Source organism: Bufo gargarizans, chromosome 2, assembly GCF_014858855.1.
Source record: "Bufo gargarizans isolate SCDJY-AF-19 chromosome 2, ASM1485885v1, whole genome shotgun sequence".
Taxonomy (NCBI): Eukaryota; Metazoa; Chordata; class Amphibia; order Anura; family Bufonidae; genus Bufo; species Bufo gargarizans.
Window position 1 is genome coordinate 652,950,461 of NC_058081.1, and position 144,179 is coordinate 653,094,639.

The window sequence follows — 144,179 nt, forward strand, 5'->3', positions numbered from 1 at the left end:
ATGATTTTAGGAAATTGAATGAGGTATCAAAATTTGACGCCTATCCCATGCCTCGGGTAGACGAGTTGATAGAGCGGCTGGGAAAAGCCCGGTATTTTTCGATCCTAGATCTCACGAAGGGCTACTGGCAGGTACCTCTGACGGAGGCGGCAAAGGAGAAGACGGCCTTTGTCACCCCGGAGGGGCTTTTTCAGTATAGGGTGTTGCCTTTTGGGTTACATGGCGCTCCGGCTACGTTCCAGCGTCTGATGGATGTCGTCCTCAAGCCCCATCACCAGTATACCTCCGCGTATCTGGATGATATAGTCGTGTTTAGCCCAGACTGGGAGGGTCATTTGTCAAAACTTCAGGCAGTGATAGATTCTCTAAGGAAGGCGGGGTTAACTGCCAACCCAAAAAAATGCTCGGTGGGACTAGAGGAAGCTCGCTATTTGGGGTATGTGATTGGACGCGGAGTCATTAGGCCCCAAGTAAATAAAGTTGAAGCAATCCGGAATTGGCCCAGGCCTCGTACGTCCAAGCAAGTACGGTCATTTTTGGGCCTGATTGGGTACTACATGAGGTTCATTCCCCATTTTGCCACCTTGGCAGCCCCGTTAACCGGCCTCTTGAAGGGTAGAAAGTCGGTGATGGTTCGCTGGGGGGAGAAGGAGGAGGAGGCGTTCTCCCGTTTGAAGTCGGCCCTATGTGAGTCCCCAGTTCTGGTGACGCCCGACTTCAAGCGGGAGTTTGTAGTTCAAACAGATGCCTCGGGAGTAGGACTAGGGGCTGTGCTTTCCCAAGAGCTCAACGGGGAAGAGCACCCCGTGGTTTTTCTAAGCCGCAAGCTTACCCCAGCAGAAACCCGGTATAGCATTGTGGAGAGAGAGTGCCTCGCCATCAAGTGGGCACTCGAGTCTCTCAGATATTACCTTCTGGGGAGAAGGTTCCGTCTGGTGACCGACCACTCCCCTCTCCAGTGGATGAGTCGGGCTAAGGAGGGGAGCGCTCGGGTTACCAGGTGGTTCTTGTCCCTCCAAAACTTTAAGTTCACTGTTGAGCACAGGGCCGGCCGCTTACAGGGGAACGCAGATGCCCTGTCCCGGGTACACTGCTGTGCGTGTGTTCACCCCCTCAGGCTTGAACGGTATGTTCAAGCCCTCAGGGGTGAACAAAGGGGGGGGATATGTAGGAGAGTCCCCGGAATAATAATGGACGGACGATACGTGCCACCAGAGGTCCTGGCCTCGGTGGAGTAAGAACCGGATCATTGCGGTTACAGCGGCGAATGCTGCTGGCGCAGCGTGTCCGGGCCGGTTCTTACTGTTCCCCACGGCCAGCCCAGGTTTTTGGTGGAGCTGGGCCTTTAAGAACCCAGCCTGCTGATGATGGGGGTGGGGTGTGTCTTGCTGTGCTGGAGATTTCCACAGACAGAGTGAGTGCTGGTGAAGGAGAGTCTGGGCGCAGCACACATTGAAGGATAGCCCTGGGACCTGTGGTGCTACGAGCCGAAGGGGCTCTGGCCTGAGGGAGACAAAGGCAGATAGCCTAGAAGCCTGCAGAACTGCTGTGGTCTGTCCAAAACAAGGTGACTCAAACCTGCTGTTTATTTTCTATGGAAGGACTTTTGTTTTATGCACTATGTGGATATGCACCTGTGTGGTCTGCACATTGCCTGTTATGCCGTTGGTGTGAATAAAGTCACAGTGTATCACAAAGACTGTCTATGATTGCCTCAATACTGCCGCCGCTACCGTAGCCTACCACGAGCACATCCCCACAGTACCAAAGGCAAAATATGTCTTATGCAATTTATGGGACTAATTGAACCGAGAGAGGAGAACTCCTCCCTGGAGCGTATTGCACCCTTCGTCACGTCCTAGGTTTAGATGTCGCAGAGCTACAAGGAAGGACACCAATCACCCCGGAGAAAAGACTCGACATCCTCCCTGACGTTCCCGTGAGACTCCAGAAGATTCCTCTTGGCTTTGGGATAGAACTCAAACATCTCCTGCTAGACTTCAGCCAAGAAGAGGAAATACTTCAGAATCTTCGAGAAACAGAGAAACAGGCCACCATCCAACTATTGCACGACAAGAACAAAATAACGGCAATCACTACCGCCTTAGACAAGGACTCCAAGGTTTCCTGGTGGGAAAGTCTGTTCGGCTACAGTCCAAAGGCAACATCCTTCTTCAACCTATTGAAACACCCGGTGATAGTTCTTCTGGTTCTAGTAGTCGTCATGTATATGGGACTGTGTCTAATCTACAGGAGGGTCAAGAGACTTGCGGACCAACTAAACCATAACCAGACAGAACTTCACGAAGTTTATCGTAGGAGGCTCAGGACATACTCCAACAAAGTCCTGAAGCCAGAGATCGCATGGACATACTGTTTCCTATAAGGGTTCAGGATGAAAATCCAAAGCCATCCTGTGACCTCATAGTATTGTGTGTATGTATATATTATTTTGTAGTAGGTTTTCCTATGAGGGTTCAGGATGAACATCCAAAGCCATCCTATGACCTCATAGTATTGTGTGTATGTATATATTACATTGTAGTAGATTTTCCTATGAGGGTTCGGGATGTACTCCTAGGCCATCCTGTGACCTCATAATATTGTGTGTATATATATATTGATTATTGGCATCTAAGTTCCTTGTGTACCCATGGACACTCTAGGTGCAAGTGTGTGACAGCCATACTACAATATGGCTGGACGCACACTTGCATCCTATAGTCATTTCCCATTGACACAGGGGTCTGTAACCTACCAGTTGGAGGTGTAGAGAGATAGGCCAGGTTGCATGAGTCTCTATGGGTACACACTAAATTGAATTTGGCTGTGTTGGGAGGGATGTGACCTGTTTGGGTGAGTGGGGAAGAGTAGATTCCCTAGGGACAGGCCCCTCCTTTACTAAGGTATTTGAACTTTAACATCGACAATGGTGACGTTTGTACGGGTTGGACTGAATGGTGGTAGTGCTGGGTTCTTTCCCGCAGTTAGATTTTAGGTACTATGACATCACCTCTTACCAGAAATTCGGACCTGCCTTGTAAAGACCTACTTGTCTGTCCATGGGAGAACCTCTCCAACAACTGAGTTTTCAATCAAGATGGAAGTCGCACTTGTGTTAAAAGGCCAGCCTACGGCCATCTGTACCCCATAAGGAGGTGCTACAAGGATTGAGGATAAAGTCATTCCGGAATGATTAGGAGTGACTGACACCGAAAGAATTGGCACTGACATTGGGGGTGGCTGATGCCAGAAGAGCAACACTGACAAAGAGAAAGAAAGAAGGACAGTCCACGGTTGCTGAGTGGAGTGACCTAAAGACGGCGAGGGTGAAGCCATTCCGGAGTCAGGAATAGACTACATTGGGAGTGGCTAACACCGGAAAATCATAATGAAAGATGCCCAAAAAGTTATCCAAACAGAAGAAGACGGTTTATTTGGTGGACGGAGACGTTTGGTGAAGGGCAGGTCGGAGGTGTTAGTCACGATGGGTGATGTCTAGGTACCTAAGAGCCATATTACTTCAGTCCTTCCTGAACGGTCACCGAGAGTGCGATTAAGGAGGCAAATACATCCCAACCTTTCCCCCAAAATGTTTTTTTGTTGTGTTCCCGACAACAAGGGGATTGTTGAGGGAAGTGTGAGATTTATATATATATATATATGTATATATGCCCTGACAGTGGCAGTGCGTCTTATAAAGCGATGGTTGACTTTTTACGTGGCTGACACGGATGTATGGCCGGCCGCTATGTTGCATAGAGCGGCCGGCGATACATCAGTTACAGTGCGGGGAGGGAGGAGGGGCTGGAGGCAAGTCGTTATTTTAATGAACAAATGTTCTTCTATTTATTCTGTTTATCTGTTCTGTGCAGTGCTATTAAGAAAATTGCAAGTTTTGTATTTTGTACTTTTGCAGTAATGAAAATATGTTATTTAATTTAGTAAAAGATGTTTTATTTTGAAAAACACTGTGCATTGCAGTTCTTGAGTTAAGCATAACTACATTTCAGCATTATCAGTAATGTCTGTGTGCGTTTTGCCTTAAAAATCCAAGCAAATAGACCTCTAGCACAATTCCCTTAAAATATTGCATCGCATATCGTTATCGCAATTTTTAGGGCCCAAATCGCTATTGCACAAAATTCCCATATTGTGCAGCGCTAATTTGTATATATATTGGCCCTTTTTCATGGGCCTGTCTAGGTGGGGTGTGTATTTACATAGAGATGTATGTACGCCCCCTCGGCAGCATGCATCTCTATGTATATAATATATATAAATATGATATATTTGGGCTCATTATGTATATCTGCCCCCTATGTGTATATATCATGTCCACTCATATATGTTTATAGATGTGCCCCGAGTATCTATAAACATATATGGCTAAAGGAATTGTAGCCAGTCTCCCCTGCCCCCCCTCTGGAATGCACCTTCTGGGGGTGGAAGAGACCGACAGTTGGACAATTATGTCCAGCATCAGCCTCTTCAAAGGACATAGGATCAATAAGATCCTCTGTCCTTTGTCACCATCTCCGGCAGCGCCGGAGGTGTGCATCCGCTCCACAGGCGGGAGGATCAAAGGATCCCCCCGCCTAGAAGCACGCTCCGGAGGACGCGGGCCGGCGCGGTGATGTCATATCACCGCGCCGGCCCACGTGTTCTTGCCGGCAGCGCGCATGCACGCCACGGCACTGGGGATACAGGAGCGAACGCCGCTAAGCTTAAATAGTCCGGCGGCGCTACGCTCAAGGAGACGGACTTACCACCAGCACCCGGAGAGGATAATCCCCTAGACGAACAAGCACCCCCTGGACAACGAGCGCTGAGTATCATTAACCCCTGCAACCCCTATACCACCAACGATTTTTACCCTTACCTTCCCCCTATACCATCAACGAACCCTTATTCCCCTGTATTAACCCTCCCTATACCACCAACAAATTAACCCTTATCTATTCCCCTGCATTAAAGGGGTTGTCCAGGTTCAGAGCTAAACCTGGACATACCTCCATTTTCACCCAGGCAGCCCCCCTGACATGAGCATCGGAGCAGTTCATGCTCCGATGCTCTCCTTTGCCCTGCGCTAAATCGGGCAGGGCAAAGGCATTTTTCAGAGTTCCGGTGACGTACCGGGGCTCTCCATGGGGCTGACAGGAAGCCCGGTGACGTCACCGGCACTGATGGGCGGGATTTGGCTCTGCCCTAGCCAGTAAAACGACTAGGGCAGAGCTAAAGCCCGCCCCTCAGAGCCAGTGACGTCACCGAACACACTGCTGGGTGGAAGTTACCGCCCGGCAGTGTGTTATTGAAAACAAAAGAGCCCGTGCCCTGCGCGATCTAGCGCAGGGCACTGGAGCGCATCGGAGCATGAGATGCTCCGATGCTAGGCTCAGGGGGGCTGCCGGAGTGAAAATAAGGGTATGTCCGGGTTCAGCTCTGAACCCGGACAACCCCTTTAACTCTTACTCCTGCCTATACCACCAACGAACCCTTATTCCCCTGCATTAACCCTCCCTATACTACCTATTCCCCCTATAACACCAACGCATTAACTCTTACTCCCCCTATACCACCAACGTACCCTAAGTATCCTTCATTCCCCTATATTCCCTGCTCCCCTGGTTTCACCCCTGTTATTTAACCCTTATACCTCCCCTGGTATATATCATCTCATCTTCTACCCCTGGTACCCCTTGATACCCTTTCACGGCTGCCCTGCACACCCCAGCAGCAGCTGAGTCTGTATTAACCCCTTGCTACGCTCTTAGGAACAGCTTAGAGCCAGGTTGGGTGGGCTGTTAACGTGTATGTAAGTGTTAGGTATAGTTAGATTTTGGGGGTGAGTGTTGTAAGTGGGATTGTGTCTAGTGTAGTTAGTACTGAATTAGTGTGTTGTTATAGTCGTTTACATATTATATTGTTGTGTGCTGCTATAAATATATTTGTGGTCCTGGCTACGGTGAGAGACCGTGGCGAAGGACAGGGGGGGAAAGGGATGACAGGCTGTCCGCTACAGATGGCTGGGGTGTGCGGGAAGCCATGGCCGGGTGCGAGCTAAATGAGGGGCATGCCTGATGGTGAGAAAGGTGAAGAAAAGGGGAAGGGTGGGAGGGGTGAGAGCGCGGCGTCCATGATGGGAGCGTGAGGCGGCGCTAAATAGGCCTCCTCCGCCCCTCCCACAAACGCAGGCTGAGCTTCAGCCTTACTACATATATCTGTGGCGAAACTAACCTCGCCATGTTGTTTTGGAGGGGGTTGTTTAAAAGCCTCTTGCCTCAGGATTATGGCCCATACTAACTTTTAAACCCCTTAACCTATTCAAGTGAATTTTGGATAGGTTCGTCCCCAAGTTATACTGTTTAAATTCATGTAAGTTATATGTATGGACAATTTAAACTCACAAAGTTGTAACAATTTATAATAAGTGTAACTTGTCAGCTTGGGAGGAATATGCTGGGTGTGTTTCTATTGTCCCATTGTGCCATTGTGTGTTTAAAATGGTGATGTCTGTCCTGTTGTCTCCACATGTGTATTGGCGATTTCCCTTTGTCCTGAGAGATAATTGGATTACTACTCGGTTGTCTCCGGGACAGAGAGGAGGAAACCATGATGCATTGTGGGGATGTGTTGTATCTGTCCTGTATTTGCAACAACTGTAATAAAAACCAGGCTGCGTGTGCCAGCACATCAGACCACTGCTTGAACCTGAACACGGAGCCTTGTCTCGTCATTGGGGGATTCCCTGTATGCTGTTAGAGACTGATTGCCAGGAGTGTAAGCTGACTGTATGCTTTTCCTGTTCGTCTGCTGGCAGCTATTCGCGAGGTTCCAGTTTGGAGTGCTATTTTGTATCCAGTTCGGGAGTTTGGTGTTCTGCAGCAGCTGTGCATGTCTCTCAGAAAGGGGCATATCGCCTAAACGGATTTTAACCCCTTGTCTGCTGAAACGGTCCGTTACAATATCTATTTCATTGATATAGATATATATAATTATAAACAGATATTAGACTATAACATATAGTGTTTTAATAAATACCTTTTATTTAATCACCGTGTGCGGTCTCTTATTGTAATAGGCGCCGCAGCAATAGACGTAGGCAAGTCAGTGTAGAGTAAGGTAATCAGTAGTGATTTGTTTAATTGGTATAAACAGGCGGAGGCATCACTAGACGACTCACGCCTATTTATGAATATTAATTATGGAGATTTGCATAAAGATCTATAATTAATATCCCCTTTAACAATATCTTACTATGAAATGTATCTTTGTGCTCCTTATATTTATGTACATTATGTACAATCATGTATTATGAAGTTTTTTGTTTTTTTTATTATGTATTGTGGGATTTTATATGATATGTTGATTGTATATATGTCAATATTGACTGATGTAGGGAATGAATATACACATATTTGATTGTGCATTGCTTTATAAAACATAAATTATTGCTATGTATATACTGCACTATATCAAATGGGGCTCATTATTTTATATATTTTTATATATCGTTATTATCCGTAGGAGACATTATGAGATCTTATATAATATTTTTGTATACAGGTCCTTCTCAAAAAATTAGCATATTGTGATAAAGTTCATTATTTTCTGTAATGTACTGATAAACATTAGACTTTCATATATTTTAGATTCATTACACACCAACTGAAGTAGTTCAAGCCTTTTATTGTTTTAATATTGATGATTTTGGCATACAGCTCATGAAAACCCAAAATTCCTATCTCAAAAAATTAGCATATCATGAAAAAGTTCTCTAAACGAGCTATTAACCTAATCATCTGAATCAACTAATTAACTCTAAACACCTGCAAAAGATTCCTGAGGCTTTTAAAAACTCCCAGCCTGGTTCATTACTCAAAACCGCAATCATGGGTAAGACTGCCGACCTGACTGCTGTCCAGAAGGCCATCATTGACACCCTCAAGCAAGAGGGTAAGACACAGAAAGAAATTTCTGAACGAATAGGCTGTTCCCAGAGTGCTGTATCAAGGCACCTCAGTGGGAAGTCTGTGGGAAGGAAAAAGTGTGGCAGAAAACGCTGCACAACGAGAAGAGGTGACCGGACCCTGAGGAAGATTGTGGAGAAGGACCGATTCCAGACCTTGGGGGACCTGCGGAAGCAGTGGACTGAGTCTGGAGTAGAAACATCCAGAGCCACCGTGTACAGGCGTGTGCAGGAAATGGGCTACAGGTGCCGCATTCCCCAGGTCAAGCCACTTTTGAACCAGAAACAGCGGCAGAAGCGCCTGACCTGGGCTACAGAGAAGCAGCACTGGACTGTTGCATGTCATTCGGAAATCAAGGTGCCAGAGTCTGGAGGAAGACTGGGGAGAGGGAAATGCCAAAATGCCTGAAGTCCAGTGTCAAGTACCCACAGTCAGTGATGGTCTGGGGTGCCATGTCAGCTGCTGGTGTTGGTCCACTGTGTTTTATCAAGGGCAGGGTCAATGCAGCTAGCTATCAGGAGATTTTGGAGCACTTCATGCTTCCATCTGCTGAAAAGCTTTATGGAGATGAAGATTTCATTTTTCAGCACGACCTGGCACCTGCTCACAGCTGCCAAAACCACTGGTAAATGGTTTACTGACCATGGTATTACTGTGCTCAATTGGCCTGCCAACTCTCCTGACCTGAACCCCATAGAGAATCTGTGGGATATTGGGAAGAGAAAGTTGAGAGACGCAAGACCCAACACTCTGGATGAGCTTAAGGCCGCTATCGAAGCATCCTGGGCCTCCATAACACCTCAGCAGTGCCACAGGCTGATTGCCTCCATGCCACGCCGCATTGAAGCAGTCATTTCTGCAAAAGGATTCCCGACCAAGTATTGAGTGCAGAACTGAACATAATTATTTGAAGGTTGACTTTTTTTGTATTAAAAACACTTTTCTTTTATTGGTCGGATGAAATATGCTAATTTTTTGAGATAGGAAATTTGGGTTTTCATGAGCTGTATGCCAAAATCATCAATATTAAAACAATAAAAGGCTTGAACTACTTCAGTTGTGTGTAATGAATCTAAAATATATGAAAGTCTAATGTTTATCAGTACATTACAGAAAATAATGAACTTTATCACAATATGCTAATTTTTTGAGAAGGACCTGTATATGGAATTTTATGTTAACTTATGTATAGAACAAATATCTGTATACTCCATAATATTGGGTTGCTCTGTGTCTGGTAATCAATGTACACATCGTAGCTATGTATGATTATGTATAAATAAGAGGTGTTATAACATGTTAAGGAGATGTATACGAGAGATGCCTTATATAGAAATACCATAGAGCGTCCGTTCGCTCCGATTTTCTTCCCCTGTGATGTGTGCAGATGATGCACGAGACGGTGCGTGGCACCTCCCACCTGGCGTCTTGACGCCGGCCAGCTGCATGATGTGAGACGTCACGTGTCATGGGCGGTACGAGGTGACGCCAGCTGGAGGGAGGATCACATGCCGGATCATGTCCATCAGGTCCCTGCTGCCGAATATCCAGGTGAATAAAATATTGTAGTGATCGAATGCAACCTGATTGGAGGAGAGCTCTTTATAACCTTTGATCCACGGTGATGGCACTACCCCCTGACAAAGGCACGCCGAAATGCGCGTTGGGGTAATGCCATCCCGGTTTGGATACACTACCTCAATTGGTGAGTCTCCTTCACATATGACCATTATCTGATCTCTATGGTCAGCATCCTGCTAGATGTCATGGTTCTATTTGGACTTTATATGTCTCGGTTACATCTGCAGGTTTGACTGTTGCCTCTATTTTTGGTAATGATTCTTATGTTCCATGGAGAGATATTGATTGCTCTTAATATCGGAGACTGCCTTATGTTATAGATATCCATTTCTGACTACTATCATGTTATTATTTTAGTGTAGTGTACCACTGGGATGGTGGTTTTTTCCTGCTGCTACTTCTTTGTTATATAACGTCTTTTTTGTATGAAATTATGTAATTTAACAAAGCATATAATTTTTTTTGCTTTTGCACCTTTTGGCTTTGCTTCTTGTAGGTCGTTGTTTTGTTAAAGGAGTTGGTACTTTATTGTACTCTTTGATAGTTGACCCCCTTTATTTTTGCAGCAACGTGTGTTGTATTAACTCATTGTAGTTTTGGCGTGGGGGCTAACGTTGGTCTTATATCGATATTAATCACTGTTATACCTAGTAGACAGGTTAAATAAATAAATAAATAAATAGTCAGTTGCATTTTCCGGTGAAATTCACAAATTTTTGGGTGTGATGTACCACTGCTACACCTAGTAGACAGGTTTAAAAAAAAATTGTCAGTTACATTTTTTGGGTGTAAATTACCAATTTTTGGGTGTAATATACCCTCCTCTACCTAGTTGACAGCTTAATAAATTTCAATAACTTTTCTGTTACATTCTTGGGTTGATATTATACAATTTTAGATGTGAATAAACCCCTGCTCTGCATAGGTGACAGGGAATAACATTTAATATATTCTTTAGTAATTATTGCGCGCCACATCCTTACATTCAATGCTTAAACTTTGATAAGTTGTCACACTTTTACGCTTTAATACTTTGTCCCATATTTCAACTCTATCATTTTAAATTTGAAAAAATGAATCCTCCCTTGGATGTGGTCTCTCTTTCTCACGCTCCCTCTCTGGCCTGGAACTCTGATTCCCCGCCACCCGTGATCACCATGGTAGACGCATAAAAGAACTTCGAAAGTTGATGGAGCAGATATCAAATTGGATCGTGGACGTCACGGGGACGTGCGACATGGTGGAGAAGTAAGTGTGCACACACCTACACAAACTGACTGATGGGTCTGCCCCTGCAACTTCTGGGTCTCCAAATTGGGCACATGGTCTGAGCTTGCCCTTTACGCCTTGGAGGTGCTGGCCTGTCCTGCAGCCGGTGTATTGTCTGAACGTGTGTTTAGCATGACTGGAGGGGGTTATCACAGGTTATATTTCCCAATGTTTTGGGGTGTACCCTAATTTAAAAAAATACAAATACATTTAAAACCAAAAAGCAGTGTAGGCTACCTCCTCCTCCTCCACCGCCGCTTCCACCTACACCGCCACATCCACCGCCTCCTCAACCTCCTACTCCATATGGACCTGGTCCTCCTAGATCAAGATTATTATTTTTTATTTTTACGTATTTTATGTTATTTAAAGTCATTTCCCTATCCACATTTGTCTGTAGAACACTTGTCATGCTCTTAAGCTGTCTTTAGATGCCATTTGGTATGAAAGACCTTAGTTTTTTCTTGTTTTTAGGTAGAATATCCTGCCTTCTGTCCTCCCGGTGAACTACATGTGGTAGGATGTATCTTTCTCCCTTGCTATACCGCTCCTAGTGGAGTGTTTTGTATCTGTTAGTTTATCTATATCCTTTAACTGTTTATGCATCTATTACCTCTTTGGGACCGTGTTATTACCCTCATATACCCCCTGATGAACCCATTTCGGGGGAAACGCATCGGGTTGAACCGGTAATAGGTCCGACCACACAGGGCTTTCTAGGGCCAATTAGGCTAGGTACGGGGATAGGGAGACTCCACCATTAGAGGTCTTCTCCGGGCTGAGGGTAGACCAGGGTTTCCTCAGGGACAGCCCCCCTCCCCCCTTGTACCAGTATCCTGTTTACCAGCTAAATTTTTTTTAGGTCCCCCCCCCCCTGTGATTATGGTCTGTTGCGATCTTTTCTTGTTTTCTTATTATTTTTTGCTTATATCTTGAACCTACTGTAGCTAGCCTTATTTTCAGGTTATGAATATTTATTTTATCTATACACCAATAAAGTATTCGTTTTAAGGGTCCTTGACTTTGTAGTTAAGTAGTTTAATAATCTTTTGGGACACCACTTTATCCATTCTATAATACAATATATTCTTCAATTTGTATTTACTTTAGCCGGGTCTGGGGTCTTCATTTGTATTTTGGGGGAAAATGTTGGGTTATTCTGAAGTCTGTTGTTAATTTGAGGTTTGTATGTTTATTACTTTGGGGGGGGGGGTGAAGCACTGCTTGAAATTTGGGCACAGCCGGTAAGCGGTGTTTGGGCATGGCCTGTGTAACTAGGGGTAATGTTAGGGTGATACTTACCTCACCTCTTCTTGACGTCTCAGGACCTGATGTCATCGCTGTATATCAGGATCCCGCGCTCTCAGTTCCAGTCTTGAACCAATGATTGGGATACACCCAGTGCCTGAGCTCCTAGAGGTGGCACACCACTGGGGACCAGGTAGAGTTAGAGCTCTTCCCATTAACCTCTTCTTTACCAGTGATCCAATCATCAAACATTTTACATTGATTTTATGGTCTAGGGGGTGATGAATGTCTTTATTTGTCTAGATAGGCTCTGGATACATCAGTGAGCTGTGAGGACCTATATTCTAGGGCAGGTGTGGCCAACCTTACAGACACAAAGAGGCAGAAAAAAAAAATCGCATGACTGCTAAGAGCCACAAGCTATCCGTTTACACAAATACTGTATGTACAGAAGACCACCCCATGCTCAGATGACAGCCCCATGCACAGATGACCGCCCCATGCTCAGATGACCACCCCATGCTCAGATGACACCCTTATGCTCAGAGGACTGCCCCATGCTCAGATGACCGCCCCATGCTCAGATGACACCCTTATGCTTAGAGGACTGCCCCATGCTCAGATGACCGCCCCATGCACAGATGACACACTTATGCACAGATGACCGCCCTATGCACAGATGACCGCCCCATGCTCAGATGAATGCCCCATGGTCAGATGACACCCTTATGCACAGATGACCGCCCCATGTTTAGATGAAGCCCCATGCTCAGATGACCGCCTTATTATCAGATGACCGCCCCATGCTCAGATGACCGCCCCATGCTCAGATGACCGCCCCATACTCAGATGACCGCCCCATGCTCAGATGACCGCCCCATGCTCAGATGACCGCCCCATGCTCAGACGACACCCTTATGCACAGATGACCACCCCATGCACAGATGACACCCTTGTGCTCAGAGGACTGCCCCATGCTCAGATGACCGCCCCATGCTCAGATGACACCATTATGCTCAGAGGACTGCCCCATGCTCAGATGACCGCCCCATGCACAGATGACACCCTTATGCACAGATGACCGCCCTATGCACAGATGACCGCCCCATGCTCAGATGAATGCCCCATAGTCAGATGACACCCTTATGCTCAGATGACTGCCCCATGCTCAGATGAATGCCCCATGCTCAGATGACACCCTTATGCACAGATGACAGCCCCATGTTTAGATGAAGCCCCATGCTCAGATGACCGCCTTAATATCAGATGACCGCCTTATTATCAGATGACCGCCCCATGCTCAGATGACCGCCCCATACTCAGATGACCGCCCCATGCTCAGATGACCGCCCCATGCTCAGACGACACCCTTATGCGCAGATGACCACCCCATGCACAGATGACACCCTTGTGCTCAGAGGACTGCCCCATGCACAGATGACCGCCCCATGCACAGATGACACCCTTATGCACAGATGACCGCCCTATGCACAAATGACCGCCCCATGCTCAGATGAATGCCCCATGGTCAGATGACACCCTTATGCTCAGATGACTGCCCCATGCTCAGATGAATGCCCCATGCTCAAATGACACCCTTATGCACAGATGACCGCCCCATGCTTAGATGAAGCCGCATGCTCAGATGACTGCCTTATTATCAGATTACCGCCTTATTATCAGATGACCGCCCCATGCTCAGATGACCGCCCCATGCTCAGATGACCGCCCCATACTCAGATGACCACCCATGCTCAGATGACACCCTTATGCACAGATGACCACCCCATGCACAGATGACACCCTTGTGCTCAGAGGACTACTGCCCCATGCTCAGATGACCGCCCCATGCTCAGATGACACCCTTATGCACAGATGACCGCCCCATGCTCAGATGACCGCCCCATGCACAGATGACACCCTTATGCACAGATGACCGCCCTATGCACAGATGACCGCCCCATGCTCAGATGAATGCCCCATGGTCAGATGACACCCTTATGCTCAGATGACTGCCCCATGCTCAGATGAATGCCCCATGCTCAGATGACACCCTTATGCACAGATGACCGTCCCATGCTTAGATGAAGCCCCATGCTCAGATGACCGCCTTATTATCAGATGACCGCCCCATGCTCAGATGACCGCCCCATACTCAGATGACCGCCTTATTATCAGATGACCGCCCCATGCTCAGATGACCGCCCCATGCTCAGACGACCGCCCTATTATCAGATGACAGCCCCATGCTCAGATGACACCCCATGCTCAGATGACCGCCCTATGCTCAGATGACCGCCTTATTATCAGATGACACCCTATACTCAGATGACAGCCCCATGCTCAGGTGACCGCCCTATGCACAGATGACACCCTTATGCACAGATGACCCCCACGCACAGATGACAATCTTATGCACAGATGACCGCCCCATGCACAGATGACCGCCCCATGCACAGATGACACCCTTATGCACAGATGACCGCCCTATGCACAGATGACCGCCCCATGCTCAGATGAATGCCCCATGGTCAGATGACACCCTTATGCTCAGATGACTGCCCCATGCTCAGATGAATGCCCCATGCTCAGATGACACCCTTATGCACAGATGACAGCCCCATGTTTAGATGAAGCCCCATGCTCAGATGACCGCCTTATTATCAGATGACCGCCTTATTATCAGATGACCGCCCCATGCTCAGATGACCGCCCCATACTCAGATGACCGCCCCATGCTCAGATGACCGCCCCATGCTCAGACGACACCCTTATGCGCAGATGACCACCCCATGCACAGATGACACCCTTGTGCTCAGAGGACTGCCCCATGCTCAGATGACCGCCCCATGCTCAGATGACACCCTTATGCACAGATGACCGCCCCATGCACAGATGACACCCTTATGCACAGATGACCGCCCTATGCACAAATGACCGCCCCATGCTCAGATGAATGCCCCATGGTCAGATGACACCCTTATGCTCAGATGACTGCCCCATGCTAAGATGAATGCCTTATTATCAGATGACCGCCTTATTATCAGATGACCGCCCCATGCTCAGATGACCGCCCCATGCTCAGATGACCGCCCCATACTCAGATGACCACCCATGCTCAGATGACACCCTTATGCACAGATGACCGCCCCATGCACAGATGACCACCCCATGCTCAGATGACACCCTTATGCACAGATGACCACCCCATGCACAGATGACACCCTTGTGCTCAGAGGACTACTGCCCCATGCTCAGATGACCGCCCCATGCTCAGATGACACCCTTATGCACAGATGACCGCCCCATGCTCAGATGACCGCCCCATGCACAGATGACACCCTTATGCACAGATGACCGCCCTATGCACAGATGACCGCCCTATGCACAGATGACCGCCCCATGCTCAGATGAATGCCCCATGGTCAGATGACACCCTTATGCTCAGATGACTGCCCCATGCTCAGATGAATGCCCCATGCTCAGATGACACCCTTATGCACAGATGACCGCCCCATGCTTAGATGAAGCCCCATGCTCAGATGACCGCCTTATTATCAGATGACCGCCCCATGCTCAGATGACCGCCCCATACTCAGATGACCGCCTTATTATCAGATGACCGCCCCATGCTCAGATGACCGCCCCATGCTCAGACGACCGCCCTATTATCAGATGACAGCCCCATGCTCAGATGACACCCCATGCTCAGATGACCGCCCTATGCTCAGATGACTGCCTTATTATCAGATGACACCCTATACTCAGATGACAGCCCCATGCTCAGGTGACCGCCCTATGCACAGATGACACCCTTATGCACAGATGACCCCCATGCACAGATGACAATCTTATGCACAGATGACCGCCCCATGCTCAGATGACCGCCTTATTATCAGATGACCGCCTTATTATCAGATGACCGCCCCATGCTCAGATGACCGCCCCATACTCAGATGACCGCCTTATTATCAGATGACCGCCCCATGCTCAGATGACCGCCCCATGCTCAGACGACCGCCCTATTATCAGATGACAGCCCCATGCTCAGATGACACCCCATGCTCAGATGACCGCCCTATGCTCAGATGACTGCCTTATTATCAGATGACACCCTATACTCAGATGACAGCCCCATGCTCAGGTGACCGCCCTATGCACAGATGACACCCTTATGCACAGATGACCCCCATGCACAGATGACAATCTTATGCACAGATGACCGCCCCATGCTCAGATGACCGCCCCATGCTCAGATGACCGCCTCATGCTCAGATGACCGCCTCATGCTCAGATGACCGCCCCATGCTCAGATGACCGCCCTATTATCAGATGACAGCCCAATGCTCAGATGACACCCCATGCTCAGATGACCGCCCTATGCTCAGATGACCGCCTTATTATCCGATGACACCCTATACTCAGATAACAGCCCCATGCTCAGATGACACCCCATGCTCAGATGACACCCCATGCTCAGATGACACCCCATGCTCAGATGACCGCCTTATTATCAGATGACCGCCCCATGCTCAGATGCTCAGAGGTGATTTGACATAGGGGAGATGTGAGCATGGGGTGTCTGATTTTTGGTGTCTTATATCAGCACTGGTGAGGCTTATTTTGTGGGTTTTATGAGGATTTGGGGGTCTTATCTGAGCTCATACTACCCCAATGTCAGATAAGACCCCCAGATCAGTACTTTATTAAAATAAAACTGTGTAGGAAGCTTATCCTACCTCTGCTGCCGCTGCACTGAGTACTGTGACGCTCTCTCCACAGTGAACTGACGTGCACAGCGTCAGGTCAGAGTGTGGGCCTTCACGTATTAAGGGGAGGGGGTGCACTGTGCCACCAATGACAACCTTTAATACAGATACAGGAGGTGGGTCCCGGCAGAATCACATAGCCGACACCTAGCCTCTATGACGGCGCTGCAATCCCCGTCAGTTAACCCCTCAGGTGCAGGGTTAACTGCTGCGGATCTCAGCTACCTCTCATAGAGGTCGGTGCGGGCGAAATTATTCTGCAGCCAGCACCCGCCTCCTGTATTTGAATAAATGAGTGAGTTGCTAATATTTCGATACCTGCGAGATCCCTGGCCCGCTCCCTGCGAGCCGCATATGGAAAGGAAAGCGCGCTCCTCTGACAGGTGAAGGTGCAAGGAGCCACATGCGGCTCGCGAGCTGCAGGTTGGCCACCCCTGTTCTAGGGGCCTTTATACTGGCTATCCTTAACAAGCATTCGTAGCGATGATCTGCCGATGTAAAGGCAACACCGATTACCCGATGAATGAGGAAAACGCTTGTTCATTGGGTAATTGGATTTTCCTTGTAGGCACCAAAACCATCATATGCCGGCAGCAGATAGCGCCGTCTAAACAGCCTCTGGATGGATCTCACATAGGACGTCCTTCCAGGTGCCAGTGCTGCCTGACTCTGCACCGCATTCAGGACCTAGTGCACAACTCAGAACCATCCAGACCCTCCTTTTTTTTTAAATAAAACATGGTCACCCTAACTTACCTGTAAATCCAATGTAGAGTTATGTTCACACTGTGATGATGTCAGCGACCGTTTCCTGCAGAGTCTTCTCCTGTATGGACTGTGTTCTCCTGAGAAGGGTCTGACTGCAGCATCCTCAGTGCGGAGCATTTATACCTTATTACACTCCAGTCTCCCCGCCCGCTCTCACCCTGCCAACACTCTGTGGTTTTCCTGGAAATTTACCCCCTGAAACAAGGTTCCTATTATAATTTAAAAAACGTGTTCACCTGCTGCAGAGATCATCTTATACGGAGATCATTAACCCCTAATCCTCCTCACAATACTGTTATGTCGGGGGCCCCTCTCCGAAACATTCACCCCATTCTCAGGATCAATGGAGGTCCCAGCTGGTCAGAGAGGCAATGGTCAGAACCAGGTCTGGTGTTATCTCCTCATCAAGATAGCTGAGCCGAGTGTGCGTGTGTATGGAGGGGGGGGGGGATATCATCTCAACAAGCGTCCAGCAGTATCTCATATATATCATACCATTGTAGACAGATGTTGGAGGACTGGCCGGGGCCCCAAAAACATTGGATTGTAGGAGGATATCAGAGTACTGTCTGGGGCCCCATAGACATTAGGTTGTAGGTGGATATCTGAGCACTGTCCGGGGCCCCAAAAACATTGGATTGTAGGTGGATATCAGAGGACTGTCCGGGCCCCTAGGACATTAGATTGTAGGTGGATATCAGAGGACTGTCCGGGGCCCAATAGACATTAGATTGTAGATGGATATCAGAGGACTGTCCGGGCCCCTAGGACATTAGATTGTAGGTGGATATCAGAGAACTGTCTGGGGCCCCATAGACATTAGATTGTAGGTGGATATCAGAGAACTGTCTGGGGCCCCATAGACATTAGATTGTAGGTGGCTATGAGAGGACTGTCCGGGGCCCCATAGACATTAGATTGTGGGTGAATATCAGAGGACTGTCCGGGCCCCATAGACATGAGATTGTAGGTGGATATCAGAGGACTGTCCTGGGCCCCATAGACATTAGACTGGTGGATATCAGAGGACTGTCCAGGGCCCCATAGACATTAGATTGGTGGATATCAGAGGACTGTCCGGGGCCCCATAGACTTTGGATTGTCGGTGGATATCAGAGGACTGTCCGGGGCCCCATAGACATTAGATTGTATGTGGATATCAGAGGACTGGCTGGGCCCCATAGACATTGGATTGTAAGTGGATATCAGAGGACTGGCTGGGCCCCATAGACATTAGATTGTAGGTGGATATCAGAGGACTGTCCGGGGCCCCATAGACATTAGATTGGTGGATATCAGAGGACTGTCCGGGGCCCCATAGACTTTGGATTGTCGGTGGATATCAGAGGACTGTCCGGGGCCCCATAGACATTAGATTGTAGGTGGATATCAGAGGACAGGCTGGGCCCCATAGACATTAGATTGTAGGTGGATATCAGAGGACTGTCCGGGGCCCCATAGACATTAGATTGGTGGATATCAGAGGACTGTCCGGGGCCCCATAGACTTTGGATTGTCGGTGGATATCAGAGGACTGTCCGGGGCCCCATAGACATTAGATTGTATGTGGATATCAGAGGACTGGCTGGGCCCCATAGACATTAGATTGTAGGTGGATATCAGAGGACTGTCCGGGGCCCCATAGACATTAGATTGTAAGTCGATATCAGAGGACTGTCCGGGCCCCTAGAAAATTAGATTCTAGGTGGATATCAGAGATCTGTCCGGGGCCAGATAGACATTAGATTGTAGGTGGATATCAAAGGACTGTCCGGGGCCCCATAGACATTAGATTGATTGATATCAGAGGACTGTCCGGGGCCCCATAGACATTAGATTGTAGGTGGATATCAGAGGACTGTCCGGGCCCCTAGGAAATTAGATTCTAGGTGGATATCAGAGATCTGTCCGGGGCCAGATAGACATTAGATTGTAGGTGGATATCAAAGGACTGTCCGGGGCCCCATAGACATTAGATTGATTGATATCAGAGGACTGTCCGGGGCCCCATAGACATTAGATTGTAGGTGGATATCAGAGGACTGTCCGGGGCCCCATAGACATTAGATTGTAGGTGGATATCAGAGGACTGTCTGGGGCCCCATAGACTTTGGATTGTCGGTGGATATCAGAGGACTGTCCGGGGCCCCATAGACATTAGATTGTAGGTGGATATCAGAGGACTGTCTGGGGCCTATAGACATTAGATTGTAGGTGGATATCAGAGGACTGTCCGGGGCCCCATAGACATTAGATTGTAGGTGGATATCAGAGGACTGTCTGGGCCCCATAGACATTAGATTGTATGTGGATATCAGAGGACTGTCCGGGGCCCCACAGACATTGGATTGTAGGTGGATATCAGAGGACTGTCCGGGCCCCATAGACATTAGATTGTAGATGGATTTCAGAGAACTGTAACTCAGGATCAGTACAGGATAAGTAATGTATGTACACAGTGACTGCACCAGCAGAATAGTGAGTGCAGCTCTGGAGTATAATACAGGATGTAACTCAGGATCAGTACAGGATAAGTAATGTATGTACACAGTGACTACACCAGCAGAACAGTGAGTGCAGCTCTGGAGTATAATACAGGATGTAACTCAGGATCAGTACAGGATAAGTAATTTATGTACACAGTGACTGCACAAGCAGAATAGTGAGTGCGGCTCTGGAGTATAATACAGGATGTAACTCAGGATCAGTACAGGATAAGTAATTTATGTACACAGTGACTGCACAAGCAGAATAGTGAGTGCAGCTCTGGAGTATAATACAGGATGTAACTCAGGATCAGTGCAGGATAAGTAATGTATACACAGTGACTGCACCAGAAGAATAGTGAGTGCAGCTCTGAAGTATAATACAGGATGTAACTCGGGATCAGTACAGGATAAGTAATGTATGTACACAGTGACTGCACCAGCAGAATAGTGAGTGCAGCTCTGGAGTATAATACAGGATGTAACTCAGGATCAGTGCAGGATAAGTAATGTATGTACACAGTGACTGCACCAGCAGAATAGTGAGTGCAGCTCTGGAGTATGATGCAGGATGTTACTCAGGATCAGTACAGGATAAGCAATGTATGTACACAGTGACTGCACCAGCAGAATAGTGAGTGCAGCTCTGGAGTATAATACAGGATGTAATTGAGCAGTGTCCACCTGATTTCGTAGATAAGTAATTCCGTTAGGCCTTGATTATTATTTTGGGGTGAATAAACAGTGTAATACTACTGTTATTGGGGTGTCCAAATTGACATTAAATAACTAGTTTTACATATACAGTTACTGTTACAGTACAGTTTATCCGTCAGACAAGTGACAGACCCTCTGAGGGAATGGTGGTGGTAGCAATAGCTACAGCAACAGGCCAGAGCTGCCAGTGTCATTCAGCAGTCGTGTTTCAATCACTTAGTTGGCATGTCCTAGGAACAAGCTCTGTGCCCTCACCTGTCCTGAACCTGCCTCTTTCCTTTGCTGCTGCTTCTGCCAGGCAAGTGATGTACAGTCAGGTCCATAAATATTGGGACATGGACACAATTGTAAAATTTTTGGCTCTATACACCAGCACAATGGATTTGAAATGAAACGGGTGAACGGTGCAGGAATTACATCAGTTTGCAGATGTGCCTCCCACTTGTTAAGGGACCAAAAGTAATGGGACAATTGGCTTCTCGGCTGTTCCATGGCCGGTGTGTGTTATTCCCTCATTATCCCAATTACAATGAGCAGATAAAAGGTCCAGAGGTCATTCCCAGTCTGCTATTTGCATTTGGAATCTGTTGCTGTCAACTCTCAAGATGAGATCCAAAGAGCTGTCACTATCAGTGAAGCCATCATTAGGCTGAAAAACACAACAAACCCATCAGAAAGATAGCAAAAACATCAGGCCTGGCCAAAACAATTGTTTGGAGCATTTTTAAAAAGAAGGAACGCACCGATGAGCTCAGCAACACCAAAAGACCTGGAAGACCACGGAAAACCACTGTGGTGGATGAGCGAAGAATTCTTTCCCTGGTGAAGAAAACCCCCTTCACCACAGTTGGCCAGATCAAGAACACTCTCCAGGAGGTAGGTGTATGAGTGTCAAAGTCAACAATCAGGAGAAGACTTCACCAGAGTGAATACAGAGGGTTCACCACAAGATGTAAACCATTGGTGAGCCTCAAAAACAGGAAGGCAGATTAGAGTTTGGCAAACAACATCTAAAAAAGCCTTCACAGTTCTGGAACAACATCCTATGGACAGATGAGACCAAGATCAACTTGTACCAGAGTGATGGGAAGAGAAGAGTATGGAGAAGGAAAGGAGCTGCTCATGATCCTAAGCATACCACCTCATCAGTGAAGCATGGTGGTGGCAGTGTCATGGCGTGGGCATGTATGGCTGCCAATGGAACTGCTTCTCTTGTATTTATTGATGATGTGACTGCTGACAAAAGCAGCAGGATGGATTCTGAAGGGTTTCGGGGAATATTATCTGCTCATATTCAGCCAAATGCTTTAGGACTCATTGGACGGCGCTTCACAGTGCAGATGGACAATGACCCAAAGCAAACTGCAAAAGCAACCAAAGAGTTTAAGGGAAAGAAGTGGAATGTTCTGCAATGGCCGAGTCAATCACCGGACCTGAATCCGATTGAGCATTTCACTTGCTGAAGACAAAACTGAAGGGAAAATGCCCCAAGAACAAGCAGGAGCTGAAGACAGTTGCAGTAGAGGCCTGGCCGAGCGTCACCAGGGATGAGACCAGCGTCTGGTGATGTCTATGCGTTCCAGACTTCAGGCTGTAATTGACTGCAAAGGATTTGCAACCAAGTATTAAAAAGTGACAGTTTGATTTAGGAATATTATTATATCCCATTACTTCTGGTCCCTTAACAAGTGGGAGGCACAGATGCAAACTGCTGTAATTCCTTCACCTGATTTGGATGTAAATCCCCTCAAGTTAAAGCTGACAGTCTGCAGGTGAAGCACATCTTGTCCATTTCATTTCAAATCCATTGTGGTGGTGTATAGAGCCAAAAATGTTAGAATTGTGTCGATGTACCAATATTTATGGACCTGACTGTATGCCGCCGGCTCTGCTCCACTTTACAGTGAGGAAGATATTGCTGAGGACAGTCAGCAGCTACTGCCCAGATTAGGAGGAGACGTCTGCTGCTTCCTCCTGTAGGCGGGCACGTAGCGATGATGAGAGTTGCGTGGGATCATGTGTGGCAAACGGTCAGGGACGCGGCCATGAGACTGGTGAGGGTGACATTAGTAAGGAGCAGACAGTAGTGGATGATGATGTAACTGATGGCACTTGGGAGCCTGAGAAGAGGGGGCTTCATCGTCATCATCTGGGGGTGAGGGTGGCAGATTGCGTGTGAGACAGCTGCAGGGCAGTGTGCTGCTGAGCCAGCAGGGTGGTAGCGTGGCCGGCAGCAGTGTGAGATCTGGAGCCAAACCTGCCCGGGGTAGACCGTCTGCTACGCAGGAGCCTACCTGTCCGGAAACAACTAGCGGTGCACGGGTTCATAGAGGCAGCAGCAGGCAATCAGCATGTGGGGGTAAAATGCCGTACTCTCTGGTGTGGGAATTTTTCTTCAAATCGCTGGAGGATGTCAGCATCCGCCCTATGTAGAATCTGTGGGCAGAAGGTGAAGCACGGCAAAGGTGCCAGTGTCCTGCATCAACACATTGAGCATCACAATAAAGTGGCCTGGGAAAACCGTGGCACTAATGTAGTGGTACAGTGTAACAGCAGCTGCTGTTCGACGCTGTTCCCCTGCTTACCGCCGTAGTCCCGGGCACCATGTTCAGCGGTGATCTGCTACCAGTGCTTCCCCATTCACTGCTGCAGTCCTGGGCTCTGTCTGTGTAGGTACTGTTGTTCTGGGATCCGCTCCACAGTTTCCATTCAGCCCTGGCCTCAGCATGCTTGCTGCTTGTTCCCTGCAGCACTACCTTAAAGGGTAACTGTCATGTTTTCATAAAAAAAAAAATCAATTTTAGCATATGTTACTGCTGCTGCATTATGCATAAGGCAATCTTTAGTTTCTTCACTTACCACTGTTTTCCTTGAGTTTTTCCCTTATTTACGGCTGTTTAAACATTTACAATATGAGGACCTTCTCAAGATGGCTCCTCTGCCAGTTCTCTGAGGCCAAAACTGCTTTCCCTCACTTCCGATACACACTTGCTGTAGCCAATCAGATTGGATTACTCCCTGCCAGCCAATCAGATTGGATTACTGAGAGACACGCCTCCTCACTCTGAAACCTAATGCAGGCATGCAATGTGAAGGACCGCCCCTCCGTCTTCCTGTCTTCTTAGCCAGAGGGAGCTGTGGAAAGGGACAGAGGACATTAAGGAAAGCTGTTATTAAAAGGTAATTACAGATATTTTAACAATCATTGACAGACTAACTCAGGTATACATGCCGAGCTCTAATAAACTAGCAAATAAAATAAAAATATGACAGTTACCCTTTAAGGGCCAGCGTGCATCACTTCCTGTGCTTTATGGGTTTGATTATGCGACCTCACTGACCAATCCTAGTCCTCCTGCATAAGTGGCTCAGCCCCCCTTCCCAGATTCCTCAGCATCAAGGTCCTTGTGTCCTGCTAGGGTGCTGTTAACTCTGCTTGTTTACCTGACTCGTGCTTGTGTTTCTGGACTCTGCTACCTGTTTTATCCCTGCCTGCTTGCCTTGAGTCTCCTGTTGCTGATCTGGATTGTTGCTCCTGGTTACGACTCAGCCTGCTGACTACATATGTACCTCTGGTGCCTTGCTCAGGTACCTTCTGGTCTGCCTGGACCAGCTGCCTCATGTGCCAATCCTCCTCAAGAGGTAGCGACCTGGTGTTCCCCTCGGGAAAGTCCCCACCATCAGGGGTACCGTGAAGCTTGAGGGGTTCACCTAGACAATGCCCTTAGAGGAGGTAGGACACGTGGCACAGTGGGTTCACACCCGCTGGAACGTGACATACAGTCTGATGCAGCCTCCCAGTGTACTGCATCCCTCTCCAGCAGTCAAGGTTCCATCACCTCAGCAGAAGGGAGCTGTGTTTACTTCCCATCATCTACTGTTCCTGATGTTCCCCCTACTCGTTACACATTTCGTCAGCAATCGATTAACAAGGCGATTGCAAAAAGACAAAAAGTACACGTGCACTCATCCAACGGCGCAGAAGCTGAAAGTGCTCCTGGCCACATTGCTGGTACTACAGTCCCTCCCTTTCCATGTGGTGGACTCTGCACCTTTCAGAGAACTGATAAATTGTGCCGAGCCGAGGTGGAGAGTCCCAAGCCGTCATTACTTCTGTAAAAAGGCTGTATCACCTCTGCACACATTTGTTGAGCAGAAGGTGGGCCAGTCCTTGAGCCTGTTGGTGTCTGGTACAGTTTAGGCGGCACTGATGTGTGGAGCTGTAACTATGTTCAAGGACAATATATGTCCTTTACGGCCCACTGGGTAAATGTGGGTTCTGCCCAGCCACACCAGCAATTTGGCCAAGTGATGGTAATGCATTTTCAAGCTGAGAGTCCTGCGCCAATGTCCAGCTCTGCCTCCTCATCCTCCACCTTGTCGTCAGCCTTCACTGTAGGCACAGTTTGGAGTGGTCCTCCAGCATACCACCTTTGCAGAGCACGACGGTGTCACGCTATTCTTCACTTGGCCAGCCTGGGCATATGGAGCCACACAGAGGAGGAAATGCTCCGCGTCATCAACCAAGAAATTCAATGCTGGCTGTCTCCTAATCAACTGAAGATGAGAACCATAGTCACCGATAACAGGAAGGACATTATATCAGTGCTCTGTCAAGGAGGGCTGACTCATGCACTCCGCATGGCGCACATCTTTAATCTGGTTGTAACCAGGTTCCTGAAATATTCCAACCAACTGCAGGACGTCTTTAAAATCACCAGAAAACTGTGCATGCACTTCAGCCACTCTTACCATGCAAAACACGCCCTCCTTGAGCTGCAAAGGCAGAATAGTGTTCTCCAACATCGCCTCATATGTGATGTTTCCACACGTTTGAAACTCCACCCTATGTGTGCCATCTCCCATTCTCACGAAGGTCTGACCGGGGGGACCCCCTGCGCTCATACTCTATTGCCATGACTGCTAGAGGGGGAGGGGGGGGCAGGAGCAGCACTAGCCCCGTCAGTAGTAACTTGAGTCTCCAGTCTGGGATGAGCATGTTTCTTCACCCACTTACTGAAGAAACCAGCCAGTAGCAGAACATGGAGCAGAACCTCAACTAGCAGGGGGTGACATACTTGGACTGCACCCTGTCACCCCAGATCCAAGATCCCCTGGACTACTGGGCAGCCAAACTTGAATTCTTGCCGCAACTGGCTGAGTTTGTCCTGAACAAGCTTTCCTGCCCGGCCAGTAATCTGGCATCAGAGGGGTTGTTTAGTGCGGCAGGGGGCATAGTTACCCCAAGGAGAACTAATCTTCCAACACAAAATGTCGATAGATTAACCTTTATAAGGATGAATCAGGCGTGGATCAATCAGGATTTCCACACACTGGTTTCTGATGCATCAGACTAGATCATTCTGCCAGTAATGTTCTGATTGCAGTGTGATAGCACACCAAAGCCTTGTGAAAAATGTCCTGTTACTTCTGGCCTCGTTCTTCAGCCACTATTCTGATGCTGCCACCCACCTGATGCCACACACCTGCTGCCTCTGTTGCCATCTTCTCCTACTGTTGTTACTGCCACTGCTGTTGCCCCACACTGACTCACTCTGTGACTGGGCCACTGTGTTGACTCCTCATGCTGTTTACATCCCCCCCAATCTGTGACTGGGCCAATGTGTTGACTCCTCATGCTGTTGCCACCCTCACCAGTCTGTTCTCGGGACACCAATGTCTTTGTTTGGCCTTGTTGACATCACGTTTTATTTTATGGTTCTCCTGATCCATCAGAAGAACCAAAAAATGAGAAACACAACGGATCAGGATTTGATCAGGATTTGAAAGCCAAAAGCAGGAGTGGGTCCAAAACCCAGAAGACATGCAAATAATCCCACCATGTGTCATCTCAGTTTTGGATCCTCTCCTTTTTTTGGGGGCCTTACCAATACTGATCAATTACAGGCCAAATACTGACCGTGTGACGGTAGTTGCTTAAAAGACAGTATCTGTTTTTTTTGTTTCTTTTGATGGATCAGAAGAGAAAAAGAAAAAGTGACGTCAGCACAAACTTACTGCTGACCCCATCTCCACTCTGTCGGGGGCTCTACTTGTATAAGCATTAAATAGAGCAGGTTCTGTAGACATCTGTGTGGAATCAGCTGACGAGGGTGTAAAACAGGCATCCTCAAACTGCGGCCCTCCAGCAAAACTACAACTCCCAGCATGCCCAAACAGCCTACAGGTATCAGCCTACAGCAGGGCATTGTGGGAGTTGTAGTTTTACAACAGCTGGAGGGCCGCAGGTTGAGGATGCCTGGTGTAAAAGAAGTGCGCTCTTTCACTCTATAGTAGGATCTTGGGCCTCTGCACAGTTAAGTACATTATATGTAAGACAACATGGAAGCTGTACTAGATTTAAAATCTGCGCTGGACGCGCCAAAGTTATGTAGAGGTTGGCGCCTCTACATAATTTTGGCAATCCCCCTCCAGCTATAGGGCTTATTAGGATCAGCGTCTAAAATGCTGGTCTTAATAAATGTGCCCCTTTGTCTGCTGTTATTTTAGTTAGACTGTGTTTGTCTATAACCGTGACGTCATTCTACAGGGTTCACTTACTTTTCCTTTCAGCTATAGGTATTGGCAGTGATAGAACATAAATTCAGGGTGGCAGATTAACACACGTGTTGTTCAGAGATTTTTTTATCCAAGTTTCCAGAAAGAAGACAGAAAGTTTATTGTTTCCTGATATTGATTGTGCATTGTGCATTCTATCATTATACTGCCGATGCCAGTTTTTTATTAATAGGTGTCAGTAGTAGCTGTCCTATCATTGTATTCACAGTTATAAATGATAATGACCTGAAATTATAATTACTTCAAGTTTCCAAAAAAAAGACAGATAGTTTATTGTATCCTGATTTCTGATATTAATTAATTGTACATTTCTCTACCTTATGAGCATTTGTCCTCACAACTATTTCTTGCTTGACGAGTATGTATATATCTATGTGCCGGTATAGATGTCGCGAACATAAAATTTTCTGTTCGTGAACAGCGAACGCAAATTTTTGCAAATGTTTGCGAATGGGTGAACCGGGCGAACCGCCATAGACTTTAATAGGCAGACGAATTTTAAAACCCACAGGAACACTTTCTGGCCACAATAGTGATGGAAAAGTTGTTTCATGGGGACTAACACCTGGACTGTGGCATGCCGGAGGGGGGTCCATGGCAAAACTCCCATGGAAAATTACATAGTTGACGCAGAGTTGGATTTTAATCCATAAAGGGCATAAATCACCTAACAATCCAATTTTTTTTTTAACAACGTGGTTTAGAACATCCAGTGCGTGTATACGATCAGGTATGATGTTGTATCGATCAGGTAGTGTAAGGGTTACGCCCTCTTTACAGTGACAGACCAATCTCCCAGTTTAACGTACCGCAAACAACCGCAAACTGTCTATTTGCACAACCGCAAACTCCTCATTTGCACAAGGTTGGATACCAAGCTAGCCATGTCCTGTTCCTTGTCCTCACTGATGTCATTGAAGGTCTCTTCCTCCACCCAGCCACGTACAACACCAAGGGTCCCTGAAAGGAGAAAACAAGCCCCCTGGGACGCCTGCTGTGGTTGGTCTTCCACCTCCTCAAAGCCACCTTCCTCCTCTGACTCCTCTTCTTCAGACTCCTCTCTCTGCGTTGCCGCAGGTCCAGCAATCGACGACGACAAGGCTGCTTCTGGTGGTGATGGTGACCACAACTCTTTCTCTTCATGCTCATCTACGACCTGATCCAGCACTCTTCGCAGGGCACGCTCCTGAAAAAATGCATATGGGATGAGGTCGATGATGTTGCCTTGGGTTTGACTGACCAGGTTTGTCACCTCCGCAAAAGGACGCATGAGCCTACAGCCATTGTGCAGGAGTAGGGATGAGCGAACTTTGGGGTGTTCGTGACACAGACCCGAACCCAAACTTTTACGTAAAAGCAGTCAATCAACAAGCGTCATACTACTTGCCCCAAGAGGTCGTCACAGCCATGCCTACTATTGGCATGGCAGTGATTGGCCAGAGCACCATGTGACCCAGCCTCTATTTAAGCTGGAGTCACGTAGCGCCGCCCGTCACTCTGCTCTGATCAGCATAGGGAGAGGATGCAGCTGCTGCTGTTAGGGCAAGATTAGGCAGGGATTTACTCAGCAAAAACACTTAATGAAGTGATCGATCTACAGCTGTGAATCATTCAACTTCTGCTAATTAATTGCTCACTGTTTTTAGGCTCCCCAGAGCGTTTTTCTGTCACTTTTTTCTGGGGTGATCGGCGGCCATTCTGTGTCTTGTGGTGCGCCAGCACAAGCTGCCACCAAGTCCATTTAACCATCAATAGTGTGTTGTTTTTTTTTTTGCTATATCCTACATCAGGGGCTGTCACCCAGCGCCTAAATACTAGGCCTACAATTTATATTCAGCTAAATCTGTGGTTACTGCTGTGCCTGTATTAGTGTAATACGGTACCTAAATAGAGAGCCAGATAGTGTTAGGTGTTCTTATTGTTGTGAACGGTAACAATGAGGAAAACATCTAGTAAGGGACGCGGACATGGTCGTGGTGGTGTTAGTGGACCCTCTGGTGCTGGGAGAGGACGTGGCCGTTCTGCCACATCCACACGTCCTAGTGTACCAACTACCTCAGGTCCCAGTAGCCGCCAGAATTTACAGCGATATTTGGTGGGGCCCAATGCCGTTCTAAGAATGGTAAGGCCTGAGCAGGTACAGGCATTAGTCAATTGGGTGGCCGACAGTGGATCCAGCACGTTCACATTATCTCCCACCCAGTCTTCTGCAGAAAGCGCACAGATGGCGCCTGAAAACCAAGCCCATCAGTCTGTCACATCACCCCCATGCATACCAGGGAAACTGTCTCAGCCTCAAGTTATGCAGCAGTCTCTTATGCTGTTTGAAGACTCTGCTGGCAGGGTTTCCCAAGGGCATCCACCTAGCCCTTCCCCAGCGGTGGAAGACATAGAATGCACTGACTCACAACCACTTATGTTTCCTGATGATGAGGACATGGGAATACCACCTCAGCATGTCTCTGATGATGACGAAACACAGGTGCCAACTGCTGCGTCTTTCTGCAGTGTGCAGACTGAACAGGAGGTCAGGGATCAAGACTGGGTGGAAGACGATGCAGGGGACGATGAGGTCCTAGACCCCACATGGAATGAAGGTCGTGCCACTGACTTTCACAGTTCGGAGGAAGAGGCAGTGGTGAGACCGAGCCAACAGCGTAGCAAAAGAGGGAGAGTTGGCCAAAAGCAGAACACCCGCCGCCAAGAGAGTCCGCCTGCTACTGGCCACTGCCATCTGGGACCGAGCACCCCAAAGGCAGCTTCAAGGAGTTCCCTGGCATGGCAGTTCTTCAAACAATGTGCTGATGACAAGACCTGAGTGGTTTGCACGCTGTGCCATCAGAGCTTGAAGCGAGGCATTAACGTTCTGAACCTGAGCACAACCTGCATGACCAGGCACCTGCATGCAAAGCATGAACTGCAGTGGAGTAAACACCTTAAAACCAAGGAAGTCACTCAGGCTCCCCCTGCTACCTCTTCTGCTGCTGCCGCCTCGGCCTCTTCTGCTGCTGCCGCCTCGGCCTCATCTGCTGCTGCCGCCTCGGCCTCTTCTGCTGCTGCCGCCTCGGCCTCTTCCTCCGCCTCTGGAGGAACGTTGGCACCTGCCGCCCAGCAAACAGAGGATGTACCACCAACACCACCACCTCCGTCACCAAGCATCTCAACCATGTCACACGGCAGCGTTCAGCTCTCCATCTCACAAACATTTGAGAGAAAGCCTAAATTCCCACCTAGCCACCCTCGATCCCTGGCCTTGAATGCCAGCATTTCTAAACTACTGGCCTATGAAATGCTGTCATTCAGGCTGGTGGAGACGGACAGCTTCAAACAGCTCATGTCGCTTGCTGTCCCACAGTACGTTGTTCCTAGCCCTGCACTACTTCTCCAGGAGAGCCGTGCCCTTCCTGCACAACCAAGTATCCGATAAAATCAAGTGTGCACTGCGCAACGCCATCTGTAGCAAGGTCCACCTAACCACAGATACGTGGACCAGTAAGCACGGCCAGGGACGCTATATCTTCCTAACTGCACACTGGGTAAATGTAGTGGCGGCTGGGCCCCAGGCGGAGAGCTGTTTGGCGCACGTCCTTCCGCCGCCAAGGATCGCAGGGCAACATTCTTTGCCTCCTGTAGCCACCTCCTCCTACTCGGCTTCCTCCTCCTCTTCTTCCACCTGCTCATCCAGTCAACCACACACCTTCACCACCAACTTCAGCACAGCCCGGGGTAAACGTCAGCAGGCCATTCTGAAACTCATATGTTTGGGGGACAGGCCCCACACCGCACAGGAGTTGTGGCGGGGTATAGAACAACAGACTGACGAGTGGTTGCTGCCGGTGAGCCTCAAGCCCGGCCTGGTGGTGTGCGATAATGGGCGAAATCTCGTTGCAGCTCTGGGACTAGCCGGTTTGACGCACATCCCTTGCCTGGCGCATGTGCTGAATTTGGTGGTGCAGAAGTTCATTCACAACTACCACGACATGTCAGAGCTGCTGCATAAAGTGCGGGCCGTCTGTGTGCGCTTCCGGCATTCACATCCTGCCGCTGCTCGCCTTCCCGCTCACCGCCTCATATGCGACGTGCCCACCAGGTGGAACTCCACCTTGCACATGCTGGACAGACTGTGCGAGCAGCAGCAGGCCATAGTGGAGTTTCAGCTGCAGCACGCACGGGTCAGTCGCACTACAGAACAGCACCACTTCACCACCAATGACTGGGCCTCCATGCGAGACCTGTGTGCCCTGTTGCGCTGTTTCGAGTACTCCACCAACATGGCCAGTGGCGATGACGCCGTTATCAGCGTTACAATACCACTTCTATGTCTCCTTGAGAAAACACCTAGGGCGATGATGGAAGAGGAGGTGGCCCAGGAGGAGGAGGAGGAGGAAGAGGGGTCATTTTTAGCACTTTCAGGCCAGTCTCTTAGAAGTGACTCAGAGGGAGTTTTTTTGCAACAGCAGAGGCCAGGTACAAATGTGGCCAGCCAGGGCCCACTACTGGAGGACGAGGCTGACGAGGATGAGGAGGAGGTGGAGGAGGATGAGGATGAAGCATGTTCACAGCGGGGTGGCACCCAACGCAGCTCGGGTCCATCACTGGTGCGTGGCTGGGGGGAAAGGCAGGACGATGACGATGCGCCTCCCACAGAGGACAGCTTGTCCTTACCTCTGGGCAGCCTGGCACACATGAGCGACTACATGCTGCAGTGCCTGCGCAACGACAGCAGAGTTGCCCACATTTTAACGTGTGCGGACTACTGGGTTGCCACCCTGCTGGATAAACGCTACAAAGACAATATGCCCACCTTACTTCCTGCACTGGAGCGTGATAGGAAGATGCGCGAGTACAAGCGCACGTTGGTAGACGCGCTACTGAGAGCATTCCCAAATGTCACAGGGGAACAAGTGGAAGCCCAAGGCCAAGGCAGAGGAGGAGCAAGAGGTCGCCAAGGCAGCTGTGTCACGGCCAGCTCCTCTGAGGGCAGGGTTAGCATGGCAGAGATGTGGAAAACTTTTGTCAACACGCCACAGCTAACTGCACCACCACCTGATACGCAACGTGTTAGCAGGAGGCAACATTTCACTAACATGGTGGAACAGTACATGTGCACACCCCTCCACGTACTGACTGATGGTTCGGCCCCATCGAACTTCTGGGTCTCCAAATTGTCCACGTGGCCAGAGCTAGCCTTTTATGCCTTGGAGGTGCTGGCCTGCCCGGCGGCCAGCGTTTTGTCTGAACGTGTATTCAGCACGGCAGGGGGCGTCATTACAGACAAACGCAGCCGCCTGTCTACAGCCAATGTGGACAAGCTGACGTTCATAAAAATGAACCAGGCATGGATCCCACAGGACCTGTCCGTCCCTTGTCCAGATTAGACATTAACTACCTCCCCTTAACCATATGTTCTTATACTCCAGGGCACTTCATTCAATCCTCTTTTTTTAAATTTTACCATTATATTGCGAGGCTACCCAAAGTTGAATGAACCTCTCCTCTGTCTGGGTGCCAGGGGCCTAAATATCACAAACTGGCCTGTTCCAATGGTGGGTGACATGAAGCCTGAATCTCTGCTATGGGAACTCTTTTTTATTATAAAATTACAAAACGTTACATAAATAATTACAAGTACAGACAAACAAAACTTAAACATAGACAGCATTCCAGCTGCCCCAGCCACATTCACACACACATTCATACCTACATATAAAACTACAAACCTACAATCTACAATAAATAACCTACAATAAATAACCTACAATAAATAAAACATACCCAGCCGGTTCGGCCGAAATAACCTAACCCAGAGAAATTGAAATAAAACACAGAATAAAAAACAAACTCAAACAAAAAATATGGCTACTTCGCCTTAACTTCACTCTATGCAACTTGCCCCTAAGCAAAAAAAAACAACTATTTTTTATATACAACATTTAAAAAAAATTTTTTTTATATATATATATATATATAAACAACACTACAAACTAGAAACTTACCCTAACCTAACCTGTCCCTAGCCATTCCCTATCCAAAACTAAAACCCCCAGGATTGACCTCTGACTCATGTCCTCTGCATGTCCGCATAGTCCGAGGCCAGCCCTACCTCCACCACCCACATCCAGCCCTCGCCCCCATGTCCTCCCATGTCCGCGTAGTCCAGGACTGGATGTAGGCCTCCCCACATTTTGTAAGTGTCCCCCCCCCCTCACCCTAACCCACCCAACCTATCTAACTAACCCCCGCTCAACCAGAATTTAGCAACTGTAACCCCTTGTCTAGATCCCGGCTTGGGCAATCCTTGAGGGCCAGGGGCTTCTGGAAGTGGGACAACAAGACCCTCTCGTCAAGGGACCTTCTTGACAGAGTCCTGATTTCCCCTACCTCCAAACCCCACCGGCGGATTACCTTCAGAATCGGGGTGACGAAAGCCGGAAGATATCCGTGAGGCGTACGCAAGTCCTTCACTTGCCCTCCTGTCTCCGATTCCTGGAAGAAAGGCCGAAACCACCACCGGCAGGAGACTACCCACGGAGAAGCCCTCTCCATCCAGAGGTTCGCCAGATTTACTTTAACAAATGTGTTTACAAGAAACACCACGGGGTTGACCATAGATAACCCCCCTAGTCTCCTCGTGCAGTAAGTCACCTCCCTCTTGATCAGGTTCAGTATTACCCCCATAAGAGCTGGAAGAACAGACTGTAAACCCGAGTCCAGAGAGGCTCTGGCAAGATACACACACTGCCCAAATAGATAAGCAAAGGGAGCAGGAAAGCCTTGATCAGGTGCACCCTTTCCCTGAGGGTCAAAGACCAGCCCTTCCACTGGTCGACCTTCTGAGTGGCGATCTTAAGCCTGTCGTCCCAATTTTGAGTGGGATAATCCCCATGACCGAAATGGATGCCTAGGACTTTGGCTGACGACTGGGGCCCTGGGAGGGTGTCCGGGAGATCAAAAGCTGAATCACCCCCTCCCAGCCAGAGACTCTCACACTTATCCCGTTTGATCATGGACCCGGATGCCTCCGAGTAGCGATCCACCTCAGACATCACGTATTCCGCCTCCCCTTTCGAGGACACGAAAATAATGACATTGTCGGCGTACGCTACTGTCCTCAGAGTTGCTTCCGGCGCCGCCCGATCCATCCCGAATCCCGCCAACTGTCCACGATTGACCCTCTTAAGAAAGGGATCAATCGCGAACACGTATAAAAGCGGGCTCAAAGGACAACCCTGGCGAACGCCGTAACCAACCTCAAAAGGGCAACCAGACCAACCGTTCACAAGCGGGAAACTCTCTGCCCCCGCATACAAGATCTTTAACCAATCGACAAACCCCCCCCGGCAGGCCATACTTCAAAAGAACCGACCAGAGGTACTCGTGGTTCACCCGATCAAATGCCTTTGCTTGATCTAAGGACAGCATGTACCCCCTCCAGTGGCCTACTTTACTCTGTTCCACTGCCTCTCTGACACCGAGTACAGCACTAAAAGTGCTGCGGCCTGGAACTGAGCAATGCTGAGCCACCAAAAGGAGTTGAGGCGCAAATTTCACCAGCCCATTAAACAGTATCTTGGCCAGAATCTTTCTGTCCGTATTGAGAAGTGCTATGGGACGTCAGTTCTCAATACGGCTCGGATCTTTACCCTTTGATAGAAGGATCAGGGCTGACCTCCTCATTGACCGAGGCGGAGTGCGAGAGGGTAGACACTTATTGAATGCCTCAGTCAAGAGGGGACATAAAGAGTCCTTAAAGGTCTTATAAAACTCGGATGTTAAGCCATCCGGGCCTGGCGACTTCTTCAGAGCTAACCCTTCCACCGCCAGGATAACTTCCTCCTTCCTGATCTCTTCTACCAAAGCTTCAAAAGAGAGGTGAGTTTCTGACTCAGGGGTGATTTCAGCCAGGAAAGCCGACATCTTGTCTCGATCCAGATCCCTCTTTCCCAAGAGGCATGAGTAAAAGGATCTGACGACTTCCAGGATCCCTGATCTGGACCTGTTCAGAGATCCTGTACTATCAACCAGTCCTGTTATTAACTTACTCTTCACTGACATCTTACAGTTTCTGTAGGGGTCGGGCGAGCGGTACCTCCCGAAGTCCCTCTCAAAAACTAAATATGTGTGCCTATCATACTGGCACCTCTTGAGCAAAGATTTCACTCTGGAGATATCCTCGCGGCTACCTCCAGTCGAGACCAGACCTTCGAGTTTCCTCCTCAGACTCTGATACAGGCGGTACCTGTCCAGAGACCTGAGGCTCGAGAGCTGGCGGAAGAACTTTGTGGCCCGGTCTTTGAATACCTCCCACCACTCTGACTTAGTGTCACAGAGATCCAGCAAAGCTACCTGACTCTGAAGAAAGTCCTCAAAGGATTGTCTCACCTCTGCTTCCTCCAGGACTCCCGCATTCAGCTTCCAGTAACCTCTTCCCATTTGGGGGGATTCTGAAATATTCAGAGAAAACATAATCAGACAGTGGTCGGAGAATTCTACCTCTACAACCCTTAAGGGCGAGAAGGTAGCCTCCTCCTTCAAAAAAAACGTATCTATTCTAGACCTAATCTTATTACCTCTGTAGTAAGTAAAACCACCGTGGTCTGGGGTGTGCCTAATGTGGACATCCACCAGACGAGCCTCACTAGCTATACTGTTTAGAGCTATACTATCATAAGCCAGCCGGTCTCTGGTGCCTCCCCTATCCTGGGACCTCAGGACAGTGTTAAAGACCACTTGCCGGCTCGTAAAAACGAAAGGCTTGATCCTCATAAAGAGACATTTCCAGCCCCACCTGGACTGGGGCCCGTAGATATTGATCAGGCGCAGTTCCTGTCCCTTCATGAGGATATCCAAGATCAAACACCTCCCCATTTCTAGTTCAACCACTCGTCGGCATTCTACCGGTACAGTAAAAAGAACCGCCACTCCGCTATACGGCTCAGCCGCAAGAGACCAGAAGGAGGGCCTAGATCTCCACTCCCTCTTTGCCTTATGGACTTCCGCCAAATTTCACAGTCTGATCTCTTGCAAAAATAAAACATCAGCTTCAACTCGGCTGAAAAAATCAGAGGCTGTGTAACGAGCTGCATCAGATTTAACACTGGCGACATTAATGGTCGCCAGTGTCAGCTGAGTGGGTACCACCATAGAGCAATAGTAAAAGTCCAGCTCACCTGCATCAGAAATTTGGAGGGTGCACGGATGGGAAGAGACCCAGACTCATGTACTGGAAAGGAAGATATCCAGCACCTCGGTTTTTCGTGCTTAACGATGTTTATTCCACAAAACCATGTGTACAGCGGTAAAAATTCTCAAAGTACAAGCCTCAATACGGCACGAAAAACCGAGGTGCTGGATATCTTCCTTTCAAGTACATGAGTCTGGGTCTTTTCCCATCCGTGCACCCTCCAAATTGCTGATGCAGGTGAGCTGGACTTTTACTATTGCTTGCTGGATTGAGAGTTTCACCATGTCTCCCTGCCTGGTATAATGTGCTAGATGACCCAAAACCAGCGGTTATATAAGATTTTCTCATACCAAGCCCTGAACATACCTTATTGCACATGGCGTTTGCTACGATGCCAGACCGCTTAAACAAAGCGGAGCAGGTATTCTCAAGAAATGATCAACTTGCTCAAAACCCATATAATATGGAAAGTATTGTTTTGCAATTTGAAAACCTGCAAACTCAGGAATTGATACTCTGGGGGGACCACACTACACTTAATAAATATCTGGAAAAAAAACATGGTCCCTAGGGGCCTAAGAATCAAAAAGATTCCAACTATTGTCTATTATAATGCTTTTGTACAATCATGGAACAATATACTCACTGACTGCTTGTTTAAACTCATGAGACTGATAGTGGAACATGAAACTGAGAAGCTGGTCATGATACAATCAGAAATAGAAAAATGCAAACAGTCTGTGGTACAGTATGAATCCACTCACAACTATGACGAATTGCTACAAAAAACAAATGATAATATAAAAGAAGCTGAAGAGCATATTATTGAATTGAAACATAAAAAATTCCAAAGGGATTTATACGACTATGATAAGGATCAAGTGTACGAGTGGGGACGGAGAGAGAAGCCTTACCAAACCCCAAAATCCATACTGAAAAATACAAAGAAAAAACAACAGAAAAAACGCATGAAAACCGCAACCGTTAGTTCGACTCTTCAGACTGTGAAGGATTTGAGGCCAGCACGGAAGTTCAAACAATTGAAAAACTGGACATAAATACAAAAAGTTATATTTCAGGAGCTCAGTCTTCATAAAAAAATCAAAAATAAGGTAAAAAAATCAGTCACAAAACGAGTCAGAAGAGGAGGAAGAAAGCATAATAAGAAAGGCACACAATATGGCCACTCGATTCCAGAAGAAACAGTGACTCAAAAAGTGGATCCACAAACACATGATGTGATTAATTCGTCAGCTGTTACTTTAACTGAACCGCAATTGTTAAGTTTGGGGCTAAATTTTGTTCCTGCCACTGACTTTGATCTGTTCTCAACCTTACTAGATATTAATACATTTATTAGACTATTGGCCGTGAAAAAACCACTTCAGTGAGGTTGGGAGCAGTTCAGACTCAGTGATGGATGCAGTTTTTGAACAACATAAAAATCACTATACAGGTCTCTCATTTCGGGAACAAGTTACTTTGTTGCATTTGCATGATTTGCAAGAAGTTTCGGATGATCTGTGTGAACAGAATACAGCAAAATTTCAAGTAAAAAATCCCACTTTCTATCCCCTTAAATCACGCACTAGTGGAATGGATACGTTCTAAGAGGTAATAGAGAGGGAATTAACTAAAATATACGATGATACCATAGGGCATACAAAAAGCCGTAAAAATAATAATCTCACTAGATCACAAAAAACGCTATAAAAGAGTTGCAGAATAGGGAGGATATTATTATCAAAATGGCGGACAAGGGCGGCGCGCTGGTGGTTTTAGACAAAAATGGATATCAACAACAAATGGTACAGATTTTAATGGATACTACCACTTACTGCAGTTTGGATTCCAATCCTTTGGAGCCCTACCGCAAGGAGTTAACTGACATTCTGCAGGAAGGTAGAAATTTGGGAATTTTTTCCCATAGTGATTTCCAATATTTAAATGTAGAATGTCCGGTCACTCCTATCATACATGCCTTACCAAAGGTCCACAAAGGTCTTTCCCCACCACCGCTCCGCCCTATAGTGTCAGTAATTGGCTCCCTAAGGCTGGGTTCAGACCTGAGCGTTTTACAGCGCGTTCCTACGCGCTGTAAAACGCTCAACAGGCAAGAACCAATGATTCCCTATGGGAATGGTTCTCACCTGAGCGTTTTACAGCGCGTACCATCGCGCTGTAAAACGCCCGATGCCCCAAGGAGTACATGAGCTTCTTTGGGGCGTCTTGTCGCGCGTTCCCATACATAGACTTCAGCTGGAACGCGCGACAATGGGCGTTCGCTTGTCTCTGCATGCGCGATTGCAAACGCCCGTACAATCGCGCATACAGAGCGCTCCATCGCAAACGCTCAGGTCTGAACCCAGCGTAACAGAGAAATTGGGTCAATGGTTAGATACAATTTTACAACCATTAGTTAAAAGAATACCGGGATATATTAAAGATACGGGAGATGTATTGAGAAGTTTTTTTGATAAAAAATGGTCCCAAGATCACGTATGGATGACAACCGATGTAGTCAGCCTGTACCCGTCCATTCCCCACCGAGTAGCACTCATAGCGCTGGAGTATCATTTACACCGCTACAGCAGCCATGGGGACGTTTTCATTGATTATGTATTAAAAATAACTGCATTTTTGCTCACACATAATTATTTTAGCTTTGACAATAAATTTTATTAGCAAATTTAGGGTGTGAGTATGGGAGCAAAATTTTCCCCGTCACTTGCAAACGTCACCATGGCGTACTGGGAGGAGCGCTATATCTATGATGCTGACAATCCCTTTGGCAAGTGTATAGAGCGGTATGGCGGATACATCGATGACCTGTTGTTTATTTGGTCTGCCGATGTATCTGTCAAACCCTCCTTCCTAAACTATCTGAATAGTAACCCATATGGATTGCGATTTGTTGGAGTTCATGATACTCACAAAATGAACTTTCTAGATGTGACTCTGATTGGTATTCCAGGCCAGGTAATATGCACTCGGACTTACCGCAAACCCATATCTGGAAATACAGTACTAAGAGCCGACAGCCATCATCCGCTCCATACAATAAAGGCTATTCCAGTGGGTGTGATGATCAGAGCCGGGCGTAACTGCAGCAAAGACTCTGATTTCTGTGAAGAGATACAAATAATCACTGATAGATTGAGGGAGAGAGGATACCCACTGTGGATGACCCAAAGGGCAAAAAATATAGCGGAAAAGAAAAAAAAGGGTGGGATTTATTGTTTGGAACCCCCTTAATTCATAAAAAATCTAACAGAAAAGAAATGGAGAAGAAAAAATATAGTAAAAAAAGAGAGTAAAAAGAAAATGAGATCGAACCATGTTATAAAGATAAATCCTCTAATATTCCAACACTTGTGCTCACTTTTAGCAATCAATTTTCTTTGATAGAGAAAGCTGTTTCCAGATGTATCCCCCATCCTGTATGAGGGTCCACAGTTATACACAATACTGAGGGGGGGGCACAGAGTGGTATCCAGGAGACCCATGTCACCGGCCGCCTCTCTGTCTCCAGATGTATCCCCGTCCTGTATGAGGGTCCGCAGTTATACACAATACTGAGGGGGGGGCACAGAGTGGTATCCAGGAGACCCATGTCACCGGCCGCCTCTCTGTCTCCAGATGTATCCCCGTCCTGTATGAGGATCCGCAGTTATACACAATACTGAGGGGGGGCACAGAGTGGTATCCAGGAGACCCATGTCACCGGCCGCCTCTCTGTCTCCAGATGTATCCCCGTCCTGTATGAGGATCCGCAGTTATACACAATACTGAGGGGGGGGACACAGAGTGGTATCCAGGAGACCCATGTCACCGGCCGCCTCTCTGTCTCCAGATGTATCCCCCGTCCTGTATGAGGGTCCGCAGTTATACACAATACTGAGGGGGGGCACAGAGTGGTATCCAGGAGACCCATGTCACCGGCCGCCTCTCTGTCTCCAGATGTATCCCCGTCCTGTATGAGGGTCCGCAGTTATACACAATACTGAGGGGGGGGGCACAGAGTGGTATCCAGGAGACCCATGTCACCGGCCGCCTCTCTGTCTCCAGATGTATCCCCGTCCTGTATGAGGATCCGCAGTTATACACAATACTGAGGGGGGGGGCACAGAGTGGTATCCAGGAGACCCATGTCACCGGCCGCCTCTCTGTCTCCAGATGTATCCCCGTCCTGTATGAGGGTCCGCAGTTATACACAATACTGAGGGGGGGGGCACAGAGTGGTATCCAGGAGACCCATGTCACCGGCCGCCTCTCTGTCTCCAGATGTATCCCCGTCCTGTATGAGGGTCCGCAGTTATACACAATACTGAGGGGGGGGACACAGAGTGGTATCCAGGAGACCCATGTCACCGGCCGCCTCTCTGTCTCCAGATGTATCCCCGTCCTGTATGAGGATCCGCAGTTATACACAATACTGAGGGGAGGGACACAGAGTGGTATCCAGGAGACCCATGTCACCGGCCGCCTCTCTGTCTCCAGATGTATCCCCGTCCTGTATGAGGATCCGCAGTTATACACAATACTGAGGGGGGGCACAGAGTGGTATCCAGGAGACCCATGTCACCGGCCGCCTCTCTGTCTCCAGATGTATCCCCGTCCTGTATGAGGATCCGCAGTTATACACAATACTGAGGGGGGGGGGCACAGAGTGGTATCCAGGAGACCCATGTCACCGGCCGCCTCTCTGTCTCCAGATGTATCCCCGTCCTGTATGAGGGTCCGCAGTTATACACAATACTGAGGGGGGGGCACAGAGTGGTATCCAGGAGACCCATGTCACCGGCCGCCTCTCTGTCTCCAGATGTATCCCCGTCCTGTATGAGGGTCCGCAGTTATACACAATACTGAGGGGGGGCACAGAGTGGTATCCAGGAGACCCATGTCACCGGCCGCCTCTCTGTCTCCAGATGTATCCCCGTCCTGTATGAGGATCCGCAGTTATACACAATACTGAGGGGGGGGGCACAGAGTGGTATCCAGGAGACCCATGTCACCGGCCGCCTCTCTGTCTCCAGATGTATCCCCGTCCTGTATGAGGGTCCACAGTTATACACAATACTGAGGGGGAGGGCACAGAGTGGTATCCAGGAGACCCATGTCACCGGCCGCCTCTCTGTCTCCAGATGTATCCCCGTCCTGTATGAGGGTCCGCAGTTATACACAATACTGAGGGGAGGACACAGAGTGGTATCCAGGAGACCCATGTCACCGGCCGCCTCTCTGTCTCCAGATGTATCCCCGTCCTGTATGAGGGTCCACAGTTATACAAATACTGAGGGGGAGGGCACAGAGTGGTATCCAGGAGACCCATGTCACCGGCCGCCTCTCTGTCTCCAGATGTATCCCCCGTCCTGTATGAGGGTCCGCAGTTATACACAATACTGAGGGGAGGGCACAGAGTGGTATCCAGGAGACCCATGTCACCGGCCGCCTCTCTGTCTCCAGATGTATCCCCGTCCTGTATGAGGATCCGCAGTTATACACAATACTGAGGGGGGGACACAGAGTGGTATCCAGGAGACCCATGTCACCGGCCGCCTCTCTGTCTCCAGATGTATCCCCGTCCTGTATGAGGGTCCGCAGTTATACACAATACTGAGGGGGGGGGCACAGAGTGGTATCCAGGAGACCCATGTCACCGGCCGCCTCTCTGTCTCCAGATGTATCCCCGTCCTGTATGAGGATCCGCAGTTATACACAATACTGAGGGGGGGGGGCACAGAGTGGTATCCAGGAGACCCATGTCACCGGCCGCCTCTCTGTCTCCAGATGTATCCCCGTCCTGTATGAGGATCCGCAGTTATACACAATACTGAGGGGGGGGGGCACAGAGTGGTATCCAGGAGACCCATGTCACCGGCCGCCTCTCTGTCTCCAGATGTATCCCCGTCCTGTATGAGGATCCGCAGTTATACACAATACTGATGGGGGGGGCACAGAGTGGTATCCAGGAGACCCATGTCACCGGCCGCCTCTCTGTCTCCAGATGTATCCCCGTCCTGTATGAGGATCCGCAGTTATACACAATACTGAGGGGGGGGGGCACAGAGTGGTATCCAGGAGACCCATGTCACCGGCCGCCTCTCTGTCTCCAGATGTATCCCCGTCCTGTATGAGGATCCGCAGTTATACACAATACTGAGGGGGGGGCACAGAGTGGTATCCAGGAGACCCATGTCACCGGCCGCCTCTCTGTCTCCAGATGTATCCCCGTCCTGTATGAGGATCCGCAGTTATACACAATACTGAGGGGGGGGGCACAGAGTGGTATCCAGGAGACCCATGTCACCGGCCGCCTCTCTGTCTCCAGATGTATCCCCGTCCTGTATGAGGATCCGCAGTTATACACAATACTGAGGGGGGGGGGCACAGAGTGGTATCCAGGAGACCCATGTCACCGGCCGCCTCTCTGTCTCCAGATGTATCCCCTGTCCTGTATGAGGGTCCGCAGTTATACACAATACTGAGGGGAGGGCACAGAGTGGTATCCAGGAGACCCATGTCACCGGCCGCCTCTCTGTCTCCAGATGTATCCCCGTCCTGTATGAGGATCCGCAGTTATACACAATACTGAGGGGGGGGGCACAGAGTGGTATCCAAAAGACCCATGTCACTGGCTGCCTCTCTATCTCCATCTCTTTTCAGTCAAAAATTGTAGGGACAATCGCGGACATGTTGGTTGCGATACACAGGCTTCACACGATGTGGCAATTCCCCATGCAAAGCTTGCAGTTATGTCACCCCCAAAAAATATTTTCAAGATTCTGATATTACTAATAAATATCCGATTAAAGCTTACGTTAATTGCAACACATCGGGAATTGTCTACATCATTGAATGCAAAGATGTCACCACCAGACATCTGAGAAGCTCTGACAGATGCCTTTCAGAACCTCCTCCTTGAGGTTCCTTTGTTTTGCTTTATTTTTCTCATCTCGTTAGCCTCTCTCAGCTGTCATGTAGTTGCACTGATTGCATCCCTTTAAATCCCTCCCCATAGTGCATCAGTTTGTGGTTTATATTTCTTCCTGGAGTGTGTGCATGCTGATGCTACTACTGAGTCTTCTTCAACATAAGTTTTGTTCATTCATTTGTGTTTTTCTGTTTGCTGGATCCCAGGTGACCCTGACTCCCTCCGTATCTAGTGTAGGGAGCCGGTGGTCGTGTCCCCTCACTATTATAGGGTGTTCAGGTGTTATACAGTCGAGGTACGAGGATATGCGATCAACTACCATTGGGATTTTCGCATAGGCTGAGCAGTTAGGGAGAGAGCCAGGTCTGATGCAGGGCTCTCCCTTTTTGTTCCTTAGTTTTGGATCCAGTGAGTCATATATTCATTTTGTGTTTTCTTGTTTCCTGTACACCTTCCGTGACAAAAGATTGCCAGTTAATATATGTAGGATGTTCAACCAGAGAGTTCAAAGTAAGGTTACTGGAGCACATTAATTATATAATAAATCCGGCATATGTAAACATTTCAAGTGCAGCAAAACACTTTATCATGGTCCATAATAGAAGTCTGTCATCATTCACAGCTTATGACATAGAACGAATGTTTTTGCCTGCAAGAGGTGGAGACCTCAAAAAACTTGTAAACCAAATAGAAGCTTTCTGGATTCTAAAACTGAATTCCAGAAGTCCTGCAGGATTAAACTTGAGAAAAGAACTTATGTATATTTATTAATAGCTATTAATAACTAAACTATGTTGCAACTTTAAGAAAACAAAAAAAAATTATTGTATAGCCTGAATGAACAGAACTAGCTTGCAGTCAGCAAGTATTGAGGAGTGTTCAGATGGAGCGTTTTTTCTGCTGCTCACTTATAATTAAATTTATCCATTATTTATACATTTATTATTATCAATGCTCTGTTACTGCTCATTTTTGCTAGGTCTAATGTCATAAAATGTCTGTTCATAGCGACTTATCTCAGATTTTAAATTTGTTTGGTGCATTAAAATTTCTGCTAGCACTTTGATTGTAACACCTGGGATGGTTTGCACCGCCCAGCTAGTTTAAGGGGGGAGGGATTTTTTATGTTCATTGCTATATATATACTTCCTCAGAAATTTATTGTGAAGGTCATGATTAAGAACCACCTGGTGCGAAACGCGTAAGACCATATTGGGGCTTGTACTTTGAGAATTTTTACCGCTGTACACATGGTTTTGTGGAATAAACATCGTTAAGCACGAAAAACCGAGGTGCTGGATATCTTCCTTTCAAGTACATTGGTACTGCCATACTTGGTGTTTAAGCTAGATGTCCTCCTTCCTTCCCAACCTTTTTACCCCTCCTGGGGCTATCCTCTAAAGCGGCACGCCCTCTTTTGAGAGAGACGGTGGTGTCCATTCCATCTGTCACCACCGCTTCCTCTTGCGTACCGCTCCTGGCTTTCTCAGTTCCAGGAATCGGATTTGCCTCCTCTTCTGGGGACCTTACATCCTCACCAAAGAGGGGCACGGGGCCTCCTGAAGGCTTTCCCTCCTTCGCCCCCGGTACCCCACTTCTTACCTCCTCCTCAGATGAAGAGGAGGCGATCTCATCCAAAGTGAGATACCGGTTGGAGAGCTCTAGAGGGGAGCCGGTTTCACCTTCCCTGCCTAGTTTGGTCGGGCTCTTTTTTTTTGAGTATCGTTTCCTTCTATTGATGTTAGACCCAGTCTCACTACCCTCTGCTGCACTTTTGTAGTGTGAAGACTGGGTCTCATCGGCCCGTTCTAGTCTCCTGATCTCCGCACTTAGCTCCCTGTCCCCTAGGGTCTCCGAACTACAGGAGTCAGCCACTTGGGGAGGGGCAGACATCACCTCATTTTGGTGGGGTTCCTTCTGTTCCCTCTCCGTCTGGCGTCTCTCCCTCCTCCTCTGCCGGGACGGACCGCTCTTGGTCTTCACTGACCCCTTAACCCGACTGTCTCCGCCAGCACCTGCCTCAGCCGAAGAGACCTCCCGGCCCACTCCTGCGTAAGCTCGGGCCGCATTGACCTCTGAGAGGGGACAGCGACTAAATGGGTGTCCGAGTAAACCACACAAGTTGCACCTAATCTCCCCACAAGATGCGGCAAGGTGACCTATCCCTCCACACAACGCGCACTTCTGCACTTGGCAGCTGGCGCTGAAGTGTGAAGGGCTGCCACACTTGTGACAGAGCTTAGGCTGCCCCCTGTAGAAAACCAGGATCCTATCCCGGCCGATGAAGGCAGAGGATGGAATGTGGGAAACCGTGGTTCCTAGACCTTTCAACTTTAAATGCCAAATTCGTCCAGGTTTTTGGATTGTACACCCTGGACATCCCCATACCTGCTTAGCCACATCAGAATGTCAACGCAAGAAAGTGATTCGTTACGGGTTAAAATGGTCACCTTCTTGACGTTGTTCTGCCTGGTTGTGGCGAAACCAACCTCGCCACTGTGTTTTGGAGGGGGCTGTTTGCCAGCCTCCTGCCCCAGGATGACGGCCCTTTGAGATACTTTTGCTAACTTTTAAACCCCTGAACCTATTCAAGTGAATTTTGGATAGGTTTGTCCCCAAGTTATACTGTTTAAATTTATGTAAGTTATATGTATGGACAATGTAACCTCACAAAGTTGTAACAATTTATAATAAGTGTAACTTGTCAGCTTGGGAGGAATATGCTGGGTGTGGTTCTATTGTCCCATTGTCCCATTGTGTGTTTAAATGGTGATGTCTGTCCTGTTGTCTCCACATGTGTATTGGCGATCTCCCCTTTGTCCTGAGAGATAATTGGATTGCCCTCGGTTGTCTCTAGGACAGAGAGGAGGAAACCATGATACATTGTGGGGATGTGTTGTATCTGTTCTGTGTCGCAGTCTCCCTTCTGGTCCTCTAGGGGGCGTGAACGATTGGTTGCTGTACTTGCATTGTGTGTGTTGTAAGATATTGATTGGTTGGATTTCAAAACCCTGTGGGCAGTACTATGTTTGTTTTTTATGAATAAAAGAGGCTGTATCTGAAGTACAGTCAGATCACTGCTTGACCCTCAACACGGAGCCTTGTCTCGTTATTGGGGGGATTCTCTGTATGCTGTTAGAGACTGATTGCCAGGAGTGTAAGCCGATTGTATGCTTTTCCTGTTCGTCTGCCGGGAGCTATTCGCGAGGTTCCAGTTTGGAGTGCTATTTTGTATCCAGTTTGGGAGGTTGGTGTTCTGCAGTAGCTGTGCCTGTCTCTCAGAAAGGGGCATATCGCCTAAACGGATTTTAACCCCTTGTCTGCTGAAACGGTCCGTTACATTGGTGGCAAGCAGCGGGATCGTTCCTACAGCCAGAAGGACAGCTACAGGAGACACCATTTCTGTGGATTCTACAATTTAAGGGCAACGCATGTCCCAGTACAGCAACCCTAAAAGCAACAGGATGGAACCAGCAGTGTTATACGAGGAGGAGGACCTGGATGGCCGGGATGCATTAAGGAAAGGCATCTGGTACCAGGCCCTGGATAATGTACAATACCAGCGAGGTGAGAGTCTCCCCAGTGAAGAGCAGCGGTTGCAGAAGCAAGTGGCCCTGCGGCTGCCCTCCCTGGGAGAGCAGCCCCTGGAGGAATGGGTGAAGGAACTAGAGCACCGGGTATGGCAGGAGCTATGGCTGGGGGATGCCTACCAGGCGCTTTGGCGGTATGTGGCACAGTTTATACCCTGGACAGCTGAGCATGACAAGCCAGAGGGAGAGGAGTTTGATGGTCCTGGCTTGTTATGGGAGTCCTTTGCAGAGCCTGACTTCGGGAGCCCTGCACAGTCCAGACTTCAGGACATTTTCTACGAGAGGGAGGCTAGGCAGAATTGGGATGACCCCCATGAGGTAGAGAAAGACCTGGCTCACCTAGCAACCCTGGAGTGGGAACTGGAGCAGGACTACCAAGATCTCTTCCACTCCATTGGGAAGGCTCAGCAGGACAGCAAGAAGTCAGACCCAGGTCCAGAGCCCTTCAGCTGGGAGGATATTGTGGATGTTTACTGGGAAGAACCCCAGGTGGCCGGTGGAGATGGGACCGAGGTCTCTCCACCGGTCCTGCAGGGAATTGGGAGCCAAGTCTCCATTCCCCAGCGGCAGGCTGAGTTACAGGGGGCAGAGGTAGTTGTTCCTGCCCCCCAGCAGCAGCATGATTTTTGGGGAATTGGGAGCCCAGTCTCCATTCCCCAGCGGCCGTGTGATGTACAGGGAATTGGGAGCCCAGTCTCCATTCCCCAGCGGCAGGTGGAGTTACAGGGGGCAGAGACAGTGTTGTCCTGTCCCCCAGCGGCAGAGTGTCCTACAGGGAATAGAGAGCCCAGTCTCCTTTCCCCAGCAGCAGGACACTGTATTGGGAGCGGAGGCGGTCGGTCGCCCTCCCCAGCGGCTGGAAGTATGTATGGGAGAGGAGCTCGTTACCCCCTCTCCCCAGCGGCAGCTTAACGCACCAGGGGGAGACAGTAAGCCCCACAACAGTGCAGATGGGACCGTGGTCTCGGCACTTACAGCACAGGGGGTAGGGACAGTTGTTCCTGTCCCCCAGCAACAGGGCTGTTTAGCCAAAGGGGAGACAGTCGGTTTCACCCTCCAACAACCAGACTCCAACCAGGCTTCTTCCATGGTAGCGCTGGTACCAGGGCAGAGTCCCTCTGATCCCTGCCAACAAAGCAACCTCCACTCCAAGCCAGGGAGCAACTCAGAGACCGGGAGTACCAGCTACCAATATAACCTTGGTGGATTCACTGGACAGAGACAGGCTACTAAATTCAACAGGTCCAGTATTTGGTTGTGGGTGGGCTGCCAGACTAACTCAGGTACCGACCGGCGTGAGGTCAGGTATCTGGTTAGTCTTCCCTGGGGGGGGGGGGAGATGTGTGGCGAAACCAACCTCGCCACGGTGTTTTGGAGGGGGCTGTTTGCCAGCCTCCTGCCCCAGAATTACGGCCCTTTGAGATACTTTTGCTAACTTTAAAACCCCTGAACCTATTCAAGTGAATTTTGGATAGGTTTGTCCCCAAGTTATACTGTTTAAATTGATGTAAGTTATATGTATGGACAATGTAACCTCACAAAGTTGTAACAATTTATAATAAGTGTAACTTGTCAGCTTGGGAGGAATATGCTGGGTGTGGTTCTATTGTCCCATTGTCCCATTGTGTGTTTAAATGGTGATGTCTGTCCTGTTGTCTCCACATGTGTATTGGCGATCTCCCCTTTGTCCTGAGAGATAATTGGATTGCCCTCGGTTGTCTCTGGGACAGAGAGGAGGAAACCATGATACATTGTGGGGATGTGTTGTATCTGTTCTGTGTCGCAGTCTCCCTTCTGGTCCTCTAGGGGGCGTGAACGATTGGTTGCTGTACTTGCATTGTGTGTGTTGTAAGATATTGATTGGTTGGATTTCAAAACCCTGTGGGCAGTACTATGTTTGTTTTTTATGAATAAAAGAGGCTGTATCTGAAGTACAGTCAGACCACTGCTGACCCTCAACACGGAGCCTTGTCTCGTTATTGGGGGGATTCCCTGAATGCTGTTAGAGACTGATTGCCAGGAGTGTAAGCCGATTGTATGCTTTTCCTGTTCGTCTGCCGGCAGCTATTCGCGAGGTTCCAGTTTGGAGTGCTATTTTGTATCCAGTTCGGGAGGTTGGTGTTCTGCAGTAGCTGTGCCTGTCTCTCAGAAAGGGGCATATCGCCTAAACGGATTTTAACCCCTTGTCTGCTGAAACGGTCCGTTACACTGGTTATCGCCTGAGTGAAAAAACCCTTCCAATCCGGTAAGTTCTTCACCAGCTCATACCCAGACCAGAAAAGCTCTAGGCCCTCCGGCCGGGCAAAGCTGACGTCGAACTCCCTGGAACCAGAGGGATGTATCAGGGCGAAGATGTCAGCCACCCTGAAGCCCATCTCAAGCAGGAGCTCCACCACCCTATTTCTCGTAGGGCAGGCATCATTGCTTCTCCACTCGAGACAAACTACTTTCCGTCTGGTCCCAGGGCCGGTTGTAGGCAGGGACCAGGTGGTCTCGCCACCCCTTTCTTCTCGGAAAGCTCGCAGGCCATGCCTGTTTATCCATAAGGATAGGTCCACCTTCTCTCCCTCTACTGTTATAGAACTCTCCCCCTTTTTGAGGGCCTCCAGGTGTCGCTGTTGCAAGTCACCAACCGTGACTCCTGGGAATGAGGAAGCCAACGAGGATAGCCCCCCCCACGGTCGCAGCCACACTGGCATAACTTCTGCCAGGTGTTACGGCCGCAGGAGGGGCAACCGAACCGCCCCCCCCCCACTACACTAGTACCAGATGCCACGTCGGATCCCTCCGGAAGGCGAACACCAGGACCCACAGCCGCCACTTTTTCAGCGACAGCCCGCCGACTCCCACCATCCAACCCACCTTCGGGACTTAACGCAGCACCCTCACCAACACTCATACCAACACCCTGCACACATGCACCCTCTCCCCCTGCTGGGGGAAAAAGTGGCGGCTGTGGCTCCTGGTGTTCGCCTTCCGGAGGGATCCGACGTGGCATCTGGTACTAGTGTAGTGGGGGGGGGAGGTTCGGTTGAAGCGGCGGACGGAGTGGTGGGTGGGGCCTCCGATGTTCCGGCCCGCCACCTCCACTTTCAATGGGCAACCTCCGACCTCCTCTCTCCGCTGGCACCTCCTCCCTGCCTCCGCAAGCAGGGACGGCGTCCGGCGCCATTTTGGAGCGCTCAATATCCCCGCTCCTCCGCTCAAGCACCACCTCAGATGCCGAGCCGGGGAGTTTAGCGGGATACACGCTTGGTGTACACTTTTCAGCCCCCACCAAGCGTGTATTTGACACATAGACATAGTGTGTCTGAATATTCTCTGTGTTTTTCTTGTTGTTTTTTTTCTTTTTCTTGCCACTACTTTCTTCAAGCAGATCATCCCCAAAAGCGAAGTTTTGAAAGTCCACCTTAGGCGATTCCAATAACCGGATTTCTTGCAACAACCCACCGCGATCTTCCTCACTGCCTTCTTCCTCCTCCATTGCTGAGGCCTCATCTGACGATGGTAAGTGTACTTGTTCTGGCGGAATGCCACTGTATCTCTCAAATTATGTTTTTGTTTCTTTTACCGGGGTCACAGGGGGGGCTGGTTCAGGCTGTAAGGTTTGGAGGCCTGCCTGGGACGTTAGAGATTCGGAGTCTTCCAACTCCTCAATCTCACTCTCTGCGTCCCCGCACGGCTCCCCTCTCCTCACAGCCTCCATTTCCTTGAACCGATCCCCATTTAATAATTTTTCCTTGAAAGGACTGCTACCCTCCAGCAACTGTTCTTGCCGCCTCAAGGAGGCCTCCAATTCTTCCTTCAACCCCCTAATTTTTTTATTAAGGGGGGGCTTTTTTTTCTTTGAAGAAATGGTAGCTTTTGCCCTTGTCTCCTTCAGCTCTTTCCTCAGGGCTCTGAGGTGCCGTCCCAGCTCATCGTATTCACGTAGGTGGGTGGCCAAGCGAGAGCTGTAGGTGGAGGTACTCTCTCCCTCTTACCGAGACCCTCAACCTACCTGGGACATCACCTCCCGGCCCTCCGCAAGCTGGCTTCTTCCTCCTGCTGTCTTTGGATCTTCAGGGGGGACTCGGCTGCCTCTGCAACGTCCTGATGGTATTACCCCCTTGCCGTCGTCACTCCTGGCCGGTCGCTGTAACTCCCTACTCCCCGCCGACCCAGGCCGGGGAGCAGGGGCACCCTTCCTGGATGCCATTGCCAAAGGACCCTACCAGCTCCCTAGGGAGAGATGGAAAAACTCCCTGCAAGTCTGGATCCGATCACAGGGGAAGCAGATGGAAAAATCACCCTGGAAGTCTCTGGAGGTTCAGGAACTCTCCTAGCACACGTCTGATTACCGCAGCTTCTGGCACCAGACACGCCCAAGCCTGAATCTCTGCTATGGGAACTCTTTTTATTATAAAATTACAAAACGTTACATAAATAAGTACAGACAAACAAAACTTAAACATAGACAGCATTCCAGCTGCCCCAGACACATTCACACACACATTCATTCCTACATAGAAAACTACAAACCTACAATCTACAATAAATAACCTACAATAAATAAAACTTAGGGCTCTTTCACACCTGCGTTCTTTTCTTCCGGCATAGAGTTCCGTCGTCGGGGCTCTATGCCGGAAGAATCCTGATCAGTTTTATCCTAATGCATTCTGAATGGAGTGAAATCCGTTCAGGATGCATCAGGATGTCTTCAGTTCCGGAACGGAACGTTTTTTGGCCGGAGAAAATACCGCAGCACGCTGCGCTTTTTGCTCCGGCCAAAAATCATGAAGACTTGCCGCAAGGCCGGATCCGGAATTAATGCCCATTGAAAGGCATTGATCCGGATCCGGCCTTAAGCTAAACGTCGTTTCGGCGCATTGCCGGATGCGACGTTTAGCTTTTTCTCAATGGTTACCATGGCAGCCGGGACGCTAAAGTCCTGGCAGCCTTGGTAAAGTGTAGCGGGGAGCGGGGGAGCAGTATACTTACCGTCCGTGCGGCTCCCGGGGCGCTCCAGAGTGACGTCAGGGCGCCCCAAGCGCATGGATCACGTGATCGCATTGCACGTCATCCATGCGCATGGGGCGCTCTGACGTCACTCTGGAGCGCCCTGGGAGCCGCACGGACTGTAAGTATACCGCTCCCCCGCTCCCCGCTCCTACTATGGCAACCAGGACTTTAATAGCGTCCTGGCTGCCATAGTAACACTGAAAGCATTATGAAGACGGATCCGTCTTCAAATGCTTTCAGTACACTTGCGTTTTTCCGGATCCGGCGTGTAATTCCGGCAAGTGGAATACACGCTGGATCCGGACAACGCAAGTGTGAAAGAGGCCTTACCCAGCTGGTTCGGCCGAAATAATCTAACCCAAAGAAATTGAAATAAAACACAGAATAAAAATCAAACTCAAACAAAAATATGGCTTTTTATAAACAACACTACAAACTACAAACTTACCCTAACCTAACCTGTCCCTAGCCATTCCCTATCCAAAACTAAAACCCCCAGGACTGACCTCTGCCTCATGTCCTCTGCATGTCCGCATTGTCCGAGGCCAGCCCTACCTCCACCACCCACATTCAGCCCTCGCCCCATGTCCTCCCATGTCCGCGTAGTCCAGGACTGGATGTAGGCCTCCCCACACTTTGTAAGTGTCCCCCCCCCTCACCCTAACCCACCCAACCTAACTAACTAACCCCCGCTTACCCTATCCTTCAACATAATAAACACAATATATACAATATACCATGCAATAAACATACAATAAACATTACTATAACCACACATAACCACTCCCGAAGGACCAAGTTCTGCCTTTGCAAGCCTTTCAAAACCATACACTTTATCCAAAACAAAAATCTAGGGTGAGAGTATCAGCCCACCACCAGGAAGAGTACTACTAGGCTATGGTACACTAAAAGCAAAACCTCTCCAGAGGAGAGAGGCCCTGCTGGTACCCAGTCTTTCATACTCGAGAGAACGTACCTTCACGAGGTCCCACAGAATGTTCCTACACATCTCCACTGGGAGGACTTTCTGCCTTGTTGAAACTAAACACTGTGCGTTCCACGTGTAGTACCTAACCACTATGCTAACTAAAAAACATGTGCACATGTCCCTTCTGCCCAGGTCTCTGAGCACTCCATAGGCCCACTCCGCATAGGAGAGGCTGGCTAGCCTAGGGCAGCCAATAGAAGCTCCCACCCGTTTGTACACCTCTGTATAAAAGGGACACTGAAGCAGGAAGTGCTCCATACTTTCCAGTATGGAGCCGCACTCCTCCGGGGGACAACCCCTTTCATCAGAGTTCCTGTACTTCAGATTGTCCCTTACATACAGCCTCCCGTGAAAGCAGCGCCAAGCCAAGTCCCAAAACTTCAAGGGGATCCTTGCAGAATTTAGCAACTGTAACCCCTTGTCTAGATCCCGGCTTGGGCAATCCTTGAGGGCCAGGGGCTTCTGGAAGTGGGACAACAAGACCCTCTCGTCAAGGGACCTCTTTGACAGAGTCCTGATTTCCCCTACCTCCAAACCCCACCGGCGGATTACCTTCAGAATCGGGGTGAAGTAAGCCGGAAGATATCCGTGAGGCGTACACAAGTCCTTCACTTGCCCTCCTATCTCCCATTCCTGGAAGAAAGGCCGAAACCACCCCTGGCAGGAGACTACCCACGGAGAAGCCCTCTCCATCCAGAGGTTCGCCAGATTTACTTTAACAAATGTGTTTACAAGAAACACCACAGGGTTGACCATAGAAACCCTCCTAGTCTCCTCGTGCGGTAAGTCACCTCCCTCTTGATCAGGTTCAGTCTATTCCCCCATAAGAGCTGGAAGAACAGACTGTAAACCCGAGTCCAGAGAGGCTCTGGCAAGATACACACACTGCCCAAATAGATAAGCAAAGAGAGCAGGAAAGCCTTGATCAGGTGCACCCTTTCCCTGAGGGTCAAAGACCAGCCCTTCCACTGGTCGACCTTCTGAGCGGCGATCTTAAGCCTGTCGTCCCAATTTTGAGTGGGATAATCCCCATGACCGAAATGGATACCTAGGACTTTGGCTGACGATTGGGGCCCTGGGAGGGTGTCCGGGAGATCGAAAGCTGGATCACCCCCTCCCAGCCAGAGACTCTCACACTTATCCCGGTTGATCATGGACCTGGATGCCTCCGAGTAGCTATCCACCTCAGACATCACGTATTCCCCCTCCCCTTTCGAGGACACGAAAAAGGTGACATCGTCGGCGTACGCTACTGTCCTTAGAGTGGCTTCCGGCGCCGCCCGATCCATCCCGGCTCCCGCCAACGGTCCACGACTGACCCTCTTAAGAAAGGGATCAATCGCGAACACGTATAAAAGTGGGCTCAAAGGACAACCCTGGCGAACGCTGGAGCCAACTTCAAAAGGGCAGCGAGACCAACCGTTCACAAGCGGGAAACTCTCTGCCCCCTCATACAAGATCTTTAACCAATCGACAAACCCCCCCGGCAGGCCATACTTCAAAAGGACCGACTAGAGGTACTTGTGGTTCACCCGATCAAACGCCTTTGCTTGATCTAAGGACAGCATGTACCCCCTCCAGTGGCCCGCTCTACTCTGTTCCACTGCCTCTCAGACACCGAGTACAGCACTAAAAGTGCTGCGGCCTGGAACTGAGCAATGCTGAGCCACCAAAAGGAGTTAAGGCGCAAATTTCACAAGCCTGTTAAACAGTATCTTGGCCAGAATCTTTCTGTCCATATTGAGAAGTGCTATATGACGCCAGTTCTCAATGCGGCTCGGATCTTTACCCTTTGATAGAAGGATCAGGGCTGACCTCCTCATTGACCGAGGCAGAGTGCCCAAGGATAGACAATCATTGAACACCTCAGTCAAGAGGGGACATAAAGAGTCCTTAAAGGTCTTATAAAACTCGGATGTTAAGCCATCCGGGCCTGGCGACTTCTTCAGAGCTAACCCTTCCACCGCCAGGATAACTTTCTCCTTCCTGATGTCTTCTACCAAAACGTCAAAAGAGAGGTGAGCTTCTGACTCAGGGGTGATTTCACTTAGGAAAGCCGACATCTTGTCCCGATCCAGATCCCTCTTTCCCAAGAGGCATGAGTAAAAGGATCTGACGACTTCCAGGATCCCTGATCTGGACCTGTTCAGAGATCCCGTACTATCAACCAGTCCTGTAATTAACTTACTCTTCACTGACATCTTACAGTTTCTGTAGGGGTCGGGCGAGCGGTCCCTCCCGAAGTCCCTCTCAAAAACTAAATATGTGTGCCTATCATACTGGCACCTCTTGAGCAAAGATTTCACTCTGGAGATATTATCGCGGCTACCTCCAGTCGAGACCAGACCTTCGAGTTTCCTCCTCAGACTCTGATACAGGCGGTACCTGTCCAGAGACCTGAGGCTCGAGGGCTGGCGGAAGAACTTTGCGGCCCGGTCTTTGAATACCTCCCACCACTCTGACTTAGTGTCACAGAGATCCAGCAAAGCTACCTGGCTCTGAAGAAAGTCCTCAAAGGATTGTCTCACCTCTGCTTCCTCCAGGACTCCCGCATTCAGCTTCCAGTAACCTCTTCCCATTTGGGAAAATTCTGAAATATTCAAAGAAAACATAATCAGACAGTGGTCGGAGAATTCTACCTCTACAACACTTTTGAACCCTCCTCCTTCAAAAAAAACTTATCTATTCTAGACCTAATCTTATTACCTCTGTAGTAAGTGAAACCACCGTGGTCTGGGGTGTTCCTAATGTGGACATCCACCAGACAAGCCTCACTAGCTATACTGTTTAGAGCTATACTATCATAAGTCAGCCGGTCTCTGGTGCCTCCCCTATCCTGGGACCTTATGACAGTGTTAAAGTCCCCACCAAAGACCACTTGCCGGCTCGTAAAAAGGAAAGGCTTGATCGTCATAAAGAGACATTTCCTGCCCCACCTAGACTGGGGCCCGTAGATATTGATCAGGCGCAGTTCCTGTCCCTTCATGAGGATATCCAAGATCAAACACCTCCCCATTTCTAGTTCAACCACCCGTCGGCATTTTACCGGTACGGTAAAAAGAACCGCCACTCCGCTGTACGGCTAAGCCGCAAGAGACCAGAAGGAGGGCCCAGATCTCCACTCCCTCTTCGCTTTATGGACTTCTGCCAAGTTTGACAGTCTGGTCACTTGCAAAAATAAAACATCAGCTTCAACTCGGCTAAAAAAATCAAAGGCTGTGTAACGAGCCGCATCAGATTTGATGCTGGCGACATTAATGGTCGCCAGTGTCAGCTGAGTGGGTACCGCCATACTTGGTGTTTAAGCTAGATGTCCTCCTTCCTTCCCAACCTTCTTACCCCTCCTGGGGCTATCCTCTAAAGTGGCACGCCCTCTTTTGAGGGAGACGGTGTTGTCCATTCCATCTGTCACCACCGCTCCCTCTTGCGTACCGCTCCTGGCTTTCTCAGTTCCAGGAATCGGATTTGCCTCCTCTTCTGGGGACCTTACATCCTCACCAAAGAGGGGCACGGGGCCTCCTGAAGGCTTTCCCTCCTTCGCCCCCGGTACCCCACTTCTTACCTCCTCCTCAGATGAAGAGGAGGCGATCTCATCCAAAGTGAGATACCGGTTGGAGAGCTCTAGAGGGGAGCCGGTTTCACCTTCCCTGCCTAGTTTGGTCGGGCTCTTTTTTTTTGAGTACCGTTTCCTTCTATTGATGTTAGACCCAGTCTCACTACCCTCTGCTGCACTTTCGTAGTGTGAACACTGAGTCTCATCGGCTCGTTTTAGTATCCTGATCTCTGCCCTTAGCTCCCTGTCCCCTAGGGTCTCCGAACTACGGGAGTCAGCCACTTGGGGAGGGGCAGACATCACCCCATTGTGGTGGGGTTCCAGCTGATGAAGGCAGAGGATGGAATGTGGGAAACCGTGCTTCCTTGACATTTCAACTTTACATTGAAAGTCCAGGCTCCCGACCAAATGCCAAATTCGTCCAGGTTCAGGCCGTAAGGTTTGGGGACCTGCCTGGGATGCTAGAGTTTCAGTGTCCTCCAACTCCTCTATCTCACTCTCTGCATCCCCGCACGGCTCCCCTCTCCTCACAGCCTCCATTTCTCTGAACCGATCACCATTTAATAATTTTTCCTTAAAGGGACCACTACCTTCTAGCAGCTGTTCTTGCCGCCTCAGAGAGGCCTCCAACTCTGCATTCAATCCCCTTATTTTTTCATTAAGGGGGGCCTCTTTTTCTTTGAGGAAATGGTAGCTTTAGCCCTTGTCTCCTTCAGCTCTTTCCTCAGGGCTCTGAGGTGCTGTCGCAGCTCATCGTATTCACGTAGGTGGGCGGCCAAGCGAGAGCTGTAGGTGGAGGTACTCTCTCCCTCCCGCCGAGACCCCCAACCTACCTGGGATGACACCTCCCGGCCCTCCGCAAGCTGACTTCTTCCTCCTGACGTCCTTGGGTCCTCAGGGGGGACTCGGCTGCCACCACCTCGTGCTGGATGTTCAGGAGCTCAAGTGAAACACAACCTATCACCACAGCTGCAGGCACCAGACACGCCCAAGCCTGATTCTCTGCTATGGGACCTCTCTCCTCTGTCTGGGTGCCAGGGCCTAAATATCTGACAGTGGCCTGTTCCAGTGGTGGGTGACATGAAGCCTGATTCTCTGCTATGACATGAAGCCTGATTCTCTGCTATGGGACCTCTCTCCTCTGTCTGGGTGTCGGGGTCTAAATATCTGAAAGTGGCCTGTTCCAGTGGTGGTTGACATTTAGCCTGATTCTCTGCTATGGGACCTCTCTCCAATTGATATTGGTTAATTATTATTATTTTTTTATTATTATTTCCCTATCCACATTTGTTTGCAGGGATTTACCTACATTTTGCTGCCTTTTGCAGCCCTATAGCCCTTTCCTGGGCTATTTTACAGCCTTTCTAGTGCCGAAATGGGGTTCGGGTTCGGGGCAAAGTTCGGGTCGAGTTTCGTTCCCGAACCCAAAAATTTTCGGGAAGTTCGGCCGAACTTCTCGAACCCGAACATCCAGGTGTTCGCCTAACTCTAGTAAGGAGCTATCTCTCAGTATTGAGGATATGACGGGGCTAGTTTCTCAGTACTGAGATTATGACGTGGGCTAGTTTCTCAGTATTGAGGTTATGACGGGGCTAGTTTCTCAGTACTGAGATTATGACGTGGGCTAGTTTCTCAGTATTGAGGTTATGACGGGGCTAGTTTCTCAGTACTGAGATTATGACGTGGGCTAGTTTCTCAGTACTGAGATTATGACGTGGGCTAGTTTCTCAGTATTGAGGTTATGACGGGGCTAGTTTCTCAGTATTGAGGTTATGGCGGGGGCTAGTTTCTCAGTATTGAGGTTATGGCGGGGCTAGTTTCTCAGTATTGAGGTTATGGCGGGGGCTAGTTTCTCACTATTGGGGTTATGACGGGGGCTAGTTTCTCAGTATTGGAGTTATGACGGGGCTAGTTTCTCAGTATTTGGGTTATGGCGGGGGCTAGTTTCTCAGTATTGATGTTATGACAGGGCCTAGTTTCTCAGTATGGAGGTTATGACGGGGGCTAGTTTCTAAGTATTGAGGTTATGGCGGGGGCTAGTTTCTCAGTATTGGGGTTATGACAGGGGCTGGGGTTATTACGGGGGCTAGTTTCTCAGTATTGGGGCTATGACGGTGGCTAGTTTCTCAGTATTGATGTTATGTCGGTGGCTAGTGTCTCAGTATTGAGGTTATGACGGTGGCTAGTTTCTCAGTATTGAGGTTATGGCGGGGGCTAGTTTCTCAGTATTGAGGTTATGGCGGTGGCTAGTTTCTCAGTATTGAGGTTATGGTAGTGGATAGTTTCTCAGTATTAAAGTTATGACGGTGGCTAGTTTCTCAGTATTGAAGTTATAACGGGGGATAGTTTCTCAGTATTGAGTTTATGGCGGAAGCTAGTTTCTCAGTATTCAGGTTATGGCGGGGGGCTAGTTTCTCAGTATTGAGATTATGACGGGGTTAGTTTCTCAGTATTGAGGTTATGTTGTGGGCTAGTGTAATGGATCTTTTGGCACCCCGACCGGGTACCTCCGTTGATGGATGCTCCCAGTGCATCCCGAGGACTCTAAGCACTCCACTCGACACGGATACCACCACATGAACCAGGAACAGGAACAGCTCTTACAAGAGCTAGGAGTAATAGCCAGGTGAGTATACAGCGTATAGCAATCACCACACACATGAGACGAGGCTCTATGTTGAATGTAAAATAGGAACTCTTTATTGAACACACAGCATTGACTTATATACACATGACATACTGGGGACATGACATAGCAGCCAATCTTGTACAGTTTAAACACAAAACTAACCCTATTCAACAAACACAATGGCATTATCTTTGACGCAATCAACAAAATACAATGGGCATTGTCTTTGACGCAATCAACAAAATACAATGGGCATTGTCTTTGACGCAATCAACAAAATACAATGGGCATTGTCTTTGACACAATCAACAAAATACAATTACCAAAACACATTGGGCTCTGCCTGTGACACAATTACCAAACATAATGGGCTAACTTAATCACTCACAAACAGAAGCCACACATTTTTCCCAAAACACAGAAAACACCTCAAAACCCCACTTATCCCCATAATGTATACATCCATGGATAGCTCTGATCTGGGTGAACAACATATCCAAAAATCACTCAGATCTGAGCAGGGGTTCCCGAATTCCATGGAAGTCACATTCGGCCGACCGCAAGCATGGCTTTCCTGCCCGAAACAGTTCCACAGATTTAAGCTGTGCGGCCGGTCTGTCTTCTCCTTCAAAGTTAGTATGGGCCATAATCCTGAGGCAAGAGGCTGGCAAACAGGCCCCTCCAAAACCCAGTGGCGAGATTATTTTCGCCACGCATCTCCCCCTCCCAGGGAAGACTAAACAGATACCTGACCTCACGCCGGTCGGTACCTGAGTTAGTCTGGCAGTCCACCCACAACCAAATACTGGACCTGTTGAATTTGGTAGCCTGTCTCTGTCCAGTGAGTCCACCAAGGTTATGTTGGTAACTGGTACTCCCGGTCTCTGTGTTGCTCCCTGGCTTGGAGTGGAGGTTGCTTTGTGGGCAGGGATCAGCGGTACTCTGCCCTGGTGCCAGCGCTACCACAGAAGAAGCCTGGTTGTTGGAGGGGGAGACCGACTGTCTCCCCTTTGGATACCCAGCTCTGCTGCTGTAGGGGGAGACCGACTGTCTCCCCTTTGGCTAAGCAAATCTGTTGCTGGGGGACAGGACCGACTGTCCCTACCCCCCTGTGCTGTAAGTGCAGAGACCACGGTCCCATCTGCACGGTTGTGGGGCTTACTGTCTCCCCCTGGTAAGTTAAGCTGCCGCTGGGGAATGGAGACTAGGCTCCCAATTCCCAACAAATCCTTCTGTTGCTGTGGGATGGAGACTGGGCTCCCAATTCCCAACAACTCAATCTGCTTCTGGGGGACAGGACCGACTGTCTCTGCCCCCTGTAACTCAGCCTGCCGCTGGGGAATGGAGACCGGGCTCTCAATTCCCAATAAATCACACGGCCACTGGGGAATGGAGACTGGGCTCCCAATTCCCTGTAAATCACCCAGCCGCTGGGGAATGGAGACTGGGCTCCCAATTCCCTGCAATTCACACTGCCAATAGGGAGAGGGGGTAACAAGCTACTCTCCCATACATACTTCCAGCCCCTCGGGAGGGAGACCGACTGTCTCCGCTCCCAATACAGTGTCCTGTTGCTGGGGAAAGGAGACTGGGCTCTCTATTCCCTGTAGGACACTGTGCCGCTGGGGGACAGGACCGACTGTATCTGCCCCCTGTAACTCAGCCTGCCGCTGGGGAATGGAGACTTGGCTCCCAATTCCCTGTAACTCAGCCTTCCACTGGGGAAGGGAGACTGGGCTCCTAATTCCCTGCAGGAGCAGTGGAGAGACCTCGTTCCCATCTCCACCGGTCACCTGGGGTTCATCCCAGTAAACATCCACAATATCCTCCCATCTGAAGGGCTCTGGACCTGGGTCTGTCACCTTACCGTCCTGCTGAGCCTTCTCAATGGAGTGGAAGAGATCTCGGTAGTCCTGCTCCAGTTCCCACTCCAGGGTTGCTAGGTGAGCCAGGTCTTGCTCTACCTCATGGGGGTTATCCCAATCCTGCCTAGCCTCCATCTCATAGAAAATGTCCTGAAGTCTGGACTGTGCAGGGCTCCCGAAGTCAGGCTCTGCAAAGCACTCCCATAACAAGCCAGCACAATCACACTCCTCTCCCTCTGGCTTGTCTGGCTCCCTCTGGCTTGTCTGGCCTCCCTCTGGCTTGTCATGCTCAGCTGTCCAGGGTATATACTGTGCCATATACCACCATAGCACCTGGTAGGCAGCCTCCAGACATAGCTCCTGCCATACCGATGCTCTAGTTCCTTCACCCATTCCTCCAGGGGCTGCTCTTCCAGGAAGGGCATCCGCAGGGCCACTTGCTTCTGCAACCGCTGCTCTTCACTGGAAAGACTCTTGCCTCGCTGGTATTGTACATTATCCAGGGACTGGTACCAGATGCCTTTCCTTAATGCATCCCGGCCATCCAGGTCTTCCTCATCATATGCAACTGCTGGTTCCATCCTGCTGCTGTCAGGGTTGCTGTACTGGGACATGCGTTGCCCTTAAATTGTAATTCCAGGGAATGATGTTACTTTGTAGCTGTCCTTCTGGGCTGTGAGAACGATCCCGCCGCTTGCCACCACACATTTTTCCCAAAACACAGAAAATACCTCAAAACCCCACATATCCCCATAATGTATACATCCATGGATAGCTGATCTGGGTGAACAACATATCCAAATATCACCCAGATCCAAGCAGGGGTTCCCGAATTCCATGGAAGTCACATTTGGCCGGCCGCAAGCATGGCTTTCCTGCCCAAAACAGTTCCACAGATTTAAGCTGTGCGGCCGGTCTGTCTTCTCCTTCAAAGTTAGTATGGGCCATAATCCTGAGGCAAGAGGCTGGCAAACAGGCCCCTCCAAAACCCAGTGGCGAGGTTATTTTTGCCACAGCAAGGTTCTAAGTATTGAGATTATGATGGGGGCTAGTTTCTCAGTATTGAAGTTATGACGGGGGCTAGTTTCTCAGTATTGAGATTATGACAGGGGCTAGTTTGTTAGTATTGAGGATATGACGGGGGCTAGTTTCTCAGTATTGAAATTATGACAGGGGCTAGTTTCTCATTATTGAGGTTATGACGGGGGCTAGTTTCTCAGTATTGAGGTTATGGCGGGGGCTAGTTTCTTAGTATTCAGGTTATGGTGGGGGCTAGTTTCTCAGTATTGAGATTATGACGGGGGCTAGTTTCTCAGTATTGGGGTTATAACAGGGGCTAGTTTCTTAGTATTCAGGTTATGGTGGGGGCTAGTTTCTCAGTATTGAGATTATGACGGGGGTTAGTTTCTCAGTATTGAGATTATGTCGGGGGCTAGTTTCTCAGTATTGGGGTTATGACGGGGGCTGGTTTCTCAGTATTAAGGTTATGACAGGGCCTAGTTTCACAGTATTGAGGTTATGGCTGTGGCTAGTTTCTCTGTATTCAAGTTATGGCGGGGGCTTGTTTCTCAGTATTGGGGTTATGACGGTGGCTAGTTTCTCAGTATTGAGGTTATGGCGGGGGCTAGTTTCTCAGTATTGAGGTTATGATGGTAGCTAATTTCTCAGTATTGAGGTTATGGCAGGGGCTAGTGTTACGATCCTCTTGGCAGGAGAGGGTGAAACCGCAGTTTAGAAGAACTCTCCCCCCCAAAAAAATGAGACCAAGCTCTGTGTTGAGGGTAAATCAGAATTACCTTTACTGAGGGCTGCCCGCCCGTATTTATGCAGGTCCCCATCTGGTGGACACTCCCCTAGGTGACCAGATGGAAGACTGTGACACAGGACAGATATGCAGCAATTCAGGATACACAGACTCAATACATCCCCACAATGCATCATGGTTTCCTCCTCTCTGCCCTGGAGACAACCGAGGAGCAATTCAATTATCTCTCAGGACAAAGGGAAATCGCCAATACACATGTGGGGACAACAGGACAGAAATCACCATTTAAACATACAATGTCACAACCATTACAGTAAACACAGACATTTTACATATCCTCAGATAGCTCAAGTCTGAGTGCATTTTATTAGGTGAATGGCACTCAGACTACACGAAAACAATAAAATCGTCATGGTGCCACAGTCTTTAATTTCACGAACAGGCTCCATGGCATAGCTATCTGGGAACCCTCACATAACATACAATACAATTCCAAAGACAGATGGTTCTGTCACACAGCTCCCTCCTTGTGGGACACTCCGGTAGACCCGGCTTGACCCTTTTCGGGTCAACTTGGGGATAACCGGAACTAAGAAGCCGGAGTGAGGTCTGTTTGTCTGGACAACCCATCGGCATTGCCGTTGTACTTACCGGGTCTGTAACTGATAGTAAAGCTGTATGGTTGCAGGGCTAAGCTCCAGTGTAGCAACCTGCCATTATCCCCAGAGACCCGGTTAAGCCAGACCAATGGGTTGTGGTCAGTTACAAGGGTAAATTCCTGCCCGTACAGATAGGGACTCAACTTCTTTAGGGCTCAGACCAGGGCCAAGCATTCTTTCTCCACTGCCGCATAGCTGACTTCCCGAGGTAGTAACTTTCTACTGAGGTATGCGACAGGGTGCCCTCCTCCATCCTCCCCGACTTGGCTCAGCACAGCCCCCAGTCCATACATGGAAGCATCTGTATGAACAAGAAAGCGTTTGTTAGGGACGGGGGCAGCCAAGACATGAGCATTCACAAGAGCTTGCTTCAGTGCCTGAAACGTGGCTTCACACGCCGGAGACCACAGGACCTGCTTAGGAAGATTCTTTTTAGTCAGGTCAGTCAGTAGCTTAGCGATAGCGCTGTAGTCAGGGACAAAGTGTCGGTAGTACCCTGCTGTCCCCAAGAAGGCTAACACCTGAGTCTTAGTGGTAGGTGTGGGACAGTTAGCCACTTCCTCTACCTTGGCTGGCTCCGGTCTCTGGTTCCCACACCCCACTCTGTGACCCAGGTATTGCACTTCTGCCATACCTAGATGGCACTTCTCTGGCTTCAATGTCAGACCAGGGCCCAAATTTTATCCAGCAGCACCCCTACATGGACCAGGTGTTCCTCCGAGGACTCACTGTAGATCGCAATGTCATCCAGGTATGCACATGCAAATTCATGGAAGCCATTGAGGAGTCTATCCACCATACGCTGGAAAGTAGCCGGGGCATTTTTCATCCCGAATTACCTTAAACTGGTACAGGCCAAACAGGGTGACAAATGTCGACTTGGGGATAGCAGAAGAAGAATCTGCCAATAGCCTTTACACAGGTCTATGGTGGTGAGATAACGTCCTCTGGCAATACGGTCTAATAATTTGTCTACCCGGGGCATCTGCTAGGCGTCAGTGGTGGTCCGCTCGTTGAGCCACCTGTAGTCCACACAAAACCAGGTAGTACCATCTTTCTTAGGCACCAGGACTACCGGCGAGGCCCACGGGCTATCGGAGTGTTCGATGACCCCAAGCTGGGTCATCTCCTGTATCTCCTTCCGCATTCCTTCTCGGACTGCTTCAGGGATACGGTAGGGGGGCTGTCGTAAGGGGTTCTGTCCGGGGGTCTCTACCTTATGTATAGCTAGGGTAGTGTAGCCGGGTTCTTGGGAGAACGTCGCCTGCTTTTCCCACAGAAGCTGTCTGGCCTGCACCTTCTCTGTGGGGTTTAACCGGTCCCCTAGCTGTACTAGGGCAGTAAGATCAGTCTGGGGGTCCTTTTCTAACAAGTCTGGTAAGGGTAAATTCCCTGGGTCATCTGCAGCAGGGGCACACACTGCAGCGACATCCTCTGAACCCTCCTGATACTCCTTGAGCATGTTCACATGAAAGGATCGCTGGATCTTTTCATCTGCACAGCTGGCTATAATGTGGGTAGTATCACATACCTGAGCTAACACTTTATACGGGCCCTGCCAAGATGCTTGCATCTTATCTGTCTTCACAGGTTTGAGCATCAAAACTTTTTGTCCAACCTGGAAGACACGCTGCCGGGCACCCCGATCGTACCACCTCTTCTGTCTCCCCTGGGCCGCCAGGAGATTCTCCCTTACCATCAGAGATAGTCTCTCCATGCGGTCCCGGAGTTCCAGGAAATATGGGGGTTCCCTTCTGCTCTGTCTTTCCCTCCCACTGTCCTCTAATGAGATCGAGGGGTCCACGGACCCTTTTCCCATAGAGTAACTCAAAGGGAGAGAACCCAGTAAATTCCTGGGGCACCTCTCTGTATGAAAATTATAGATGAGGCAGGAATCTCTCCCAGTCTCTGCAAGCATCAGTAAAGGTCCTCAGCATCTGCTTCAGGGTGTCGTTAAAGCACTCGCAGAGACCTTTAGTCTGTGGGTGATAAGGTGAGCTAAGTAGCGGTTTGATGCCGCACACCTTCCACAGCTGCTGGGTGAGCACAGCGGTAAATTGGGTCCCCTCGTAGGAGAGAATCTCCTTAGGGAACCCCACTCTGGTAAAAATCTTAACCAGGGCATCAGCAACCGTCTCTGCCTCTATGTTAGACAGCGCTACTGCCTCTGGATAATGCATGGCATAGTCTACCACGGTAAGAATATATATCTTACCGGATGACCTAGCCCAGGCCAGTGGACCCATAATGTCAACGGCTATGCGGGAAAAGGGTTCCCCAATAATAGGCATAGACATAAGCCTAGCTTTTGGGTGGTCCCCACGCTTTCCTAGCCGTTGACATGTGTCACAAGTACTCCAATACATCCGCACAGCCTGATTAAAATTCGGCCAAAAGAAATTCGGAGTGATCCTATGGGCTGTGCAGCGGGACCCTAGAAGTCCAGCTAATGGCACATCATGCCCAATCCGCAGAATCTTCTGCCAGTATTTCGCAGGCACAACCAGTTGGCGATTCTGCGGAGGAGCCACACTTTTCTGGGAAGGTTTAGGGGTTCTATATAACCTGTCCCCCACCCACTCATACCGTTCCCCATCTACTCCTTCCTCCCTAGCATCTGCCTTAGCCCTATATTTCTTAAGGGTCGGATCTGCCCGGGTCTCCCTCCCAAACTCCTCTGGGATATCCCAACCTACGGGGGCCTGGTCTAGGGTACAAGTCGGGGAAGAAGGTCTTACCTGGGTCTCAGCAGCAGGTGGGCCGGTTCCGGCAGCACGAGTCTGGACACTGGTAGTCACAAGGTTAACTTCTGTGGGACCCATCAGAGCGTAGGCAGAAACAAGGGGGGCCAAGTCATTCCCAAGGAGGACAATAGCAGGTAAATCCTTCATGACTCCCACATCAACGTGTCTAGCCCCTACTCCCCAATCCAAGTTTACCTGAGCAACAGGCAGGCGGAACACAGTACCCCCTGCTACCCTTACGGCCACAGTGTCTCCGGTGTGTTGCTGCTTAGACACCAAGTTCTTTTGGAGCAAAGTCATAGTGGCACCCGTATCTCGCAAACCGCTGACTTCTCTCCCATTCAGCTTAACTGTTTGTCGGTGCTGCTGTCGATTGTCCTGGTGGGCAGCTTGAATGGGGTCTGCCTTGTGTAGGATGCCCCAAAATTCCTCCTGCTCAATACAGTGAGCAGCAGGCTGAGGGCTGCGATGGTTTCCGCCGGCTGGTCTTCTCCACAACTGTGCCTGGTTAGCGGTGTTCAGCGGGCACTCCGGCCAGCTGTTTACAGTTTGTCAGTATTTGGGTTATGACAGTGGCTACTTTCTCAGTATTGAGGTTATGGTGGGGGCTGACAAACTCAGTATTGAGATTATGACTGGGGCTAGTTTCTCAGTATTGAGGTTATGGCGGGGGCTAGTTTCTCAGTATTGGGGTTATGATGGTGGCTACTTTCTCAATATTGGGGTTATGACGGTGGCTACTTTCTCAGTATTAAGGTTATGACGGGGGCTAGTTTCTCAGTATTGAGGTTATGGCGGGGGCTAGTTTCTCAGTATTGGGGTTATGATGGTGGCTACTTTCTCAATATTGGGGTTATGACGGTGGCTACTTTCTCAGTATTAAGGTTATGACGGGGGCTAGTTTCTCAGTATTGAGGTTATGGCGGGGGCTAGTTTCTCAGTATTGGGGTTATGATGGTGGCTACTTTCTCAATATTGGGGTTATGACGGTGGCTACTTTCTCAGTATTAAGGTTATGACGGGGGCTAGTTTCTCAGTATTGAGGTTATGGCGGGGGCTAGTTTCTCAGTATTGGGGTTATGATGGTGGCTACTTTCTCAATATTGGGGTTATGACGGTGGCTACTTTCTCAGTATTAAGGTTATGACGGGGGCTAGTTTCTCAGTATTGAGGTTATGGCGGGGGCTAGTTTCTCAGTATTGGGGTTATGATGGTGGCTACTTTCTCAGTATTAAGGTTATGACGGGGGATAGTTTCTCAGTATTGGGGTTATGACGGGGGCTATTTTCTCAGTATTAAGTTATAACGGGGGGTAGTTTGTCAGTATTAAGGTTATGATGGGGGCTAGTTTCTCAGTATTGAGGTTATGGCGGGGGCTAGTTTCTCAGTATTGGGGTTATGGCGGGGGCTAGTTTCTCAGTATTAAGTTATAACGGGGGTAGTTTGTCAGTATTAAGGTTATGATGGGGGCTAGTTTCTCAGTATTGAGGTTATGGCGGGGGCTAGTTTCTCAGTATTGGGGTTATGGCGGGGGCTAGTTTCTCAGTATTAAGTTATAACGGGGGTAGTTTGTCAGTATTGAGGTTATGATGGGGGCTAGTTTCTCAGTATTGACCTTATGGCGGGGGCTAGTTTCTCAGTATTGGGGTTATGGCGGGGGCTAGTTTCTCAGTATTAAGTTATAACGGGGGTAGTTTGTCAGTATTAAGGTTATGATGGGGGCTAGTTTTTCAGTATTGGGGTTATGGCGGGGACTAGTTTCTCAGTATTGGGGTTATGGCGGGGGCTAGTTTCTCAGTATTAAGTTATAACGGGGGGTAGTTTGTCAGTATTAAGGTTATGATGGGGGCTAGTTTCTCAGTATTGAGGATATGATAGGGGCTAGTTTCTCAGTATTGAGGATATGATGGGGGGCTAGTTTCTCAGTATTGACGTTATGGCGGGGGCTAGTTTGTCAGTATTGGGGTTATGACGGGGGCTAGTTTGTCAGTATTGGGGTTATGATGGTGGAGTGACAATATTTTTTTTATTATTTTTTATTTCAAAATATTTTATTGAAATTTTTTTAAATACAGGCCAATACTGACAACAGTAATCAAAAACATTATTTTATCTTCGGACCCCCCCCCCCCCCCCCCAACACAGACTGAGAGAGGAGAAAAAAAATATAATAAATAAATAAATACCAAAAAATAATAATAAATATTGAAACAGTAATAAACCAATTATTCCATAATTCTCTACAACCATCTTTTTCCCCCCTATTATCCTTGATAGTCCTTTCCATTTTTATTATGGGGGCTAGTTTCTCAGTATTGAGGTAATGGCGGGGGCTAGTTTCTCAGTATTGAGGTTATGGCGGGGGCTAATTTCTCAGTATTGATGTTATGACAGGGGCTAGTTTCTCAGTATTGAGGTTATGATGGGGGCTAGTTTCTCAGTATTGAGGTTATGACGGGGGCTAGTTTCTCAGTATTGAGGTTATGACGGGGGCTAGTTTCTCAGTATTGAGGTTATGATGGGGGCTAGTTTCTCAGTATTAAGGTTATGACGGGGGCTAGTTTCTCAGTATTGAGGTTATGATGGGGGCTAGTTTCTCAGTATTGAGGGTATGACGGGGGCTAGTTTCTCAGTATTGAGGTTATGACAGGGCTAGTTTCTCAGTATTGAGGTTATGACGGGGGCTAGTTTCTCAGTATTGAGGTTATGACAGTGTCACGGACAGTGTACAGGAAACAAGACATGCATATATGACTGAGTGGATCCAAAGCTAAGGAACCAAGAGGGAGACCCCTGCACAAGACCTGGCACTTTCCCTGGCTGCTCAGCCTATGCAAAAATCCCAAAGGTGGATGGTTGCATATCCACATACCTCGACTATATAACAACTGAACACCCTACAATAGCGAGGGGACACGACCACCGGCTCCCCACACCAGACACGGAGGGAGTCAGGGTCACCTGGGATCCAGCAAACAGAAAATAACAGATAAATGTACAGCACTTAACTTAGTAGCAGACTGGGAAATAGGATCAGCATGCACACACACTCCAGGAAGAAGTATAAGCTGCCCAGTAATGCATTATGGGGAGGAATTTAAAGGGAAGCAATCAGTCCAACTACATGACAGCTGAGAGAGGCTAACGAGATGAGGAACTGAACACCACAACAAAGGAAACTCAAGGAGGAGGTTCTGAAAGGCTTCTGTCAGAGCTTCTCAGCTGTCTGGTTGTGACAGTACCCCTCCCTCTACGAGTGGACTCCGGACACTCAGAGCCCACCTTCTCAGGATGGGACCTATGGAAAGCCCTGATGAGACGAGAGGCCTTAATGTCCGTCACTGGGACCCACATCCTCTCCTCAGGACCATAACCCTCCCAATGAACAAGGTACTGAAGAGAACCGCGGACAAGACGAGAATCCACAATCCTAGAGACCTGAAATTCAAGATTCCCATCAACCATAATCGGAGGAGGAGGCAAAGGCGAGGGTACAATGGGTTGAACATAAGGTTTCAATAAGGACTTATGAAAAACATTATGGATCTTCCAAGTCTGAGGAAGATCTAGACGGTAGGCAACAGGATTGATGACAGACAGGATTTTGTAAGGCCCAATAAACCTAGGACCCAACTTCCAGGAGGGAACCTTCAATTTGATATTCTTGGTAGACAACCACACCAGATCACCAACATTCAGGTCCGGACCAGGCACACGTCTCTTGTCTGCCACACGCTTATATCTCTCACTCATGCTCTTTAGATTATCCTGAATCTTTTGCCAAATAGATGACAAAGACGAGGAGAATCTGTCCTCATCAGGTAAACCAGAAGACCCCTCTCCCGAGAAAGTCCCAAACTGCGGATGAAACCCATATGCACCAAAAAATGGTGACTTATCAGAGGACTCCTGACGACGGTTATTTAAAGCAAACTCAGCAAGGGACAAAAAATAACACCAATCCTCCTGATTCTCCGCCACAAAACAGCGCAGATATGTCTCCAGATTCTTATTGACGCGCTCTGTCTGGCCATTCGACTGCAGGTGGAAAGCAGAAGAGAATGACAACCGAACCCCCAAGCGAGAACAGAAAGCCTTCCAGAATCTGGAAACAAACTGCGTGCCCCTATCAGAGACTATGTCTGAAGGAATACCGTGCAATTTGACAATGTGATCAATAAATGCCTGCGCCAGCGTCTTAGCATTGGGCAAACCAGGAAAAGGGATGAAATGCACCATTTTGCTAAAACGGTCCACCACCACCAGAATCACAGTCTTCCCCGAGGAACGAGGCAGGTCCGTTATGAAGTCCATGGACAGATGTGTCCAAGGACGGGAAGGAATGGGTAAGGGAAGGAGAGGACCTGATGGCCGTGAATGAGGGACTTTGGCACGAGCGCAAGTCTCGCAGGCTGCCACAAAACCCTCAACCGACTTACGAAGCGCAGGCCACCAGAATCTCCGAGCGATGAGATCCAGTGTGGCTCTTGCCCCCGGGTGCCCAGCAAGGACCGTATCGTGGTGTTCCTTAAAAATCTTGTGTCTTAAATCGAGAGGCACAAACAACCTCCCAGGAGGACAAAGATCAGGAGCCTCTGACTGGGCTGCCTGCACCTCTGCCTCCAATTCAGAAAAAAGAGCAGAGACAACCACACCTTCGGCCAAAATGGGACGCGGGTCTTCAAAATTCCCGCCTCCCAGAAAACAACGTGACAGGGCATCTGCCTTCACATTCTTAACCCCAGGGCGGAACGTGACAACAAAATTAAATCTTGAAAAGAACAAAGACCATCTGGCCTGTCTCGGGTTCAGACTCTTGGCTGACTCCAAGTAGGCCAGATTTTTATGGTCAGTAAACACGGTAATAGGGTGTCTGGCTCCCTCTAGCCAATGGCGCCATTCCTCAAAAGCCAACTTGATGGCCAACAATTCCCTATCTCCCACATCGTAATTTCTCTCTGCGGAGGAGAGTTTTTTCGAGAAAAAGGCACACGGTCGCCATTTGGCAGGAGAGGAACCCTGAGACAAGACCGCCCCCACACCCACCTCAGAAGCATCAACCTCAACTATGAAGGGTAAAGAAATATCAGGTTGCCCCAAAATGGGAGCGGAAGCAAAACTCTCCTTGATATTAGAAAAAGCCTTACGCGCCTCTACAGACCAAGAAGAAAAATCTACCCCCTTTCTGGTCATATCAGTGAGTGGTTTAACAATAGAGGAATAATTCAAAATAAACTTCCTGTAATAATTGGCAAAGCCCAAAAAACGCATCAGCGCCTTCTGATTCTCAGGAAGCTCCCACTCAAGCACAGCGCGGACCTTCTCGGGGTCCATGCGAAAACCAGAAGCGGAGAGAAGAAACCCCAGAAATTGAATTTCTGGAACCGCAAACACACATTTTTCCAGTTTCGCATATAATTTATTCTCCCGCAGAATGAGCAAGACCTGATGTAAATGTTCCTTATGAGTTTTGAAATCAGGAGAAAAAATCAAAATGTCATCCAAATACAAATTTTCCCATCAAATGATAAAAAATGCTGTTCACGAAATGCTGAAAAACGGCTGGGGCATTCATCAAAACCAAAAGGCATAACCAAATTCTCAAAATGGCCCTCAGGGGTATTGAAGGCCGTCTTCCATTCGTCTCCTTCTCTGACCCTGACCAGGTTGTATGCCCCTCTTAGATCTAATTTGGAATAGACTTTAGCCCCAACAACCTGGTTAAACAGGTCCGGGATCAGAGGAAGCGGATAAGGGTCACGAATAGAGTTGAGCGAACACCTGGATGTTCGGGTTCGAGAAGTTCGGCCGAACTTCCCGGAAATGTTCGGGTTCGGGATCCGAACCCGATCCGAACTTCGTCCCGAACCCGAACCCCATTGAAGTCAATGGGGACCCGAACTTTTCGGCACTAAAAAGGCTGTAAAACAGTCCAGGAAAGGGCTAGAGGGCTGCAAAAGGCAGCAACATGTAGGTAAATTTCCTGCAAACAAATGTGGATAGGGAAATGAATTAAAATAAAAATTAAATAAATAAAAATTAACCAAAATCAATTGGAGAGAGGTCCCATAGCAGAGAATCTGGCTTCCCGTCACCCACCACTGGAACAGTCCATTCTCAGATATTTAGGCCCCGGCACCCAGGCAGAGGAGAGAGGTCCCGTAACAGACAATCTGGCTTCATGTCAGCAGAGAATCAGTCTTCATATCATAGCAGAGAATCAGGCTTCACGTCAGCCACCAGTGCAACAGTCCATTGTCAGATATTTAGGCCCAGCACCCAGGCAGAGGAGAGAGGTCCCGTAACAGACAATCTGGCTTCATGTCAGCAGAGAATTAGTCTGCATGTCATAGCAGAGAATGAGGCTTCACGTCAGCCACCACTGCAACAGTCCATTGTCATATATTTAGGCCCAGCACCCAGGCAGAGGAGAGAGGTCCCGTAACAGACAAACTGGCTTCATGTCAGCAGAGAATCAGTCTGCATGTCATAGCAGAGAATGAGGCTTCACGTCAGCCACCAATGCAACAGTCCATTGTCAGATATTTAGGCCCAGCACCCAGGCAGAGGAGAGAGGTCCCGTAACAGACAATCTGGCTTCATGTCAGCAGAGAATCAGTCTGCATGTCATAGCAGAGAATCAGGCTTCACGTCAGCCACCACTGCAACAGTCCATTGGCATATATTTAGGCCCCGGCACCCAGACACAGGAGAGGTTCATTCAACTTTGGGTAGCCTCGCAATATAATGGTAAAATGAAAATAAAAATAGGATTGAATGAGGAAGTGCCCTGGAGTCCAATAATATATGGTTAAGGGGAGGTAGTTAATGTCTAATCTGGACAAGGGACGGACAGGTCCTGTGGGATCCATGCCTGGTTCATTTTTATGAACGTCAGCTTGTCCACATTGGCTGTAGACAGGCGGCTGCGTTTGTCTGTAATGACGCCCCCTGCCGTGCTGAATACACGTTCAGACAAAACGCTGGCCGCCGGGCAGGCCAGCACCTCCAAGGCATAAAAGGCTAGCTCTGGCCACGTGGACAATTTAGAGACCCAGAAGTTGAATGGGGCCGAACCATCAGTCAGTACGTGGAGGGGTGTGCACATGTACTGTTCCACCATGTTAGTGAAATGTTGCCTCCTGCTAACACATTGCGTATCAGGTGGTGGTGCAGTTAGCTGTGGCGTGTTGACAAAAGTTTTCCACATCTCTGCCATGCTAACCCTGCCCTCAGAGGAGCTGGCCGTGAAACAGCTGCCTTGGCGACCTCTTGCTCCTCCTCTGCCTTGGCCTTGGGCTTCCACTTGTTCCCCTGTGACATTTGGGAATGCTCTCAGTAGCGCGTCTACCAACGTGTGCTTGTACTCGCGCATCTTCCTATCACGCTCCAGTGCAGGAAGTAAGGTGGGCACATTGTCTTTGTAGCGTGGATCCAGCAGGGTGGCAACCCAGTAGTCCGCACAGGTTAAAATGTGGGCAACTCTGCTGTCGTTGCGCAGGCACTGCAGCATGTAGTCGCTCATGTGTGCCAGGCTGCCCAGGGGTAAGGACAAGCTGTCCTCTGTGGGAGGCGTATCGTCATCGTCCTGCCTTTCCCCCCAGCCAGGCACCAGTGATGGACCCGAGCTGCGTTGGGTGCCACCCCGCTGTGACCATGCTTCATCCTCATCCTCCTCCACCTCCTCCTCATCCTCGTCTCCTCCTCAGTCTTGGGCCTCTTCCTCCGAACTGTGAAAGTCAGTGGCACGACCTTCATTCCATGTGGGGTCTAGGACCTCATCGTCCCCTGCATCGTCTTCCACCCAGTCTTGATCCCTGACCTCCTGTTCAGTCTGCACACTGCAGAAAGACGCAGCAGTTGGCACCTGTGTTTCGTCATCATCAGAGACGTGCTGAGGTGGTATTCCCATGTCCTCATCATCAGGAAACATAAGTGGTTGTGCGTCAGTGCATTCTATGTCTTTCACCGATGTCTTTATTACTCCCAGAAAACTGCCTGAATCTCCTAGAGGGACAAACATTTGCCAAATGATTTATACCTCCACAACAAAAACAAACCCTCCCATGCGAGCTGAATCTTCTATTGTCAGAAGCAATCAACCCCAGCTGCATGGGCTCCTGCTCAGAAGGGGCTGACAGCGACCGAGACCCCTGCGCACAGAATGAGACTGCTGCACTGTCCTGGGACTGACTATGACAGGAAGGAGATATCTCTCCTGTCTCTCTAAGACGCCTGTCAATACGAACGGCCTGAGACATAGCAGAGTCCAAGGAAATAGGCCTCTCATGAAAGGCAAATGCATCTTTCAATCCCTCTGAAAGACCATGGCAAAATTGACTTCGGAGTGCAGCATCATTCCAACCAGTATCAGCTGCCCATCTCCGAAATTCTGCGGATTGTTTACCCTGGCATAATAGACGTAGTCTAGACTCAGCCAGAGCAATACGATCCGGATCATCATATATCTGACCCAGGGCTAAAAAGAATTCATCCACTGAACGGAGAGGCCGTGCCCCCTCCGGCAGCGAAAAGGCCCAAGACTGAGCGTTACCCCTGAGCAGCGATATAATGATCCCCACCCTCCGTTCCTCATCACCAGAGGAAAGGGGAAGAAGGCAAAAATGGAGTTTGCAAGCCTCTCTAAAACGCACAAAATTCTCACTACCCCCGGAGAACGTATCCGGGAGCGAGATATTTGGCTCAGAACAAACTCCATGAACGCAAGCTGAACCGGTCACTTGAAGCTGAGAAAAAGTCTTATGGAGATAAGCTACCTCCAATGAAAAACCCTGGAAGCGTTCAGCCAAAAGTGAAACCGGATCCATGCTTGAGACGGTTTTGGCGGCTTATAATGTCACGGACGGTGTACAGGAAACAAGACAATGCAACATGCATATATGACTCACTGGATCCAAAGCTAAGGAACCAAAAGGGAGACCCCTGCGCAAAACCTGGCACTTTCCCTGGCTGCTCAGCCTATGCAAAAATCCCAGAGGTGGATGGTTGCATATCCACGTACCTCGACTATATAACCCCTGAACACCCTACAATAGTGAGGGGACACGACCACCGGCTTCCTACACCAGACACGGAGGGAGTCAGGGTCACCTGGGATCCAGCAAACAGAAAATAACAGTACCGCACTTAACTTTGTAGCAGACTGGGAAACAGGATCAGCATGCACACACACTCCAGGAAGAAGTATAAGCCGCCCAGTAATGCATTATGGGGCAGAATTTAAAGGGATGCAATCAGTCCAACCACATGACAGCTGAGAGAGGCTAACGAGATGAGGAACTGAACATCACAACAAGAAAACTCAAGGAGGAGGTTCTGAAAGGCTTCTGTCAGAGCTTCTCAGCTGTCTGGTTGTGACAGACGGGGGCTAGTTTCCCAGTATTGAGGTTATGATGGGGGCTAGTTTCTCAGTATTGAGATTATGATGGGGGCTAGTTTCTCAGTATTGAGGTTATGACAGGGGCTAGTTTCTCAATATTGAGGTTATGATTGCGGCTAGTTTCTCAGTTTTGAGGTTATGATGGGGGCTAGTTTCTCAGTTTTGAGGTTATGACGGGGGCTAGTTTCTCAGTATTGAGGTTATGACGGGGGCTAGTTTCTCAGTTTTGAGGTTATGACGGGGACTAGTTTATCAGTATTGAGGTTATGACGGGGACTAGTTTCTCAGTATTGAGGTTATGACGGGGGCTAGTTTCTCAGTTTTGAGGTTATGACGGGGACTAGTTTATCAGTATTGAGGTTTGACGGGGACTAGTTTCTCAGTATTGAGGTTTGACGGGGACTACTTTCTCAGTATTGAGGTTATGACGGGGGCTAGTTTCTCAGTTTTGAGGTTATGACGGTGGCTAGTTTCTCAGTATTGAGGTTTGACGGGGACTAGTTTCTCAGTATTGAGGTTTGACGGGGACTAGTTTCTCAGTATTGAGGTTATAACAGGGGCTAGTTTCTCAGTTTTGAGGTTTTGACAGGGGCTAGTTTCTCAGTTTTGAGGTTTTGACGGGGGCTAGTTTCTCAGTTTTGAGGTTTTGACGGGGGCTAGTTTCTCAGTTTTGAGGTTTTGACGGGGGCTAGTTTCTCAGTATTGAGGTTTGACGGGGACTAGTTTCTCAGTATTGAGGTTATGACGGGGACTAGTTTCTCAGTATTGATGTTATGACGGGGGCTAGTTTCTCAGTTTTGAGGTTATGACGGAGTGCTGTAATAAAGTACTGGCACCAGCGGTATAACGACAATGCACAATGTACAGTTAACTAACCTTAGATACAATAAACTACTTGTCTTTGTTCAAGAAGCATAAAATAATTATAATTTAGGTCATGATCATTTGTATACAATGACACAATGGTTACTACTGTCACATAATACCAGGGTGCCATGATAAACAACTGGCACCAGCGGTATAACCATATAATGCACAATGCACAAGCAGATGTAGTCGTCCAACCAGGATAATTAGTCAGGATGAATACTCAAATTATGGCCAGTTAACGAATATCAGGACACAACAAACTGTCTTCTTCCTGGCAACTTGAAGTTGATAATCTACATGTGATAATCGGTCTCAGTGAATATAATGACAGGACCATCACTACCAGTACATACTGATAAGATGCATGAGACTTCATTATTCCAGAGACTCTCCATGTAATCTGAATATATATAAAAGTATGGGGGGCACTCAAAATCAGGCTATATGGACCACTAAAAATCTTTAATTTATAATATAAATATACATATTAAATAATAGTGAGATAAAAAATATACTGGGCACTCACACTATAAGTAGAACCATGGGATTGAAGAGATATGCCTAATATTCAATTGATAGATTTATTAACATAACCATACATTTAACATATATACGAATAAAAATATCCCCGCAATCGAGCGCATACATCTACTACATATACTGCTTGGGCGACCTAAAAAATGATGTAATAAATACCTAAAATAGTGGATTAATAAATATCAGTGCGACAACAATATTAATCATCCTGCGGCTATAACCCTTAATCGCATTTAATAATATAATATCATAGGGCCATTAGATTGTTGCCAGTATTCACTTGATAAAGGATTTGGATCCGCTATTAGGGACAAAGTTACTGAGTGTCTGAAAGTCCACTTCACAATGAGTGTTTAAAGCGGCGTCCCGCTCTTACTCACGGTTCGGTAATTACTTTTGCAGTCTTCCACTGCTGAAGTTCCGGTTCACTGTGTCTGAAGAGAACTTGCTCTCAGGTTGTGTCTGCCACCGGTCTGTATGGCTCTGGGCACCGCTCCGTACCGCTGAAGAGCCGGTGTCCTCCAAGCCTGTAGGAGTCCACTGAGGAAGGGGCAACGTCAAGCCCCGAAACGCGTTTGGTCCAAGACCCCCAGTCCACCTATATGAGCTTGTGTTGAATATATATCCTAATCATCCCAGGCTGATGCTGCAAAAGACCGGAGTATCCTGTAAGTAAAGAGGACCTGGCACGCTGACTCACCAAGAACGCTGACCAATTAAGATCGCAGCACGAGGATATTAAGTATCGTGACTGCAGACAGAACTCAGCGTGGAAGCAGGTAAATTACAGGAGGACACCGGCTCTTCAGCGGTACGGAGCGGTGCCAAGAGCCATACAGACCGGTGGCAGACACAACCTGGGAGCAAGTTTTCTTCAGACACAGTGAACCGGAACTTCAGCAGTGGAAGGCTGTAACAGCAACTATCGAACAGTGAGTAAGAGCGGGACGCCGCTTTATACACTCATTGTGAAGTGGACTTTCAGACACTCAGTAACTTTGTCCCTAATAGCGGATCCAAATCCTTTATCAAGTGAATAATGGCAACAATCTAATGGCCCTATGATATTATATTATTAAATGCGATTAAGGGTTATAGCCGCAGGATGATTAATATTGTTGTCGCACTGATATTTATTAATCCACTATTTTAGGTATTTATTACATCATTTTTTAGGTCGCCCAAGCAGTATATGTAGTAGATGTATGCGCTCGATTGCGGGGATATTTTTATTCGTATATATGTTAAATGTATGGTTATGTTAATAAATCTATCAATTGAATATTAGGCATATCTCTTCAATCCCATGGCTCTACTTATGGTGTGAGTGCCCAGTATATTTTTTTATCTCACTGTTAATTTCTTCAGAGGAGGGGTGAATCCTTTTTACTGTGAGCACCTCCCTCTGTGGTGTCATCCACTCCTGTGCGTCTCATATTTTTATCCTACATATTAAATAATACATAAAAAAATCAAGTACAAATATACTAAAACACCACGCTCAAAATTATAATCAATGTGCTACAATACCGCATACGCAAACAGCTATATTCCTATCTCAATAGTTCAATGGTTATGTCCATCGATGGTAGTGAGCAATTATTTATAGGTGCAATGGTCATCCCGATAATAATATTGCATTATTCCACTTATTTAGAGTCCTCCTCCTTTAGTTTCCAAACTGTGCTCACAATCTCAAGCATTCAATTAAAGCTATGCCGGATCATGCATTCAATACATCAATATACAGTACAGACCAAAAGTTTGGACGCACCTTCTCATTCAAAGAGTTTTCTTTATTTTCATGACTATGACAATTGTAGATTCGCACTGAAGGCATCAAAACTATGAATTATCACATGTGGAATTATATACATAACAAAAAAGTGTGAAACAACTGAAAATCTGTCATATTCTAGGCTCTTCACAGTAGCCGCCTTTTGCTTTGATTACTGCTTTGCACACTCTTGGCATTCTCTTGAGGAGCTTCCAGAGGTAGTCACCTGAAATGGTCTTCACTACACAGGTGCGCCCTGCCAGGTGTAATAAGTGGGATTTCTTGCCTTATAAATGGGGTTGGGACCATCAGTTGCGTTGTGGAGAAGTCAGGTGGATACACAGCTGATAGTCCCACTGAATAGACTGTTAGAATTTGTATTATGGCAAGAAAAAAGCAGCTGAGTAAAGAAAAACGAGTGGCCATCATTACTTTAAGAAATGAAGGTCAGTCAGTCCGAAAAATTGGGAAAACTTTGAAAGCGTCCCCAAGTGCAGTCACAAAAACCATCAAGCGCTACAAAGAAACTGGCTCACATGCGGACCGCCCCAGGAAAGGAAGACCAAGAGTCACCTCTGCTGCGGAGGATAAGTTCATCCGAGTCACAAGCCTCAGAAATCGCAGGTTAACAGCAGCTCAGATTAGAGACCAGGTCAATGCCACCCAGAGGTCTAGCAGCAGACACATCTCTAGAACAACTGTTAGGAGGAGACTGTGTGAATCAGGCCTTCATGGTAGAATATCTGCTAGGAAACCACTGCTAAGGACAGGCAACAAGCAGAAGAGACTTGTTTGGGCTAAAGAACACAAGGAATGGACATTAGACCAGTGGAAATCTGTGCTTTGGTCTGATGAGTCCAAATTTGAGATATTTGGTTCCAACCACCGTGTCTTTGTGCGACGCAGAAAAGGTGAACGGATGGACTCTACGTGCCTGGTTCCCACCGTGAAGCATGGAGGAGGAGGTGTGATGGTGTGGGGGGGCTTTGCTGGTGACACTGTTGGGGGTTTATTCAAAATTGAAGGCATACTGAACCAGCATGGCTACCACAGCATCTTGCAGCGGCATGCTATTCCATCCGGTTTGCGTTTAGTTGGACCATCATTTACAAACCGGATTCTAAAAAAGTTGCGACACTATACAAATCGTGAATAAATACTGAATGCAATGATGTGGAGGCGCCAACTTCTAATATTTTGTTCAGAATAGAACATAAATCACGGAACAAAAGTTTAAACTGAGAAAATGTACCATTTTAAGGGAAAAATATGTTGAATCAGAATTTCATGGTGTCAACAAATCCCCAAAAAGTTGAGACAAGGCCATTTTCACCACTGTGTGGCATCTCCCCTTCTTCTTACAACACTCAGCAGACGTCTGGGGACCGAGGAGACCAGTTTCTCAGGGTTAGAAATAGGAATGCTCTCCCATTCTTGTCTAATACAGGCCTCTAACTGTTCCATCGTCTTGGGCCTTCTTTGTTGCACCTTCCTCTTTATGATGCGCCAAATGTTCTCTATAGGTGAAAGATCTGGACTGCAGACTGGCCATTTCAGTGCCCGGGTCCTTCTCCTACGCAGCCATGATGTTGTGATTGATGCAGAATGTGGTCTGGCATTATCTTGCTGAAAAATGCAGGGTCTTCCCTGAAAGAGATGACGTCTGGATGGGAGCAGATGTTGTTCTAGAACCTGAATATATGTTTCTGCATTGATGGTGCCTTTCCAGACATGCAAGCTGCCCATGCCACACGCACTCATGCAACCCCATACCATCAGAGATGCAGGCTTCTGAACTGAGTGTTGATAACAACTTGGGTTGTCCTTGTCCTCTTTGGTCCGGATGACATGGCGTCCCAGATTTCCAAAAAGAACTTTGAATCGTGACTCGTCTGACCACAGAACAGTCTTCCATTTTGCCACACTCCATTGTAAATGATCCCTGGCCCAGTGAAAACCCCTGAGCTTGTGGATCTTGCTTAGAAATGGCTTCTTCTCTGCACTGTAGAGTTTCAGCTGGCAGCGGCGGATGGCACGGTGGATTGTGTTCACTGACAATGGTTTCTGGAAGTATTCCTGAGCCCATTCTGGGATTTCCTTTACAGTAGCATTCCTGTTTGTGGTGCAGTGTCGTTTAAGGGCCCAGAGATCACGGGCATCCAGTATGGTTTTACCGCCTTGACCCTTACGCACAGAGATTGTTCCAGATTCTCTGAATCTTCGGATGATGTTCTGCACAGTTGATGATGATAGATGCAAAGTCTTTGCAGTGTTTCGCTGGGTAACACCTTTCTGATATTGCTCCACTATCTTTCTGAACAACGTTGTGGGAATTGGCGATCCTCTACCCATCTTGGCTCCTGAGAGACACTGCCACTCTGAGAAGCTCTTTTTATACCCAATCATGTTGCCAATTGACCTAATTAGTGTTAATTGGTCTTCCAGCTCTTCGTTATGCTCAAATTTACTTTCTCCAGCCTCTTATTGCTACTTGTCCCAACTTTTTGGGGATTTGTTGACACCGTGAAAATTTGAATCAATGTATTTTTCCTTTAAAATGATACATCTACTCGGATTAAACGTTTGATCCGTCATCTACGTTCTATTACAAATAAAATATTGACATTTGCCACCTCCACATCATTGCATTCAGTTTTTATTCACAATTTGTTTAGTGTCCCAACTTTTTTGGAATCCGGTTTGTATTTTTCAACAGGACCCCAAACACACCTCCAGGCTGTGTAAGGGCTATTTGACCATGAAGGAGAGTGATGGGGTGCTGCGCCAGATGACCTGGCCTCCACAGTCATCAGACCTGAACCCAATCGAGATGGTTTGGGGTGAGCTGGACCGCAGAGTGAAGGCAAAAGGGCCAACAAGTGCTAAGCATCTCTGGGAACTCCTTCAAGACTGTTGGAAGACCTTTTCAGGTGACTACCTCTTGAAGCTCATCAAGAGAATGCCAAGAGTGTGCAAAGCAGTAATCAAAGCAAAAGGCGGCTACTTTGAAGAGCCTAGAATATGACATATTTTCAGTTGTTTCACACTTTTTTGTTATGTATATAATTCCACATGTGATAATTCATAGTTTTGATGCCTTCAGTGTCAATCTACAATTGTCATAGTCATGAAAATAAAGAAAACTCTTTGAATGAGAAGAAGGTGCGTCCAAACTTTTGGTCTGTACTGTATATTGATGTACTGAATGCATGATCCGGCACAGCTTTAATTGAATGCTTGAGATTGTGAGCACAGTTTGGAAACTAAAGGAGGAGGACTCTAAATAAGTGGAATAATGCAATATTATTATCGGGATGACCATTGCACCTATAAATAATTGCTCACTACCATCGATGGACATAACCATTGAACTATTGAGATAGGAATATCGCTGTTTGCGTATGCGGTATTGTAGCACATTGATTATCATTTTGAGCGTGGTGTTTTAGTATATTTGTACTTGATTTTTTTATGTATTATTTAATATGTAGGATAAAAATATGAGACGCACAGGAGTGGATGACACCACAGAGGGAGGTGCTCACAGTAAAAAGGATTCGCCCCTCCTCTGAAGAAATTAACAGTGAGATAAAAAAATATACTGGGCACTCACACCATAAGTAGAACCATGGGATTGAAGAGATATGCCTAATATTCAATTGATAGATTTATTAACATAACCATACATTAATAAAGTACTGGCACCAGCGGTATAACGACAATGCACAATGTACAGTTAACTAACCTAAGATACAATAAACTACTTGTCTTTGTTCAAGAAGCATAAAATAATTATAATTTAGGTCATGATCATTTGTATACAATGACACAATGGTTACTACTGTCACATAATACCAGGGTGCCATGATAAACAACTGGCACCAGCGGTATAACCATATAATGCACAATGCACAAGCAGATGTAGTCGTCCAACCAGGATAATTAGTCAGGATGAATACTCAAATCATGGCCAGTTAACGAATATCAGGACACAACAAACTGTCTTCTTCCTGGCAACTTGAAGTTGATAATCTACATGTGATAATCGGTCTCAGTGAATATAATGACAGGACCATCACTACCAGTACATACTGATAAGATGCATGAGACTTCATTATTCCAGAGACTCTCCATGTAATCTGAATATATATAAAAGTATGGGGGGCACTCAAAATCAGGCTATATGGACCACTAAAAATCTTTAATTTATAATATAAATATACATATTAAATAATAGTGAGATAAAAAAATATACTGGGCACTCACACCATAAGTAGAGCCATGGGATTGAAGAGATATGCCTAATATTCAATTGATAGATTTATTAACATAACCATACATTTAACATATATACGAATAAAAATATCCCCGCAATCGAGCGCATACATCTACTACATATACTGCTTGGGCGACCTAAAAAATGATGTAATAAATACCTAAAATAGTGGATTAATAAATATCAGTGCGACAACAATATTAATCATCCTGCGGCTATAACCCTTAATCGCATTTAATAATATAATATCATAGGGCCATTAGATTGTTGCCAGTATTCACTTGATAAAGGATTAGGATCCGCTATTAGGGACAAAGTTACTGAGTGTCTGAAAGTCCACTTCACAATGAGTGTATAAAGCGGCGTCCCGCTCTTACTCACTGTTCGATAGTTGCTGTTACAGTCTTCCACTGCTGAAGTTCCGGTTCACTGTGTCTGAAGAAAACTTGCTCCCAGGTTGTGTCTGCCACCGGTCTGTATGGCTCTGGGCACCGCTCCGTACCGCTGAAGAGCCGGTGTCCTCCAAGCCTGTAATTTACCTGCTTCCACGCTGAGTTCTGTCTGCAGTCACGATACTTAATATCCTCGTGCTGCGATCTTAATTGGTCAGCGTTCTTGGTGAGTCAGCGTGCCAGGTCCTCTTTACTTACAGGATACTCCAGTCTTTTGCAGCATCAGCCTGGGATGATTAGGATATATATTCAACCCAAGCTCATATAGGTGGACTGGGGGTCTTGGACCAAACGCGTTTCGGGGCTTGACGTTGCCCCTTCCTCAGTGGACTCCTACAGGCTTGGAGGACACCGGCTCTTCAGCGGTACGGAGCGGTGCCCAGAGCCATACAGAACGGTGGCAGACACAACCTGGGAGCAAATAAATTGGTTCAGGAGCAGCAACACAAACGGCTTATGAAGAGCAGGAATGGTGAATACGCAGCAGCTGAGCAGGGGAACGCAGATCCAAAGCGGTCCAATGGCATGTAAAAAGAATGGAGGGCCACAGCAGCGTCTCGCCAGAAAACTTCTTTATTCAGGAACACTCCTCACAACAAGGCATATAAAAAGTAGTTTGCAGCAACGTTTCGGCTAGGAGTAGCCTTTGTCAAGCATGTTAACAAGTTAAAATCACAGCCTATAAGTAGCACATGACAGGCCACCCACACCGCTAAGCAGCCAATAGGATTCAAATTCATGTATAACACACCTGTGTATGAAATCAATGGGGACCGACATGCTGAAATAGATTAGCCAGCTGTAGCAAAACGTACCTAAGTGAGGCCATCATATACAGAGCTCCTCCGTCCCTCCAGCGTCCCATGATCCGCAGTGCGCATGTCTGCATACGTCATCGCATGCGCCACCATGCGGCGGCGCGCGTATGACGTGCCCAAGTAAATCCGAATGCATAGTTCACGCCGGACAACTTACATCATCAGGCGGCGGCCGACTAACGTCACAAGGCCACTCCCACCTGGTGTTACGGATAGAAATATGCATGAGGACTCAAATGGGGCTGTACATGGAGGGCGATCGCACCACTGTAACGCATGAACAGTGTGCAAAAACGCTCGCCAAGGATAACAACAATAAAGCATAGAAAGCGCACTGCCATTAATACTAGCGCAAGGAAGGAACAGGGAGACATGCAAAAACATCTAGGCATCGCACAGGTACAGCAGGCATGATAAAAAAACAGGAATCACTAGATATCGGTGACAAATAGTATTTTCACTGTGCACAGGTTACCATTGATAAATAATATATCATACACATATATATATATCATGCTACAGCTGGCTAATCTATTTCAGCATGCCGGTCCCCATTGATTTCATACACAGGTGTGTTATACATGAATTTGAATCCTATTGGCTGCTTAGCGGTGTGGGCGGGCCTGTCATGTGCTACTTATAGGCTGTGATTTTAACTTGTTAACATGCTTGACAAAGGCTACTCCTAGCCGAAACGTTGCTGCAAACTACTTTTTATATGCCTTGTTGTGAGGAGTGTTCCTGAATAAAGAAGTTTTCTGGCGAGACGCTGCTGTGGCCCTCCATTCTTTTTACAACCTGGGAGCAAGTTCTCTTCAGACACAGTGAACCGGAACTTCAGCAGTGGAAGACTGCAAAAGTAATTACCGAACAGTGAGTAAGAGCGGGACGCCGCTTTAAACACTCATTGTGAAGTGGACTTTCAGACACTCAGTAACTTTGTCCCTAATAGCGGATCCAAATCCTTTATCAAGTGAATAATGGCAACAATCTAATGGCCCTATGATAATGTGTTAATTCATAATTTTGATGCCTTCAGTGTGAATCTACAATTTTCATAGTCATGAAAATAAAGAAAACTCTTTGAATGAGAAGATGTGTCCAGACTTTTGGTCTGTACTGTATATGCAGTCATTTAGCTGTATGCAACACATAGATTTCATTGTGAGTGTTAGTACTTTACCACTCTATGTTCGTGTTCGGTCTTGTGTCATCTCAGCGTCCCACGTGATCCCGCCGTCTCCTAGTGGCATCCCACGTGACGGAGGCAGTTAGCAGAGCGTATCCTCTGGGTCCTAACTTTTTGCTGCTCGGCTGCAATAGTAAATACAATAGGTGTGCCGAACTTCTTATTTTCAAACTCCCACAAGCTACCCCTATATTAGGGCCACACGAGTGGGGTATAGGTTCTTCACTGTCTTTTACCAAACACGCTTCGGAAAACCCTTTTAAGGGAAGAGGAACGAGACCTGGACTTCTACATGTTTTCAAAAGCATTAATGTTTTTTACTTTTAAGAATTTATCTAAAGCCTATTTAAACCCGTCCCCTGTTCCAGTTGTGACCACGTCCTGAAGAAGTCTATTCCAGAGATTCACAGCTCTTACAGTAAAGAAGCTTTGATGCTTCTGGAGACTGAACTTTTTCTTCTCCAGTTGGATGCAGTTCCCCCACTTGTCTTTTGGGGGCATTTTACATGGAACAGTTTTTCATTGTTTCTTTGTATGGCCCATTTATATATTTGTATAGGTTAATCATGTCCCCCCTAGAAGTCTCTTTCCAAAACTAAATAAATGTAATTCTTTCTTTCCTTCTAAGTAAGACCCTCCTTATCAGTTTAGTCTCTCTCCTTTGTACTTTTTTCCGCTCCAGTGCATACTTTTTATGGACTGGTGCCCAGAACTGAACTGCATATTCCGGATGAGGCCGCACCAGCGCTTTGTAAAGTGGTAATATTACATCCCTGCCCTGTGAGTCCATGCCTTGAATACATGACAATATCCTGCTACCCGGTGGTAACAAACAGCCATGTAGAATGATGTCATATGCTCCAATTCACAAAATAGAATAAATCATCACTCAAAATAGAATTAAGCAAATATCTTTATTTATTTAGTTGGGTAATTAAAGGCCGCAATGCTTATTACTTAAACCAATTAATTATAATCTGGTTAATCCAATTTATTCTCAAATATAATTATGTAAATATTTAAACCAATAAACCATAAAACACTCCCGTCAACCCCCGTCAATAAGCAAAGCGACAAAATAATTAGGGAAGGGAGGGAGGGATCTTGAAAAATACTTACGTGAATGAGCTAAAATCGTTATTTTCTGTTCTTTTATAGATTCCTAGACAGGCAGTTAAAGCGATCTCCAATCAAATTCAAAGATATCAGCGCAAGCACCCACGGCATCTGGGTTAACCCATTCTTCACATAGGTAAGTAATAAATATAATCAAACGTATTAACTGTAATGTTAGGTGCCATGACATCATGGCTCACCTCATTGAATTTATCAATATGGTTCGCTCCATGATGTCATATGCTCCAATTCACAAAATAGAATAAATCATCACTCAAAATAGAATTAAGCAAATATCTTTATTTATTTAGTTGGGTAATTAAAGGCCGCAATGCTTATTACTTAAACCAATTAATTATAATCTGGTTAATCCAATTTATTCTCAAATATAATTATGTAAATATTTAAACCAATAAACCATAAAACACTCAGTCCACTCAGAGAGTGACTTAACCCCACAACGCCACATCAAAACAAGTGGCCCAATAAACATTGCAAGCCTTTAATAAAAACCATTATCAATTATGTTCTGCAAATCTGAAATGAATATATCACATCCAATATCAGAAAGCTGATCATATTTTTCTTGGTAAAGTCCTCTAACGAATCCTTCTAATTCAACATGTCTGTAATTGCCATGACCAATTTCTTTCAAATAAATCTCCATTTTTTTATTAATTCTTTTCCTAATTGTTTCCAAAAAGGATAACTCAGAATTGAACCAAGAAAATTTTGGGATGATGTCAGAAAATACGAGTAAAACGCCATCAAGTAAGTAGCATATTTTACATAACAATTCTTTTAATTCATAAATTAACAAATGCGTTTTGATTTTTCCCAAATCAAACGTGCCAATATGTAAAATAATCAGGTCAGGTTTCGACATTTTTGAATATATAAAGCTGACTTTCTTGAAGATATCAGAAATTTTAAGGTCAGCAAATGAAAACCAGTTTATGGAGAATTCTGCTGGATAACCTAAATTAACAGTAGAATGTCTAAAAGCAGATCTTCTCTCAGCCAATTGAATCAGTTTATCACCAAAAATCCATACAACTTTTGAAGGTCCTAAAATCAATAAACAACAAAGTTAGGCCGAATATAACGTTTATAACAATTGGACCTCCATCTACCAATACGTTTAATAATAGAACTATCTAAACCTATTTGCTCAGCAAAAGTTGCTGCACCGATTCGATAAGTTTATAATTTACGTAACCTAAATCTTTGAGACATTTATGAAATACAAAATTAAATTGAAATTTAGACAAATGGGAACCATCAGTGTGGTTAAATAAAGCATTAGAGTCCGGTTTCCTTACCTGAAACCATCTAGTAATATTGTCAATTGGACAAATAGATTTAATCGGATAACTTCTCAAACACAACCAAACTCCTTTACTAAATTGGTCGGTCTTGGATTTTTTGATATAAATCTTTAGAATATCACTATCCAATATTATGTCTGTCAGCAATATTGGGGGATTTGAGAATTTATTGTCTGCAGCAATCTCACTTAATCTTAGCGCGGCAAAGAAAGCTACAGAAAATGATGCAGAAAATAAATGGGTTTCATATTCTGAAGAACAAACTGATACTAATTTACATATGACCTTTTGTAACAGTTCAATAGATAAAGGTCTTGTCTTATCATTGGGGACTGACTTTCTTTTGATTCCTTTAATCATTTGTTTAATGATAAAATTATTTAAAATAGAGTTTTCACCCTTTAATTTAAAGAAAAAAGAAATGCCAGATAATTTTTTAGAAATAGAATCGGCCCGTAAACCGTTGTTGTAAAGATATATAATAAATTTGACAAAATTCCCTAACTTGAAATCAATATAAGAAATTTTTTGAGATATGCAGAAAAGCTTCCAATCCAACCATGCGGCAGAATATGCTGCCTTATTCTTGGCTAATGAACCATGAATAAGTTCATTAGTTAATCCTCTGATATCTCCCAAAGATGACTCGGACATGGAATTCCCTTTCGGGAAGCTCGAGGTGTCATTAAGAAGAATTCCTTGAAGCGCTGTCGGGACAAATAATCGGCGATATAATTAGTTTTCCCAGAAATAAATCTAGCTTTTATCCAAATGTTAAATTTTAGACATTGAAAAACTATCTTGCGCAATAACGAAGAAACTAGTGGAGACTTTGAAGATAAACAGTTTATGGAAAAAACTACTCCCATATTGTCCGACCTTAGAAGAATTCTCTTATTCTGAAACTCTGTGGACCAAATTGTTAGAGAAACTAGAACTGGAAATAATTCTAGAAAAACCAAATTTTTTGAGTACTTGTTATTAGTAATCCAATTTAAAGGCCAACGTTCAGCAGACCAAAAGTTATCAAAATAAGCACCATATCCAATAGCACCAGACGCATCTGTATAAAGAGACAAGGTATCTGAGCCAACAAACTCTTCCTGCCAAATGGTGTGACCATTAAATTCACATAAAAATTGCAACCAAACTGAGATGTCATCCTTGAGTTGTTTGGTGATGCGAATATGGGATCGAGGTGAGGACTTACCTAATGTGGCAGCGTATAATCATTTAGAAAAGACCCTTCCCATGGGAATCACACGAGAAATAAAATTTAGTGAACCTAAAAGAGACTGGAGTTGTTTAAGAGTAATTTTTTCCTTTCCAGATATGTGAGTTAATTGTTGAACTGTATTCTGGATTTTTTCCATTGGTATGCTAAATTCCATTGATACTGTGTTTATATCTATGCCCAAAAACTTGAGATTTGTAGTAGGATAAACAGTTTTATCTACAGCTAATGGAATGCTGAAATAATTAGCTATACCAATGAATCTATTCAGAAGTTTCATACAGTCATCCGAATCTTCACGACCTATAAATAAAAAGTCATCCAGATAGTGTAATAAGAATCCACTACCTGAGTGAATATCCACAACCCAGTGTAGAAAAGTTGAAAACGCCTCAAAATAAAAGCATGATAGAGTGAATCCCATGGGAAGGGCCATATCATAAAAGAATTTATCGAGAAAATAAAAACCTAAAGTATTATAACCTATGGGGTTTATAGGTAGTAATCTAAAAGCTGATTTAATGTCAGCTTTGGCAAGAAGAGAATTGCAGCCTGCTTTTTGTAGAAACGACAAAGCTTGATCGAATAATGAATATTTCACACAGGCTTTATTTTTTTCTATCTCATCGTTCAAGGAACTAAATTTAGGATAAGATAAATTGTGAATAAGACGAAAAGAATTTGGTTCTTTTTTAGGAACTAAAGCTAAAGGAGATATTCGAAAATTTAAAAAGGGGGGAGAATCAAAGGGACCGGCAATTCTACCTGCCAAAATTTCAGATACAATTTTTTCCTTAACAATGTCAATATTTTGTTTTACAGATAACGCATTTTCAACTAGAATACAACCTGGACCAACAAATTCAGGTATAAAAAACCCATTAGAAAAACTATCAATTAATAAATTAGCCATCGGAATGTTTGGGTAGTGACCTAGCCACTGAATTATTCTTGATAAATTCAGCGGAGTCACCTTGTTTAAATGATTGAAATTCCTTGTTGGAAATTGGGAAGTGAATACCCTGTTTTTTGAAACATTTAGAGGCTGAATGAGCACCGGCACAGAAAGAACACTCGTGTCGGTATTTGCAATTATGTTGCCATCTGCAATGCGATTCGTTGAATGCGAAACAAATACCTTTTTTGACATTAATGAAATTGGGTTGACGAAAAAGATTGTTTTTGTTAGGGAGCATTAAATTTAACCAAAGCCCGACATCTTTACTACCCCAATTTAGATTCGGACACCAACCCATTCCGCCAAAATTTCTATATGCCTCCAAAATAGTATCTACATGGTAAAATAAACCAGTACAAAGGCTAGGAAATTTTTCACCTAAAACTGCTGCGTAGATACTAAATAATTGCAGCCAGTTAAAAAAGGATTTCTGGTGTGATTTTCTTTTTTCTTCAGAATCTGATTTTTTGTCTTTTATCGGTTCACTTTTTAAATTCTCACTAGGTGAAGGAAGTAAAGAAAAAATGTCAACATATTCTTTTCTCCAAATTTTTTCTTTCACGCTCAAGGGTAAATGAAACCCTAGTGGAGAAATTTGACACGCCAGAACTTCTTTAACAGATGTCTCTTTTATACCTGAATTAAATTCAAGCTCAGGAATAACTGTCATATCAGGGTTAATATTGGACAATTTAGGAACATTAGAGGAAGGTTGAATGATTGTATTAGCAGCTGTCAGACTATTAAGGGTATTAAATTGACTGACATCTGCTAATTCAGACCAAACATTTTTAGGTGTTTCATCCTTTTTAGATAGATAAAGTAAAAATTCATCAAACAACCGAATCTTCAATATGGAAGAATCGATGTCAAGTGAATTAATCTCTTGATTAATAGTGCCCTGCATTTTGCAGTCACTTAAAAAGTTGAAGTTCAGCTCACCAGAAGCAGATGGTGCAGGAGGATGATCAACTGATGTAGCAGGAGATGGCTCCTGTATGACAGTTGATTGTTGTTGAAGATGACGCCGTTGAATTTTTCTGCTGGCTCGGCTTGATGACAGGTGAGTTTTCTTGTTCCTAGGAGGAGGCGCATATTGGGAAGGGGAATATGCCCTTTTGTCTCTCCGTTGGCGTTTTTTAGTCGGCGAGCGGGACACAGATTTAGCGCGCATGCGATCGATCAGTTCGGAGCTCGCGCCAGGTCCTACGCAGCAGACGGGATTAGTGGATAAAAGAAGATCTTCTTGCTGGTCCGGTCCTTGTTGTAAGCACTTCCTCAGCCATTCTTCGCCCCCTTGACTCTCCGCTTTGAAAATGAGTTGTTTTAAATGGTCTTCCATGACACAGATGAACGCAGGTCTGTATCTTGTAAAATACTTACGTGAATGAGCTAAAATCGTTATTTTCTGTTCTTTTATAGGTTCCCAGACAGGCAGTTAAAGCGATCTCCAATCAAATTTGAACATATCAGCGCAAGCACCCACTGCATCTGGGTTAACCCATTCCTAATACAGGTAAGTAATAAATATAATCAACGTATTAACTGTAATGTTAGGTGCCATGACATCATGGCTCACCACATTGAATTTGTCAATATGGTTCGCTCCATTCTCTGCTGACATGAAGCCAGATTCTCTGTTATGGGACCTCTCTCCTCTGCCTGGGTGCTGGGCCTAAATATATGCCAATGGACTGTTGCAGTGGTGGGTGACGTGAAGCCTGATTCTCTGCTATGACATGCAGACTGATTCTCTGCTGACATGAAGCCAGATTCTCTGTTACGGGACCTCTCTCCTCTGCCTGGGTGCTGGGCCTAAATATATGCCAATGGACTGTTCCAGTGGTGGGTGACGTGAAGCCAGATTCTCTGCTATGGGACCTCTCTCCAATTGATATTGGTTAATTTTTATTTATTTTATTTTTATTTTAATTAATTTCCCTATCCACATTTGTTTGCAGGGGATTTACCTACATGTTGCTGCCTTTTGCAGCCCTCTAGCTCTTTCCTGGGCTGTTTTACAGCCTTTTTAGTGCCGAAAAGTTCGGGTCCCCATTGACTTCAATGGGGTTCGGGTTCGGGACGAAGTTCGGATCGGGTTCGGATCCCGAACCCGAACATTTCCGGGAAGTTCGGCCGAACTTCTCGAACCCGAACATCCAGGTGTCCGCTCAACTCTAATCACAGTTAAATTTTAAATAGATTTTTTTTCCTGAAAGGTATTTGACTGAATGACACCCTGTAACGGTATGAGTGCAGGCCTAGCCACTAGCTAGTGGATACAATACAGTCTGTGTGGGCCTGACACACACGGGCTTGCAAATGTGATTAGATCACAGAAAAATATTAAATAGATTTTTTTTATCTGCAAGGTATTTTCTGTCACACCCTGTATGAATGGTGCACACAGTGCTGTCTGTGACTGAGCCTGCAGCCTCTCACACACGGGCAGCCAGGCAACTACAATATATATATATAGCAGACTGATGTACCAGCCCTGAAAAGGGCTTTTTGGGGTCCTGTCTGGACGCTGTCCTTACAGCAGATGAGTCTGTGAACACAGAACAATGCCCTAGCTAACGCTTTCCCTATTGAATCAGCAGCAGCCGCACTGTCCCTCCTCTCACTGTGAATGCAGATTCCGAATGAATCTAAAATTGATGCTGTCCTGGAGGTGGGAGGGTCTGGGAGGGAGGGTCTGCTGCTGATTGGCTGGAATGTGTCTGCTGACTGTGAGGTACAGGGTCAAAGTTTACTCAATGATGATGTATAGGGGGCGGACCGAACATCGCATATGTTCGCCCGCAGCGGCGAACGCGAACAAGCTATGTTCGCCGGGAACTATTCGCCGGCAAATAGTTTGGGACATCACTACTTGCTACCTGTAATTAAATCTTGCGGGGTCTCAGCTCTCTAGGACATACCGTTCCCGAGATTTAAAAAAATAAAATTAGCCTACCATCCTTTCACTTAAATCCTAACTGACAACTGACGGGCGCTGTGGAGTTTACAGTTAAAGGGCCGGTCACCGTGAAACTTACTGTTAAAGGGCCGGTCACCATCAATCTCACTGTTTAAGGGGCGGTCACCGCTAAAGTCACTGTTATTTAATATAAAATTGCTATAAATAAATACCCGAGCAACGCCGGGTTATTGACTAGTATATATATTGTAGGGATTCCCAAATGGTAGCCTTCAGATTAATACACAGCAGCCTTTTTCCGGTGAAAGCTCAAAATAACAAGTGTCCTTTATTGTTGGCACACAAATAATCAACAGGCAGCAGTGATCGGCTTACTCCAGCCGACACTTAAAGAAAAAACAATCACACAAGTAAGGCACAGTACCCTAAACCCCACAGAGTATCTTGCATTGTCCTCTGTATCCCAGCAGAGACCCTCTGGTCTTTCACTCAGCTACAAACACAAACACCCAGCCATCCAGAGCTCCACCGTCAGCCAGGTAATCGCCCCCACCTGACCCTGCTGGATGACTTTTGCAAGCCAGTCAAAACCTGGCCTGGTTTGTGGGAATTAGTCACCCGCCTAACTCTATGACTACTACCAATAACAGCCATCCCGTATTAGCTCAGATCAGGACAGACAGCAGCAGGTTAAGGTAACAGTGGAGGGTCTACACTAAACTCAATATGATCAGGACAGACAGAAATTATGCTAACATAGATCAATATGAAAGAATGCAGTCAGACATTAGAACAGAACCAAAAAAAGAATTTATAAACAAACATGTCTCTATGGCAACTTTTTAAGTTGGTTATAAACCATAAACATGTCCCTCATTTATGTGCCTTCATCTTGGCCATCAGCCTCTGCATTTCTCGCATGCTGGCATCATGTTCACGCTTAATAATTCCTATTTTTTTTCAAACACAGCAGTACTGTTAGGATTACAAAATAAAATAAAATTACTTGCAATTCAGATTACGTGGTATAGATATAGAATTATATTGCTATGTGCACATATTTACCCTCTTGGCGGGGGTTGGTTACAACATCCTCCTCACTCTCATAATCATCTGGAGTGGTGGGGGGTTCTTGTGGTGGCTGAGAGGGTCCACCATCTTCCACCTCCACCTCTTTGCCCACATCAGGTGTGTCTGTCTGCTGAGGCTGCAGCTCCTGGTAGGGTCCTGGCTCATCAGCTTTATATGTAGCCATCATATGCCCATCAGGTGGTGGAGGGGCCGCTACATCATCTGAGGGTCCTGCCTGCTCTTCTGAATACTTAATCTGTGGTGGAGACCTCCATCACCACCACATTCAGCACAGGTTTTCTCGGTCCTCTCCTCTTTATAGATGGTACGGGAACCCCTGTAATCACAGAATGTTAAGAATTTTGACAAAGAACTCATAAATCATAACAAAGTTAAAGATCTAGAAATTCATATACTGTATGGAGGGATCTGCATGGGATTATGATCTGCATGCCTCTTTTTGGCGTTATATAACATTCAAAAACCAGTGTTCCAGATGGCTAAAACTAGCCAAATTTACAAGGTAGGATGAGGTAACACGAGATTTATTAGGAAGGTGTCCTTTACGGTATTTTGACTTTTAGTGAAAACAAGCAACTGTTCGGAAATTAGATAAGGGGTTATTGGATTGTGGTATCTTGGGTATATAATATTTTGTGTCTGCCAGCGTTACACTGTCTGCCAAGCTGCATTTTGAAGATCTGCTGCCAGCATGCCTTCCCTCCCTGCTGATTTAGTTTTCACAGTCACTTGATTATTAGACGGAGGGCTAAAGTGGCCTGCAGAAAGGCGGAGAGAGGACTAGATTTTAATATTCTATTTAAGCAGAGTTTATCGTTGGTATATTCAGTGTTTAACCACTTCAGCCCCGCTAGCTGAAACACCCTTAATGACCAGGCCACTTTTTACACTTCTGCACTACACTACTTTCACCGTTTATTGCTCAGTCATGCAACTTACCACCCAAATGAATTTTACCTCCTTTTCTTCTCACTAATAGAGCTTTCATTTGGTGGTATTTCATTGCTGCTGACATTTTTACTTTTTTTGTTGTTAATCAAAATGTAACAATTTTTTTGCAAAAAAATGAAATTTTTCACTTTCAGTTGTAAAATTTTGCAAAAAAACCGACATCCATATATAAATTTTTCGCTAAATTTATTGTTCTACATGTCTTTGATAAAAAAAATGTTTGGGCAAAAAAAAAAGTTATAGCGTTTACAAACTATGGTACAAAAATGTGAATTTCCGCTTTTTGAAGCAGCTCTGACTTTCTGAGCACCTGTCATGTTTCCTGAGGTTCTACAATGCCCAGACAGTACAAACACCCCACAAATGACCCCATTTCGGAAAGTAGACACCCTAAGGTATTCGCTGATGGGCATAGTGAGTTCATAGAATTTTTTATTTTTTGTCACAAGTTAGCGGAAAATGATGATTTTTTTTTTCTTTTTTCTTACAAAGTCTCATATTCCACTAACTTGTGACAAAAAATAAAAACTTCCATGAACTCACTATGCCCATCACAAAATACCTTGGGGTGTCTTCTTTCCAAAATGGGGTCACTTGTGGGGTAGTTATACTGCCCTGGCATTTTAGGGGCCCAGATGCGTGAGAAGTAGTTTGAAATCAAAATCTGTAAAAAATGACCGGTGAAATCCGAAAGGTGCTCTTTGAAATGTGTGCCCCTTTGCCCACCTAGGCTGCAAAAAAGTGTCACACATCTGGTATCGCCGTACTCAGGAGAAGTTAAGGAATGTGTTTTGCGGTGTCATTTTACATATACCCATGCTGGGTGAGAGAAATATCTTGGCAAAAGACAACTTTTCCAATTTATTTATACAAAGTTGCCACTTGACCAAGATATTTCTCTCACCCAGCATGGGTATATGTAAAATGACACCCCAAAACACATTCCCCAACTTCTCCTGAGTATGGCAATACCACATGTGTGACACTTTTTTGCAGCCAAGGTGGGCAAAGGGGCACACATTCCAAAGAGTACCTTTCGGATTTCACCGGCCATTTTTTTACACATTTTGATTGCAAACTACTTCTCACGCATATGGGCCCCTAAAATGCCAGGGCAGTATAACTACCCCACAAGTGACACTATTTTGGAAAGAAGACACCCCAAGGTATTCCGTGAGGGGCATGGCGAGTTCCTAGAATTTTTTATTTTTTGTCACAAGTTAGTGGAATATGAGACTTTGTAAGAAAAAAAAAAAAATCATCATTTTCCGCTAACTTGTGACAAAAAATAAAAAATTCTAGGAACTCGCCATGCCCCTCATGGAATACCTTGGGGTGTCTTCTTTCCAAAATGGGGTCACTTGTGGGGTAGTTATACTGCCCTGGCATTCTAGGGGCCCTAATGTGTGAAATCAAAATGTGTAAAAAATGACCTGTGAAATCCTAAAGGTGCTCTTTGGAATGTGTGCCCCTTTGCCCACCTAGGCGGCAAAAAAGTGTCACACATCTGGTATCGCCGTACTCAGGAGAAGTTGGGGAATGTGTTTTGGGGTGTCATTTTACATATACCCATGCTGGGTGAGAGAAATATCTTGGTCAAGTGGCAACTTTGTATAAATAAATTGGAAAAGTTGTCTTTTGCCAAGATATTTCTCTCACCCAGCATGGGTATATGTAAAATTACACCCCAAAACACATTCCCCAACTTCTCCTGAGTACGGCGATACCACATGTGTGACACTTTTTTGCAGCCTAGATGCGCAAAGCGGCCCAAATTCCTTTTAGGAGGGCATTTTTAGACATTTGGATCCCAGACTTCTTCTCACGCTTTAGGGCCCCTAAAAAGCCAGGGCAGTATAAATACCCCACATGTGACCCCATTTTGGAAAGAAGACACCCCAAGGTATTCAATGAGGGGCATGGCGAGTTCATAAAAAAAAAATTTTTGGGCACAAGTTAGCGGAAATTATTATTTTTTTTTTCTCACAAAGTCTCCCTTTCCGCTAACTTGGGACAAAAATTTAAATCTTTCATGGACTCAATATGCCCCTCACGGAATACCTTGGGGTGTCTTCTTTCCGAAATGGGGTCACATGTGGGGTATTTATACTGCCCTGGCATTTTAGGGGCCCTAAAGCGTGAGAAGAAGTCTGGATTATAAATGTCTAAAAAATTTTACGCATTTGGATTCCGTGAGGGGTATGGTGAGTTCATGTAAGATTTTATTTTTTGACACAAGTTAGTGAAATTTGAGACTTTGTACGAAAAAAATAAAATAAAAAATTTCCGCTAACTTGGGCCAAAATAATGTCTGAATGGAGCCTTACAGGGGGGTGATTAATGACAGGGGGGGTGATCAATGACAGGGGGGTGATCAATGACAGGGGGGTGATCATGGAGTCTAATATGGGTGATCACCCCCCTGTCATTGATCACCCCCCTGTAAGGCTCCATTCAGACATCCGTATGTGTTTTGCAGATCCGATCCATGTATCCATGGATCCGTAAAAATCATACGGACATCTGAATAGAGCCTGACAGGGGGGTGATCAATGACAGGGGGGTGATCAGGGAGTCTATATGGGGTGATCATGGGTGATCAGGGGTTAATAAGTGACAGGGGGGTGTAGTGTAGTGTAGTGGTGTTTTGTGGTACTTTACTGAGCTACCTGCGTCCTCTGGTGGTCGATCCAAGCAAAAGGGACCACCAGAGGACCAGGTAGCAGGTATATTAGACGCTGTTATCAAAACAGCGTCTAATATACCTGTTAGGGGTTAAAAAAATCGCATCTCCAGCCTGCCAGCGAACGATCGCCGCTGGCAGGCTGGAGATCCACTCACTTACCAGCCGTTCCTGTGAACGCGCACGCCTGTGTGCGCGCGTTCACAGGAAATCTCGCCTCTCGCGAGATGACGCACGGATACGTCTAGGAGGAATAACTCAACCGCCTCCCAGATGCATCCGTGCGTACAGCGGTCGGGAGGCGGTTAAAGGCAGTCTTTTATGTAAAATTATCATATTACAACTAAAAGATAAAGATCTCCCTTAAAATTGCGTTCCATTAGTGGTTGTAGCGGATTGCGTTTCGGCTACAATGGATGTTTCATCTGTACTGTTGAATGGATTTACAATGTTAGCTTTAATTTCCTAATCAGTATGTAACATACGGAACATTCGTCTGGTTGTACGGTAGAAACACAATGGCTAAAATGGATGTCTCAAATGGATTGTTGATTGAATTACTTCTCAAACTGAGGGGAGGGGATGTGTGGCCTGTAACCAGTCTGTGATTGAAGAATGGATCATTTTCTGTATGTGTCTCCCTTGCATGGGAGAGTGACATAAAAGTAGGGTATGTGGCATTAAACAGAGTCCTGCTCCTGATACTGTCTGTCGTCCAGTTATTGGGAAGAGTGATGGGTTTATTTACTAATGATGCTTCCTGTTAGAGATGGGAAGTTTGGATCTTTTACATGAATCTGTTCATTTGAATCAGTTCATTTAAAAGAACCGATTCATGAATCGAATCTTCGTTTCACTTGCTGAGTCAGCTGACAAGCAAGTGAACCGAAGCTCAGGTGGTGCGCAATGCGCATGCACAGTTGATCAAATCTTTGATTCTCTTGCTGAGTCGGCTATCGGATGACCCGGGCTGACAAGCAAGTGAACCGAAGCTCAGGAGCCAGATAGGTAATAAGTGTTACATCAGTGGTGAGCTGACTGACGACTAGAACAGGAAGGGGGAGATGGGGGCACGGATTTGGGCATTATACTGAGTAGTGGGCACTTCTGGAGGCGTTCTATTATATGGAGGGGTGCTTAGGGGCATTATACTTAGTGGAGGGCACTTCTGGAGGCGTTCTATTGTATGGAGGGCACTTAAAGGGCTTTATACTGCTGCAGCCTGGTGATTAGACTCAGTGTATTGTTCAAGTGACACACGATTCTTTTAACTCAAAGAAGCGAATTAGTATATAACTTAGTAGGATCATTGGATTCTTAGACTCAGTGCACGACTCCCTGTACTGTGTGCGCCTCAGCGCCTGTGCCTCAGCTCTGATTGGTTGCAGGGAGGGGCGGGGCTAGCTTCCACTCTAGGATCAGATTACACTCCTCCCTCCCTGCTGCCAGCATCTCTCTGCTCTGCTATCAGACTGAGCGGCTTCACACGGATCAGCGCAGTCAGATGAATCCACTCCTCCGGTTCAGTGAATTGAATCGATTCAAAAGAACGATTCGTTCATGAACCGGACATCATTACTTCCTGTTTGAACTACTTGATCCCAAATTAAACCCTTTTAATACCGGCGGACAAAGACTATGTCGCATTATGGCTCCACTACTGTGGTTTATGTGGTTAATTAACTGGGGCGTGTGTGTGTATATATAATCTATAATCCCATGCAAATTACGTGGGGGATGTATGTAATGAACGGGGCCTTTCAACAAAATACTGAATGATGTTTGCAGTTTATGTGTATATAAACAAAAAGACATATATATATATATATTTATGGGCAGGGCTGAAAGCGTCTTGGTCGTGGGTAAGGCATGCCGAACCTGAACTATATGGCTGGGTTGTGCCTGGAGCCATGGGCGTGGGTAGGCCTGGAGAGGGCAAAAAGTCAAGGACACTGTGTTGACTAGATCAGTTTATTCGAATTCCTTCCAACATGCATAATCTATAATGCCAATAACTGAAAAGCCTGAGAGATTTTTCCTGTGTGGATCGGGGATGTACCTGCTGAAGCAAGACGATCTCCAGCACCCATGGACCGGATGACGTGAGCTGGGATCCTGTGCCTTGACGCTGCAGATGCTGCCCCGATGTGGAATGAATGGCCCGAAATGACTTTGGGGTCGTACCCGAGACCGGCCGCCAGGGAGCGGATATGGGATATAAATTGGGTTGAAGAGAGTGGCTTGTTTTTGAACGGCAGGAGAGGACTGTCAGGAGGTGCTGTTCATAACAGGGAATAACTTGTTTGAGGATCTGGACTGGGCACCAGTTGTTCTGGGCGCGGAAATATTTTATTTCCGTGGGTGGCCCCGTCTGGCTTGTCTTGGTCAGCGGGATGCTGAGCATGAAATGATTATTGTGCCAAGACAGCTGTTCTTTGCAGAGACAGCCATGACCCAGCGAGCTGCCAGTGAACTCTCCTGGTCGGAGGAAGCCATAGAAACTTAAGAACATGGCCGCTTGAATTACTGTGCTGGTGAGGGGCCCAAAAGGGTTGCCGTCCAGGGCGGAAGACAAGTCCCTGAACAACTCGCTGGATACTGGCTGCCTGCCGGTGGGAGCCTGTTTGGCACTTTTTTTGATTCCCCTGAGAGCCGCCTTGATGGCCTGGTTTGAAAAAATGGAAAGGTGACCTGGGTTGCTGAGGATGAAGTGATGTTGGAGACCTGCTAGGTATAATTTGATGGTACTGTGTGAAAGTTTTTGTTGGGAGTGACAGAAGGCTATGAACGCCAGAAGGTAGGATATTTCATCCCGGCCGTCCTGAGGATAGCGAAGCTTAAATTGATCGAACGTTTTCAACCCCGCTCTGTAGTTCCTGGACATATTTGGGGCTAGAGACTGGCCCATGAGGTGTTTCGCCATTGAAACCAAAGCTTCTAACCCATGACTAGGGTGTGGTATGCTGGGACTGAGGCTCCTGTGGGATCCGCGTCAGGCATCTCCTGAATAAAAACCGCAAAATTAAATCTGGACAGTGCGTCTGCTGCTACATTTTTTTGGCATCTGTTCACCCGAAAAACGGAAGTTGAGAGAAAGTGATAGCCATACTAGCCTGCGCAGCAAAGACATGATCCTGGGTGACTTGGCTCTTTGTTTGTCCAGAATGTCGACCAACGCCTGATTATCCGTGACAAACAAGATGGAGGAGTTGGCCCACTGTTCGCCCCAGACTCGAGCCGCGGCGACTATTGGATATAACTCCAGGAGAGGAGATGACTTTAAGGCTTCTGTGTCTGAGCTCAGTTCTAGGGGCCACCCACCTGCCAACCAGTGGTTGCCGAAAATGGCTGCAAACCCGGCTGACCCTGCTGCATCCGAAAAAACGATGTGTGAGAGCGTGGTTCGAGGGGGGATGAATAAAGCAACACCATTCCAGTCCGCTAAAAAAGATTCCCACATTGACAGGTCTGCTCTGGCATGACTATCTAGGGGAATGGTGCTGCCTTGATCTTGAGCTTCGGGGAGAAGCTGAAGCAACCTCGACATGAATGATTTGCCTTGAGGCATGACCCTGGTCGCAAAGATAAGCATCCCCAAAAGAGACTGGAGCTCCGTTTTGGTGACGGAATTTGCGAGTCTGGCTTTGGTTATGGCTGTTCGGATCTTGGTCAGTTTTTCTGCTGGGAGCCTGGCTTCCATCCGGACAGTGTCCAGAATGATGCCTAGGAAGGTGACCTGGGTGGCTGGCCCTTCTGTCTTATTTGAAGCTATCGGAACCTGTAACCGTCTGAAGGTTTCCGTTAGCCTGACTAGGCCGGACAGGTGAGGATGTTGTTTTTCGACTATCAGGAAGTCATCTAAATAGTGGATAACCATTGGCAAGTCACCGTGGTGGACCAAGATCCAGTGGAGCGCTTTCGCCAGCTGGTCAAAAATCCAGGGACTGCTTTTGCATCCGAAAGTGAGACGGTTTGCAAAGTAAAATTTGTTGGACCATCTGATGCCGTAGTAGCCCCAAAGCTGCGGCCGAACAGGCAGCAGCTTGAAAGCGTCGGCTATGTCTGCCTTTGTAAGCCTGGTCGATGGAGGAATAACGCATCGAATACTCATCTGAAGGTATCAGGGAATTCAGGCTTGGGGTGGAAGAAGCATGTGGAGCGGACAAGTCGTAGATGAGACGTTTTTTATTTGACGACTGTTTAGACACAATGCCAACTGGATTAATGCACCAGTGCTGGAAGGGAACATCAGTGAAGGAGCCCAACAAAAAACCCTTAGTGACCTCTGCTTGGAGCAGAGATTCGACCGTTTCCGGGTCCTGACTAGCGGATAGTAGGTTACGACCCTCCCAATTGGTTTGTGGAAGGGCGATTATCCCTGTATAAAACCCTTCGTGGAAGCCAGATATCAGGAACTCTACGAAGGCTCGGTCATGGTGGTTTTCGAGGAGCTCCGACAGCAATTCGACATTGATGTCGGTTAGTCATAGCTGTTTGGACGTCTTCCTAGGGCACGTGGAGCGAGGGTGGGCTCTGAAACATAGTGAACAAATGTGGAGGGCCCTACATGCGTTGAAGGCACAACTTCCCAGATTAAAGTTGTTGCATAGTTGGCTTTTGCCGAGGTACACTATGGGTCTCCCTAGTTTGTCGATTGTGCTGGAGTTCCCCTGGGTTCCGGAGGGGCCGGGCCACGCCCCTTGCGGAGTAGCAGGGTTGGAGTTCGGGCACCATTCGGTGGAGTGGAATATGGATTGGCAGCTTGCGCATGTGGGAGCCCGGAGACCCGCGAAGTGCCGTCAGAAAAATCCCATGTCCATCTCCGCCCAATTAGTGACAAACTGGAATTGGGCGAGCGCTGCTGCTTTGGCGGAAAAGGACCGGTGGAAATCGTAAAAAGCCGATCCACCATATTTCTGGCCCAGGTCGGTGACCCGATATAGGTATTTGTCCAGTTCCTCCCTCCTGTCTGGCTGGGCTCAACATACCACATCCCTGTATATGCTGAAGGCCAGCACCAATTCGGGCATGGTCAACTTTCTATTCATGCGTGCGTCCTTTGCTTTCAGGACTATTGACACGTCCCCGCAATTAATCACTCGACTTTCTGGGACATCTTGGGACGCTATCAGGATCGATGCTAGGTTTATATCCCTCCCTGCCAAGATATCCTTTTTGAGGCTATCTGGTAAAAAATGAGATGGGGCAATCTGGGGGGGGGGGGCATGAGTGTACCTGGAAGAAGCTGTGGGAGAAGCAGGGATGGTGCTGGTCCCTGGGTCTGACCGGACACTGACGGCTGAGATTCCAGGACACCCACCCTGGACTGGATGTCTGAGATGGAGCTGACTAAGCCACTGATGGAGGACTGGAGTTGGGCCAATGAGAGTTGAATAGACGGAAGGGAGGTTTGTTCCTCTGAGGGCCCGGCCTCTGTTGTCAGTAGCCTATAAAGTTCAGCTTTCCTGGCAGAAGCTGGATACCGAATCCCTCTTTTGTTCAGCTCCATGATCAGTCTTGGGATGGTCCAGCTCCGGAGGGACCCATTGTTGGCCCGGCCCGAAATCGATGAGCCTAGCATGGAACCATTGTCCTCTATGTCGGACACCTGTGACATTGTGGACCAGTCTTTTAACCGGACCAAGACCTAATCCTAGGTTGTGGAATGACCCGCTCCTGGCTTGCCACTATCAGAAAAACCAACAATAAGAACTAACAAAGTATATACAGACTGGGATATGTATGGATAGGACCTACCGATGCTTTACCCTTATTGCGCATTTCTTACCTTGCGGAGCTTTGCCTGAATTGGAGACGATGGTGGTCGGTAGACGCTTCTAGGAATCTGAGAGGGAACATTAAGTAGACTGAATAACGTAGCCGTGGAGGCAAGATGCGGACCGTGAGACCCTTCGCCGTCCGGGGGGCTCTTAATTAAAGGTGGGTCAGGATGGCGTGCGGGAGTGTGGAGGGCTCCGCCTGACATAGTGTGGTAGCCGCGGCTGGACCTGACAGTCTAGTTGTTGGCCAAGCGGTTAGTTTGTCTTGGGGAACCCGGGAGACAAAATAAATGACATGGCGGAGTCAACGGTAGCTGAACCTGGAAGATCCAGGTGACGTACAACATTTAACATGGCCTGGACGATCCAGGTAACAAACAATTGACATAGTTGAGGTCTGCAGCAGCTGACCCGGCGGGGTCCAGGTGACGTGCAACGTCGAACTCAGCCTGGACGATCCAGGTGACATGCAACATTTAAACTCGGCCTGGACGATCCAGGTGACATGCAACATTTAAACTCGGCCTGGACGATCCAGGTGACGATCTAGGTGACATGCAACATTTGAACTCGGCCTGGACGATCCAGGTGACATGCAACATTGGGTTCGGCCTGGACGATCCAGGTGACATGCAGCATTACACTCGGCCTGGACGATCCAGGTGACATGCAACATTGGATTCGGCCTGGACGATCCAGGTGACATGCAACATTGGATTCAGCCTGGACGATCCAGGTGACATGCAACATTTAAACTCGGCCTGGACGATCCAGGTGACATGCAACATTTAAAACTCGGCCTGGATGATCCAGGTGACATGCAACATTGGGTTCGGCCTGGACGATCCTGGTGACATGCAGCATTACACACGGCCTGGACGATCCAGGTGACATGCAGCATTACACACGGCCTGGACGATCCAGGTGACATATGACATTCGAAACTCGGCCTGGGCGATCCAGGTAACATGCAACATTACACTTGGCCTGGACGATCCGGGAGCCATGCGACATTGCACTTGGCCTGGACGATCCAGGTAACAAAACAACTGATATTTCAAACTTGGCCTGGACGATCCAGGTGGGAGACCTAATGAGCGTGGCCGGTATCCGTGGGGCTGCATATGGACGGCCCGGATAAGCTACAGGCCTGTTCGACTGTTCGTTCATTGCTGTCCCCTCCGCCCGGCTGGGACATGTGATAAAGCGGTGACGTTTGTGAAGCGCCTACTGCTGCCGTGAGGCCCCGCCTCCATGTTATGCGGCAGCCCCGGCCTGTGTGTTTCAAATGGCCTGGACTGGCCCGCGACTTGGCAGGGTGATGGGTGTGTGGGTATGCATCCGCTGTGTGTGATGTGCCTCCTGATACTGGTTGGGAGCCGGGCTGCCACTTGCCGGCTCGCCGCCGGTGCCTGATGTGCCCCTGCTGCCTATCCGTGCCGCCTCTGCTGTATTGCACGTACTCCTATGTTTGGGGAGAGGATCTGGCGGCTGTGCGGGCCGTGCGCGGCGCCCCTGAGTGCTTCGGAGGTGGGTGGGTGGTGGTGGGGAACCCTGGACCTGTGCCCTGCTGCGGGAAGTCGCTCGGCGCTCTGCTGGAAGTGCCAGGAGCGCCCGCGGACGTGCGCGCGTTCCACCGTGGCCCGCACGCGAGGCGTGCGGACTTCTCGCGGGAAGAGATCCCTGGCAGGGGACGGGGAAAGAAGCTGAGGGCTCCGAGCAACCGGTACTTACTTGCGGTCTTAAGAAATCTGTCCGGAATGGTAGCGCTCTGCAAAGCGAGGCGTACGTGGAGACGAAAAGGTGGCTTGCTCGTGACGGCAGCTAGATGTGGCTCCTTCTACTGAAGTAAGTGAGTCACACCACTGGAGAACAGGGGAGGCAGGTATATATAGGGTGCCGACGCCCTGCCCACAAATACAGGCTGACCTCAGCCTTAATACATATATATGTGTGCAGTTTCTCTATGTATTCCTATGGGAGCCTAAATTTCATTCTCATAGGAAAGAATTCAGAAGTTCCTGTCCTGTGTCAGTTGGAGATCAGCGGGTTGGTCACTTGACACAGCTGAGGATCAGAAGGGAGGTTATAACTCACAAATACAGTCAGCTCTTATTAAGGAACGGGACAGAGAAGTCATCTTTGTGGATGATTGGACAATTATGTAAAAAAACAGAATGAATCCATGTATAAACTTCTTGCCAGCAGAATCCTGAAAATAAGAAAGGCTTCAGGTGAAGAAGATATTGAAGTTTAAAGGGCCCATGATGATTAGAATTGCGATTGAAGTAACTTCTAAGATGGACACATCTGGATCCCCCTCTACTGCCATGGAGATCCACCATGCTTTACTACCGGATCTATTCCAGCACCACCCAAATCCTATAAATCCAGACAGATCATGAATAGCAAGTCTAGGAAACGTAAGAGACAGTTTTATAGCACAATTGTCCTTTATTCTTTGTGAAACAACCAGTCATTTACCCAGTATCTAAGACTACTTTCACACTAGCGCTAAAATCTTCCAGCAGGCTATTCCGGCATAGATGGATACTACCTTTCCCTGCCCAAGCTCATTGATAGTGATGATCGAGCACCAAAGTATAATGGAAGTCAATGGGAGAAAACCAGGCACCCCCTGCTCTGAAGAGGGGAGGGTGTCTGGTCCATTGGAAAAGGTCAGAAAGTGACAGAAACACCACCAAAATGGATCAGGAACAGCATGGGGAGGATGTCTGGATGCATCTTGGACTCACAGATCGCTGCTGGGAACCATGTTGTCCGAGTAGTACGCCACTTTTACAGACTGACAAAAATACGCACAAAACTCTAAAAAAAAAAAAAAAAAAATTTTACAGAACAAATTGTTAGGAAACATTCTTTCCTGTATATTCAATTGTATGTAAAGTGCAAGTGCTGCAGAAAATTACAAGGAACCGACACTCCAAAACACCCTTTGTTACACATAAGGGAGGGGATCATACACACCCTTGAAAAATGATGATTGATGTCCTGCTGGTGACCCTCAAAAACATTTGGAGCAAGGGCCTGCTGATCTTACCATCTACAAACTTAAGGGCGAGGGCCTGCTGCCGCTTTGGTGACTCTAGATAACCTCTGGGCGATTGCACATCCCCGTGACGGCGAAAAGCCATTCGGATGTCAGCCATATCAACTTTCAATGTTCTTTTCTGCGCCTATCATGGTGATCACGGGTAACAGGGAATCAGGGTTCGATGCCGGAGAGGTAGTGAAGATAAATAACAATACAGGACTCTTAAGATGCCCTGTTATTGAAATAAGTAATACAAAATTACAGGGAATGTCACTGAGGTATTTTGGATGAGGAAACGTTAGACAGGAGAGGCCCTGCTGCCGCTTTGTTGACTCTAGATAACTTCTGCCTGATCGCACGTCCCCGTGACGTCCACAATCCGTTTGAATATCTTCTCTATCAACTTTCGATGTTCTTTTATGCGCCTAACATGATGACCACCGATAAGGGGGAATCATTGTTCGATTTCGGAGAGGGAGCCTGATAAATGTCTATGGCTACTACTTCAAAGCAAGGCAGCATGAGTTGCGGGCCTGCAGGTGAGCTGACCCTGTAAAAGATTTGAGTTGCGGGCCTGAAGGTGTGCTGACCCTGTAAAAGATTTTAGGTTCGGGCCTACTGGTGAGCTGACTCTGTTAAACATGATATGCTAGTGCCTGAGTGTGAGCTGACCCTGTAAAACATTATATGCAAGGGCCTGCTGCTTAGCTGACCCTCTAAAACATTAGGGGCAAGGGCCTGCTGATGAGCTGACCCTATAAAAAAAAAATTGAGTTGAGGGCCTGCAGTTGAGCTGACCCTATTAAAAAAATTTGAGTGGAGGGAATATAGACAATCTGGATGAGGAGGAGGAGAAAACAAGTATCAACCATATATTATTTTTTTGTGGTGGAAAAGGTACATGGGAATACACTACATTAGATTGAGTACATTATAAATAATAGATTGAAATTGCCTTTATGTTCATCATGAGCTCGGCTCTCCTCTGGTGGAGTTAAGAAGTCAGCGGCAATCCAGGCCTTGTTCATTTTTATCTGAGTCAACCTGTCAGCATTGCCAGTGGACAGGCGGATACGCTTATCTGTTATAATGCCACCAGCAGCACTAAATACACGCTCAGAGAAAACGCTGGCGGCAGGGCAGGCCAGCACCTCCAAGGCATAGAACGCTAGTTCGTGCCACGTGTCCAGCTTGGACACCCAGTAGTTGTAAGGCACTGAGGGAACATTTAGGACGCTGACATGGACTGCTATGTATTCCTTCACCATCTTCCAAAACTTTTCCCTCCTTGGCCACGCTTCAGGGTGAGGTTGCTGACGGGGTGTCATGAAAGTGTCCCATGCCTTGGAGAGTGTTGCCCTGCCTATGATGGAATTGCTGTGTGTTTCCCTTTGTCTCCCTTCCTCGGTTGCCTAAGGAAGTACGGACTCTGCCACCAGCATTGTCAGATGGAAAATTTTGGAGCAATTTTCCAACAAGGACCTTCTGGTATTGCACCATTTTACTCGTCCTCTCCACCACAGGAATGAGAGATGAGAAGTTTTCTTTGTAGCGGGGGTCGAGAAGGGTGAACACCCAGTAATCTGTGTTATCTTAAATGCGTATAACGCGAGGGTTGCTGGAAAGGCAGCCTAACATGAAGTCAGTCTTGTGTGTCAGAGTACCAACAGGCAAGACGTCGATGTCGACATCAGGATGACTCTCCATCTCCTCATTCTCCTCCTCCTCTTCTGCCCATCCACGCTGAACAGATGGAAATAAAGTTCCATAGGTACTACCCTCTGTAGCAGAGGCAACTTCCAGCTCCTCCTCCTCTTCATGGTCCAATTCGCGCTGAGAAGACAAACTGAGGGTGGGCTGGCTATCACCCTGTGTAACGTCCTCTCCCATTTACTCATCTCCTACATTGAGAGCGTCGTCCTTAATTGTGAGCAGCGATTGTTTGAGTAGACACAGCAGTGGGATGGTGACGCTGATAATAGCGCTATCGCCACTAACCATCTGTGTGGATTTATCAAAGTTTTTGAAAACCTCACAGAGGTCTGACATCAATGCCCACTCCTCGCTTGTGAATAGTGGAAGTTGACTCAAAAGGCGACGACCATGTTGCAGCTGGTATTCCACAACTGCCCTCTGCTGTTCACAAAGCCTGGCCAACATGTGGAACATAGAGTTCCAGCGCGCACAACAGTCGGTGAGCTGGAAGCGGCAAGCGCTGCTGCAGCGTTGACAAACCGACTGAAGCTGTGAATGACTTGCCAAAATGGGCACACACGCGGCGCACCTTCACTAGTAGCTCTGGCAAATTGGGGTAGGTTTTGATAATCTGCTGAACTACTAAGTTTAAGACGTAGGCTAGGCATGGGATGTGTGTCAGGTTGCCGAGCTCCAAATCCGCCACCAAGTTATGGCCATTGTCAGACACAACTATGCTTGGTGGTAGCTTGAGTGGCGAGAGCCACAGCTAGGTCTGGTCCCTTATACCCTGCCACAGCTCTGCGGCGGTGTGCTGTTTTTCCCCTAAACAGATTAACTTCAGCACGGCCTGTTGACGCTTACCCACAGCAGTGCTACACTGTTTCCAGCTAGCGACTGATGGCTGACTGCTGCTGGAGGTGGAATTGGAGGAGGAGGCGGTAGAGGAGGAGAAGTGGGGGTTGGAGCCAGTAATATAGCTGCTGGAGGAGACCCTGATGGATGTAGGGCCTGCAATCCTGGGCTTGGGTAGCACCTGTGCCATCCCAGGGTACTCACTCACTCCCGGCCTCCAAAACATTCCCCCAGTGTGCAGTCAGGGAAATGGAGCGTCCCTGGCCACCAGCACTTGTCCATGTGTTCGTGGTTAAGTGGACCTTCCCAGTAACTGCAGTGGTCAGGGCACGGTGATGTTCTGGGACACATGCTGGTGTAAGGCGGGCACACCGCGAAAAATAGTGGCAGCTGGGGACTGCCTACCGAGGAATGGCCGCCGACATCAGGCTGCGGAAAGGCTCAGTGTCCACAAGCCTAATTGGCAACATTTCAAGGACCAATAATTTCAAAAGTTGCGCATTTAGTGCTATGGCCTGTGGGTGGGTGGGTATTTGCGCTTGCATTCAAATGACTGTGTTATGGACATTTGGACTCTGTGCTGGGACAGGGAAGTGGATGTTGATGCTGATGGTTCATGCGAAGGTCCAGGTGCAGGGCGAGGGGCATCCAGGCCTGCACCTTCGACAGGGGATTGGCCAGCAGTGCGTAACACAGCAGAAGAGGAGGCAGTGGTGTTACCCGCAGACCCCACTGCTTCTTCCAGCCTGTTGCGGTGCTTTGGATCCCACCCCCTCTGTACTGCTGTCCTCGCTCGAATTTTCACCTTCCCATGTTGGGTCAGTGACCTCATCGTCAACCACCTCCTCTTCCACTTCCTGACTCTGTTCATCCTTCTGATTTGACCTAACCATAACCTCAGTGATTGGTAACTGTGTCTCATCATCATCCACCTCGTAAACGAATGATTGCCGTTCCCCACCGTCATCTTCTTGAGACTGTGAAGGCTCAAGAGGTTGGGAATCAGGGCACAATATCTCAGGTCCCTCTTCAAGTGTACTGTAAAGTTCGGGTTCGTACCGAACTTTAGGTTTTTCGGCACTCGAACCCGAATATTTACGTAAAAGTTCGGGTTCGGTGTTCGGCGCTTTCTTGGCGCTTTTTGAAAGGCTGCACAGCAGCCAATCAACAAGCGTCATGCTACTTGCCCCAAAAGGCCATCACAGCCATGCCTACTATTGGCATGGCTGTGATTGGCCAACTGCAGCATGTGACCCAGCCTCTATTTAAGCTGGAGTCACGTAGCGCCGCCCATCACTCTGCTCGGATTAGTGTAGGGAGAGGTTGCAGCTGCTGTGAGGGAGAGATCAGGAAGGAATCTTATCAAGAACTGGTTTATGTGCTCAGCGATCTACAGCAAATGTGTTTTGTGGGTGCAGTGCACAATTTTTTTAAGCCTCCCTGAGCCGACTACTGCAGAAAACAAACTTTTTTTTCTTCAGTTAGTCAATATCAATACATAATCAGCAGCCATTTTATGCAACGATAGTGCACCAGCACAGGCTATCTGCAAGTCCAGAAATACTGCTTTGGCATACTGGGGTTAAAAAACCCTCTAATATACTGCCAGGGCCGGTGCAAGGATTTTTGCCAACACAAGCGAAGCTACATTTTGGCGCCCTTCCCCCCCCCCCCCCCCCACGCTTCTCCTCTCTGTGGTCCTGGTATCTTCTCTCTGCTTCGGACAATGGCTGGTTTAAGGACCATATTTTTCGCCCTATAAGACACACCTAGGTTTTAGAGTAGGATAATAAGAAAAAAATATTTTGCATTACACCTCAGGTCAGACCAGCAATCAGACCCCCAATGTTAATCAGACCTCAGCTCACAGCCCCAATCAGACCCCCAATGTTAATCAGACCTCAGATCAGAACCCCATGTCAGACATCATCCCCCAGCCATCAGCCATTAGACCCCATGTCACATTTCTCCCCCTCCATGTCACATTTTTCCGCCCTCCTCCAGGGTGCGCCCTAAGGCGACCGCTTGGTCTGCCTTATGGTAGCACCGGCCCTGTATACTGCACATCTGGGATTAGACGTGCATAAGTGACTGTCACATTTAGGCCACAAATACCGCTGTCATATAGAGTTAAAAAAAAAATAATAGAGTGCAATACCCTACATCAGGGTTTATATTGGCGGTTAATTATTTTTAACAGACTTAACCACTTTTTACTTTGCTTTGAGAACGCTAACTATGAGGCAAACATCTAATAAGGGACGCGGTCATGGTCGTGGTGGTGGTGTTGGTGGAGCCTCTGGTGCAGGGAGAGGACGTGGCCGTTCTGCCACAGCTACACGTCCGACTGAACCTACTACCTCAGGTCCCAGTAGCCGCCAGAATCTACTGCGATATTTGGTCGGGCCTAATGCCGTTCTAATAATCCAAGGAGAAGGAATAAATGATAGCAGCACTCACCACTTTGCTTCAAAAATCTTCTTTATTTTCAATGGAGATAGAAGTCACAGAGGGCTGGGCGGACAGTGCGTAGAACACTGAGTGATCAGCTGGAGACGGCCGTTTCGCGCTCTTGCACTTATTCTGGCGTCTGACAAAGTCGCGCTACCCATGCGCTCATTTAAATGCGTCCACGTTGCCTCGGCAACCAAGGATGCTAAAAACATATACCCCGTCCCTACGGAACGGGGAGGGTAGAAACATAACATTCCCTGACAACCAGATGTACCTGTATCGTGTGCGTGGTCCTCTATCTATACAAACACTAAGATCATTACGATCCATTAGTCCCAATGGACCCATAGCAGCGGTGCCGATAATCCACTCCGCCTCCTTTTGCAAAAGGAAGCGGTCCCTATCTCCACCTAGTACCGGGGTCGGGACATGCTCAAGGGCAGCGAATTTTAGACATTTAGGCCTCTTTCACACGGGCGTTGCGGGAAAATGTGCGGGTGCGTTGCGGGAACACGCGCGATTTTTCCACGCGAGTGCAAAACATTGTAATGCGTTTTGCACTCGCGTGAGAAAAATCGTGCATGTTTAGTACCCAAACCTGAACTTCTTCACAGAAGTTCGGGCTTGGGATCGGTGTTCTGTAGATTGTATTATTTTCCCTTATAACATGGTTACAAGGGGAAATAATCGCATTCTGAATACAGACTGCATAGTACAATAGCGCTGGAGGGGTTAAAAAAATATAAAAAAATTAACTCACCTTAATCCACTTGCTCGCGCAGCCGGCATCTCTTCTGTCTGTGCTGTGTGGAGGAACAGGACCTGTGGTGAAGTCACTCCGGTCATCACATGGTCCATCACATAATCTTTTACCATGGAGATGGATCATGTGATGACTGTGACGTCAACAAAGGTCCTGTTCATCCTGCGCGAGCAAGTGGATTAAGGTGAGTTTAATTATTATTATTATTTTTTTAACCCCTCCATCCCTAATTTACTTAGCATTCTGTATTCAGAATGCTATTATTTTCCCTTATAACCATGTTATAAGGGAAAATAATAATGATCGGGTCTCCATCCCGATCGTCTCCTAGCAACCGTGCGTGAAAATCGCACCGCATCCGCACTTGCTTGCTGATGCTTGCGATTTTCACGCAACCCCATTCATTTCTATGGGGCCTGCGTTACGTGAAAAACGCACAAAATAGAGCATGCTGCGATTTTCACGCAACGCATAAGTGATGCGTGAAAATCACCGCTCATGTGCACAGCCCCATAGAAATGAATGGGTTGGGATTCAGTGCGGGTGCAATGCGTTCAACTCACGTATCGCATCCACGCGGAATACTCGCCCGTGTGAAAGGGGCCTTAGTGTTGTAATCGCGTTTAGTGCGAATATGGTCAATGAGCCTAGGACAAACTTTTCCTGACTTCACTGAATTGATATGCTCCCTGAATCTCTCATACATAGGGTGGATCGTCTTCCCTATGTAGAAGGATCCACAGGAGCATAGTATCAGGTATACCACGTATTTAGTTCTACATGTGGTAAATTGCTTAACTTTATGCCTAATACCCGCAAAGAAAAAATACTTGCCCTGTAAAGCAAATTGACAAAATGAGCAGTCCCCACATGTATAACTTCCTATTGGTGTACGCTCAGTCAGCCAATTGCTAGCCCTATTCTCCTTAAGTCTACTCCTCACCAACTTATCTTTAATCGTATGGCACCTTTTAAAGGTAATAAGAGGTTTGTTGCATGTTAAATCTTGGAGCCCCTCTTGATTCTTGAGGATCTCCCAATTTTTAAGTACAACTTGTTTTATTTATTTAAAGGCAAATGCAAACCTATTTGTGGCGCTTTTTTTAGAAGTGTTTTTCTTCTTTTTTAGTAGTTCACCCTATGTGAATTGGCCTGCTCTCTCTAGCGCTGCGTTTAATTCTGATTCCGGGTATCCTCTGTGTAGGAGTCTCTCCTTCAATACCTGGGCCTGCATAGTGTACCCTGCTTCTGTGCTGTTGATATGTTTCAAGAGCACAAATTGTCCAAAGGGGACCGCTCTCTTTACGCTACGTGGATGATAACTGTCATAATGAAGTAGTGAATTTGTGGCAGTAGGTTTGCGGAAACCGGTGGGGCCCAATGCCGTTCTAAGGATGGTGAGGCCTGAGCAGGTACAGGCGCTAGTCAATTGGGTGGCCGACAGTGGATCCAGCACGTTCACATTATCTCCCACCCAGTCTTCTGCAGAAAGCGCACAGATGGCGCCTGAAAACCAACCCCATCAGTCTGTCACATCACCCCCATGCATACCAGGGAAACTGTCTCAGCCTCAAGTTATGCAGCAGTCTCTTATGCTGTTTGAAGACTCCGCTGGCAGGGTTTCCCAAGGGCATCCACCTAGCCCTTCCCCAGCGGTGAAAGACATAGAATGCACTGACGCACAACCACTTATGTTTCCTGATGATGAGGACATGGGAATACCACCTCAGCATGTCTCTGATGATGACGAAACACAGGTGCCAACTGCTGCGTCTTTCTGCAGTGTGCAGACTGAACAGGAGGTCAGGGATCAAGACTGGGTGGAAGACGATGCAGGGGACGATGAGGTCCTAGACCCCACATGGAATGAAGGTCGTGCCACTGACTTTCACAGTTCGGAGGAAGAGGCAGTGGTGAGACCGAGCCAACAGCGTAGCAAAAGAGGGAGCAGTGGGCAAAAGCAGAACACCCGCCGCCAAGAGACTCCGCCTGCTACTGACCGCCGCCATCTGGGACCGAGCACCCCAAAGGCAGCTTCAAGGAGTTCCCTGGCATGGCACTTCTTCAAACAATGTGCTGACGACAAGACCCGAGTGGTTTGCACGCTGTGCCATCAGAGCCTGAAGCGAGGCATTAACGTTCTGAACTGGAGCACAACCTGCATGACCAGGCACCTGCATGCAAAGCATGAACTGCAGTGGAGTAAACACCTTAAAACCAAGGAAGTCACTCAGGCTCCCCCTGCTACCTCTTCTGCTGCTGCCGCCTCGGCCTCTTCTGCTGCTGCCGCCTCGGCCTCTTCCTCCGCCTCTGGAGGAACGTTGGCACCTGCCGCCCAGCAAACAGGGGATGTACCACCAACACCACCACCACCTCCGTCACCAAGCATCTCCACCATGTCACACGGCAGCGTTCAGCTCTCCATCTCACAAACATTTGAGAGAAAGCGTAAATTCCCACCTAGCCACCCTCGATCCCTGGCCCTGAATGCCAGCATTTCTAAACTACTGGCCTATGAAATGCTGTCATTTAGGCTGGTGGACACAGACAGCTTCAAACAGCTCATGTCGCTTGCTGTCCCACAGTATGTTGTTCCCAGCCGCCACTACTTCTCCAAGAGAGCCGTGCCTTCCCTGCACAACCAAGTATCCGATAAAATCAAGTGTGCACTGCGCAACGCCATCTGTGGCAAGGTCCACCTAACCACAGATACGTGGACCAGTAAGCACGGCCAGGGACGCTATATCTCCCTAACTGCACACTGGGTAAATGTAGTGGCAGCTGGGCCCCAGGCGGAGAGCTGTTTGGCGCACGTCCTTCCGCCGCCAAGGATCGCAGGGCAACATTCTTTGCCTCCTGTTGCCACCTCCTCCTTCTCGGCTTCCTCCTCCTCTTCTTCCACCTGCTCATCCAGTCAGCCACACACCTTCACCACCAACTTCAGCACAGCCCGGGGTAAACGTCAGCAGGCCATTCTGAAACTCATATGTTTGGGGGACAGGCCCCACACCGCACAGGAGTTGTGGCGGGGTATAGAACAACAGACCGACGAGTGATTGCTGCCGGTGAGCCTCAAGCCCGGCCTGGTGGTGTGCGATAATGGGCGAAATCTCGTTGCAGCTCTGGGAATAGCCGGTTTGATGCACATCCCTTGCTTGGCGCATGTGCTGAATTTGGTGGTGCAGAAGTTCATTCACAACTACCCCGACATGTCAGAGCTGCTGCATAAAGTGCGGGCCGTCTGTGCGCGCTTCCGGCGTTCACATCCTGCCGCTGCTCGCCTGTCTGCGCTACAGCGTTACTTCGGCCTTCCCGCTCACCGCCTCATATGCGACGTGCCCACCAGGTGGAACTCCACCTTGCACATGCTGGACAGACTGTGCGAGCAGCAGCAGGCCATAGTGGAGTTTCAGTTGCAGCACGCACGGGTCAGTCGCACTACAGAACAGCACCACTTCACCACCAATGACTGGGCCTCCATGCGAGACCTGTGTGCCCTGTTGCGCTGTTTCGAGTACTCCACCAACATGGCCAGTGGCGATGACGCCGTTATCAGCGTTACAATACCACTTCTATGTCTCCTTGAGAAAACACTTAGGGCGATGATGGCCCAGGACGAGCAGGAGGAAGAGGGGTCATCTCTAACACTTTCAGGCCAGTCTTTTAGAAGTGGCTCAGAAAGAGGATTTTTGCTACAGCAGAGGCCAGGTACAAATTTGGTCAGCCAGGGCCCACTACTATAGGACGAGGACGAGGAGAACGAGGATGAGGATGGGGAGGAGGAGAAGGAGGATGGGGATGAAGCATGTTCACAGCGGGGTGGAATCCAACGCAGCTCGGGTCCATCACTGGTGCGTGGCTGGGGGGATACGGAGGATGCAGACGATACGCCTCCCACAGAGGACAGCTTGTCCTTATCTCTGGGCAGCCTGGCACACATGAGCGACTACATGCTGCAGTGCCTGCACAACGACTGCAGAGTTGCCCACATTTTAACGTGTGCTGACTACTGGGTGGCCACCCTGCTGGATCCACGCTACAAAGACAATGTGCCGTCCTTAATTCCCTCGCTGAAGCGTGATTGGAAGATGCGTGACTACAGGCGCACGCTGGTAGACGCGCTCCTGAGAGCATTCCCGACTGACACCGGGCGACAAGTGGAAGCACAAGACGTAGGCAGGGGAGGAGGAAGAGGTCGCCCACGCAGCTGTGTCAGCGCCAGCACCTCAGAAGGCAGGGTTAGCATGGCCGATATGTGGAAAAGTTTTGTCACCTCGCCGCAACAACTGGCCCCAACTGCTGATATGGAACGTGTTAGCAGGAGGCAGCATTTGAACAACATGGTGGAGCAGTACCTGTGCACACCCCTCCACGTACTGACTGATGGTTTTGCCCCATTCAACTTCTGGGTCTCCAAATTGTCCACATCGCCAGAGCTTGCCCTGTATGCCTTGGAGGTGCTGGCCTGCCCTGCAGCCAGTGTATTATCTGGACGTGTATTTAGCACAGCATTCCAGACAAACACATGGCGCAACAGCACTCTACAAACCAAAAGTAGAGTACAAAAGTATATTACATTGCAAATGCTATGCTAATAACTTAGAGATGCTTAGCAAATACATTTTGTACAAAATCATTTGAGCCCATCTGCTGCACGCCAAGGCGATCTCTATAAGACGAGTCCTAACACTAAAGCTCACCTGTTGGGTGCCATAACAGCGACCATGAATCCAGGAAGTGCAGGTCCCCTTGATATATGTCTATGTGGAGCCAAAATGGCCTTCATTGAATACAGGGGCTACAAGTACCAGCATGCATGCTGAGCAGACTATGTACTCAATCTAATTAAAATCAGCCTGCGAGGCAGGGGAGGGGCAGGAGGGAGTGCACGACCCCGCATATAGGAGTCAGCCACTACTCCTATACATAACACTAGAAACACAAAAGGGGGGGGTCAGCACATCCCAATACGCAGGTGCACGTTGCTTGTGGCTGCAAATATACATCTAAGAAACACATGGTGCAACGCAGCCGCCTGTCTACAGCCAATGTGGACAAGCTCACGGTCATTAAAATGAACCAGGCTTGGATCCCTCAGGACTTGTCTGTACCTTGTGCAGAATAGACATTTATACCACCATCAAACATACATTCTTGTACTCAAGTCAAGTGCAATGATTCTTTGTTTTCATTTTTTTTATTTGTCCCAATATTTTGGGGACTATCTACCCCAATAAAAAAAAAAAAAAAACATTGTTGGCTACCTGTTCCTCCTCCATTGCTGCCTCCACCTACAACACCACATTCACCTCCTCCTCAACATCCGACTCCATATCCACCTCCTTCTCTGAGTTGCAGGTTAATAATTTGTAATTTTTTGTTATTTTATTTCATTTTAAGTTATTTCCCTATCTACATTTGTTTGCAGAGCAGTTGCCAGGCTCTTACTCACATTTTACTGCCTTTTACATCCCTCTAGCCTTTTCAAGGACTATTTTAGAGCCATTTTATTTCAAATAAGTGGCAATTTTAGTGCCCTAATTTGAAAAACAAACCCCTGCTGTGCCTGGGTGACAGGGGCCCAAATCTCTCAAAATCCTCTGTTCTATTGCTGGGTGACATGAACCCCCTTTTGTCCGTGAATGAACCCCTGCTCTGCATTGCTGACAGGGAACTAAAGTTTGTGAAAACATTTGTTACTGATCGGAAGATGCGCGACTACAAGCGCACGCTGCTGATGGCATTCCCACCTGACAGCGGGGGCACAGTGGAAGTGCAATGAGCCGGACCGTGGTACGTTAGGCAGACGCCAAAATAATGCAGTGGCTCCGGATATGGGTATATAAGTCTATAGTTTTTGTTCGTGACGCCAATTGCATTGTGCGCAGGGTACAGTCTCAGGGCCCTTTAAGGTGTTGCAACTCACGTACCAGGTTAGGAATAGTATTGTGTCAACGGTGTCTCCTACCTTGGTACGACTGGACTCCTGGATCCTGGCTCACTTGCAATAAATGAGTGTAGTGCTAGTAGGAGTAATTGAGGGATTTAGTAGCAATAAATGAGATCCAGACTTGGAATATAATTCAACTTGTCTTTACTGGAGGCAGCGTTAATCCACATGAGATACAGCAATAGTCTTGGGTCCCAGCAGGTATTGGCAATGTATGGCAGGGATCAATATCTCTTCTGCTCCTATCATGTGCCTGGAGAATATGGCAGGAATCTGTCTTCTTCTCTGTCTATTTTCTGCTGTGTATGGGACTGACTAGCTGAGGAGGAATTTGGCTTCTCCTGGTCTCTGGATAGTTACTCACAGTTAGCTCACAGGGAATTGTTCTTCCTGGAGATCTGGAGGTGGCTGCTTGCTTGTCAACCAGCTGAGGCTGAAGGCTCAGACTGGAAATGAAGATCTTTGGTCTCAGCCGAGACTCGATCCTGGGTTGGGATCCCTAGAACTGGGAGCTCCTACCAGCACACCCTTCCCCTAGCAGGGGTAGCTGGCACATACACATTAACTTCCTTTCCTCCCCATGAGGCAGGATGTGGGAACATTCTACACCTCCTCAAAGAGGGGGGAGCTAAACTGGAATGTACTATTCCAGTCTAGATATGCTAAACTGAACTAAAGCTCTGCTGACACATTGCTGCCACCTGCTGGTGTACATGGAAATTACAGCAATTACATGTAACAGGCTTAGAAAATGCACATTTGTGAGGAATACTACATAAAATCACATTAGATGACAAGGCACATGTTACCAACAAATAGTAGCAGGGAAAAAGAGTATAGTAACATAACTCTGGGATGTTACAGAAGCATAAGGCGAAGGCAGAGGAGGAGGAAGAGGTCGCCAACGCAGCTGGGGCACCGGCAGCACCTGAGAAGGCAGGGTTAGCATGGCCGACGTGGAAAAGCTTTGTCAGCCTTGGAGGTGCTGACCTGCCCTGCAGCCAGTGTGTAGTGTGAACGTGTGTTTAGCACGGCAGAAAGCATTATTACAGGCCGCAGCCAATGTGGACAAGCTTACGTTTATTAGAATGAACCAGGCCTGGATCCCACAGGACTTGTCCGTACCTTGTGCAGAATAGACATTTATACCGGCCTCAACCATCCATTCTTGTACTCAAGAGCACTTATTCTTTGTTTTATTTTGTTATATGTCACAATATTTTTGGGTGATACCCCAATTTAAAAATAAAAAATAACACAAATCAGTGTTGGCTACCTGATCCTCCTTCACCGCCACGTCAACCTACACCGCCACATCCACCCATCCACCGCCTCCTCAACCTCCTACTTCTAGATCCAGATTGTTATTTTTAATTTGTCTGTATTTTATGTTATTTTAAGTCATTTCCCTATCCACATTTGTTTGCAGAGCAGTTGTCCTGCTCTTAAGCACATTTTGATGCTTTTTGCAGCCCTCTTGCCCTTTCCAGGACTATTTTAGAGCCATTTTAGTGGCCAAAAGTTCGGGTCCCCATTGACTTCAAGTCCCGAACCTGAACTTTTTTTTCAAGTTCGGCCGAACCTGCGTAACCCGAACTTCCGGGTGTCAGCTCAATTCTACTGACAACCACACAAGGTGTTGAAGCGCAGAACAAACAATTCACGGATTACACCGTTGACAGCAAAAATGTGGATTATGGGAAAAAATTATTATTTTCACTAATATTCTTCCTATCTCTGCCCCTGACACACGGAAGGTATTGCTGCACAGATGTCACAAGTCACTGCAGACACCTTCTATATAGCAAAAGAATCGCTATTTTTGAAAAGTAAAAAAAAAAATAATTGAGTACAACTTTGCACAATTAAATTGCTGCCACCACACACAATAGTCCTTAAAAGTACTTTGGGGTCTTTGAAACGTTATTCACTGAAATATATTGCGATTACAAACTCCCTACACTATCTGTCCCTTCCTAAGCGCAGCTCTCCCTGACTCCCAATGAGCCGAACCCGCGTCATAGGGTACTAGATAGCACCCAATGACGCATTCCGGCCAGCCAATCACTGTAATTCCAGTAGCCAACATGGCTACTGGTATAACAGTGAAGGGCAGTACTTACCTGCACGTTTATTGGCTGCTTAGCAGCCGCAAAACATGCGGGCAGGAGACTAGAGCATGGTGCTCGAGCACATGTGGTACTCTTGGTGCACGCTCGCTCATCACTACTCATTGACTATAATGAGACCCAGTAGGTAACCGGACTGTTGCTTGCAGAGGTATTTTTTCCGGCCGAATCGCGCCACTAATTCTAGAAACAGACCTGATCCTGGACAGGTCCCATGATAGTCAATGGTGCATGGTGCTCTGGCCCTTTCTAGCTATGCTGGAGACAATGATCTCCGGCAGGCTGTTCCTCTGCCGGAAGAGTTTAGTACTAGTGTGAAAATAGCCTAAGTCCGCTATCAGTGGTGCAGGTGTTGTGGCTTCTTCTCTTATTATACCAGTAGTGTCCATCTTCACTGTTAATATCTTAACTCCACTTTTTGTCTCAACATTTTTGTGGAAATACTGCCCTCCAGTGGCCTTTGTGGGTTATACAGCTGTGAATTCCACAGTAGGTGTGGGAGTTATCCTGTCCACATGTGAGTAACATATAGATATTACAGCTTATACAAGCACATTTTTAGTAGAAGTAAATTAATATATAGTCAAATTAACATAAATCACGACTGGACAGCACTTTCCAAAAATCCCCCAAAAATCTTTTATTAGCCTAGAATGGTTACAACATTTCACGTCAGCATAAGAGGCTTGAGAAAGGCTGTAATGCCGAACTGAAACCTCACAACCATTTTAGATAAATAAAATAATTTTTTGGAAAGTGCTATTCACGAGTATATATATATATATATATATATACATACACACATGCACACAGATATCCTTAGTTCCTATTGTTACAGATCAGGTAGTGTGAAACCACCACAAATCTTGCGCTGATGTACTGGTATTTGTTCAATGGGGTAATTTTGAAACCTAAAAAACTCCCCCTATGATAGTTTGCAGTGCAGCATGTCTGGAAACGCTATGTGTTTGGAAAAAAAAAATGGTGTTTGGCCTGTGTTCATTAAGCCTATTGCGCAATGTTTGAATAGTGCACCCAACGTATTGTAGGCCACATGGGCATTCTAAAATGTACATCACATATCTGTATCTCTATCTACACTTTCGGCCTGGGACATCTCATAGAGTCCCATGGCTTTCAGTATCACTCCTACGCTGACGACACACAGATCTACATCTCTGGTGCAGACATCACCACCTTACTATCCAGAATCCCACAATGTCTATCTTCTATATCATCCTTCTTCTCCTTTCGCTTTCTAAAACTTAACATGGATAAAACAGAATACATCATCTTTCCCTAATCTTGCTCAACCCCCCCAACAGACCTATCTATCACGATCAATGGCTGGACACTCTCCCCGGTCAACCAAGTCCGCTGCCTCGGAGTGACCTTGGATTCTGCCCTCTCCTTCCGACCGCACATCCAAGCCCTTTCTACCACCTGCCGCCTCCAAATCAAAAACATCTTCTGCATCTGCGCTTTCCTTAACTTTGAATCTGTGAAAATGCTTGTACATGCCCTCATCATCTCCTGCCTAGACTACTGCAACATTCTCCTCTGTGGCCTTCCATCTAGCACTCTCGCACCCCATCAATCTATCCTCAACTCTGCTGCCCGACTAATCCACCTCTCACCCTATTACTCCTCTGCCTCTCCCCTCTGCCAATCCCTTCACTGGCTCCCCATTGCCCAGCAAATTCAGTTCAAAATACTAACAAATACATACAAGGCCGTCCACAACCTGTCCCCTCCCTACATCTCTGGGCTACTTTCCCGATACATCCCCACACTCAATCTCCGATTCTCAGAAGACCTCCTTCTCTCCTCTCCTCTTATCACCTCTTCCGACAATCGCCTCCAAGATTTCTCCCGTGCATCCCCCACACTCTGGAACTCGCTACCCCAACATATCAGACTCTCACCTACAGTGGAATCCTTAAAAAAAAACTCAAAACAACCTCTTCAGACAAGCCTACAACCAGTGACCCTGCTGCAGCTATACCGCCATGACCAACTTCGCCCTCACCTAATGTCTCCTTCTCCCATACCATGTACAGTACAGACCAAAAGTTTGGACACACCTTCTCATTCAAAGGGTTTTCTTTATTTTCATGACTATGAAAATTGTAGATTTACACTGAAGGCATCAAAACTATGAATTAACACATGTGGAATTATATACATAACAAAAAAGTGTGAAACAACTGAAAATATGTCATATTCTAGGTTCTTCAAAGTAGCCACCTTTTGCTTTGATTACTGCTTTGCACACTCTTGGCATTCTCTTGATGAGCTTTAAGAGGTAGTCACCTGAAATGGTCTTCCAACAGTCTTGAAGGAGTTCCCAGAGATGCTTAGCACTTGTTGGCCCTTTTGCCTTCACTCTGCGGTCCAGCTCACCCCAAACCATCTCGATTGGGTTCAGGTCCGGTGACTGTGGAGGCCAGGTCATCTGGCGCAGCACCCCACCACTCTCCTTCATGGTCAAATAGCCCTTACACAGCCTGGAGGTGTGTTTGGGGTCATTGTCCTGTTGAAAAATAAATGATGGTCCAACTAAACGCAAACAGGATGGAATAGCATGCCGCAGCAAGATGCTGTGGTAGCCATGCTGGTTCAGTATGCCTTCAATTTTGAATAAATCCCCAACAGTTTCACCAGCAAAGCACCCCCACAACATCACACCTCCTCCTCCATGCTTCACGGGGGGAACCAGGCATGTAGAGTCCATCCGTTCACCTTTTCTGCGTCGCACAAAGACACGGTGGTTGGAACCAAAGATCTCAAATTTTGACTCATCAGACCAAAGCACAGATTTACACTGGTCTAATGTCCATTCCTTGTGTTCTTTAGCCCAAACAAGTCTCTTCTGCTTGTTGCCTGTCCTTAGCAGTGGTTTCCTAGCAGATATTCTACCATGAAGGCCTGATTCACACAGTCTCCTCTTAACAGTTGTTCTAGAGATGTGTCTGCTGCTAGAACTCTGGGTGGCATTGACCTGGTCTCTAATCTGAGCTGCTGTTAACCTGCGATTTCTGAGGCTGGTGACTCGGATGAACTTCTCCTCCGCAGCAGAGGTGACTCTTGGTCTTCCTTTCCTGGGGCGGTCCGCATGTGAGCCAGTTTCTTTGTAGCGCTTGATGGTTTTTGGGACTGCACTTGTGGACACTTTCAAAGTTTCCCAATTTTCGGACTGACTGACCTTAATTTCTTAAAGTAATGATGGCCACTCGTTTTTCTTTACTCAGCTGCTTTTTTCTTGCCATAATACAAATTCTAACAGTCTATTCAGTAGGACTATCAGCTGTGTATCCACCTGACTTCTCCACAACGCAACTGATGGTCCCAACTCCATTTATAAGGCAAGAAATCCCACTTATTACACCTGACAGGGCACACCTGTGAAGTGAAGACCATTTCAGGTGACTACCTCTGGAAGCTCATCAAGAGAATGCCAAGAGTGTGCAAAGCAGTAATCACAGCAAAAGGCGGCTACTGTGAAGAACCTAGAATATGACATATTTTCAGTTGTTTCACACTTTTTTGTTATGTATATAATTCCACATGTGTTAATTCATAGTTTTGATGCCTTCAGTGTGAATCTACAATTGTCATAGTCCTGAAAATAAGGAAAACTCTTTGAATGAGAAGGTGCGTCCAGACTTTTGGTCTGTACTGTATGTGGAATTGTAATCTAGCAAACTGGTTATTGGAAACGTTTCTCCATCTCTTTTGTTAGTAAAAATAGTTGTTTGACATATGGTCTACATTTTTTACTGCCTTGTTTTTGAAAGGCATTCGTATATTTTGACTGTAATTTTTATTTCGCCCGAGGTTAGAATATTATTAAGGGTGCGGGCCCTTCTGTAGGTAACATGGGGTGCTCTCAGTATGATTTGACCTACAACAGGGTCTTTCTTTAGTAAGTGCCAATATTTATTTAGAATAGATTTCACCAAATTCTGGGTCTGATTATAAGTTGTAATAAAATTCTATGATTGCATAGTTTCTTTCGGAGTTTCTCTAGATTTGGGCAGCAGGCCCTCCAATTGTGTGAGTCGCGATGCTCGTTGTTTCGCTTGGGTAGTGATCTCATTAGAATACCCCTTTTCTCTGAACCTTGAGTGAAGGACTTCACTTTGTTCTTCAAAGACCCTTTCCAGGGTGCAGTTCTGTCTAATTCTCTTGAATTGACTAAATGGAATATTCTGTTTTTGTTTTTTATAATGTGGACTTTTGTAGTCGAGATAGCTGTTGCTGAAACAATACCTAGTCGGTCAAATAAAGTAACAGAACTGTTACTGGGATACTCAAAAATATCAATAATCAACTTCGCTGAATGAGTACAACAAATCCCATTAATTTTTTAAAAATTATATATAATCTTTATTGAACAATCATAATTGTAAACATGATTACACCATTATAACATTAAATTATACCAATAATAAGCCATTTTAATGAATGAGTCTAATAACTAATACACCTATTACTTATATGAGACTGTTCTCATGGAGGGGACCATCAATGGTGTATGTCAGCAGGAAGGTGGACTCTATTAAACTGTAAAACTGGGGTGCACTGAGGATATTATTCTAAATGCAATCACCCATGTGAGAGTATAAAGAGACTATCACCATTCCTGAACAAGATGACATATGCTGCTAGATGAAGGAACTAATATCAAAGACAGCTAACCATGGAGGACTCCTCCTGAGGACGCAGCACGGCGAAACGTACGTCGGGGAGATCTAGCGCCTATTTTGACCCTCATTGGTAGGTTTACATTCTATCCATGGTTAGCTGTCTTTGATATTAGTTCCTTCATCTAGCAGCATATGTCATCTTGTTCAGGAATGGTGATAGTCTCTTTATACTCTCACATGGGTGATTGCATTTAGAATAATATCCTCAGTGCACCCCAGTTTTACAGTTTAATAGAGTCCACCTTCCTGCTGACATACACCATTGATGGTCCCCTCCATGAGAACAGTCTCATATAAGTAATAGGTGTATTAGTTATTAGACTCATTCATTAAAATGGCTTATTATTGGTATAATTTAATGTTATAATGGTGTAATCATGTTTACAATTATGATTGTTCAATAAAGATTAAATATAATTTTAAAAAAATTAATGGGATTTGTTGTACTCATTCAGCGAAGTTGATTAGAGATAGCTGTTGCTGTCTACTTTTTTTTTTTTAAGTGCGAGTCAGGATTTCACCCCCTTGTATAAAGAGCTCCAGATAAAGATTGTTGGTTCTGATGTTGTGGTGGGATCCTGTAAATTAAACTCTCCACTAGAGTTGAGCGAACACCTGGATGTTCGGGTTCGAGAAGTTCGGCCAAACTTCCTGGAAATGTTCGGGTTCGGGACCTGAACCCGATCCGAACTTCGTCCCGAACCCGAACCCCATTGAAGTCAATGGGGACCCGAACTTTTCGGCACTAAAAAGGCTGTAAAACAGCCCAGGAAAGGGCTAGAGGGCTGCAAAAGGCAGCAACATGTAGGTAAATCCCCTGCAAACAAATGTGGATAGGGAAATGAATTAAAATAAAAATAAAATAAATAAAAATTAACCAATATCAATTGGAGAGAGGTCCCATAGCAGAGAATCTGGCTTCACGTCACCAACCACTGGAACAGTCCATTCTCAGATATTTAGGCCCCGGCACCCAGGCAGAGGAGAGAGGTCCCGTAACAGGGGATCTGGCTTCATGTCAGCAGAGAATCAGTCTTCATATCATAGCAGAGAATCAGGCTTCACGTCAGCCACCACTGTAAGAGTCCATTTTCATAAATTTAGGCCAAGCACCCAGGCAGGGGAGAGAGGTCCCGTAACAGACAATCTGGCTTCATGTCAGCAGAGAATCATTCTGCATGTCATAGCAGAGAATGAGGCTTCACGTCACCCAACATTGGAACAGTCCATTGTCAGATATTTAGGCCCAGCACCCAGGCAGGGGAGAGAGGTCCCTTAACAGAGAATCTGGCTTCATGTCAGCAGAGAATCAGTCTGCATGTCATAGCAGAGAATCAGGCTTCACGTCAGCCACCACTGCAACAGTCCATTGTCATATATTTAGGCCCAGGCACCCAGGCAGAGGAGAGAGGTCCCATAACAGAGAATCTGGCTTCATGTCAGCAGAGAATCAGTTTGCATGTCATAGCAGAGAATCAGGCTTCACGTCAGCCACCACTGCAACAGTCCATTGTCATATATTTAGGCCCAGGCACCCAGGCAGAGGAGAGAGGTCCCATAACAGAGAATCTGGCTTCATGTCAGCAGAGAATCAGTTTGCATGTCATAGCAGAGAATCATGCTTCACGTCAGCCACCACTGCAACAGTCCATTGGCATATATTTAGGCCCAGCACCCAGGCAGAGGAGAGAGGTCCCGTAACAGAGGATCTGGCTTCATGTCAGCAGAGAATCAGTTTGCATGTCATAGCAGAGAATCAGGCTTCACGTCAGCCACCAGTGCAACAGTCCATTGTCATATATTTAGGCCCAGGCAGAGGAGAGAGGTCCCGTAACAGAGAATCTGGCTTCATGTCAGCAGAGAATTAGTCTGCATGTGATAGCAGAGAATCAGGCTTCACATCAGCCACCACTGCAACAGTCCATTGGCATATATTTAGGCCCAGCACCCAGGCAGAGGAGAGAGGTCCCGTAACAGAGAATCTGGCTTCATGTCAGCAGAGAATCAGTCTGCATGTCATAGCAGAGAATCAGGCTTCACGTCACCCACCACTGTAACAGTCCATTGTCAGATATTTAGGCCCAGCACCCAGGCAGAGGAGAGAGGTCCAGTAACAGAGAATCTGTCTTCATGTCAGCAGAGAATCAGTCTGCATGTCATAGCAGAGAATCAGGCTTCACGTCAGCCACCACTGCAACAGTCCATTGTCAGATATTTAGGCCCAGGCACCCAGGCAGAGGAGAGAGGTCCCATAACAGAGAATCTGGCTTCATGTCAGCAGAGAATCAGTCTTCATGTCATAGCAGAGAATCATGCTTCACGTCAGCCACCACTGCAACAGTCCATTGGCATATATTTAGGCCCCGGCACCCAGGCAGAGGAGAGAGGTCCCATAACAGAGAATCTGGCTTCATGTCAGCAGAGAATCAGTCTTCATGTCATAGCAGAGAATCAGGCTTCACGTCAGCCACCACTGCAACAGTCCATTGTCAGATATTTAGGCCCAGGCACCCAGGCAGAGGAGAGAGGTCCCGTAACAGAGAATCTGGCTTCATGTCAGCAGAGAATCAGTCTGCATGTCATAGCAGAGAATCAGGCTTCACGTCACCCACCACTGTAAGAGTCCATTTTCATAAATTTAGGCCCAGCACACAGGCAGAGGAGAGAGGTCCCGTAACAGAGAATCTGGCTTCATGTCAGCAGAGAATTAGTCTGCATGTCATAGCAGAGAATGAGGCTTCACGTCAGCCACCACTGCAACAGTCCATTGGCATATATTTAGGCCCAGCACCCAGGCAGAGGAGAGAGGTCCCGTAACAGACAATCTGGCTTCATGTCATAGCAGAGAATCAGGCTTCACGTCACCCACCACTGTAAGAGTCCATTTTCATAAATTTAGGCCCAGCACCCAGGCAGAGGAGAGAGGTCCCGTAACAGAGAATCTGTCTTCATGTCAGCAGAGAATCAGTCTTCATGTCATAGCAGAGAATCAGGCTTCACGTCACCCACCACTGTAAGAGTCCATTTTCATAAATTTAGGCCCAGCACACAGGCAGAGGAGAGAGGTCCCGTAACAGAGAATCTGTCTTCATGTCAGCAGAGAATTAGTCTGCATGTCATAGCAGAGAATGAGGCTTCACGTCAGCCACCACTGCAACAGTCCATTGGCATATATTTAGGCCCAGCACCCAGGCAGAGGAGAGAGGTCCCGTAACAGACAATCTGGCTTCATGTCAGCAGAGAATCAGTCTGCATGTCATAGCAGAGAATCAGGCTTCACGTCACCCACCACTGTAACAGTCCATTGTCAGATATTTAGGCCCAGCACCCAGGCAGAGGAGAGAGGTCCCGTAACAGAGAATCTGGCTTCATGTCAGCAGAGAATCAGTCTGCATGTCATAGCAGAGAATCAGGCTTCACGTCAGCCACCACTGCAACAGTCCATTGTCAGATATTTAGGCCCAGGCACCCAGGCAGAGGAGAGAGGTCCCATAACAGAGAATCTGGCTTCATGTCAGCAGAGAATCAGTTTGCATGTCATAGCAGAGAATCATGCTTCACGTCAGCCACCACTGCAACAGTCCATTGGAATATATTTAGGCCCAGGCAGAGGAGAGAGGTCCCGTAACAGAGAATCTGGCTTCATGTCAGCAGAGAATCAGTCTGCATGTGATAGCAGAGAATCAGGCTTCACGTCACCCACCACTGTAACAGTCCATTGTCATATATTTAGGCCCAGCACCCAGGCAGAGGAGAGAGGTCCCGTAACAGAGAATCTGGCTTAACTGAGACTGCTGCATAACTTGAGGCTGAGACAGTTTCCCTGGTATGCATGGGGGTGATGTGACAGACTGATGGGCTTGGTTTTCAGGCGCCATCTGTGCGCTTTCTGCAGAAGACTGGGTGGGAGATAATGTGAACGTGCTGGATCCACTGTCGGCCACCCAATTGACTAATGCCTGTACCTGCTCAGGCCTTACCATCCTTAGAACGGCATTGGGCCCCACCAAATATCGCTGTAAATTATGGCGGCTACTGGGACCTGAGGTAGTTGGTACACTAGGACGTGTGGCTGTGGCAGAACGGCCACGTCCTCTCCCAGCACCAGAGGGTCCACTAACACCACCACGACCATGTCCACGTCCGCGTCCCTTACTAGATGTTTTCCTCATTGTTATCGTTCACCACAACAACAAAAATATTATTTGGCCCAATGTATTGAATTCAAATTCAGGCCTTTTTTTACAGACACCTAACACTATCTGGCATCTATTTAGGTACCGTATTACACTAATACAGGCACAGCAGTAACCACAGATTTAGCTGGATATAAATTTGAGGCCTATTATTTAGGCGCTGGGTGACAGGTATACGTTTACGGACAGAATTAGACTGGGATATGCACAGTAGCGTGTGTGTGAAGTTATTGAGAATGACCCTATCAGCACCTTGAATCTAATATACCCTTTTAGGGATAAATTTAAAGTAGGCCTGATACAGCAGAAACCACTAATTTAGAGAATTGCTAAATTGGGAATTGTATTTCAACGTAGAACAAAAACCTGTGCTTTGATGGACACTAAATAACTTGCACAGCCACAGCAATAACCACAGATTTAGCTGACTATAAATTTGAGGCCTAGTATTTAGGCGCTGGGTGACCGGTATGGGTTTACTGACAGAATTAGACTTGGAAATGCACAGTAGCGTCTGTGTGAAGTTATTCTGAATGACCCAATGTGCACCTTGAATATTATATACCCTTTTAGGGATAGATTTTAAATAGCTCTGATACAGCAGAAACCACTAAATTAGGAAATTGCTAAATTGGGAATTGTATTTCAACCCAGAACAAACAATGTGTTTTGACGGACACTAAATAACTTGACCAGCCACAACAGGACACCAGTAACGACAGATTTAGCTGGATATAAATTTGAGGCCTTGTACTTAGGCGCTGGGTGACAGGTATACGTTTACTGACAGAATTAGACTGGGATATGGCCAAAAAATTACCACACTATTGCTGGTTAAATGCACTTGGTGTGACAGCTTGACCAACCACACTACTGAGGGTTAAATGCACTTGGTGACAGGCGCAGCTTGCCCCTGATGTAGTATATGGCCAAAAAATAACCACACTATTGCTGGTTAAATGCACTTGGTGTGACAGCTTGACCCTGATGTAGGATTTAGCCAAAAAACATCCACACCATTGAGGGTTAAATGCACTTGGTGGCAGCTTGTGCTGGCGCACCACAAGACACAAAATGGCCGCCGATCACCCCAGAAAAAAGTGACTGACAAACGCTCTGGGCAGCCTAAAAACAGTGAGCAATTCAATAGCAGCAGTTCAATCATCCACAGCTGCAGATCGATCACTGGATGGAGTCTTTTGGAGGAGTTAATCTGCCTAATCTCGCCCTACTGTCGCAGCTGCAACCTCTCCCTACGCTGATCAGAGCAGAGTGACGGGCGGCGCTATGTGACTCCAGCTTAAATAGAGGCTGGGTCACATGGTGCTCTGGCCAATCACAGCCATGCCAATAGTAGGCATGGCTGTGACGGCCTCTTGGGGCAAGTAGTATGACGCTTGTTGATTGGCTGCTTTGCAGCCTTTCAAAAAGCGCCAAGAAAGCAACGAACACCGAACCCGAACCCGGACTTTTACGAAAATGTCCGGGTTCGGGTCCGTGTCACGGACACCCCAAAATTCGGTACGAACCCGAACTATACAGTTCGGGTTCGCTCATCCCTACTCTCCACTCATTGTTAATCAAATGTGACAATAATTAATTGATGCTTTCACTGCCCCCTCTCCAGATAATGGTCATCGATGTACCTTTAAAAAAAGAGGATATTGTGCGTCCAGTAATTACCATTTATTATTTTTCTTTTTTTTTATCTTAATCATCACTTTTCATACGCAATTTATACATAATTTATATCAAGCTAACGAATATTGCATTACCAGCAGTCTCATGTCCAAATATACTAAACAATATACAGGTTATCTTTCCTTATTCCTAATAGAACTCAGTGTTCTCTCCCTAACCACCGCTGCAGCGTTAATAACCATGACAATTTGTCAGGTGATCGCGCTGCAGTGTCAGGTGATCGCCACTAGGAGGAGTGCTCATCTCCCACGTGATCATCTCCCTCTGCCTCCTGGAAGCCATATTACACCAACGAGAAAGGTCACGTGGTCGCCGGGTTTGCAATAACGTGACCTTCAAATATTTATATTTTTCCCCCTTATGTACACCATTTTTAGACGATTTTAACAATAAAAGATGTATGAATGTACTATACTTCTGTATTTATAAGAGTTTATGATATATGAGGTTGTAACAAATCATGCAAATATGAGAACACCTTGGGGTTGTCCTCTCCCCCATAGTACCACCTACAGGTGCGTTTTTCTGGCGTTTTTTATTTATTTTTATAAATATATGCAATTTTGAATACATTTATATGCTTCTTCTTAACCTAATGAAGGGGGCCTAAGTACCCCCGAAATGCGTTGTTTTATTTGATGAGAAATTTCCATTAAAGAAGAACGATTTATTATATCCACACCTGTCCTGGCTGGTGATCTTGCGCCTCAATTGCGGTCCTACCATATTGCTATTACCCTGACTTTGGAGAGACTGGGCTTCTCCTCCTGAAGAATAGGACGCTTTGGCTGCACACCCGGCGACTGGACAATTGTTCATAATAAGCCTACCACAGTGTTATGCCTATGCTTGGCACTAACTACCTAAGATGAGCCTCCATTTTTTGCTTTATCCACCAATACTCCAGTCTGGAACCTACTACCCTGTGGTGCGCTTTCTTGTATAAATCTCTACACCTTTCTTAGTCATGTCAGTTAAAGGTTTTACTATTGTCGAATAGTTCTGAATAAATATTCGGTAGTAGTTGGTGAAACCCAAAAACCGCATAAAAGCCTTCAGATTTTCGGGTCGATCCCAGTCCAATACAGCACGGACTTTCTCTGGATAAATTCAAAAACCTGAAAATGACAGCAGGTAGCCCAAAAACTGCACCTCATCCACAGCAAAAACACACATCTCTAATTTTGCGTACAATGTATTATCTCTAAGGATCTGTAACACCTGTCTAACGTAATCCTAATGAGTCTCCATGTCTGGAGAATAAATTAGAATGTCAACTAATTACACGACTACAATCCTCCCCACAAGGTGATGAAAAATGTAATTCAGAAAATGCTGGAAAACCGCAGGAGCATTGGTCAACCCGAAATGCATGACCAGATTCTTGAAGTGACCTCAGGAGTGTTGAAAGCCGTCTTCCATTCATCCCCTTCCTTGATCCTGACCAGATTATATGCCCCACTTAAGTCCAACTTGGAGAACACCTTGGCACTGTTGTATAAATATTAATATTAGAAATCCGCTCGGCTTTGTGTAAGAAAAGCTAAAAATCTCAAACGCAGTCTGTCAAAGGTGTTTTCATGTTAAGTTCTGCTGAGCAACTCCCCCTCCTCCACAGTCTGCTCACCTTTTATTTAGTCACAGTAACAATAGAAAAGGGGCTGCCCATCACCCGACCACTTACTTCATTTAACAAGGATACAGGAAGTGATGACACAGGAAGATGAGATAGTTCAGCTACTTGTCAAAGGACAGGGAAGGGCATCAACGTGGCTGGATAGGCAATGCACACACCCCATCGCTGTATAAGGAAGGATGAATCATGTCCATTGTCTGACCAGCCAGGTAGCCGCCCATCACTACTGCAATACTGCTCAAAGTGACCAATATCTAGTGAAGATCATTCTACTGGTTCTTATAGGTTTGAGATTATCTGCGAGACATTGCTACGGCTATTGTCAGTATACGGTACGAGTATACCGACAAGGCTGATATGCATGTCTTAAAAGCAGATATGTATCCAGAAAGGGATAGCGAAGCCGCAGCAGAGGTATAATATGTATCTCTCGTTATGCAGACTTCACTTCTCTAATGTGTATAGACGTTTGGAAGGAACAAGCCCAGTGCATTGCACTTAGTGCTCACAAACCGGCAAACGCCCCCCTACACACTGAGAACACGTCTCCAAGCCAATGAGAAGGTTTTCATACTGACGCTTTTACCACTGGTCCCGATTCAACCCAAGTGCCCTCTGATAGAGTGATCTTTGGTTAAATCCGACACAGGGAGACAGATGACAATCCATAAAACACACACACATCCTAAGATAAAATGTCCGCATAATAAAATTTCCACAACAGCACCAACAATTTGATTAAACAAATCAGGAATCAAAGGAAGGGGGTAAGGATCACAGACAGAAATCCGATTGAGTTCACGGAAATCCAGACATGGCTGAAGACCTCCGTCTTAACAAAAAAGAACCCTGCAGCCACTGGAGATTTGGAAGGTCTTATGTGTCCTTTAGCCAGACTCTCGGTAATATACTCTCTCATGGCCATTCTTTCAGGTCCAGAAAGGTTATACAATCTAGATTTTGGCAACTTAGCTCCAGGAATAAGATTGATAGGACAATCATATTCCCGATGTGGAGGTAAATCCTGGCATCCACTCTCAGAAAACACGTTGGCAAAATCAGATATAAAAGAGGGTAATGTCTTAGCAGTTAAAACAGAAAAATACAATTGTCAATGCAATAATCACCCCAATCCAGAATCTGCCTCGCTTGCCAGTCGATGGTTGAATTCTGCTTGCTTAACCACGGTAATCCCAAAACCACCAGAGCAGGGAAACCCTCCAACACAAAACACAAGATGAATTCCTGATGAAAGTCACCCACTCTTAATCTGATGTCAGGCACCATCTGAGATAAACACTTCTGAGGTGCAGAATAAATAGCAAAAACTGAAATGTTTTTTTTTAATGCAGTCGTTGACAACCCGTGCATACGGACGAACTGAGCATCAATCAGGTTCATGCCGGCACCGCTGTCGATAAACACCTCAATCCCCACGGTTTTCGACTCTAGCGCCACCTCAGCAGTCAGGGGAAATAGGGTACTACCAGTAAAAGACAAATGCACATTTTCTGACTCTCCTTTCACCCCTTCAAAAAACAAAACATGACGGTTTTGGCGGTTTATAATGTCACGCTTTAGTGTGGGAGGGAAACATCACACCGAGCATAGGAGGGAAGGGGGGAACAGGAAATCAGGCCTCAGAACTAGGGAAGGAAAATGGACACTTCCTAGTGAAAACCCTAACCAAAATCCTGACTGACTACCAGTATGAACAGACCCCAAGGGTAGGTGAGTTCATATGCAGGAATACCTAGAGTCCTATCAAGCCCTATAGGATGCTGGTACTAATGGTAGGGACGAGACTACCTGTTCCTCCAAAAGGAAGGATGAACAGGAGTCCAAAGGTCCAAACAACAGCTATAAACCGCACAGCATTGTGGGAGAAGCAACTATAAATAGAGAAGGTTAAATTACCATAATAGCCACACCTGGGGAAAGAAGGTGCGGCAAGCACCAGAAACAACACAGACGTCATTTGATCCAAACGAAAAACATGTCAGATCAAACCACGTGTTCAATCTCACTGCTCTCCGGCCACCTGTCGCGGGAATGTCCGTGACAATCCCCTACATCTCCTCTTCATCTCTGTCTACCATCCTACCAGTGCTCTCCACAGTGCTGCACCCCCTATATCTCCTCCCTTATCTCTGTCTACCACCCTACCAGTGCTCTCCACAGTGCTGCACCCCTATATCTCCTCCTCATCTCTGTCTACCACCCTACCAGTGCTCTCCACAGTGCTGCACCCCCTACATCTCCTCCTCATCTCTGTCTACCCCCTACCAGTGCTCTCCACAGTGCTGCACCCCCTACATCTCCTCCTCATCTCTGTCTACCATCCTACCTGTGCTCTCCACAGTGCTGCAATCCCTACATCTCCTCCTCATCTCTGTCTACCATCCTACCTGTGCTCTCCACAGTGCTGCAATCCCTACATCTCCTCCTCATCTCTGTCTACCATCCTACCTGTGCTCTCCACAGTGCTGCACCTCCTACATCTCCTCCTCATCTCTGCCTACCATCCTACCAGTGCTCTCCACAGTGCTGCACCCCTTACATCTCCTCCTCATCTCTGTCTACCATCCTACATGTGCTCTCCACAGTGCTGCACCCCATACATCTCCTCCTCATCTCTGTCTACCATCCTACCTGTACTCTCCACAGTGCTGCACCTCCTACATCTCCTCCTGATCTCTGTCTACCATCCTACCCCTGCTCTCCACAGTGCTGCACCCCCTACATCTCCTCATCATCTCTGTCTAGCATCCTACCAGTGCTCTCCACAGTGCTGCACCCCCTACATCTCCTCATCATCTCTGTCTAGCATCCTACCAGTGCTCTCCACAGTGCTGCACCCCCTACATCTCCTCCTTATCTCTGTCTACCATCCTACCAGTGCTCTCCACAGTGCTGCACCCCCTACATCTCCTCCTCATCTCTGTCTACCATCCTACCTGTACTCTCCACAGTGCTGCACCCCCTACATCTCCTCCTCATCTCTGTCTACCATCCTACCCATGCTCTCCACAGTGCTGCACCCCCCACATCTCCTCCTCATCTCTGTCTACCATCCTACCTGTGCTCTCCACAGTGCTGCACCCCTACATCTCCTCATCATCTCTGTCTAGATGACAATCCAAACTTCTTACTCCTGGCTCCAAGACTTAATCCGAGCTGCACCATTCACTGGAATGTCCTACCTCTAGAAATGAGGTAAAATCACAATATAGACAGTTTTAGGTGCTCCCTAATAACACATCTTTTTTAGGGCACACGCTTTCCCGTATCACTGTCAGAATTACATGCACTTTGATCACTTCCATGAGACACATATGGCGCAGGGGATTTAACCCTTATATCTCTCTCCAGGGGAATGTGTGGAGAGAAACTTCTAGGGGCTTCTATGTTGCTGGCACCTAGTAAGGTGGTTACAGTTTGGAATGCCTGATTTAATTGGGTTAATGCCTCCTGTGTAATCAGTAATGCATACAAAACAGGTGGCAATGTGCATAAAAGGTGTTGGTCCTTTTTGTTTTTATCTTGCAGCACATCAGTATATGTCGGGTATCTTCCAACCATGCCACCTAACTGCGATATATCCCCACGTTCTTCCTTGGCTTTTTCCTGTAGCTCATTAATCCATTCATTGATATCTTTATCAATTTTGTTCCGTGAGTGCATATATTCAACAACATTATGGATCAGCTGCGTTGGGCTGGGTGGACTACCTGCTGTAGCATAGTCACCGCCCGGGTCACTGCCTGTAGTGCCCATCATTCTGATAAATAATCAATACACAGATGTAACACCGCACTGGCTAGCCAAGAAGAAATGTGGAACCTTTCACTGTTTGCACAATCAATTAAAGAATTACTCGATCTCGGTGGGACCTCAATTTATGTCATATATCTTCTATATAAAAGAATCTTCATATAAAAGAGAGGATAAAAAAAAATATAAAAATTATATTATCCTTCAGGTGGACATAAAAAAAAACGCCTCTAAGTTCTTTTTATCAAGTATCTTAATTTGACTTGTGCGAGCAGTGAAACAAAGGGACAATTGTATATGCAAAATATATATTGTTTATTATAAAACCAAGAATATAAAACAATACAACTGCAAAACAGATGATGAAGTTACAAAGTAACACCCAAAATGTACCACACGGTGGTGTTGACACACCCCTATCTGATCAGCACAGTATGATTTAATGATTTATAACGACCAGTGTCATACTTTTAACAAACGGACTCATATACCAAGAGAAACTTAGGATCTTCTGTTATCAAACCGGCTATAACAATAAAACACGGATTTACAGGAAAATACCTGTTATCCCTGGACTCTTTTCCTATGATCAATCAAAAATATATGATATTAATATGATAAAATATTCAGCTCGGCAATCAGACTATGGAAAATAACTTTCCAAGGGTTTAGTCCTCTTTTCAAATAATGTCAGATCTTCCATTAACAATATGCATCTTTGCTAAGAGAATAATCAGCATTATGGAGGCACCTAAGACTATGTATTCCCACAGTATGGGAACTCTTGGCTATATACCGAGAGAAATATCTTATTAATATCATGAGTAGTAAACAAAATATACGTTACCTGGTCAAAGGTAGACAGAGTTCAGATGGGATCAGTTCTGAAGAACTTTCCTAGTAATCCAAAACGAATAATCCAAGTTTCTTCTGATAAAGTTTTTCTTTTTGATTGAATGAATAGATCAATGGATATATGGATCTTTTTTCCTCTCTCTCTAGTTCTCCCTTGCTACCCCGCACACAAGTAATTATTCCCCCCCTTATCTAAGAATCATCCCCTTTTTAGATTAGGGATTCCCAATCGGGTAAGGTGGGTGTACTTGCATGCTAATAACACCATGATGTCATATAAACTCCTAATATGGTAAAGAACAAATAATGAAATAATATAATATTGTCCATCTGCCTCCAGATGGCACTGCGGTATTGTAAATGAACATCACAACTTTAAGCATTTAAAATTAAATATCTAATAATACGTTTTCAGGACCTTGTTGACCATTCTATATAAATCATTGAGGAAGGTCTTTCCCTGACACTTTTAATTACCTATATCCTGGACTTGTTGGAGTTGACTGTCTTCTCCTATCTTTTTGAAATATAGGTTGACTTGATAAAATTTTTATATAGAGGCTTTGATGCTTGACATCGGAACTTGTACATTTCACTTATCTACATCCATGAATAACTATTGTTTTGAAATGGCACTTACTCTTCCCAGAAATCCAATTAACATAAACTTACTTGTTTCTGTACCTTCTACAATACCTTATAAATGGTAAATACATGGTATGACATATATATATAAATCGATACATTGTTACACATAGATAATACATTATATGAATTATTGATTAACATATGTTGTAAACTAAATATACCATGCAGAGATATATATAATATAATTATGAATATATAAATTGAACTTCATATAGCAGGTGTGCCTCAAGGATATGAGACCTTATCAAGTAACCTTGTTCCCTCCAGACAGATATGTCTTAGGGAGTTGATTTACTCCTTACAGATGGTCCCATATCTTTAGCAATAACTTTTAAACACAATGTCCGTTTATGTTCACAATTATTTTTTTATAAACTGAACTTGCCATGAACTCATCTTGGCTTCCTCAGCCACATAATAGAACTTTGGTTCAGGCTGATTTTATTCTTAAAGGCAATGAGATGAGCATACATTTTGATCATAATGTCATTAGATAATATTGTATATGTATGAAAATGCACAACAGGTGGCCTATTACACCCCCTGATCTTACTCCTCTCCATATATGTGTAAGGCCGATTCATTGGCCTGTATTTGTGGGAGGGGCATGGCTGCCTACTTCAACGGCCAGCGTCCCTCTCACTCTGTACGTCGTTACAGCGTTTGATGATCCACACCTGGCTTCCCAGTGAGAGGAGTTCAGCATACCTGGATATCCTGACGTCGGTGAGGGTGAGAAGCTGCTTTTCTGCAGCGCACAGTGTTAGGGTCCGGCCGGCGAAGGGCTCGTCCCCCTAGGTGAGGGGGGGCTCCCCCGCACCGGAGCATAATGCCAGGGAGTTCGCGGCTCCCCACGCGGTACGGGTGTCCAGCCGGCGGTGGGTCAGCCCCTGACTGATGGGGGGCACCCCCGCACTGGTGCACTCTGCCAGGGAGCTTTGTGGCTCCCCACGTGGCATCGACTTCAAAACCGGTGGAGGGCTGAGCCCCTAATGGAAGTAAGGCTCCCCCTGCCCCGGTTCATATGCCATGGAGCTGCACTGCTCCCCACGCGACAGAAGTGACCAGCCGGCGGTGGGTCGGCCCCTGGCTGATGGGGGGCACCCCCGCACTGGTGCACTCTGCCAGGGAGCAGCATGAGCTCCCCACGCAGCACACGAATTTTGCTGATGGGGGGCAGGGGCCACGGTGTATGAAGGGCTCCCCCTGGCCCGGTTCATGGTGGCAGGGAGTTTCGCTGCTCCCCACGCGGCAGGAGTGTCCAGCCAGCGGTGGGTCGGCCCCTGGCTGATGGGGGTTCCCCCACACTGGTGCACTCTGCCAGGGAGCTGCGCGGCTCCCCATGCGGTTATCGTGTAGGGACGCAGGGGACACTGTGGCCCCACTCCTTATCTTCGTTAAAGTCTGGCACGGGCCGCCGTGCCGTTAGTGAGGCAGGGATCAGGGATGAGAGAACCAGGCCGTTCAGGGGGAGCAGGTCATAGCCGGTGGCTAGCTTCCTTCTGCCGGCTGCACACAAGGTCGCCAAGAGGGTCATTTAGGCACGGGGGATTAATTAGTCCATACAGGTGAGTACTAGGTCTCCGGGGAGGGGTGGGTTACAGAGTACTGCACGGTCTACAGACCTGGTCCACCGTAGTAAATCCTAGCTGGGATTGCTGGTCAGGAGCCGAGGTTCACTCGTCTCAGTGTCAAGCCAGTACAGGGGCTTAGTAGGCGCAGCTTGCGGTGGTAGCTTCCCCCCCAGGTTAGGCAATTCTTATTGGCAAGGGTTAATGGTAAAAAAAATAAAAAATAGGAAAATAAATAAATAAATGGTAAAAAATAAAATTAAATTTTAAAAAATAAAATTTAAAAAAATAAATAAAATGTTTGCGTGGTTCTTTACGACGAATGCACAATCCAGGGTTAATGTCTTGATTGTTTTGCTTCTAGGTCCTAACTTGTCTCGGCTACACCCTGATTTGTGGCTTATCAGCAAGGTACTAGGGCAGTGATGGCAAACCTATGGCACAAGTGCCAGAGGCGGCACTCAGAGCCCTCTCTGTGGGCACTCGCACCCTTAGAAAAAGTCTAAGGTGTACCAATATGCTTTAGACTTTTCCTGCCATTCATCAGCGCAGGGCGCACTATGAACGGCACAGGCAGCGCATTGAATGTAAGCTATTAAGCTATTATAGCTAAATGATAAAGTACATGATATATTATATTGGTATTCCGGTCACATTGCCGTGTTGGCACTTTGTGATAAATAAGTGGGTATTTGGTTGCAGTTTGGGCACTCGGTCTCTAAAAGGTTCACCATCACTGTACTAGGGGTACATGTCGGGGGGGGGGGGAGGAGAGAAGTCACAAGCTTGGTTTTCAATAAAGTCTGGCACGGGCCGCCATGCCGTTAGTTAGGCAGGTTTCAGGGGCGGGAGAACTAAGCTTGGTTAGGGTGAGCACGCTATAGATGGTGGCTGCCTTCCTTCTGCCAGCCGTACATAAGGTTTCCCATGGGGTTATTTAGATACAGGGTGTTATGAGTCCATGCAAGTGATTTATTTTAATTTGCAAAGGGTTGATTTCATAAAAAAAAAAAAAAGATAATAATGCTGCCCGCACGTCTTGCACTCTGCCATGGTGCAGCGCGAGCTCCCCGCGCGGCAATTGCGTAAAAGTACAAGGGACAGCATGTCCCCGCTCCTTGTCTTCAACAAAGTCTGGCACGACCCGCCGTGCCATTAGTTAGGCAGGGATCGTGGCTGGGAGAACTAGGCTCGGTCAGGGGGAACAGCTCATAGGCGGTGGCTGCTTCCTTCTGCTGCCCGTACATAAGGTTTCCCAGGGGGTTATTTAGGTACAGGGTGTTATTGAATCCATGCAGGTGATTACCAGGGATCTTAGGAGGGTGTGTTGGGTCTGGCTTGGTAGGGACGGGATAATAAAATAAAATAAAAACGGGAATTCATAGTTGACGAAGCAAGGTCTCCGGGGAAGAGCGGGTTACAGTGTACCGCACGGTCTACAGGCCTGGTCCACTGTGAGCAATCCTAGCGGAGGCTGCAGGTCAGGGGCCTAGGTTCGCTGGTGTCAGTGTTAAGCCAGTACGGGGGCTTAGTAGATGCGGCTTGCCTCGGTATTTTACCCTCCCTAGGTTTCCAGGTTAAGTACATTTTAATTTGCAAAGGGTTAATTTGATAAAAAAATAAATAAATGCTGCTCTTGTTCCATCATTCACGTTTTACACATTCGCAGGGTTTCCTCAGGACATGTGCACAATCCAGTGTTGATGTCTTAATTGTTTTGCTTCTAGGTCCAAACCTTGTCTCAAGTTACATCCTGAATTTTGGCTCATCGGTAGAGTTGAGCGAACACCTGGATGTTCGGGTTCGAGAAGTTCGGCCGAACTTCCCGGAAATGTTCGGGTTCGGGATCCGAACCCGATCCGAACTTCGTCCCGAACCCCATTAAAGTCAATGGGGACCCGAACTTTTCGGCACTAAAAAGGCAGTAAAACAGCCCAGGAAAGGGCTAGAGGGCTGCAAAAGGCAGCAACATGTAGGTAAATCCCCTGCAAACAAATGTGGATAGGGAAATGAATAACAATAAAAATAAAATAAATAAAAATTAACCAATATCAATTGGAGAGAGGTCCCATAGCAGAAAATGAGGCTTCACGTCAGCCACCACTGGAACAGTCCATTCTCAGATATTTAGGCCCAGCACCCAGGCAGAGGAGAGAGGTCCCATAACAGACAATCTGGCTTCATGTCAGCAGAGAATCAGTCTGCATGTCATAGCAGAGAATGAGGCTTCACGTCAGCCACCACTGCAACAGTCCATTGGCATATATTTAGGCCCAGCACACAGGCAGAGGAGAGAGGTCCCGTAACAGAGGATCTGGCTTCATGTCAGCAGAGAATCAGTCTGCATGTCATAGCAGAGAATCAGGCTTCATGTCAGCCACCACTGCAACAGTCCATTGTCATATATTTAGGCCCCGGCACCCAGGCAGAGGAGAGGTTCATTCAACTTTGGGTAGCCTCGCAATATAATGGTAAAATGAAAATAAAAATAGGATTGAATGAGGAAGTGCCCTGGAGTACAATAATATATGGTTAAGGGGAGGTAGTTAATGTCTAATCTGCACAAGGGATGGACAGGTCCAGTGGGATCCATGCCTGATTCATTTTTATGAACGTCAGCTTGTCCACATTGGCTTTAGACAGGCGGCTGCGTTTGTCTGTAATGACGCCCCCTGCCGTGCTGAATACACGTTCAGACAAAACGCTGGCCGCCGGGCAGGCCAGCACCTCCAAGGCATAAAAGGCTAGCTCTGGCCACGTGGACAATTTAGAGACCCAGAAGTTGAATGGGGCCGAACCATCAGTCAGTACGTGGAGGGGTGTGCACACGCACTGTTCCACCATGTTAGTGAAATGTTGCCTCCTGCTAACACGTTGCGTATCAGGTGGTGGTGCAGTTAGCTGTGGCGTGTTGACAAAACTTTTCCACATCTCTGCCATGCTAACCCTGCCCTCAGAGGAGCTGGCCGTGACACAGCTGCCTTGGCGACCTCTTGCTCCTCCTCTGCCTTGGCCTTGGGCTTCCACTTGTTCCCCTGTGACATTTGGGAATGCTCTCAGTAGCGCGTCTACCAACGTGCGCTTGTACTCGCGCATCTTCCTATCACGCTCCAGTGCAGGAAGTAAGGTGGGCACATTGTCTTTGTAGCGTGGATCCAGCAGGGTGGCAACCCAGTAGTCCGCACACGTTAAAATGTGGGCAACTCTGCTGTCGTTGCGCAGGCACTGCAGCATGTAGTCGCTCATGTGTGCCAGGCTGCCCAGGGGTAAGGACAAGCTGTCCTCTGTGGGAGGCGTATCGTCATTGTCCTGCCTTTCCCCCCAGCCACGCACCAGTGATGGACCCGAGCTGCGTTGGGTGCCACCCCGCTGTGACCATGCTTCATCCTCATCCTCCTCCACCTCCTCCTCATCCTCGTCCTCCTCGTCCTCCAGTAGTGGGCCCTGGCTGGCCACATTTGTACCTGGCCTCTGCTGTTGCCAAAAACCTCCCTCTGAGTCACTTCGAAGAGACTGGCCTGAAAGTGCTAAAAATGACCCCTCTTCCTCCTCCTCCTCCTCATCCTCCTGGGCCACCTCCTCTTCCATCATCGCCCTAAGTGTTTTCTCAAGGAGACATAGAAGTGGTATTGTAACGCTGATAACGGCGTCATCGCCACTGGCCATGTTGGTGGAGTACTCGAAACAGCGCAACAGGGCACACAGGTCTCGCATGGAGGCCCAGTCATTGGTGGGGAAGTGGTGCTGTTCCGCAGTGCGACTGACCCGTGCTGCAGCTGAAACTCCACTATGGCCTGCTGCTGCTCGCACAGTCTGTCCAGCATGTGCAAGGTGGAGTTCCACCTGGTGGGCACGTCGCATATGAGGCGGTGAGCGGGAAGGCCGAAGTTACGCTGCAGCGCAGACAGGCGAACAGCAGCAGGATGTGAACACCGGAAGCGCGAACAGACTTTATGCAGCAGCTCTGACATGTCGGGGTAGTTGTGAATGAACTTCTGCACCACCAAATTCAGCACATGCGCCAAGCAAGGGATGTGCGTCAAACCGGCTAGTCCCAGAGCTGCAACGAGATTTCGCCCATTATCACACACCACCAGGCCGGGCTTGAGGCTCACCGGCAGCAACCACTCGTCGGTCAGTCAGTCCGGACGAGGAGCGCAGCGGTGGGGGAGGACGTCCATGAAGAGGCTTGGCTGGGCAGGACTGGTGAGGAAAGGGTTAGTGGGGAGTGGGGGCGGGAGTGGTGGTGAGGCGCGAGTTGCTTGGGCGACGGGGGGCGTGGCCAGCGGAGAGAAGAAGGAACGAGGCGGAAGTGTGAGCAGTCTGGCCAGGAGACGGAATCGGAGCAGCATGTCGGCGCCTGGACTGTCAGTAGAGGAGATGTTGGAGAGGCTGAGGAGGGAAGCGGAGGTGAGGGGGCCTGGCTGGCTGCAGGAGCAGGTTGGTGCCTGCATAGTTTCACCTGCTCCTGTGGCTTCCCCTAATGTTCGGGCTGCCCGGCCGCG